We start from the raw sequence: 142,254 nt of genomic DNA, 5'->3' as shown, positions 1-142,254 counted from the left end.
CCAAGTCAGGTAGCTCTAGGTCAAGGAGCGTGTTTACAAAGAGGTTGAAACACTCGCTAAAATGACTACTTGATTGGGAAGGGATATGCCCACATGTTTCCATAACAAGTTTCAGATTCTATCGTGGTTCATGTTGGACATGATCTTCATTAGAAGCCCTTAAAGAGTTAAGGGAAACCGTTGAACACTTGAAATCCGATTTTGAGATGAAGGATTATGGGAAAACACGATTATGTCTCAGTTTGGAACTTGAGCATCGTGTCGATAGATGCTTAGGCATTTTGACAAGGTCAAACCTTCAAGCACCCCCATGATCGTCCGTAGTCTCAATCCTGAAAAAGATCCTCTTCATCTGGATGATGATGACGAAGATGTGCTAGAGTCAGAAGTGCCTTACTAGAGTACAATAGGCGCATTATTGTACTTAGCTCAATGCACAGAACCGGACATCTCGTTTGTAGTGAACTTATTAACTAAGGTATAGCTCTGCGCCAATGCGACGCCATTTTGATTGGTGTAAAAGATATCTTTCAGTACTTGAGATGTACAATTTATATGGGCTTGTTCTATCCCTACAGAGAGAAGATGGATTCGGACCCATCGCACACCAGAAATGCCGCAAACGCTGGCCTGCGTTCTCTATCCCCATCCCAAAACGATATAAGTGTTTTGGAAGGATTTGCTGATGCTAGATACCTCTCTGACCCACACAAAGGTCGCTCCCAAACTGGTTAAGTGTTCACCATGGGAAAAGACTGTGATATCTTGGAGGTCTACAGAACAGACCGTAATCGCTATGTCTTCGAACCATGCAGAGATTATTGCTCTTCATGAAGTGGTTTGTGAATGTTTATGGATTGGATCCATAATCATGCATGTTCGAACAATTGTGGTTTGAAGTCTACCACAAGATGAGCCTACGAGCATTTAGAATAATACTGTTCGTTTTGAACAAATGAAGCAAAGCTACATCAAAGGCGACAACACCAAGCATAATCAGCAATAACAGACTCTCTTCAAATACCAAAGTGAACTAGGTTCGATATGAGGATAATGTAGCAGACTTGTTTACTAAGTCATTGCCCAAATCCACGTTCGAGAAACATGTGGCAAGAATTGGCCTGCGGAAATTATCTGAACTCCCATGATCGTAGTCATCAGGGGGAGACGCAGACATCAGGGGGAGATGTCTACATGTTCACCTCGAAACGTGAAGGGTGTGTTGTGCTCTTTTTCCCCTTCGACCGAGGTTATTTTTGTCCCACTGGGTTTTTGTTACTCGGCAAGATTTTTAACGAGGCAACGAGAGAAGCACTGTGTTTGGGCAACACAAAGGGGAGTGTTCAAGTAAACCCTAATTTGTGTTTGGCCCAAACTCTAGGTTACTTGACCTATTGATAATAGGGTTAAATTAGAAGGATCTAGATTCCTATTCAATGTACGATTACTTTCCTTGTATGATTGAAATTCTATACATTGTAATCCTCTATATAAAGAGGCCCCTATTATCAATGAGAATACACAGCGATTTCCTCTCAATTTCAGTTTCTTTACAACAGCAAACGGATTTTTATCCGTGTGAATTTTTGTACGTGACAACATTTTTCGTGTGTAACAGTATGTTTTGCTAGTAATGTAGAGTTATATAAAATACATTTCTGTATCAAGGGATCAAATAGGATTCGTTAATTAATTAGCACAATTCATGTCATGATCATTGGCTTAATTAGTTAATTATTTTCTTCTTATTCTATTTGCATCCCTGTTTATTTACTCGATTAATTAAGCAAAAGGTGCCAGTCAATCTGATCAATAAGATATATAAGTAGAGTAGGTATAGGCATTGTTTTATATGATTTGGAACCAGTCGTTATACATAGTAGTTATTCTGGCTTTGACTTTAAATTTATTTAGTTTCTTCTTCAGATTAATTAAGAGCGAGCACCTAGATAAAGATTATTTCTGCGGTCAAATAATGGAGATGACAGATTAAATAGCTCCAAGTAATTTCTCATCAAAACTGCCAAACTGGATAGCTGTTTTTTGTTTTTTTTTTTTTATGCGAAAAAATGGATAGTGGTTGGAAATCCTCCTACTACGTAGGCTGTATTATGAGCAAATTGGAACGTCACTTGACAATTTTTGAGTATATAAATCGTTGTCTTATGTTTACTAAAAAAAAAAACAAAAAAATTCGTTTCTTATGTTTGTCAATAACTCATAATGCATTTCTGAAACAATTAAACTCCACATGTTCTATTAGTTCATTGCTAATGAATCATTGATTATGTAAAAAGATTACCATGCATATTGACATTATCTTTCAACGTCTATTCAGTTTTTTTTTTTTTTTTTTTTTTTTTTAAATTCAGTTTAACGACATTAGGAGTGTTACGGATCAAGTCATTAAACCACAAATGTTACTACCGATTGGTCATGTTATCGTGAGTATGATGTTTTGTAAAATTCATAAAATTATCGATGCTCTAAACGGGTACATTCGCCGCTAATAAAAAGGTACTTATATATAGAGGAACTAGGCTACAAGAAAACAACAAAGTCATAAATCGATTAACCAAAAAGAGAACTTCAAAGGGTTTAGTTGCATACCCACGAGGAGAGTTTGAGAGAGAGAGAGAGAGAGAGAGTTGATAAAAGTGAAACTAATTGGTAGGGTACTTCTCTAGCTTTTATATGTTTTTTGTGTTTTATCACGAACTTTTTTATTTTTTACTGCCCACCAAAAGAAAAATATACCCGTGTTCAAGTAAATTCATATTTGTGTGTCTGGCCCAAACTCTAGGTTACTTGACCTAGTGGTAATAGGGTTTTAATTAGAGAGAACCTCGGAGAATATCTTAGAGATATCCATTCATTGTATGATTACCTTTCCTTGTGCAATTCAGATTCTATGCATTATAATCCTCTATATAAAAAGACTCATATTATCAATGAGAACACACAGCAATTCTCTCTTAAATATCGTTTCCCTAAAACAACCCGCTCTTTTTCTTTTTTATTACCTCCAATTTTTTTCTATTATTTTTTTCCCACCAAAACCTATAGCGACGAAATAATTAGATCCTTGCTAAATGCATCAAGGGCGAAGAAATCAGTCATCGTTGAAATAAGACTTTTAGCGAGGAATGCTTACATTTGTCCCTATTAAATTTGGCGGGTTTCTTATATAATTTTGTGCCAAAATAATAACAAGGAAAGTGTTATTTTCCTCGATAATGGCTTCTTTTGACGACAAAACAATTCCTTGTAGAACATGGACTTTAGCGAGAAATCCATAGTTCTGTCGCCATTGAATTTGGCAGGTCTAACACAATTTTCCACCAAACTAACAAGTAAAGTGCTATTTCTTTGCTAAAGGATTCTTTTGACTAGAAAACGGTTCCCTCGCAGAACACAAACTTTTAGCAAAGAAATCATAATTTTGTCGCAGTTGAATTTGGCGGGTCTTATACAATTTTACACCAAATTAATAACGATAAAATCGTCTTTTCCTCGCTAATTATTTTTTCTTTCACGATGAAATGGTTCCTTGAAGAACATAAACTTTTAACTAGAAAACCATAGTTTTGCCACCGTTGAATTTGGTGGGCCCGACACAATTTTCAGCCAAACTAATAATGAGAAAAATGTAATTTCCTCACTAATGGCTTCTTTTGACGACAAAACGGTTCATCATAAAATACAAATTTTTAGAGAAGAAATTATAATTTTTCACCATTGAATTTGACGGGTTTTATACAATTTTGTGCCAAACTAATAACAACACAATCGTTTTTTCCTCGCTGGTTCCTCGTAAAACACAAACTTTTAACGAGGAAACCATAGTTTTGTCGCCGTTGAATTTGGTGGGCCTGACACAATTTTTTGCCAAGCTAATAACTGGGAAAGTGTATTTTCCTGGCTAAATGCTTCTTTTGACGAGGAAATAGTTCATCGCAAAACACAGACTTTTAGCGAGGAAACTATAGTTTTGTCACCGTTGAATTTGGTGGGTTTTACATAATTGTCCGCCAAACAAATAACGAAGAAATCTTTATTTCCTCGCTAATTGCTTCTTTTGACGAAGAAATAATTCATCGTAAAACACAAACTTTTAGTGAGGAAATCATAATTTTGTCGCCATTGAATTTGGCGGGTTACATATAATTTTTTACCAAACTAATAACGACGAAATCGTTATTTTCTCCTTAGATGTAGTTTTCGTGATGAAAAAAATTCCTCACCCAAGTCTCATATTTCCTCGCTAATAACATAATGATTTAAGAGACCAAATTATGGTCACCTTGAGTGATGAACCGAAATATTCGTCGTAGAAAGTGATGTATAGTGAGGAAAATATGTTTCTTGCAGAAAACTAATGACATTTAGTGAGGAATCAAAATATTTCTCGTAAAAAGTGACAATTACTGAGAAAAGAGTAATGCTACATATACCAAAAAGTTATACAAAAACAAATACCAAATTATGTGGCGTCCTATGTGACATCTACCACGTCATCACCTTCAATTGAATAATTTTCAATATATGTATTATTTTTATTTTTAAATTACCCTAAAAATGTAATAATAATAAAAATAAAAATAATAACTTCCTTAGCATAATCACTGATCATCAAGGTTTCATCCAAGTCTTCCACAGTTGTATGCGAATGAACCAAACCACTTTTGTTGGAGATGGCACAATAATCTGCCCAGAAGAATATTGCCAGCAATTGTTTGCCTAAAAACTTCCACTCCAAGAACATTTGCAATCATCTCTTGATCAGCATGTGTAAAGCAACATGATCATTGCATGTAGTTACTGTTACCAAGAGCAAATAGCCTCTCGTCGACGCTCTAAACAACAACTAGATCAGGCAAGCTGTTACTAGTGCTGCAGCTTTTGTCAGTTGTGGTGTGAGGCAAAAACGCAGATTGCAAGTTGTAGAAGCATAAGGAAATAATTCCATCAAATAATTAACAATACTTTGTTAACGATTCAGGAAAATAGATGATGTGAGAGATTGGGAAGACAAAATGAATAAATTTATTCGAAATTGTGCGATCCAAGTTTAATCACATGATTGTTTTGAAATTTTCTGGAGAAGCTTTCTGATGACCAAACCCTAGGTTCAAAATATTATCTCTTAATTCATCGATACTTTTCTAATTAAAAATATCAAAATGAAATTTTTTTATTGTAATTGTTGATTTTCATTTTAGATAAAAAAAAATAATTTATCAAGTAGACATGTTGGAAATTATAAGGATTAAGATGAATGATGTGCCACATCATTAGGTATAGGTTTTTTGTATAATATTTTTGTGTGTCAAGCATTTTCCAAGATTTTCTATTGTAGTCTCATACCGTGAGTAATCACTTGTGAAGAGTTTACCACCCAAGATATATGATAGCCAAGTACTTTACCAACAACACTGCAAGTCAAAGGTTGCTTTTACTTGGTCATTTGGGATTGCTACGAAGAGGAGTTGGTGATGAAGTCTGGCAATATATCATCCTTATTATATTCAAACTTTAGCTTAATTGTTTCTCCTACAAAGAGTTTTCAATTGGTAGTAGGTAGATCATCCACGATCAATTACAGATAATAAGTTTACTTGTTTTTCTAATTCAAACCAAGTAAAACAATTAGTCTTTTATCTTCTTATTTGATGGGGGAAAAAAAATGAAAGAAACACCCTTAGTTCTTGGTAAGTGGTGGTTGTTGGACTATCGGTATAAGCACATTTTTAATCACCCAAAAAAGAGGAGAAGGTTTCTTCCAAGAAAATATGTATAAAAATTAGGTGGAATCATAGAAAGCGAAAGCTAGGTAGGTCTATAAACACTAGAGACGAAAAAATTAAAGGTCTATAAACAGTAGAAAACAACGCTAAGATTTATAGTTGACATAAGCTAAAATGGGAGCTTTGACCAAATTGTATGTACAGCTTTTGGCTCCACGTCTGGTATATATAAAAAACGAGAACAAGCGATGATGCTTGGGCTGTAAGCAATATCAAAGCACATTAATGCGTTTGACACAGCTCTCAAAAGACACTGCATCGTTATCATCATCCTCCACTAAAGGAGCCATTTGTCAAATACCCACAGTGCGTCAGAAGCTCGTGGCTTCGTCACCCTTCGTGGGCTTCAAGTGCCAGCCTTTTGGTTTCTGGTAAGATAATCTTACTTAAAAGATCTCGTTTCTTAGTTCTTTTTCTTTTTCTTTCTGTTTATGGCATATGGGTCTTAGCCCTTATTCCTTAACTTCCATTTCTGATATAAATGTGTTGGAAACCGTGCCGGTACTTGGCTGTTAATAATGGACCAGATTGGTTTGGATTGGCTGAGATACTCAGGGAGTTTCGGAGATTAGATTCTGTCAGCAACAGAACAAAGTACCCTTTTTTTTATTTTTCTAGTTTAGGCTGTTTGTGCTCTCCATTTCTGTAATAGATCATTCAAGAAAATACCCTTTTCTAGCTATTTGTGTTCTTTAATTGTAAATGGAGCTGATTGTAGTTACTGTAATCTTTCTAGACTTCTAGTCCTGGCTTTAACTAAGAAAACAAGAAGATACCCATTTCTCTGGCTGTAAGTAAGCTTACTATAACTGCTCTGAACCTTTTTCAATTCTTGGCTCCGGTGATTATTATACTGTTTTCTTATACTTGTCTGTTTGTGTACGGCGACTTTCCTGGAGATTAACTTAGTCTTGCACCTTCTTAAGCTTGTTTTCTCACTTCTCTGTTACAAATGTTGAAGGTTTGGGATTTTTGTGTCTCTGTTTCTTTTGTTGTCCAGTGAATGCCTGGATCAATCCTTTTTGTATTTTAATCTTTGAGGCCTGCTTGTAGGTTTGGAATTAGTTATGTCCTGATTAAAGCCTCTTTCAATTTATCTGTTTGTTGCTTCTGATCCAGCTATACTCCTCTTATACTTAGCCGGCTTGACTTAATTTTTTTCATAACAAGCTTGTGCTTCTGCAGGCGCAGGCGCAGATTGAGAAATAAATAGTTCAAGGAAATCGAGTTTATACCTGAAGATTGAGACAACTAGTCTTGGTTGATAACATGGCTGAGGAGAATGGGGTGAATGGTGATACCAAAAATCATGAAAACCATGCAGAAGAAGAGAAAAGCTCAGTCCCCATAAATGGGGATCAGCCAGGCTCATCAGATAGCAATGGAGATGAGAAAGTTGAAAAGATTCCTTTCTCCAAGCTATTCTCCTTTGCAGATAAGACTGATGTTATCTTGATGGTTGTCGGCACGATTGGTGCCATTGGGAATGGTTCTTGTATGCCCCTCATGACGGTATTGTTTGGGGAGATGATAGATTCTTTTGGATCTAATCAAAATTCAGACATAGTCTCAGTTGTTTCAAAGGTAAGCTTATGCTGAACAATCTGACTATTTTTATCAATGGTTCTTGTATGAACCACTTTTATGCTGCACAACTGTCGTGGACTTTAGCGGATTCAATTGATAATTGATAACATGTTTGGATTTGTCAGGTTTTTTAATATGGCCATGCTGATAATTAATTACCTTGACAAATTTTAGGTCTCTCTGAAATTTGTTTACCTGGCTGTGGGAGCAGCTGTGGCAGCATTTCTCCGTAAGTACATCTCATATTAATAATCTTAAGTTTTTTATGAATATAGAAGTTATATATATGAACTTTGAACTGATGGTAAACCTGTTTAAATTTTCTTGTATATCAGAGGTGTCTTGCTGGATGGTCACAGGGGAAAGACAAGCTGCAAGAATTAGAGGTTTGTATTTGAAAACAATATTGAGACAAGATGTTGCTTTCTTCGATATGGAAACAAACACTGGAGAGGTAGTTGGGAGAATGTCTGGTGACACTGTTCTCATTCAAGATGCCATGGGGGAGAAGGTACATCAGATTTCACACAATTTTGAAATTTTATTCCTCAGCTTGCTGTACTCATTGAATTAATTCGTGTGCTTGTTTGTGCAGGTTGGAAAAGTCTTACAGCTGCTTTCAACATTCATTGGAGGGTTTATAATAGCATTCATCAAAGGGTGGCTTCTCACTCTTGTCATGCTATCCTCTATTCCTTTGCTTGTGGCATCTGGTGCAACGATGTCCATCATTATAACCAAGATGGCATCCCGTGGACAAACTGCTTACGCAAAAGCAGCAAATGTAGTTGAACAAACAATTGGGTCCATTAGAACTGTATGTCACATTTACCTTATTAGCTATTGATATAATTGTTGTTTAGATGACCAAGAGTATAATGTCCACCATTTGTTCTCTATGTAGGTTGCATCATTTACTGGCGAGAGGGAAGCTATAACTAGTTATAACAAATATCTCGTAGATGCTTACAAATCAGGTGTTCATGAAGGTTCAGCTGCTGGAATAGGTCTTGGCTTGGTTATGTGTGTTGTGTTCAGCTCATATGCCTTGGCTGTATGGTTTGGTTCAAAGATGATAAGGGAAAATGGATATACTGGGGGTGAAGTACTGAATGTGATTGTTGCTGTGTTGACTGGATCTATGTAAGCTCCGCTGTTAATTTTGTTTAAGTTCGGCTGTCAATTTTCCTTTCTATTACGTTTGAGTTTATAAAACCCACACATGTATTGGTCTATTTTCTGATTTATTTCTTGCTTTATAAAACTATATGGATGACTTAGGTCTTTAGGGCAGACATCACCATGCATGAGTGCATTTGCTGCTGGTCAAGCTGCAGCTTATAAGATGTTTCAGACTATTAGTAGGAAGCCAGAGATAGATGCTTATGATGAAAAGGGAAAGACTTTGGGTGACATTTCGGGAGACATAGAGTTGAGAGATGTTTATTTCAGCTATCCAGCCAGACCGGATGAGCAAATATTTGACGGGTTCTCTCTTTGTATCCCTAGTGGCACAACTGCTGCTTTGGTTGGACAAAGTGGAAGTGGCAAGTCAACAGTCATCAGTCTGATAGAGAGATTTTATGATCCGCAAGCTGGTGAAGTTTTAATAGATGGCATAAACCTAAAAGAATTTCAACTTAAATGGATTCGGAGTAAAATTGGTCTTGTCAGTCAGGAACCTGTCCTGTTTGCATCCAGCATTAAGGAAAATATTGCCTATGGAAAGGATGGTGCTACCTCTGAAGAGATACAAGCAGCAGCTGAGCTTGCAAATGCGGCTAAATTTGTTGATAAATTGCCTCAGGTTCTTATTAAGTTCTAGTTCATTTTTATTGCCCTTCTGTAATCATCTGCATCATAAGAATTTTTGTTCACTTAAAATTTTTATTTTTTTCAGGGCCTTGACAGCTTGGTCGGTGAGCATGGAACTCAGCTGTCTGGTGGGCAGAAGCAGAGAATTGCTATTGCAAGAGCAATTTTGAAAGACCCAAGGATTTTACTTCTGGATGAAGCTACAAGTGCACTTGATGCAGAATCTGAGAGGGTAGTTCAAGAAGCATTGGATAGGATTATGGTTAACCGAACTACTGTTGTTGTCGCTCATCGTTTGAGTACAGTGAGGAATGCAGACATGATTGCTGTCATTCATAAAGGAAAGATGGTTGAAAAAGGTATTCTACTTAATAAAGCTTACATTGCAGAAAGCCATATGTTTCTCACAAATTAATTAGAGATGGGGATAATCATGATTTCTGCACATCAACTCAGATATTCTATTCTTCTACTATCATGCATTGCTTTTCCAACTGAAACATACTTACAAACTCTCCGTGCATTAATTATTGTACTTCTTGATCAAGTCCAGATATTTGGATTGCTTCCGGATCCCAAAGAACTATTTGATCCCATGTCCGAGCTATAGCCTTTTTCTACTATCAGTTAACATAATCTTCTTGTCAATTCGTCAGGTTCACACTTGAATTTACTCAAAGATCCTGAGGGAGCTTACTCTCAGCTTATACGCTTGCAAGAAGTAAACAAAGAGTCAGAACAAACGTCAGACGACCAAAACAAACCTGAAATAACTCTGGCATCTCTTAGACAGTCAAGTCAAAGAACATCGAGTCAAAGACTTTCGTTTGCACGATCCTTAAGTAGAAATTCCTCCGTAGGAAATAGCAGCCGTCACTCATATTCAGTGGCATTTGGTTTACCCACTGGACTTGGAGGCATTGGTGTCCAAGATGCTGCATATGAAGAAACAGAACTAGCACCAGAGCAACCTCCAAAGGTCTCACTCCGCCGCATTGCTGCCCTGAACAAACCTGAGATTCCAGTTCTTATTATTGGAACTATAGCTGCAATCATCAATGGTGTTATACTTCCAATATTTGGTGTGCTCATTTCCAGGGTTATAAAGACTTTCTATGAACCACCTCATCAACAGAAGAAAGATGCAGCATTTTGGGCAATAATTTTTATGATCCTTGGTCTGATATCATTCGTGGTGATCCCAGCACGAGGATATTTCTTTTCAGTAGCTGGCAGCAAGTTAATTCAGCGTATCAGATTATTGTGTTTTGAGAGAGTGGTTCACATGGAGGTTGGGTGGTTTGATGAGCCTGAGAACTCAAGTGGTGCAATTGGTGCAAGGCTCTCAGCAGATGCAGCGTCGGTGAGGGCCCTAGTAGGAGACGCTCTAGCTCAGATGGTTCAAAACATGGCAGCTGCAGTTGCAGGTTTGGTCATTGCTTATATTGCATGTTGGCAGTTGGCATTTATTATCCTCGCACTGCTTCCTCTCATTGCAGTTAACGGATATGTACAAATAAAGTTCATGAAAGGATTCAGCGCAGATGCAAAGGTATGTCTAAAGCTCCCACAAATTAACTGGTGACTAGTTCTGAATTAGTAGAACATTTCCTAACCTAGAAATCAGAACTCTTTCCTTCTTTTTGCATCAAGATATCTAACTAAACGGCTGCAGATGATGTATGAGGAGGCAAGCCAAGTTGCTAATGACGCAGTTGGAAGTATAAGAACAGTTGCTTCTTTCTGTGCTGAAGAGAAGGTAATGGAACTATACAGAAGGAAATGTGAAGGCCCTATGAAGACAGGGATAAGACAAGGCTTGATCAGTGGTATAGGATTTGGGGTATCTTTCTTCTTTTTGTTTTGTGTCTACGCAACCAGTTTCTATGCGGGAGCTCAACTCGTGAAGGCTGGCAAAACAACATTTACAGACGTTTTCCAAGTACTTGTTCCCTCCATATTGTCAATGCCATTTAAAAGTTTTTGATAGCACATGGAGTAGAAATCTACATGATATCTAATTTACACCAAACTATGTGGACTGATTCAGATGTGTATTTGGCTTGTAGGTTTTCTTTGCTCTGACCATGGCAGCTACCGGAATTTCTCAATCAAGCTCCTTTGGTCCCGATTCTGGTAAAGCCAAAACTTCTGCTGCTTCCATATTTGCAATAATAGACCGGCCATCAAAGATAGACCCAAGTAACGAGTCTGGTACAAAAATTGATGGTGGTGTGAAAGGAGAGATTGAGCTTCGCCATGTAAGCTTTAAGTATCCATCTAGGCCAGAAACACCTATTTTCCGAGACCTCAATTTAACTATCCGCTCTGGCAAGGTAAAAACATAAATAGAAATCTATTTTATTTTATTTTTTTCACTTTCCCTGCAGTTATAGCAGGACAGAAAGCAACAGGCATCTTATTTGATTACTTGATGTTTAAGTTTGATACAAATTTATTGACTGTTTTGTGAATCTCTTTCTACAGACGGTTGCCCTGGTCGGAGAAAGTGGGAGCGGAAAATCAACTGTTGTTGCATTGTTGCAAAGATTTTATGATCCGGATTCAGGTCATATCACACTTGATGGAATTGAACTTGGCAACTACAACTTGAAATGGTTGAGGCAGCAGATGGGACTCGTAAGTCAAGAACCTGTTTTATTTAATGACACCATTCGCGCCAACATTGCGTATGGAAAGGAAGAAACTGCAACTGAGGCAGAAATTATAGCTGCATCAGAGTTGGCCAATGCCCACAAGTTCATCAGTACCCTACACCAGGTCAGACCAATACCATTTGATATGTCTAATTTTGAGTCTTTGTATGAAAACTGTACATATAAACAGGACTCCATCTAGTTGATAATTCATGTTGACAATTTGGCAACATAACACACATACGATTGTACAAATTAACCAAATATTGCATTTCATTGCAGGGCTATGATACCGTAGTAGGAGAACGAGGAATCCAATTATCCGGGGGGCAGAAGCAACGTGTAGCCATTGCGCGTGCTATAATCAAGAGCCCCAAGATATTACTGTTGGATGAAGCTACGAGTGCACTTGATGCCGAATCTGAGAGAGTGGTTCAAGATGCATTAGACCGAGTCATGGTGAACCGGACAACAGTGGTGGTGGCTCATAGACTATCCACAATCAAGAATGCTGATGTGATTGCAGTGGTTAAAAATGGAGTTATAGTAGAGAAAGGGAAGCATGACAATTTGATTAATATCACCGATGGGTTTTATGCATCCCTAGTTGCTCTTCACATGAGCTCTTCAACTGCATGAGTTCCTTGTAATTGTTTTTGTAGTTCTTCTGGTTTTGTCAGAAAGTTGCCACCTTTTTTCACCGAAGAAAACACAAATAGGCAAAATAGCAAAGAAATATGTAATGATTTTCTTTTTCTTTCTTTTTCCTCTGTTGCTTTTACTTATCAATTCTTTTTTTACGGTTCTACTTCATGTATAATATATTTGGAGTGAATAAGATAGTAGATAGTAAAATTGCATATACCTTTTGGTTGTTGGAGATTTCAACTATTCTGACTCTTTTTCTTCTTCTTCTTTTTTCATTGAGGATTTTACTTCATTCATTTGTCTAAAAATTTCTCCCAAGTATTCCAAGTACATAAAAATAAACCTCTCCAAAACCATAGCATCATTTGCACTGACCAGTGAATTGAATCACATTTGCTTCCCTGCATCCCTACAACTCTAAGTGCATGAGCCAGGAAAATAAATAATCGAATTAAGTTACTACAAGTCAATAGTACAAGCAGCAAAATTTGACCGCCTAGCTAGTAGCAAGTTTCAATCATGTGTTATGAAAAACTCTACGTCACATTAATGAACCTTATATATCTAAATAGATTAGGTTTCACATAAATGTAGACCAACTCCATAAGTAAATTAGCATGACTTGATCTTGAATTAGTCTATCTCTATATCGAATTAATTAGTATATTCAATGTATCAGTGTTGATGTACCGTAGACAAATCCAAGTCATATAGTAATAAATTTTAATTACATCATAACAAAATCAAAGTGATTAGTTAGTAATAACTAGTCTGTGAATCAAACTCAGTATCTTTCACTAATAAATGAGAGACTAAGACCTCTAAATTGCACTGGCCATGAGAATGGGAGCAGTGTTGGATGTACTAGGCTAGCTAGTTTATGTCAACTTGAATTAGATTTGAAGAATATAAAGATTGAAGGGGATAATATATTGCTAGAAAATCCGTGATCTTTGCATGCATAAATAACTAATTAAAAGTAGGTATAGCAAATCTGAGAAAGCGTCATGCATGACGACTCTATGATTTTATATTATTTTCAACTCTCTGTGAGTCGTGTGCCTTGGTCGTCAAGTAATTAATGGCGTACTGTGACACTCTATCTACAAATGTGGCTGCCCGTATACTGGTTTCCATTTCTTCTACGTTAAATGCCCATGGATCTACAACTTCTCAAGATTAATTAATTAATTAATTAATTAAACGCCTTAATCTGTTTCCACAGTTGTCACTTCCATAATTCCAAGATCCAAATCTTGGAAAGGGCCCCTAAAGTTTGGGATTCTCAATTTTAAGTTCGTGGTATGTATCGTTTTATAGTCCCTAATAGAAAATAGATGAGGTGGCTCTCTCTAATTAAGTGTTGGTAGAGATTTCGAAATTGATTATTTTATATCAGTCCATCTAAATAAAACTATCGTGAAATTATTTAGATTCAAACGAAAAACGTACTCCGTACCAAAGAAAAGATTCAATTAATTTAAAATCAGCAAGGTACTGACTTTTTCTTTCATTTTCGTTTTGAAAAATCCTTATCAGCTTGTCCGGATAAGAAATATCATTTTGAAATGAAATTCCATTTCTCCTCTTTTTTGGATAACGCCAAGAGTCGAATCAAACTTACTTGTTCATTCGGCTGAGCTACAGAGAAATATAATGGACACATAAGCGATGGTGGTGGCTGGTGATGAGAAAAAAAGATTGATTTTGTGGTAGGGTGGAGAACATGCTGGTAACGTGGTAGTGCTGTCATGGAAGTCGAGGTGGTGAGTGTGATAGTGATAATTGATGTTTCCGGCAATGATGGTGGTGGTGGTGGTGGTGACTGCAATGGAAAAGGTGGAAATAAGCTGGTGACAATGGCAGCCATGATGATGGAAGGAGCGAGGTGGGGTTGGCAAGACGCCTCTTTGGAACATTTAAGCAATAAATACCGTACACTGAATCATATATATCAAAACAAGCACATTAAACAAGAAAAATGCTCTTTAATTTCTAGAAAATCCTAAGCCTTTTCTTCCCAAACCAACTCCTGATTGACCAAAAAAAATAAACTCTTGATTGATAGGATCAATGGAAATATCTACACTCTCCTTGGTAGATCAAACTGTTATTAAAGTCTTTCCATTCAATCAACTTCAAGCACATTTGGAGAGGGGCCAATTTTGTTTCTGATGGCATTACCAACACTCGTCACTCAAGCAATGTCTCGAGCAGGATGGATACTCGTCTTTCAGCTGCTCATGCTCTTAATTTGACTTCTTAGGTATTGGGTGTTTAAGAAGTGCTTCTTGTGATCTTTCTTTTTTGTAATCGAAAACAAAACAAAAAATGTAATCAAAATGTTTCCAAAGTTACAGAGGTAAAATGAAAACTTGTAAAACTCCGCCACTGAAATCAGTATCCGGTAGGATTACAATAGTGCAGGTCTTGAGATTTAGAACAACCTAACTGCTGATATATCCAACCTATTACTTGTAGGATTACAATAGTGCACATATACGTATGCCTCTAAAACACCCCAGGGTCCAACACATAATCCAAATCATGTTCATAACAAACTCAATTTATATTTACTTATTTCCCAGGCCATCGAACTTAAACCTCTCCTGTAAACCCATCCAACTAAATTCAAACAAACCATCATAACTGAAACTACTGAGATTAGAAAAATCTTACTACAAGTTTGTCTCGAACCAACCAGAATGAGTGATAAAAAGGAACCTAGATGGACAGTGGACACTAACTCATTTATTTCTAATGTCAAGTAAAATAGACTGACTGCATACTCATTGGAACAGAGCAGAACAATATAAGTTGAGTCGTATAATTAGATGGAAACAAAACATGAACACACTACCTACAACCTGAAATCCACATAAACACCCACCAATTTCAAAAACTATTGAGACAAAAATGCAGCAACAAATGACAAATTATAGTCTTGGAATATACAGACACCACCCAGAGCTCCGTCAAATATATTAGCACAATCAGCATATCATCTATTGTGAAAAACCATGTACTAAGACCAGAAGCTAAGAACGATCCACAGTCACAGCCCTTGATGAATACTCGCTTCAAGTAACTTAAGCTCAATATTCCAATTGTCATGAGTATAGCATATCTCTACCGAGCCATGAGCATACAGAACACTTATGACCATCTCCATTCCATTTTAATGCTCTGTTAATTACAAGCTTTCATTTAATAAAAAAACATGCCCCATGCTAATTGCCAATAGTGCCAAAACACTCTTTACATTGTAAAATCACTCACGCTCATCTAAAGCTTACCCTCACCAATGACCAACCCTAACATTCAGTAACAAAGTAGAATCAGCCAGCTGTTGACTTTTTTCCAATTCTTTAAAATAGAGGTTTCTCACAACCCTAGGTAATACCTACATAAGAGGAACACTAACCACATAATACTGCTAACCGGAAGGTTTGATCTAAACCCTAAAGACTTATCCATAACCAATCTACAGAAGACCTATACACTCATTTTTACACTACGTGGCTATAACATAGTCAAAGCCTCAAGAATGCTATCTGTTTGGCACCAAAACCAGTTGACTTGCAAACTGTCTCTTTTGAGCGTGTGCGCGGGTGTGCCAGCACCGTGGGGTGCAGTCGTCGGGGGAGTCCCTTGACCTGACTTCTTCTTCAAGCGCTGTGGACGAGGAGAGCACCAACCTCGTTACAGGGTTCTTCTCTAGCCTTCCGAGAAATGACTTCTTGCCTTACGGATAAGGACTTTGGATGTGATCTCTTCGCGTCACCGAATCGATACTCAACGTTGTAGGCTGAGCAGAGCAATCACTGGGAAGTTTGGAGAAAGCACGGGTTTTGCTAAAGCGTGACTTTAGCTTCGCTGGGTTGCGAGGGCGTTACCCTTGCTTCGCTGGTTGTATCGGTGGTAGTAGCGCTAACAGTCGGCTCGCGAGGAGACTAGGACTGGAAGCACGGTCACCGGGTTGATCTGGTGATGCTGACAGTCGGCTCTTGGAGAGACTAGGACTGGCGCGCGGTCACCGGGTTTCAACGAGGTTGAAGGTTTGCTCCGAGGAGGCTTTGTAATCGCTGGGATTGATTGATTTGAGAGAGATCTTACTTTGTCCTTGAAACCTAGTATTTATAACTAGGGTTTAGATTGTTCCTTGCCACAGAAGGATTATTGATTGAAGTTTCCTATTCAATCTCTGCTACTTGACTCCAATAAGGTTTCGTTTTCCTTATGGATTACGGAATGGGCGAAGCTGTAACCCAAACCCAAGCAGGCTTATTTTTGGGCCACAAGTATCGGCCCGCTATGCTAAATCCACTAAAGGATCTTGCCAAAATTACTTTTGGGCTCAAACATTGCCCCCCAGGCCCGAAAGCAGGCCCGCGAAGATGTAACTGCTTGAAGGGGACTAAAACGACGCGCCGATCGCTTAAAACGATGTCATTAATAAAGGTCGCGTCCCTTCGCTTGCGAAAACGCCTTTCTGTCGTATTGTTTCCCTCACAAAATTTCTTATTTAAACCCGCAACCACTTCAGACCTGTCACATCAAAAACTCTCTTAAGTTCCTAAAACCTAGAAACCCTCTTACTGCAAAAACCTCCTTTACCGAAACCCAGAAATGGCTCCTCCAAAGAAGATAGTCATCGACCAAGAAGAGGAACTGAATGAAAAAGCCGCCCATGCCTGGGGAACCAACATCGGTGCCCGCATTCATCTCCACACTAATATTCAAAGACCCTTACTCCTCCGGCTCCCAAATCATCATGTCGGACTGGGCCCTGCGCCGCGGGATTCTATTCCAGCAGACGCAATCGCCTTCTATGGCCTGCCTGTTCGTCGACCCATCCCGGTCCTCCGAAGGACTCCTGGAGATTTCAAAAGTTGGGGTACCCAGAATCATCGAGCGAAGATAGGGCACTGGCCATCCTCCATCAGTGCAGCGGAGCTCTCCTGGTATCGCGAAACGCGCACACGGGATCTAGCTCGCTGGAACGCAGCAGGTATCACACATACTATCGATCTCTGTTTTAATCTTCCGCGCGGCGGCAACCGTCCTCCGCTCGCCGCCGCTCGCTGCCTTTCTTTGTTTCTGGAATACCGCCACAAACACTTTTGACTTTCTATTCGGTCAAATGAGTGTCACCCTACTGGATATTCTCGCCATCACCGGCCTACCCATCGATGGCGAGCCTTATTTACATGGTCAATTTGACTCTGTCACCTTCACCTCGACCATGGCCCAACATGGTCGCAGCGCTCACAGTGGCTCCTACCCACGATGGTTGTCCTATTATAGTCAGGAGCACAATGCGACCGGCAGGATCGCTTTCTTGGAATATTGGCTCTGTAAATTCATCTTCTACACTTCCTCTTGCAAGCCCACTGGTACTTGGACTTTGCTGGCAACGGCCCTCTACAACGGTCGTAACGTCGGGCTCGGGCAAACGGTGTTAGGAGCTCTTTATCGCACTTTGTACCAGGCCACTATGCATCCCTTTGAGATTAGCATATCTGGCCCTTTTTGGATCTTGGACTTCTGGATCCAAACCTATTTTCCATTCTTCCGTCGCGATGACATTCCGCTGCTTCCACTGGCCGACCAACTCTTGGGTCAATGGTTCAGGCGAGATGAAAGGTACTCATCTCCTCCCTACTCCGAATGCTTTACCTATCTGTATCTCCTGGATGAGATGCCATACTGCGACACAATATTGGGTAGAAGATTCCCACCTCCGCTTAAAAACGGATTCCTTCCTAGCGCTCCTTGCTACAGCGATCGCGCGCACCTGGCCTTTTGCCGCGCGATCTCTTGTTCAGATATCAGACTTGCTGCCGAGGAACTTAGTTACGAGCTTTACACCCCCAACCATTTCGCCCGCCAGTTCGGCCTCGTCCAACTAGTGCCATTCCCGTTGTACGATGCCTGGAACTACAACACCTCCTGGCGTAGATTTGGCCCCCCTTCTGGGCCTGCGCCGGCACAAAGCATGCTCGCATTGGTTGATCTTCCCAATTGGGCTAAAGACATCGATGTCGTCAATGGGACTGAGGAAGAATATGAGGAATGGTGGGCAGAAGTTTCTGTTAACTGCTGGAGCCAGCGCGATGATGAACTCTTCGCAACCATTTTTGGGGAATTGAGATGTCCCTACACTGCTGATATCGAGATACTTGATCGCTTCCCTGAAAACACTGCACAACCTCCACCTCCTCCTGAACCAGCTCAGCAACAGGCGCGAGGCCTGCGGCAGGCCCGGACTGGTATCGTAATCCGCGAGCCCCCTCAAGATGTAAGTACCTTAGTTTACGTTTTATTCCTTCTTTCATTCTTCCTTTTAACTCAAACTCTGTTGTACTAGGGAAATGTGCCACCTTCTGGCAGCCATGTAGTTAATGCTTCTCCAACCACCGGCCAGTCTGGAAAGCAGAAGACAGTGATCGTGGAACCTGGGGTTGAAGATTCCTCTTCTAATGACGATAATTCACAAACGGTAAGATCCCTTCATTCTTAGGACCGCGCTTTCCCCCACGCTAAGTCTAATCCTTTAATTTTGGTAGGTTGCTGCTGCCTTGGCTCGCAAGCGCAATCGCTCGGACCCTCGCACTAACCCCTGGGCAGAGGATGAACCAATCGCTGATCGACTGGTACAAAACAGGAAACCCCCATTAGAATTTACTTCCCATTTCGCACATTCCTATAACTGTCCTCGCTTGCAGGTTCGTCGTCGGTCCTTCAGCCAAGCTGGAGAAGGCTCTTCGGCAGCTGGTGAAGGCACATCTGCCTTGCAAGCCCAAGCGCCCATGGGTTCCGATAATCCTCCACCTCCCACTAGCATCGCGAGCAACGTACAATTGGCCTTAATTCCAGTACAGGTTATAGATGACAGCTCGCCTGAAACGGAAGAAAGAACAACTCCTTTGGACGCATCGCCTGAGGAACCAATCGCTACACATCCCATAGCACAGATAGCGCCTGGCCCAATTTCCGGTGAAGCGGCTTAAGAGCTTGTACCGATAGCAATTCTTCCCGAGTCTCCGGCTGTAGAGGTACATTCTCTTGATAAGCATAATGCCTTGATCCTTATTTTATTCTTTGTGCACCTAATGACTCTTCCCTAACCACAGAATCCTGGTCCAGCTGAGGAAGCAGCCGCTGCTGCGGAAGTACTTGCCGCTGATCCTATCGGCCCAGCTGGCGAAGGCATGGCGATCCAGGAGCCTACCCCCCATGCTCCTGAAGCAGGAGAAGAGTTGAATGCAGAACCGGAACCGGAAGCCGCCCCTGCTATAGAGCCTCATGAAGCTCATGTTGCTGCCTTGGATCCACCGCATCAGCCTCCTTCCAAACTGGAAAGGCTCGCTCGAGTACTTGAAGTGGCCCCTCCCGGAGTTATAGATGAGGCCAGGGATGGACTCCAACGTCTTCTGAGCCCCGACATCCTACTGCTTGGCGCATCCACCAGAGCTTTGGAATACTTGAGGGTTCTCTATCGCGAGCAGGCCATTACTGAGAACGAGTTCACCGAGATAGACGAGCTGCTACAGAATCTTCCCCCACGAATTAATGAAAGAGCGGCCGCGACTGCGCAAGTCAGGCAAGCCCATGCCCACTATCGGGGTCTCACTCAACAGGCTGACACCTCTCGCGACTTCTTAGGGGACAGGGTTATCCTTGTTAGAGACTTGTGAATCACGTAAAATCACCTTCGTTCCCAAATTCAAGATCTTCAAGCTTAGTTGACCGCTGTGACGGCGCGCCTTGAACATGAGGAACCCTTGCTGGAGCAACCCCTAGCGGCCTTTGAAGCATTGTCTCAGAATCTCGCTCAAGCGCGTGAGGCGACCCGACAAGCGGAGCGAGCTGCTGCAGACGCCAGTTTTCGCTTAGACTAACATCTACTGCGTCTAACCCATGCGGGCCGAAAGCTTTAGGCCTCTATTATTAGGTCCATTTTGTATGAACAATATTATTATTTATCTAATATATTTAGCCCACTTTGCCTGGCCCAAATATATGCTTAACTTTTGAAGCAGTCCAATGTTTACCTTTATTGCTATTGAAGTTGGTTTGAAAAGATAATCTCGAAACAGAGCGGTTATCTCCTTGAAGACTGCCCCGCTTCCCACGCGTTTTCAAGTGCCTTCATTTCCAAGATCTTCGCATTCAATTCCATTGATACTCTCATTGATGGCGTCGAAAGTACTTCAACTGCCCATCGCACGGTTGAGGCCACTGAGATTGGCCCTATAAATACCTCTACTCTGGGGAAGTGATAAACACAAGCAAATATGGTCTTCCCAGAGATAGTTTCGCAAGCCTTATTTCTCTTCCTTCAGTTTCTGAAATCTTCCTCCCAAAATCTCAACCTCGATCATAAACTCATAGGCTTCATGGCTTAATCTCAAGACCTGGGTAGGCCTCATGGCCTAATCTCAGGTCCAGTGGCATGTCTTTGGCCTCTGGAAATCCGGATGAAACTCGCCGATTTCAATTAGGCCGAAGAACATGTCACGCTCCTAACGCGGCAGAACGAGATTCTGAGGGGTCTCTCTTCTCAGACTGCTTGCGTGGAGCAGGAGGGAGAAGGGCGGAAGGCCACTTTGAGGCCGATCGTTCTTCTTCCGCGGTCTACCTCCGAGGTCCGACTACGAGACTTCTGTTTTTCCCCTGGAGGTAGATGTGGTTGTGAGTCGCGCTCGCTCCGGGGACCATCTCCATCCCGGAAGACAATCCACTAGAAGGGTTGGGATAGATTATTTCCTTCCCTCTTCCTCCGGTACAAATGAGAGCAGCTGCGACTCAGATCGAAGGAGGATGTGGGTGAAGAGAGGAAGAGTGCCAGCGGTACTGCCCACATCTTCCTTGCCGCAACCAGATCAAGAAACTCATAGCAGATCTGTAATCCTTCAAGCCACTTTTGGCCTTGTAATTGTAAATGTAACTGTTTCAATTTGTACTGCTTTTGGCCGCAAAGCCACTCTATGAATGAATGTCCTCTGAGCGCAAGTAAGAAATATTGTTATAAAATAAGGCCTCATGTACAGGCCACCATGTATTTAAATTTTCTTAACACGCATTGTCAAGGAAAAAATACAACAAAAGTTGGAAAATCTTCAAAAAATAAGGCCTCAGAAGAAGGCCTGGAAATTAATCAGAAATAAGGCCTCAAAAGAAGGCCTCATGTTACAGAATGTATAGAGTGTTGCCCCCCTAGTGTTCGTAGGCGGAGCAAGCATATGAGACTAAGGCCACAACTGAAGGCCCGAACACAGAGATGATGCGAGCCGAGGAAAACTATGATTGCCCCCCAGTCTGGGACGAAGGTTGAGCCGGTGGATCTTCGAACTCCCAAACACTAGGATAATATTTCTTCAGGAATCGCCCGTTGATGGGGTTGCGATGAAGTTCCCCATCCAAATCTTTGAGGTGAAAAGCACCACGTTCCAAAATGCGGTGAACAACAAAAGGGCCTTCCCATCGCAGAGTCCATTTACCGCAACCAGTCAATTTCTCGCCAAAGGGCAAAACAGCTTTCCAAACAAGGTCTTCTTCTTTATAACTGCGACCACGTGTCCGCTTATCGTAGGTGCGGGCGATACGCTGCTTTTCCATTACTAAATTATCCAAAGCCGTTAAGCACTGCTCGCTTAAGTCTTCATGTTCTTGCCACATCGCCTGGACATAATCTTCACTGATCAAGTGGTGCTGATCTTGCACACGTAAGGAATGAACGTTGATTTCCAAAGGTAAAACTATGTCATGACCAAACATTAGTGCATAGGGTGTGGTAGCAATGGGATTCCTCTTGGAGGTGCGGTAAGCCCAGAGTGTCTCATATAAAGTGTCGTGCCACTGTCGAGGGTTTTCTACCAGCATCTTCTTTAACAGGGTAATAATAATCTTATTGCTAGCTTCCGCTTGACCGTTGGACTGAGCATAATATGGAGTGCTGTGGATGAACTGGATGCCGAAATCGTTGACAAGTTGCTCGACAGGACCTCCCATGAATGCTGCCCCCCAGTCTGAAATGAGTACCTCGGGGATGCCAAACCTGCAAATAATGTTACGAAAGATGAACTGGCGGATGGTGGCACCAGATGCCTCCTTCAAAGGTTCAGCTTTAACCCACTTGGTAAAGAAGTCAGTAGCCACAATGATGAACTTATGTTGGAGAGAAGAATGGGGGTGAATCATCCCAATCAAGTCCAATGCCCAGCCTCGTGCAGGCCAAGGTTTAATGATAGGTTGCATGGGAATATTGGGAATGTGCTGGACCGAACCGTGTGCCTGACAGTCTTGGCATCCTTTAGCAAAAGCGATACAGTCCTTGAAGATGCTAGGCCAATAATACCCATGTCTTCTGATGAGCCATCGCATCTTGGGTCCCGCTTGATGGGCGCTGCAAAACCCCTGTATGTGCTTGGCGCATTAGGCGTTTTGCTTCGTGGCCATACACACAGCGAAAATCTATGCCATCCTCCCCACGTCGACGTAGCTCATCGTCCTTGAGGAAGTAATTTAAGGCAAGAAAACGAGTCCTCTTGTCAGCCGTCAGGTCTGGCTGTGTGAGGTAATTGATCAATGGAATGCGCCAATCAACGTCAATAGGCTCGAGGACAGCGACGACTGGATCATCAGGAGGGTCAGACCGTACGAGCCATGAAGGTAGCGTGCGGCGCTCGACTTTCAGAATGCGTTCACGAACCCCATATTTCAATGTAATGCCTGTAGCCAACTGAGCGAGCTCATTGGCCGCGAAGTTGCGCTCGCGAGGGATGTACTCCAAACCTACGTCATCAAACTGATCCAGCAACTCAATGGCGCGATTCAAATAAGGGACGAGCAAGTAGCTTGCACATCTGTATTTTTCTTGAAGCTGATTTATCACAACTAAGGAATCGCCGCGGACCTGAACATCTCTTACCCCCAGTTCCAGTAAGACTTCTAGGCCAATAATAAGGGCCTCGTACTCAGCTTGGTTGTTTGTACACTTAAACTCCAGTTGGAAAGAGTAAGAGAAACGATCGCCCGCTGGGTTTTCCAGAACAATTCCTGCCCCTGCTAATGTTTCAGTTCGTGAACCTTCAAAAAACAATACCCAAGGCTGCAAGGAGACTATGGCTTGATACCATATGGCGTACTCTGGAATGCGAGCCAAATCTGGTCGGGTGGTAGTTATGGTCGCTATCTCTAATTCTCTCACCGTTGGGATATCCAAGGTAGGGTGATGTGCCAGAAAGTCTGCGATGGCCTGTCCTTTTACTGCTTTCTGGGGAACGTATTGTAGCGAGAACTCGGATAGGGCCAATACCCATTTGCCAATGCGGCCTCTCAGGATTGGTCGCGATAGCATGTATTTGACCAAGTCGGTCTGAGTGATGATGCAAGTAGTAAAAGATAACATGTAGTGCCGCAACTTGCATGCGGAGAAGTACAATGTAAGGCACAGCTTTTCCATTGGAGTATACCTGGTTTCACAGTCTGTAAGTGTCCTACTGAGGCAGAAAATAGCGTGCTCAACACCTTCCTCATCATCCTGGGCGAGCAGGCTGCCAATGGAAGCCTCTGCTGCCGAGATATATAACTTCAATGGGAATCCAGTCCTCGGAGGAACAAGCACTGGCGGACTCGCGAGGTAGGCCTTGATCCTATCAAAAGCCTCTTGATGTTTAGGCTCCCATACAAACTCAGCCTGACCTTGCAGTCTCAGCAATGGAGAGAAGGGCTGGATTTTGCCTGCAGAATTAGAGATGAAGCGTCGCAGAAAGTTAATCTTACCCAACAAACGTTGTAGGTCCTTTTTCGTTCGCAGAGAGGTTGCATTGATGACTGCGCTCGCCTTATCTTCAGGGACCTCAATGCCCCTCTGATGGACAATGAATCCCAGGAAATCTCCTGCTTGAACTCCAAAATCGCATTTGGCGAGATTCATTCTGAGCTTGTGTTGCCGCATGCGCTCGAATACCTTCCTGAGATCAGTGATGTGGTCTCCTTTCTTCTGAGACTTCACCACTACGTCATCGATGTAGACCTCTAAAATCTTCCCCAGGATGTCGTGGAAAATCAGGTTCATAGCTCTCTGATACGTTGCTCCGGCATTTTTCAGTCCAAAAGGCATAACCACATATTCGAAAACACTCGCGAAGCCAGGACAACGGAACGCGGTTTTATGTTTGTCGTCTTCTGCGACTGGAATCTGGTGATACCCTGCGCTGCCGTCCCTGAAAGATAATAATTCATGTCCTGCTACAGCGTCTACTAACATATCCGCGACCGGCATGGGGTAGATATCTTTAGGTGTAGCGACATTAAGGTCTTTGTAGTCAACGCAGACCCTCATCTTGCCATTCTTCTTGCGAACTGGCACGATATTAGATAGCCACTGATTGTACTTGGCTACCCTGATAATGCCCGATTTATGCATTTTTTCAACTTCCTCTTTGACGAGGACTTGGGTTTCGGAATTCATTCGTCGCGGCTCTTGTTTCACAGGCCTCTTGTCAGGGAGTGTTGGTAGTTGATGGCAAACCAAGTCCGGTGACAGGCCGAGCATGTCTTCATACTTCTCCGCAAAGCAGTCTTTGAATTCATGTAATAAATCAATGAGCCTCTGTTTCTCACTAGGCTCTAAGTAAGGGCTGATGACCACTTCCATAGGCTCATCTGTTGTTCCGAGATTGACTTTCTCGGTAGGATCTCTGACTTTGGGAGGTGTATCGTCCAGCGCTGCTGGAGCGAGCTGAATATTGACCTCAGCATCTTGTTCCTGGTCAGAGATTTCTTCATGAATGACCTCTAAGGTCGCAACCCGATCATAGGCCTCCTTTTCCACTAAGTACGATGATAGTCTTTCGTACAGTGAGTGGAAGGCCTCTATCCCTCCCTCTGGAAGGTTGTAATCCATTAATCATTTAAGGGTTTGGGCACAGCATGGCCAGGCCTTTTCAAGCCTTCTTTTGCGAGCGTCAGCCCCCACTGTTCTAATTCAGAGGCCGTCACCCCTATGGGGCGGCCTTTGTCATCGATGCCACTGACCTGCAATGGAGTGATAGGCTCCAAATAGTACCTGACATCTACATAGTTCGCGGAAACGGGAAATGGATGAGGATCCGCTTTAATCACCTCCGCCTTATCTGTGTTCCTGTTCCACATAACGAGCTCCTGATGAAGAGTCAACGGAACACAATAACTTCTATGGATCCAGTCTCGGCCCAGAATAGCACTGTAGGCCGCATAACAATCTGTCACAAAGAAAGCATAAACTCCCTCAGCTGGGCCAACCTTGATGCGTAAGAAAAGAAGTCCCAGGTTTTTTGTTACAGTCCTTGCGAAGTTCTTGAGCGTAAGGGATGTGGACTGAATCTTCTCCTTCTTGATTCCGAGCAAGTGCATGGTTCTGGTAGTGACAACATTAACGGCAGCGTCGGTATCTACCATGATCCTACTAACCTTGATGCTACCAACTTCTGCAGTTATATATAGAGGTCTCATGTGTTGGATCATCGCAGGTGTTGGCTTGGTGAAGCTCATGAAGAATTCTTTGCTATGAGCATCCTCCGTCTCAAGCAAGACCGCTTCTTCTACAAGTGTCGTGACCACTGATGTGATCTGCAAGGGTTGCACACTGTTTTCCTCAGTTTCGACGCATTCCTGAGCGGTGACCGGCAGTGCATACCGCGCGGGAAGTACGTAAACCATGTTGCAAGACGTATCAGCCATATCTGTCTCCTCCATGTCGTCATCCAGATTAAGCTTGGGCTCTTTGATAGGAGCAGCGGTATTGAACTGCTTAGCCAAACTATCTACCAACGACTCCTCTGTAAGGCCTTTGACCTTACACTGCTCGCGTTCCTGTACCACAGGTGTCTTCTTTGGCAAGTCTGGCTTCGGTTCTCCTCCTGCGCTTGCCTTAGGGGAAGCGACCACTACACTCTGGACTCTTTTTGGTCTCCATTGTAAAACATTAGTAGTCTTTTCCTTGCCCCCCAGTCTCTCAAAAACCGAAGGTTTAGCTTCCGGTTCTTCGCCAAATAACCTGCGCCTGACATGAGGTCGCCTTGTCGGCGAACTCACGTTTCGAGCTGGTGGAGGTATCCTTTCTTCGGTGATCCTACAAAAAACACTGGGCTTATCTGCCCCTGTTGCTTGTTTCTGAAGGCTGCGGGGAGCCACTAATGGCTTGGCAGCGAGTGCCTCCATTTCCTTCTGATACTGCTCCAGTGATTTGACCAATTGCGAAGGCTTAATCAGGCCCTGATCCAGAGCCTCTAGAGCGCGCTTGGCTTCCCCAAACCTGCGTTGTAGTTTCCTTTTCCTGGAAGAGCTTATTTCCACTGCCTTCCCTTTCTCCCTAGTGTACCACTTTCCTTCCTTGATGGTGGCAGCTGGAGGAGGTGGGATGTAGGGCTTGGTCAGAATATTCTTCCGTTCGTTCGTGGCCTTCTCCTGTTGTTTTTGGTAGACCGCGGCTGCTTTTAGTTTCCTGAATAAGTTGGAGTCCTTTGGGGATGGTGGTGACTCCATTTTCTCTTTTCCTCTTGGGCTAGAAGGCTGATAGTTCCGCAATGGTGAGGCCCACTTAATGGGCGGGAGAGAGCCAAAACGAAATGTCTGCTCGACCTCTTCATGCGACACTTGGATGCCACACTCTTCTTTACATCGCGAGCATAGGATCACAGGTGAGGCTTTTCCAGCCGCTGTAGCCTTCTGCTTTGCAGGGGTTTCATCCACGGCAGATTTTCCTTCGCTCCCCTTGGTCCTCAAATCCAAGGTCGTTTTCCTCTGATTCTGCTTAGCCCAGTTCACATCGACCATGTTGATCCCGGTGTCGGGAAAAGGGTTTAAGTCTATGAGCGCTGCCGCCGTCACTGGGGCTTCCACCTGCAAACTGCCATTATTAAGCCATACCTGAATCTGGTCTTTGAGCTTCACACAGTCTGCGGTATAATGGTTCCACAGGTTGTGGAATTTGCAGTACTTCTTCCCTTTCAACTGGTCTGGCCGAGGAAAAGGTCCGAAGTCGGTCTTCACCATCTTCGCGGCGATCATCTCATCCAGAATCTCATGTGCCTTATTGGCATCATAAGTATATATCGCGAACTCAGGTTTGGTGAAGGCCATCGATTTGAGCTTGACAGGTTCCTTGGAGATCTTCAGTTGCTTCAGGGCTGGATTCTTCCTCCTGGTCAACTCGTAGGCAGCGATATCATTCTCATCTTCCTCATCGTCATCCTGAACCACTTCTTCACTGTGGTGATGGTAGTAAGGGTCATAGGTGGCCGGCTGGTAGCTCAAGGCCGCTACAGTGCGATGTTTTCCTGGCACATATATCCCTTTAGATGCATTCTTCCTTGCATCTGTTTCCCTGAGGAGATGTTCAAAGCTGCCTACCTCTGTGATGAGCTCTCCCATTGATTGGATCATGCTGCCATGCTGCTTCTTCCGCTGACGAGGTTCCAAACCTTTGACCGCTAGTTTGACTAACTCCTTCTCGGGCAGTATGACATTCAACTTGGATTTCTGAATTTTGAAGCGCTGAAGATAGGCCACAGCAGACTCTGTAGGCTGTTAGGCCATCTGGGTGAGAGAAGCCAAGTCAACCTCAGGTTCAATGGCCCCAAAGGTTTCTCGGAATAACTTCTCCATCACGGGCCAATCTGTTACGGTTCCCGATCGAAGCTTCGAAAACCACCTAAAGGCAGCTCCTGAAAGAGAAGTGCCAAAGATCCTGCATTTGAGGATGTCATCATTCTGGTACTGGCCACATTGTACCCTAAACCTGGCCAGATGAGTAGCCGCATTCTCTGTGTCTTCTCCTGAAAAAGTAGAAAAAATGATATTTTTATAACCCCTGGGAAAGGGTGAACGCATTACATGCGGCGGGAAATGTCCCTTATAGACCCCATCCACTTGGGTCCTAGGATTAGCCAGCCTGATCATCTCCTCTACCTCTTCACGTCTCACATACTCCGGACCCGGAGGTGGAGGAGGAGGTGCTGCCACAGTATAGCGAGCAGCCTGTAAAGGTATCGCCTGATTCAGAGTTCCTGCCCCTTCTCCTACATGTACAACGTGGGTTGTAGCTGGTTGCTGAAGAGTTAATGCTGGTATGGGCCTCTCTTTTGTCAAGGCTGTTATCTTAATTGGGTTACCCGCCTGATCAATACCATAATAGCTTCCTGGCAGTTCCTGATATACGTTTTTGGCCCCGTCGCTGTCATATTGAACAAAGGTGGTAGAACCAGATGCGGTTCCACCGACTCTCGGTGTCTGATGCTTCTGCTTGGTGGTCTGTCCGTCTACCGAGGTGACTTTCTCTTTGCTGCCACTGATAACCATAGCTTGCTCTTTGCCTTTCTGTGGCGTAGCGCCAACGGTTGCGGCCGGTGTAGCGGTGCTGCTGCTAGCTTTCTCTCGCTGATTAGGCAGCACGTACTTGCTAGAACCAGATGGCTGGCCAAGTGAACCGAGGAGAGCATTAGGGTCCCCTAAAGCCTTATTCAGCACTTCTTTTTCCTGGTTCAGCTCGGCTCTCTGCATGGCCACCTCGGTTGCGAGGCTAGCGCCATCCTTGCGAAGACCGGCCATATCTGATGCAGTCTGCTTGGTTTGGTTCGCGATGGCCTCCAAGATCTCTTTTTGGCACTGATTCTGCTCACTAGCGACACCCGTGACATGAGCCCTTACTGCACTTTCTGATTGTGCGATCTGTTGTTGGGTATCTGCTGCATGTCGGGTGATGCGTTGGTCTAACTCGCGCATGAGCCGGTCTGTCTTCGCGGTTTCCCTTTCAAAATCAGCGGCTATCTTCTTGCGGTGATTTTCAATGTTCTCCATGATGATCGCGAACCTCACCTCCAAGGTCGCTCCATCTGGAATAGGCTTCGCGACGAAAGCCTCTCTTCCTCCACTTTCCACTGTATTAGGAACAGCGGTAGGGATAACAGGCTCGCTGGCCTGATGAGCAGTAACACTCGGGCCCTCAGTAGTGGCCGGGTGATTCTCTTCCCGTTCAGTTGACATGTTGGATGATTGAGCAGGATGAGAAAATCGTTGAGTCACTTGTTCTTCAGAAAGACCACGACAGTCCGCACGAGAGTGCGGTCTGTAACTGGAGGTCTTGTGTCTTGAGCAGTTAGCTTAAACCTTTTGGTAAGGGTTTTCACTCGACTTCCCAATGGCTACGTTCAGGAAGAGACACTATTACAAGTCCCACTGGGCATGCCAAAATGTTTGGCACCAAAACCAGTTGGCTTGCAAACTGTCTCTTTTGAGCGTGTGCGCGGGCGTGCCAGCACCGTGGGATGCAGTCGTCGGGAGAGTCCCTTGACCTGACTTCTTCTTCAAGCGCTGTGGACGAGGAGAGCACCAACCTCGTCATAGGGTTCTTTCTCTAGCCTTCTGAGAAAGGACTTCTTGCCTTACGGATAAGGACTTTGGATGTGATCTCTTCGCGTCACCGAATCGATACTCAACGTTGTAGGCTGAGCAGAGCAATCACTGGGAAGTTTGGAGAAAGCAAGGGTTTTGCTAAAGCGTGACTTTAGCTTCGCTGGGTTGCGAGGGTGTTACCCTTGCTTCGCTGGTTGTATCGGTGGTAGTAGCACTAACAGTCGGCTCGCGAGGAGACTAGGACTGGAAGCACGGTCGCCGGGTTGATCTGGTGATGCTGACAGTTGGCTCTTGGAGAGACTAGGACTGGCGCGCGATCACCGGGTTTCAACGAGGTTGAAGGTTTGCTCCAGGGAGGCTTTGTAATCGCTGGGATTGATTGATTTGAGAGAGATCTTACTTTGTCCTTGAAACCTAGTATTTATAACTAGGGTTTCGACTGTTCCTTGCCACAGAAGGATTATTGATTGAAGTTTCCTATTCAATCTCTGCTACTTGACTCCAATAAGGTTTCGTTTTCCTTATGGATTACAGAATGGGCGAAGCTGTAACCCAAACCCAAGCAGGCTTATTTTTGGGCCGCAGGTATCGGCCCGCTATGCTCTGAGGTGTGGCACTATTTCTAGGTGATATGGCGTAAGTGGACACTCTCACTACGCTTACCTGGTGATGATTTTATTTGAGGTAAGGCCGTGTAGTTGGTCCATGGGACTGGCCATCAGGTATTATGCATTTATTTGAGTTTCGTGCATTGGATTTTGAGTCCGAAAGATATTTAAAGTTTGTCGTTCTTTAAAGAAATGGTTTAACTCTAAATCCACTAAAGGATCTTGCCAAAATTACTTTTGGGCTCAAACACTATCATTGCTTATTAGAAAGTAATCTGAAATCTGCCTATCCCAAAGCAAACTCCCGTGATTGCATTCGTGCTCATCATTTAAATCATTCTTGTAGGAAGAATCCTCTCAAAAATTGATATTGGGGATTGTATGCTAATGTTTCAACTTTTAATCATAGAATTCAAGCTCCAAGACATATTCTTAAAAAGGACCCTCCATACATATCCACGAAAAAATAAGAAACACCAACTTGATTTTTAACCAGAAAAATGCAAGTATCTATGAAGACTTTGCTTATATAACTCACTGAACTTAGCAACTAGTACTTTCTTGCATAGAAGAGGGTTAAAAGTAATTCTTTGAAGAAATCAAAAGGATAAATCAGATGTTACAGCTTCATAATTAGAAGAAAAGAAAATATAAGAATAAAACCTACATTACACAATACTCATCAATAACTGAACTATTTTTCTGCATTTTCAGCAACAAATAAAAAGTAAAGGCGACATAATCAAATTTTTCTGTCATGTCTTTATCAGAGGATAAATAACTAATCCATTTAGTTTCTTCTTAAAAACAAACAAATCCATTCAATACGCCTAAGGATATGGTCGATCAAATCTGACACTATAACAATTTCAACTTCAGAAGACTTCTTTTATTGGATACAATTCTAACTGGCATACTCAATGACAGTTCCTAAGCTTTTTAATCCTCACATTTTAACTGAACAAGCACTTTCATCATAAAAAACTGTTGAGTGGTCGAAAGTTCAGTTAGCTTTTGACTTTTTGGACTTGGATTGTGGCATCAGTTTAATGTTTTAGTAAAACGTAAGTAGATTTTTCCTCAAGTAGCAATTTTCTTTGGCCCAAGGTAATATAACCTTAGCTCGAAAGAGACTTCTCTCCAAAAGTGAAAAATTGTAATCTTCCAGCAACAGGCCTAACTAGAGTACTAGACTCCCACAAGGGCAACCCGGCCTCTAAACCAGAAATTTTTGTGACTTATAATCCATTAACCTAGCTATCTACCCGATAAAAAAACACTGGTGATGCATTTTACACTGATTCGTGCAATCTTTGATGAAATAAAAGCTCTCTCTGTTGAGTTTTTTATAAGCCATGTCACAGATCATGTCCTATCCTATGCTTCTTTGTATGTTCTTTCTTCTATCTCAACATGCATATTTAACATGAAATGATATCCAGAATCCTACTTTTATTATTTAGTCTACTGGAATCAAAAATCAATAAAAAAAAATCACATTAGTCATTTGATATTAACTCCTCCTTAAAGATAAGATTGAAGCTACAAGTCATCTTCACTATCATCACTGTATGAAACAAGACCAGTCTTAGAAACAACACTGGACTTATCAGTATCAGCCTCAGGTGTCTTGGTTACCTCTAAAGTTTTATCTGTATCAACATAAGGGTTTTTCGCTGTGCTTGTAGCTTCTTCAATGCCCCCTTGATCAATTTTAGCTTTCTTCGCCTGTGGCTTCACTTTAACAATCATACCTAATGGAAAAGTAGGTGGATTCCTCTTCCCGGCTGGTTTCTGCTGCTGCTCCTGTAAGCAGATTATCGATTTTATCCACAATTGCAAAGTAATGCTTCCATCCACTAGAACCAAATATTAGTGGATATTGGCATCTCTCTCACACATGCTCATACTAACACACATGAGATACCAACCTTGACTACCGGAACAGAAGGTATTTCCGTCAACTCTTGTACAATGCTAGATTTTGCTGCCACCGCTGCCTGATAACAAGGACAACTAGTTAAGAACTATTCTGTTTCAAAAGAAGAATTTATCTCAGAAAATTTACTATATGGAAATAATATTAATAATCATTACGCAGCAAGCTCAAGCAAAATGACATATACAAGAATAAATGAGGCACTTCATAGGAAGTCACGTATTCTCAGTTCAGAATATGCGCATGAATGACTAATTCAAGTTGGAATAACCTTTGGAGCATGCTTACAAGGACAGATAGCCTACAGAGAAAAATTCCAGGGTTTCATGGGACTACACCACCAAGAATGGCATCAGCAGATTAAGTTAGGTTGAGACCTCTTTTGATTAAGCTCTCATACCCCACCGCTTCGCAGTCAAACCGGTCTACTAAAAAAAAAGCGAAATGGGACCTTTTCTTTCAGAACTTTGAAGCATTTGCACTAATCTATCTTAAAGACACTGCATCGTTATCATCATCCTCCACTTAAGGAGCCATTAGTCAAATCCCCACAGTGCGTCAGAAGCTCGTGGCTTCGTGGGCTTCAAGTGCCAACCTTTTGGTTTCTGGTAAGATAATCTTACTTAAAAGATCTCGTTTCTTACTTCTTTTCTCGTTTCTTACTTCTTTTTCTTTTTCTTTCTGTTTATGGCATATGGGTCTTAATCCTGGAAATTTCTGGAATACGCCCAGAGAAGGCTGCGCCCGACACGTCAGTTAACGGAAGGGCAAAAGGGTGATTCCAGGTTTCAAAAACGACAAGCTTTCTGTGGTGGTAAAAAAGGTTTTACTGCAGCTCATACCTCTGAGGTGGCAATGGCAAGATTGTCAATTGACCGAGTGTGTCCTACTTAGTTGAAGAGGGAGGCACCAAGATTTTTTTGGTAACAGCAGACACTCGAAGAGGGAGACTCTCAATACAGATCTCAAACACCTATAGCTCCAGCAGGGTGTAGACTGCCTGATACACACCGAATCCGAGCCGCTGTGTTCGATAACCCAGAAAGGTACATAATCTATTTCTAATGAACTCTTCTAATGAATGGAACATTGTTATTTTCCCTGATGGTACATGAGTTGGTTTAATAGATTTGTCTAAGTTTGGGTGAAATAGATTGAGGGTGAATGAGGATTGGTAAAAGACTGAAATTTACCTGTTGCATTGATTTGTAATTATAAAAATAATGTTCATAATAGAAAACAAGGAACAATTGATGCCCAGATTATGAACTAGGAAGTGGAAGGTAGCTTGTTTGTAAACAATTTGCACTAAAATGGATAATGTTATATAATATTATTATGATTACTCGTAGACATGTATGAACCCAACGGAGGATGCATTACAGGGGGCTTGTTAATTGAGATAGGCAGCTGTTGAGCAACTAGAAGGGAACCACAAAATGGAAGACGTAGCGAAGCTGAAGAACATAATTTATAGGGAAGAAAATCAGGTGCATTATTTCATGTCATGTAATTTTATAATTTGAAGATTATAATAGGAGACAACATTTTAGGCTGTTGGTAACCCATGAATACATGTTTCAGGTCAGCGAGAGTGCTGTTGAAGTGGCCAGTCTGACAACTGATGATGATTGCAAGACATTGTCCGATGTTAATGACGAATCAGACCTCGAGGTTACAATCAAAACAGCGTGTCGAGGAAAACACTTCAGAAGAACTATGTCTTCCCTGTCAAATGAAAAGGTAGCTGCGACATATGAAATTGGGTTTCGGTCACTGCACCGATTTCGTTGTGGCAAAGTGAACCTCCCACTGTGCCAAATGCTGGTTGAAAATTTTGATGTTGGGAACTCATGCATCATGATACACGGAAGGAACCTGACAATCACACATGAAGACTTTGGCACATTATGGGCGTCATGGATAGAGGGTGCGATGTGAATCTTGAAGGAAGCACCGAGGACCCTGATATACTGGGGCTGAAGAGCAAGCTTTCAAGGAAGGAGAAGGAGATAACCATACATGGTCTGAGGAGGTTGTTGATTGAATCTGAAAGTACCGACGACACTTTTAAGGTCAGCTTTGCTTTGTATGCCCTTGCAACTCTGTTAATCCCAGTTACGGGAATCGAAGTTGATCCAAGATACCTTATACCACTTAAGGATCCTAATGCCCTGGGTTCAAAAAACTGGGCAAAGTTTGCATTCGCCAAGCTTGTTGAAGGGTTGTCATCATTCCAGGCCACGCGGACTGGTTTGGCAGGAGGTTGTATTATGTTCCTTCAATTGTTCTACCTGGACGTTGTTGGCAACGGTATCTGTATATATCCAAAGATTGGGAAACCAGTGATGACGTGGAGCAGAGATGACTTGAAGAGAGTTTATGAAAAAGTGGAGAGCGAGGGCGGATTTAAAAGCGAGAATGTGCGTGTAACAAAGAAGTATTTCAGGGGAAATGTACTTTCAGGGACTGGATCAGTTGATCCCAGCACAGGGATTAAGACAACTGTAGTAGACGATTTATCAGAAGTGAGGTCTGATGTTGGTGTTGTGAAAGGGGATATAGAGAGTTTGAAGTTAACGATTAGTCGGTTGGAGCCAGACATGGGTCGATTGAGGAGAGCAATTCTGACACTAGAATCCACGGTTGGGCAACTTAAGGCCAACGGTCTCGGCGGCATTGTTGCTGAAGCAATCAAGCAAGTGTTTGAAGACAAGTCCTACACTTACGGTGGTAATTTTGGGAACGATGGTCTTTTTATCAATGAAGAGCACCAAGGCACAGAAGCTGAGCAACATGACGATGAGATGCCTCATAACAAATCTATCATTGTAAGTTGTCTCCTATATAGTATAAATTTACAGCCACATTTTTGGATTTATTTGGATGGTGTTATTTGCTTTGTGTGATGGTTGCATTATTATCGGAACTGCTGATTTAATTTTGAATATAACATTCACAGGTCATGTCCACTGACAAGGATGCATATGGATGTGACAGCATTGACATGGAAGAAGATGAGGCAGGGAGTTTCCCGGCGGTGTCTGAGATATCGCACAGCGACTCATACCTACTGACCTATCTATTCAGCAAGAAGGTTACCGCCAACGACAGTGTTGGGAGGTAAAAAGGCTACAAAGTTTATATCCTCTGGTTATATTCACACAACGGTATTAGAATTTGATATAAAAATATAATAATATGGATCGAACATGGCTCAAAACCATATGCATTGCATAGATAGAACTTGTTGATATATCGCACTGCATGCATTTAATTTCCGGAAGTATACTGATAATCTGCAGTTTTTTGTAAATAGGATAACCATTAGTTGTACTGTTTAATGACAATCTTGGCATATAATTTCGTTGAACGCCAGCAATGAAGTTGCGAGGCACGAGGAATGGTCTGTTTCTCGATGGGACATGAGGAGCTTGTCCCCAATGCAATGTCTGACCTGTGAGGTAGGAAACTACATATCAGACCTCATTCATCTTATGTGAGACCAATTTTTTATAAAAAGTCAGATTAATTTAATGTTGAAGGACCACACGCAGATTGTTGACATATCGGCTGCTTACTTGTTTGATCGGGGATCGGACGACTGGTTCATGCCAACTTCATTCATTGAATGACATATTTTAAAATGAAGAACCTAGCTTTGAATTAGCTAATCAGCTTCACCATTAATGGTTGCCATACTGCCATTAGTTTTAAATCTATTAGTTTTAAATCTTTAGGCAATTAGGATTTAAGTGTTTGTTAACTGAATGAAATTCTACACACACACATGTTGCCACACACCTGTCTTGATGACTATAACACATAACCAGTATTATATGTTTGAGACTTTGCATGGATACAGACTGAACTTTCAGCATTCTTGCCAACTTCATCTCCGTAGAGTTAACTCCTTTAGGTTCCATAATGCACTTGAGTGCTTATCTTTGTAAAGTTATGTACAAGCCTATGCTGCACTAGCATTTTTTGTTGCTAATATGTAGAATTTCATGTTTTTAAATTGAAGTGATTCTGAAGTTGCTGTGTGTGTTTTAGTTTTTTTTTCCCCCCTCCAACATTTTTAATCCTTTCTTTGTCTTATTTAGGTACTATATGGCATGCGATCCAGATCAAGTATGCTTTGTTCTGTCAGTCTATGGCATTCAATATGATTCAGTAAGAGTTGGTAGCTTTCCTAATATATTCCATGTTTTTGTTTTTTGGTTTTGGGTGGCTTTCATGTGCATAACATATTGAAACATAACAAATTAACCATCTAACATTGTTTACATCCCAAATATATCTGCTGCAGGGCTTTAATCTCCAAAGTAACATATAACGGTCGGTGGTACCAAGCATGTCACACTGTTTTCGACAACTGAAACAAAAGAAGAACAACGATCTGCTAATCTGTTTGGAACACAATATGTAAGTGCCTCTTCCATGGTAACTACATCATAATGTGGGGGCTTTTGACCATTGGAACAGTGCTCAATTTTCTTGGATGTGGATTGCTTTGGCTTATAGTCTCACAAAAGATTGCTGCTTTGCCTTTGTGGGTGGTGAGTAGTTCAATCAAGTTTGAATCTTGATCATCAAGTCTGATTTTGGGTTGTTTCTATGTATCGCTTCCCTTTTTTGTGGGTACCAATAGTTAGCCCTTTTTGTTTCATTCTGATATGTTTTGTCTGATAACCTTGATTACTGAGTTTAATTCAGTACTGCATTTTATATTTATGTTTAGCGCTTCTGAAATGAAATTTTTGAGACTGAGATTACAAAGGCTTTCTGCTATCACTATTCTATTTGTTAAACCTGTATAAGTTGTTAGGATTCATAAATTCTTGATCCATGTTCTATGTCCTTGAAAAGGATAGTGCTTGGCATCACACACTTGAGTAAGGAGATTTACGAAGGCTGTTGTGGTTGTGAGTCCAAAGGAAAACTATTGTACTGCTTGCTTATACTGTTGTCATCAAAACAAGGTCGGAGTTGCTGCATAACACTGGATTTTGTGTATTTACACTTCCTCACTATAGTTTCTTGCTGAACCAAAATTTGTACAACTAGTGTGGTTGTTGAGCAGCATTATAAGCTCTGAGATCCCTACTTGTGTATATATATGTACAGACTATTTTTGTATGGTTGCACCATTTATCCCTTTTTGAATTATGGGCATCGTCGGATTGATTGATTTCCATTTTGAAATTTTTTGGATCGCACATTCTTGTATTCGTATTCCTCTTTGTGCCCCAAGTTCCTCTTCATTTTGATGAATCCTTGGCCAATTAAGGATAGCATCCTGTGCATTGATAAATGGATACCTAAACCAATTACCTTTGACCTTTTCTGGAACCCTGAGAACCCTAGCTGATATAACCATACCAAAACTCTCAATTGTTTGCCAAGTTAATTATGATTTTATGAGACAGAGACAAAAACACGGATCTCCCAATCTTCCTCCTCACGAGATAAACAAGCTTGTACATTAAAAACATAACAATGTTTATCTGTAGCACCACGCAATTGTCGATATTTAACTCAGAATATACATCACAGGAGTGTACACCACAACATGGCAAACCTAGAATTAAGACAGAATTATGGCGACTATCATATGTGAAGCCCAAGAGCAATTCTTTACAATCAGAGTAGAACAACAATAAAACAACTTAAACAACCGAAATTTGGAATTGGGGGTTTTGTTTAGAGTCAAACACATAATAAATTCAGAAACGTGACCGCTCTAGGCCAACAAATGAATCAAACTATAGTTTTTAACTGTAGTCTGATTACCATGTTTGCTGTTGTGATAGGTTATGCCTTTCATTTCAACCATCCATGCTTCAAAGTTAATGTCATTTGATTCTACACCTTTTGGAAAAAAAAATACTAGGGTTTTGATCGTTTCATATAAATTCAGAAAGTAGAAATTACATCTTGAGCTGCATTTAAGTGCTCGTACAACATTTGATTGAAGCTTGAGCATTTCTGATATTTCCCCTCCAGTCTTCTGAATGTTTCATTGCACTTCCTACAAAGCCTGAAAATAGAACAAGTTTTTGCATTAACAACATGCAGCATGTATTTATCCATAGAAGAGACTCTGAAAAAAGGAGGATTTGATGGCTTACAAGGTCCGCAAGTTGACCAGATAACCAAGTCAGAAGGAAGAGTGCCAGAAAATTGATCGAGTATTAATTCATAAATACAGCAAGTCTCTTCAAAACATAGAAGATGAACTTCATGCTAATCAATCTAACAACCCAAAATATGAGGAAAAGCCCAAAATGCAATACATCAGAGACCCAGATCAAGTCCATAAAACTGATTTAAAATTCAGCAGTAAGTAATTTCCAAAAGAAAAGAAAAGCTAAATGATTAAACTGTAATGAGTAGAGTAAAGGGTTTCATTATCTGGTGCTGCATATCACAAAAGTTCAAAACTTTAAGAGCCCAGATCGAGCAAACGTGAAAGAGAAATAGGGTCTAACCTCAAATGTGTTCTTCAGTAGCTCATCAACTGTAAAGTTAAAAAGCCAAAAAAGACGAACAAAAAACAGAGATCAAATTTCAGATCAAACAAAAGGATGATCCATTTACATATTTGAAATGGGTTGTTCAAACTCTACCTTCCTCCATTGTCAATTGAAACTGCTTGATCGCTACTGAATTAGGAATACCCATCTTCTTCTCTGTCAATTCCCTTTGCAGATACTTAAACATAAAGAAAGACTGCAAATTTTAGTTCAACTACTGTAAACCCGAAACAAATTGCAGAAGCATTTCAATTCCGTATTAATAAAATTCATAGACATCCCAAATTCAGTCAATCTAATGCTTTTATATATCAATTCCATATATTCATCTCCACCACAAAATTACATATTTAATTAATCTCAATATCCCAACAGAAACACATTCACAACTCAAAGGCTTGGAATTCTTACCTTGTACCATTTCTACCGAGACAATAGTCTTAATGATCTGCTACTTCATGCAATCCTCCTTAGTTCCTCATCATCCCTTTAAAAATCAATCGAAATCAAGACCATAAGCTCCCCTTTACATTTCAATTTCCCCTGTTTCCTCCCAAGTGCGAAATTCAAGAACAACAATCAAAAGAACTGAACATCAGAGTGAAATTGAAACTCAGCCTGTTAACGAATGAGAGGCTAGGGAGAATGGGTTACCAGAACGAATAGGATAATCCGGCCGCGGCTTTGGTTGAAATCAGAAGTCAGGCCCTTGGTTTTGATAAAAGGAGAGGCACTGACTCCATTCTTGGAGGTATTGGAGCTCGATTCGATTTGGAGAAGGAAGACCGGAGAAACCCAGGGTCTAGGATTCCGGGGATGGAACGTGCGGGGTCCTTCGAGGTACGGCCTGCGGCGAGGCTTCTGGATTTTGATGTCCGGCTTGCCCTGAGCACGCTGATGTTGAGGAAATGGCCGAAACTTGATGAGAGCTAGGGAGCAGCGCCGTCGCGACTTTGATGGTCGCGTGATGAGGCTGGCGGCGTGGATGGTAGTGATCTTCTTGGGTTTTGATCGGAATCGGGTCCAAAATAGATTGGCGGTGGCATGTTTTGAATTGGTGGCCGGAAATGATGGCAGAGAGAAGGGGAGAGGAGAGAGGAGAGAATTAGGTGTGCGGCCGAGGAAGAGAGAGAGATTGTGTTGAGTTTCTATAAATACTAGTGGACATAAAGGTAAAATTGGTCCGGTGGAGGGTTCTTTCCTTGAAAATTGAAAAACGCCGCCGTTTTAACAATTTTTTTTTTTTTTTTAGAAATTAATATCAACTTTTTTATTTAATTCATTAATTACTGTTAAATAATGCACGGTTTGAGTCCACAATCGAATAGAAATTTGATAATTTATTCATGTCATACCAATTTACTACTAACGATATAAATTAACAAAACTATAAATAAAGACATGGTACATCTCAAACCTTTTCAGCAATTTAAATATAATTTGTTTAGGATTAATTTCAGTTTACCCTCTGAGGTTTGGAGGTGTCATCATTTCACTCCCTCTACTTTCAATTTTGAATTTTTACCCCCCAAACTTTCCAATTTCAATCAGCCATGTCTAATTTCTACTATTCCGTCCAAATTGGACGTTAAGTCTGACCGTTGAGAGCTAAAATGGTCATTTCAACATAAAAAAATTTAAAAAATAATAATAATAAAAATTAAAATTAATTTTTTTTTCTTTTTGTTTTTTTGTTTTTTTTTCTTTTCTGTTTCTTCTTTTAAAAAAAAAAAATTTGTCTTCAACTTATACACCACAAGTTATAATAGGTTTATAAAAACAAAAAAAAACTCTGGATAGTTGAAAGCCACTCACTGGTCTACGATATTTGTGATATATCTCTGATAAAGTGAAGAATTTTAGGATATATCCCCAATAAAGTGAAGAAATATCTATAAAAAATAATTTTACACTTTATCTGTAAATAAATATCTGTAAAAAATGATTTTACACAAATATTTCTTCACTTTATTGGGGATATATCATAAAATTATTCACTTTATTAGACATATATCACAAATATCGTAGGCCAAAAATGATTTTACACAGATATTTTTTCACTTTATTGGGGATATACATATATTTATTTACAGATAAAGTGTAAAATTATTTTTTACAAATATTTCTTCACTTTATTGGGGATATATCCTAAAATTCTTCACTTTATCGGAGATATATCACAAATATCGTAGACCAGCGAGCGACTTTCAACCACATAGAGTATTTTTTTTGTTTTTATAAACTTATTATAACTTGTGGTGTATAGGTTGAAGACAAAATAAATAATAATAATAAACGAAGAAACAGAAAAAACAAAAAAAAACAAAAACAAAAAAACAGAAAAAGAAAAAAAAATTAATTTTTTTATGTTGAAATGACCATTTTAGCCCTCAAGGGTCAAACTTTACGTCCAATTTGTACGGAATAGTAGAAATTGGACACGGCTGATTGAAATTGGAAAGTTTGGGGGTAAAAATTCAAAATTGAAAGTAGAGAGGGTGAAATGATGACACCCCCAAACCTCAAGGGGGGTAAACTGAAATTAATCCATTTGTTTATTAGGGTTATTCAAAACTAAAACCCTCCATGAGCAAAATGGGGGAGGAAATGGAATTTTAAAAAATGCATCATTGGATGTTGTCCGCATACGAATATATGGTAGTGGTAGAAATTTCAGCGATTTCCGTCTTTGGTTGGGCCCCGATCTGCCTGGTCAAGTCGATACCCTAAATAGAACATAAAACAAATATGCTCGTAAACGGTCCTTGGCAATTCACTTTTTTCGATCTTTCAGCTCCCACACTCTCGTGCGTAGGGGGTCTACTTACGGATGTCAAAATTCCGGAACGTTTGTCCTGGCATGGTGCCACTCCCCTTAGGGAAGTTTGCTTGTGCAAAGCGTTGACTGCTCCGTTGGGTGCCTTATTCACGGCAGATCGGCCTAATTTTTTTACACAATACCTATCACTGTTGTATAAACATATGGAAATTTTTGGATTGATCGATTTCCATTTTAGAATTTTTGGATCGCACATAATCCTTATATGCCTAGTAATGTAGTATGACTTATTTATAAAGCTTGTCACCCTCCATGAGCTAAATGGGGGAAGAAATGGAATGTATTAAAATGCACCGTCAAATGTTGTCTGCATACGAATATATGATAGTGGTAGAAATTTCGGCGATTTCCGCCTTCGGTTGGACCTCGATCTACCAGGTTAACTCGATACCCTAAATAGAACATAAAATAAATATGCTCGTAACAAGTCCTTGGCAATTCATTTTTTTTTATCTTTCAGCTCCTACACTGTCGTGGGTAGGGGGTCTACTTACGGATGTAAAAATTCCAGGATGTTTGTCTGCGGATTGTGCCTGCTCTCTTATGGAAGTTTGCTTGTGCAAAGCGTTGACCGCTTCGTCGAGTGCCTTATTCACTGCGGATCAGCCTAATTTTTTTACACAATACCTATCACTGTTGTATAAACATATGGCAATTTTCGCAATGATCGATTTTCGTTTCAGAATTTTTCGATCGCACATAATCCTTATATGCCTAGTAATGTATAACTTGTTTATTAGGCTTGTTACCCTTCATGAGCAAAATGAGGGACGAACTAGATTTTTTTTCAAATGCACCGCTGGATGTTGTATGTCCACTTCAATCATCAAGTATTTAGTCACATTGATAATATTTAGGACGGAATCACATGATGTTTCATACATATATAAAGCCAGATTCCATTAGTATTTCCCTGAGCTTTACAGAAAGACTAAGAAGGAATTAGATATTCTTCTCTTAAGTTGGCTACAAGAACCCTCCTCTTCATACCGAAACTTTATTCTTTTTGTCACCCCCCGAATTTTGAATAAAGAAAATTCAAATCCGAAACGCGAGAACAAACACAAGAAAACACATATAGAAATTTTTTCATTTAAACTAAGTAACAAACAAACTGAACTCACAATGTCAATACCGACTCGTTCTTTAGTGTCACATGTTACATTACAGATAGTTTACAAATCAAACTGAATGACAATTCAATAAGTAAACACACCCACCACAACTCACTACCCAGCGGAAGACTTAAAACTAAGAGCACCCTTCCACGTCTATGCCATCGAAAGTACACCTCAGCTTTGATAATGATCACTCGATAATCAAACCTGCACAAAAACCCCTATACACCATAGAATAGTGCACCGGGAATGAACAAAACAAACCCGGTAAGCTTTTCAGCCCGCATGAGTAAACACAATTAAAGTGACTCACGTCACTCATGCTTATAATTTCTCAACTCGTGAGATAATTAAAGCAACAATATTTAATTCCACAAAACACAACCAAACATCAAGTTCATATCATATCATATCATATCATCACAACGACAAATCACACTCACTTCCCTTCAACATAAAGCATTTGTCAAAATGATAACCTCACAACTCATTTCCCAATCACTACATATCACAACCCACAACTGTACCCACAATAAGAATTAAGCAAAATCAGTAATCCCTGCATAGAAATTTAGTTCAGGAGATCACATGAAAAACAAACAAAAGAAATCATATAAATCCCTGCATAGAGTTTAGTTTTAGGAATTTACATTAAAACAAACAATACAAAAAGCGGTAATCCCTGCATATAACTTAGTTTAGGAGATTACATAAAAACAAATAATTCAAAAGGAAGTAATCCCAGCATATAACTTAGTTCTGGAGATTACATTTAAAGAAAACAATAGAAATGAAAAAGGAAATTAATTAAAGAAATCAATAACTCAAGCTAAAACCAAGACTTCACCCTGCAAATCTGAATACACCATCTCACAAATATCTCGTTTCAAAACTCGACATCGTTACCTCAATCATAGCCCGTCACCGCCTAAGGTTATGGCATCCGATACACTCGCCTCAATCGTTAGCCCGTCACCCGCCCAGGGTTATGGCATCCGATACGCTCAACCAATCGTAGCCCGTCATCTGCCTAAGATTAGAACATCCGATACGCTCAACCAATCGTAGCCCATCATCCGCCTAAGATTAGAGCATCCGATTCACTCAACGAATCGTAACCCGTCACCTGCCTAAGATTAGAGCATCTGATTCCCTCAACCAATCGTAGCCCGTCACCTGCCTAAGATTAGAGGCTTAGAGCATCCGATTCCCTCAACCAATCGTAGCCCGTCATCCGCCTAAGATTAGAGCATCCGATTCCCTCATACCAGTCACTACGTCGACCCTCAATCCAAAATTCGCAACATACAGGATAGCTTTCTCACCACATGTTCAACAATTCATTATTCAACATCTTACGTGTGGAAATAAAAGCTTGAATAATAATCAATCCATGCCAATCATCTCATCACTCGATAACACGCCAATCAATATATATATTCCACGTAAATATATATATACGTAGTCATTCACGCAGGAATGACCACTAATACCAACTATAGTTTTATAAATTAACTACTCGAAAATCATTTTATATCAAAACATTGTTTTAACCTACCTATGAACCGTTGTCGATCAAGTTCATATATTTTAAAACAAATAATTTATTTTGAAAATGATTTAACAATTAAACAAGTAATTCCGAGTAATAAATAAATCCGTTCGTAAATGAACCACGTGAGATTTACTCACCTCCAAATCCTGCTGCGTCTTCTCTAACAGCCAAGATACAATTCACAATCGTCCGCCAACTCAAACCATCAATCACCTAACCAAATCAATGCCACACTCAATACAACACAAAGCACACAATTCACAAAACACAATTATACGACGATCCAACAGTCGGATCCTCATCCGAGACCATCCAACTTCTTCGGAACACTTTTACGATCAACAAATCAAAACTACAAGTCGATCGGAAGGCCAAATCCTCACGGATCGAAAACCGAAACGAATCGAAAACCCTAAAACCCTAACATGCATCAACTTTCTCCAAAATAACCTTATAATATATCAAAACGACCGTATTGATGCGTAGATGCATAAACTGAAAACAGAACACAAAAATATGGTCTGACTTGCCGCTACGCGCCACCACAAGCGACGGGTCAGCAGGCGGTCAACGCCGGGTCAACCACCTCTAATGGCAAAGTGACCAACTACAAACTTATTCAAAATGAAAAGATGGGCCACCTTCATACCTGGAGCTAAGTGAGATTCCGTCTAGATCGTCCTAAATCAAGCTTGGAAGTTGGATCACTCTAGTGCGTCTGATCAGATCCTAGATCGAATCAGGGACGTCGAAAACTTCAAACCTTGATCTACCACTCTACACTCAAAATCGTGATGCAAGGCCTATATGGGGATGATCAGCAAGAAGAGGCGATCCCAGAACCGTGAAGAAATCGGTCGGGAAGTCGCCGGAGATCAGAAACCGGTCGGGTCCCGATCGTACAACTGAGGGCCTTCGATCTCCCTCTGTGCTGCTCGGCCGGTGAAGATGACACCAGGGATCGACGGAGAGAGGCAAGACGGGTCCATCTGGGTCGGGTCGGGTCGACGGAGACCAGTCGGGTCTGAGGAGAGAGAACGGAGAGAATCTGGGGGAGAAAATGAGAAAATGGGAAATTTTGGGATTTAATGAAAAATCCCGAAATTTCTCATATTTATAGAAATTTCCCAAATTTTCAATCGCTCATAACTTTCTCATACGAACTCCGATTTCCGCATTCCACATGTCCACGAACTCGTATCGACGCTCTCTACAACTTTTGTGAAGGAAGTTTTTGGAGAAACCCAACGTATAAAAATTCAACCATTGCCACTCCCCCAAAACCATATTCTTCGACTAATAATTCGTCCGAAACACTTCCGCTCCATTTACGAGCCACGAAATCGTCCAATAACCACTAATTAAATTTCGGAAAACATTAGAAATTAATAACGAATTTCCGGGGTCTTACACTTTTGCTCTTCTAATCCCATTTGGTTGTGCGAAGAATGCAAAGTTAGTACTACTCACACTCACACACGAGTCATAAGAGAAAGAAAACGAGGCACACTTACATGCTTTTCAACAACTGCATGAACTGCTGCATCAGGAACTATTGGCCTGCCTATCATTGTCTGACTACTTGTGCCCACCAAGAGAACCTTATTCAATATCAACTGCAATAGACAAGCAAACCAAGCATCAAAACTAAGCTCCCATGTAAAGTTTAAAGTGCAAAAGATTAACTATTCCCATGCAAGTAAACGAGATCTTCTACCAGCAAACTTCAATGCAAAAATTAGATCTCAAACAATCTGACACCAATGGCAACATTGTCTAGTCAACCTCCCTAAAACAAAAAAATGGGTTTGTTTATTCATTTAGCTAAACAGACATCATATTAGCTATAACAAAAAAAGCATGAAACACCAAATGTAAATTCACTAGTTTGGCTTACGGTCTTCACTTTATTCACCAATTATAAATCCATGAATTACTTTCGTGCATATCGTACTCTAAATCCATCATCTTCCAGTCCCTCCTTCTACATAAATTTTATAGATCAATATACAAAAATAAATATCCTATAGCTTAGACCCTTGCTTCCAAATAGTGAGCTAATTTTAAGCCCAAGCAAGATCTCACAACGTTGAAAATCACAAATTCTCTCCGACCAACTAGTTTTGAGAATGCCATATGAATGTGAGATACATGGCAAAAACAAATGAATAAATGAAATGAATCGGAGCTTATATTAAGGCAATGTATAAGAGCAGTAGTCTAAATTAAGTTAATTAACACTCTAAAAGTAACTCTTTTGATGCAAGTCCACACGTCCAAGTGCAGTAGTGGACCATTGGAAGGCAAATGGACCATCATCATTAATACAAACAGAGCAGAACACTTAAGCTTCTGACTATAAAGATAAACATACTTTCTTCGCTTTCCAGAAAAGTAGAACAGAACAAAGAAGAACTAATCTGACTGTAAACCGACCAACCACATATACAAACTCCTATCTTGACTAAATGGTACGAGCATTACACTGACACAGATGCAATACCATATAAGCTGACATGGCACCAATCAATAACAAACAGCAGTAGCTAGAAAGCCAACCTTCACACTTCCTCTGAACCCAACACGGATACATTGTAAGCTACAAGACCTCAAATGCATATTCTAATTCGATTTCTGCAAACCTCATCCACTGAACATTCATTTCTTTCGGCAAATGAATGTACTATTGAAAAGGTTCCGTGATATAGGTATTATAAGTACTATGATATAAACATATTAATGTAATGCAGTATTATAAGTATAACTACTAAAATTGGCATACAAACTTCCAATCCCATTTAGCAGCAAAACAAAATTCCTGTAAAACTTTTAAATGGCAAAATTTTCACAGCTGTATTTAGTGATTTTAAAGCTAATATGAAGCTACGGCAAGGTCATGGTAGATTCATATTTCCCTTCCAATGGTTCTCTTATGAGATACCAAGACAAGGTCTCCATACATCATAATGAGCATTATTTTCAAATACCAACAAAACAAATATTACATTGCAACAAAATCTTCTGATACCTTATGTTAATAAACTGATGTCGATTGCGTTCGTTACTTGTGGTTGTAGAAGTTGACAAGCAGTTCCCTGCATCAACTTCAAGCATTACCCAGTTCCCTTATTCATTTGGTTCCACTTGTTCCTAATCACCCTTCCTCCTACAAACAGATTTTAATAATGAGTAATTATAGCATAGGCATGGGCTATATGACTTCCGTCGTGAAAACAAAACCTTAACTAAGACTGTAATACAGTTAGTGGTTGCAAACAACTCAGGTTGTTCAAATTAATTCAGTTCAGACACAGTATTCAGTTTCATGAAATTATCATTCCATGCAATTCCCCACAAGTAAATATATAGCATTTGTCTCTTTTCAGTTCTTCATATGCATTTTACAACATCAACCAAAACATAACTAATACGACATTTCATCAATAAATCCCCTACTTTAACATTTACATTACTTGGAAGTTTTAATTCACCCAGTTCATTGACATTAATTCCTGTAATTATCAGTATCAATGGGAATACATACCCTCACACGATCTTTGCTATTTACATCGTTTACGTAAAACCAACTCTGCCTTATTTGACTTAAAGGTGCCTAAACAACTGAATCTTTCAATAAATCCTAAACGACCGAATCTTTAGACAAAACTATCATCAATAAATCCCTAGACATGCGTCTCATCAATATACACACTTACTAGATCCAAGTGACCCTCTAAGGGCCTCCAAAATCTGATACAAGGGGCAATGTCGTCAGCTGTTTCACTTCATCGATCCCCTCTCAGTTAAGGGACAATGCCGTCGGATGTTTCACTTCATCGATCTCCTCTCAGTGGTCTACAAATTTTACACCATTGTTTATCGATGATGACGGGTACTCTTTGCCTACTCTTTCTGGGATCCCTCTTTTCTCTAACAGGTATACTATGTGGCCAATGGGAGTAGGACGTGACTGTTTCTTTTAGCATTTGAAAGGGGACGTGGCTGTTTCTCCATCACCGAAAACTTTAACCTGCATTTTACCTTGTTCCGCATATTACCTGAATACCCTCCGCCCTCCACATTGACGATAGCGATTTATCTGATAACGAACGTTTTCTCTGCAATTACAACGCTGCCTTTCTAATTCAAATCCTGAGGACCAGAAGAAGCCACTACGTCCGGACCCACACAGGCGCACCCTATGTATGGCGTATTCCAGCCGCACCCCTTAATCCTTATTCCTTAACTTCCATTTCTGATATAAATGTGTTGGAAACCGTGCCAGTACTTGGCTGTTAATAATGGACCAGATTGGTTTGGATTGGCTGAGATACTCAGGGAGTTGCGGAGATTAGATTCTGTCAGCAACAGAACAAAGTACCCTTTTTTTTATTTTTCTAGTTTAGGCTGTTTGTGCTCTCCATTTCTGTAATAGATCATTCAAGAAAATACCCTTTTCTAGCTATTTGTGTTCTTTAATTGTAAATGGAGCTGATTGTAGTTACTGTAATCTTTCTAGTCTTGGCTTTAACTAAGAAAACAAGAAGATACCCATTTCTCTGGCTGTAAGTAAGCTTACTATAACTGCTCTGAACCTTTTTCAATTCTTGGCTCCGGTGATTATTATACTGTTTTCTTAGACTCGTCTGTTTGTGTACTGCGACTTTCCTGGAGATTAACTTAGTCTTGCACCTTCTTAAGCTTGTTTTCTCACTTCTCTGTTACAAATGTTGAAGGTTTGGGATTTTTGTGTCTCTGTTTCTTTTGTTGTCCAATGAATGCTTGGATCAATCCTTTTTGTATTTTAAACTTTGAGGCCTGCTTGTAGGTTTGGAATTAGTTATGCATGTCCTGATTAAAGCCGCTTTCAATTTATCTGTTTGTTGCTTCTGATCCAGCTATACTCCTCTTATACTTAGCCGGCTCGACTTAATTTTTTCATAACAAGCTTGTGCTTCTGCAGGCGCAGATTGAGAAATAAACAGTTCAAGGAAATCGAGTTTATACCTGAAGATTGAGACAACTAGTCGTGGTTGATAACATGGCTGAGGAGAATGGAGTGAATGGTGATACCAAAAATCATGAAAACCATGCAGAAGAAGAGAAAAGCTCAGCCCCCATAAAAGGGATTAAGGCTTACCTTCAGCAATTACTGGCATGGATTCCATCTTATGCAACTGCAAACACGAACACTGAATATAGCCTTCTGTTACTTACCAACTTGCTTCTCAATGGACAGAACAATATGCAAAACGTCGGTAGTAATCAGGGACCAATTCATCTGTATATATAGGTGACTTAAACCTCAAGAAGCTTCCCATTAAAGCTATCCATATCGGTTTAGGTTTCCTAGTTAGATTCTTAATGTATCACAACTTGTAGCCTTCCTTGTAGACTAAGCAATAGATTACTATCCTTAATGAATTGATACACTATTCATTAAGTCACTAGTATTGATTTACTGTTTGTATCCATGTTAAACTAGGATTGATATTAAGCTAATCATCAATTACTTTATGATGATATGTGTTATGTCCATATTTGATCTTACAATCTCCCCTTTGGACTCACACATATCATGCTCGATGATTTGCACCAGAGAACATCAAAACCTACTTAACTTACTGAAGTGCGCGCCAGATAACAAACTTAAATCGAAAATCCATTCCAACATGGTCAGATCACAGTTACTTATGCAGAGCAAGAAACAGTATACATTTTAACAAAAATGCAGAGTTTCAAAACCACAAACACAAGCTCCTGCAATCCACATATGTCAAACCAGAAGTGATACAATATATGTTAATGTGTATCAACAAGTAAACATATATTAGGTCCTACTTTATGTTTCTAAAACCAAAAACTCAAGCAAATTTACTGAACACTGATGGCTTAAAGATATTGCTTGAACCTTAACATCATGCTTCACATGATTTAAGCCATCTGATAGCAAGTATAACTTTAAACACAAAATCGATAATTTTCAGAACATTCAACAAAAACTGCAGTAATAACCAAAATCTGAAAATACCTCAAAATTTATTAATAATAAAATCTGTCATTACAAACAAGTTGTGATAAACAAAATAAAAGATCACAACTAAAACACAAGAACTCAAAAAACCTTAGAATTTTAAATGCTCCAACTGGACTAACTCTCTACTGAACCTAAGCATCTATATTAGCTAAAATTCCAATGCTTGCTGTATGTTTCTGGAATGCTGCTACTGACAATGCCTTGGTGAAAGGATCTGCTAGCTGTGAATTTGTGTCAATACTCAAAACAGCTATTTCACCATGCTTTACTCTTTCTCTAACACTGTAATCCTTTAGATCAATATGCTTGGAATTATTTGACCTTTTACTGTTCTTGCTAAAGAAAACTGCAGCCTCATTGTCACAATAAATCGCAAGTGTTCCAGCCACAATGTGACTCAATACTTTGGTCTGCATGAGAAAATTCCTAATCCAAAGTCCTTCACACACAGTTTCATATACTGCAATAAATTCAGCTTGCATAGTAGAAGTTGAAACAAGTGTTTGTTTCATGGTTTTCCAAGCAATAGCACCTCCTGCAAGCATGAACACATATCCACAAGTCGACTTCTTGGAGTCTGGATAATTCCCTGCAAAATCCGAGTCTGAGAATCCTATGAGTTTCAGATCCTCCACTTGCCTATAAACTAGCATATGGCTTTTAGTTCTCTGCAGGTATCTCAACACTTTCTTCCCAGCTACCCAATGTTCATGGCCTGGATTAGATTGGAATCTTGACAAAATCCCTACTGCAAAAGACAAGTCTGGCCTAGTGCAGACTTGCGCATACATGAGACTTCCTACAAGTCTGGCATAAGGCTTTGACTCCATATTTTCCTTTTCAACATTACTATTGGGACTTTGCTTCTTGGTTAACTTATCTCCTTTGGACATGGGAACTTCTCCAGCTGCACACTTCTCCATACCAAACCTCTTTAAAACTTTGGTAATATAATTGTGTTGAGACAAACCAAGTAGTCTCTGTGCCCTATCTCTTTTAATCTCAATACCTAGTACATAGGATGCTTCTCCTAAGTCTTTCATGTCAAAATTCATTGACAGAAAACTCTTAGTATCTTTAAGCAATTTAATGTTACTGCTAGCCAAAAGTATATCATCCACATAGAGTACCAGAAAAATAAAATTGTTCCCAACAGTCTTCAAATAAACACACTCATCAACAAGATTTTCTGTAAATCCAAAAGTAGAAATCACAGAATCAAATTTCTTGTACCACTGTCTAGAAGCTTGTTTTAGGCCATAAATTGATTTTCTTAACTTACACACTAAGTTTTCACTTCCAGCTTGTACAAACCCTTCTGGCTGCCTCATATAAATCACTTCATCTAGTTCGCCATTCAAGAAAGCTGTTTTAACATCCATCTGGTGCAGCTCCATATCAAAATGAGCCACTAAAGCCATGATTATCCTAAACGAGTCTTTTGTAGAAACTGGAGAAAAAGTCTCAGTAAAGTCAATGCCCTCCTTCTGTGTAAAACCCTTGGCAACTAATCTTGCTTTATGTCTCTCTACATTGCCATTTGCATCTCTTTTGGTTTTGAAAACCCATTTACAACCTATAGGCTTCTGGTTGGGGTCAGGTTCAACTAATTCCCAAACTGCATTTTGACTCATGGAATTAATTTCTGCTTCCATTGCTAGCTGCCATTGATGAGATTCACTACTTTCAATGGCCTGATTAAATGTAGTTGGATCATTGTCCTCTGCACAGTCCATTTCAATTTCTGCTTCTTGTAGATAAACAATGTAGTCACTCTCTTCCCCCCATAAGTTGGTTTTCTTGCTCTCTGTGATCTTCTAGGTTGAGCTACTGGAGGATTTTGAGGTTCAGTTACTTGACCAGTTACGTGGTCAGTTACTTGGTCAGTGACATGGGCAGTGACTTGACCAGGTACAGTTACTTGGGTAGTTACATGGTCAGTGACATGGGCAGTGACATGGGCAGTGACTTGATCAGGTACAGTTACATGGTCAGTGACTTGGTCAGTTACTCGACCAGGGACAGTTACTTGGTCAGTGACATGGTCAATCACTTGACCAGTTACTCGACCAGGGACAGTTACTTGGTCAGTGACATAGTCAGTTACGTGACCAGTGACATGATCAGTTACATCTTGTTCTAAAGGCAATGCTACACTTAAATTCTCATCTGACACAATTTCCTCAAAAACTGAGGTTAAATCCTCAAGGTTTGTATTGTGAACTTTTTCACTTAGAAACTTTACTTGATGTGTTTCAAAAATTCTAGGTGAATGATGAGCAGAATATAACTTATAGCCTTTAGATTTATCTGGATAACCTACAAAATAGCAACTAACAGTTTTGGGGTCAAGTTTATTCAAGCTTGGATTATAAATCCTAGCTTCTACATGACATCCCCAAACATGACAGTGATGAAGACTAGGTTTCCTGCCACACCAAAGCTCAAAAGCAGTATTTTCTATGGCTTTGCTAGGTGTTCTGTTGCAAATATAATTTGCAGTTTTTAAAGCCTCACCCCACAGAAATTTAGGCAAACCAGTTGTACACATCATGCATCTAACCATGTTCAAAAGAGTCCTATTCTTTCTCTCTGCAACACCATTCTGTTGTGGATTATAGGGTGTTGTGTATTGAGCTTTAATTCCATTGTCTTGCAAAAACAAGGCAAATGGACCCTTTTGTTGGCCGGATTCAGTGTACTTTCCATAGAACTCTCCCCCTCTATCTGACCTTACTGTTTTGATTTTCTTTTCTAGTTGATTTTCTACCTCAGACTTAAAGATTTGAAAGGCTTTCAATGCTTGTGCCTTTTCTGAAAGTAGATAAATATAACTGTATCTAGAAAAGTCATCAATGAATATGATAAAATACACATTCCCACAGATAGTTTGATGCCTAAATGGTCCACATATATCAGTGTGTATGAGTTCTAATAAATTTTGGCTTCTATATGCAGTCTTCTTTCTAGTATTAGTTATTTTTCCCTTAAAGCATTCAACACAGTCTGTTAGATCAGAAAAATCAAGTTCATTTAGGATGTTGTTTTTCACCAAAATTTTCAGTCTCTCTTTTGAAACATGGCCGAGTCTTCTATGCCATAAAAATGCAGACTTTTCATTTAGTTTGGTTCTTTTAACACCTGTTAAAGTGCTAGTACTGTTTGTGTTATCTTCAACAAGTAAAATTTCTTGTTGAGCCATTGAACAACTTAACTGTAAATAATCATTCGAGATAACACCAGAACCAATTTGAACAGAATTTTTAGAAATAAGAATTCCATTACTATCAATAACAAGTCTACAACCAGATTTTACTAAAAGAGAAACTGAAACCAAATTCCTTCTCATGGAAGGTACATAAAAAACATTATCCAAAACTAACAATTTTCCTAATCCTAGATCGAGCTTTAAGGTTCCAATAGCCTTGACTGCCACTCTCATGCCATTGCCTACACACAGGTTCACTTCATCACTTTTTGGGATTCTGCTCCTTATGAATCCCTGCAAAGAATTAGTAATATGAATAGGTGAGCCTGAATCTATCCACCAAGACTGTGGTTCAATATTTATAAGATTAATTTCTAAAGAAAAAACTGTATTAGAAAAAATCTTACCCTTTTTGGCTAACCAATTTTTATAGCCAGTGCAGTCCTTTTTCATGTGTCCTACTCTTTTGCAAAAGTAGCACTTGAACCTAAATGGCCTGTTTTCCTTGGCCACTGCAGCTGTTGAACTCTTAGTTATGGCTTTGGTAGGCTTGAGCTTATTCTGGGGCTTTTTCTTCTTAGGCTTCTCTATGAGATTTATGGCTGTAGCAGGTTCTTTTTCTTCCTTGATCCTAGCTTCCTCATCAACACAGATGGATATAAGTTCATCTAAAGTCCAGTTTCCCTTTTGAGAGTTGTAACTGGTCCTAAGATGACTAAAACTGTTAGGCAAGGAATGAAGTGCATAATGCACTACCTGCTCATCCCTAACGCCCATCAAGAGCTCCCTGAGTCTGCCATTTATATTGATCATCTTCATAATATGTTCTCTAACTCCCCCTGAACCCATGTACTTCAAATCATGAAACTCCTTGGTTAGTCTAGCTGCTTCTGCCTTTTCACTTTCTTTAAACTTAGCACCTATGAGTTCCAGAAAATCTGATGCTAGCTCAGGTTCTTCTATACTTCCCCTGACAGTCTTGGACATAGAGGTACGAATGAGATTCTTAGCCATTCTATTGGATCTATGCCACTTCTTGTAAAGGTCAGTTTCTTTCTTGGTGCTCTTTTCATTCAACTCTATAGGCTTATCCTCAGTAAAGCAATAGTCTATATTCTCATGCATTCCCATATAGTTTTCTACAGAATCTAGCCAAGCTCTATAGTTGGTTCCAGTTAGCATCAAGACACTGTTCAAGTTCATGTAAGAGTTACCTAAGGAGCAAAACAAAAATTCGTGTGAGTTCTCAATTTGTAAAGAAAATAACTTTAAGTTTTCTGTGTTTTATTTAGCTTTAAGCAACCAAAACAAGAACATACAGAAAACCTAAACAATCCATACTTGCATTCATATCAGTCCATAACCAAAAATAATGTTAAGCAACACTTTTGAGCAGAAGCATAACATCCTGGAGTTCTTTATCAATATACCATGTTCAATGAAAACAAGTTATCCAAAGAAATTTATCCACATCTTTAGACAGAAGAAAAATTTCTAAGTATCCGTATTTATTTTCATCAAGCACGCATATTGCTGTTTTGTATTCTAAAACCATACTTGACCACTTCTTTGGAAGATAAAACTGAGGCATAGTTTTAAAACACAAAACACAATTTCAGTTTTGTTATTCGATCAGTTACTTGATTAGTTACCTGACCAGTTACTTGGTCAGTGACCTGGCCAGTTACATGGTCAGTGACCTGGCCAGTTACATGGTCAGTGACCTGGCCAGTTACATGGTCAGTGACCTGACCAGTTACTTGGTCAGTGACCCGACCAGTTACATGGTCAGTGACCTGACTAGTTGGTCAGTTACCTGATCATCGTTTTCTGCCAACATCAATGAAGAATGCTTTGTGCATCATAATCACTTATGCCAACAGAAAACCACAAAACCCATGAGCTTTTAACTTTATATTCTACCCAGATTCATCCTTGTAAGAAAATTAAGCTCTCGTATCTGTCAATTTTAATAATGTGTAAACAAAATCTGGGAGATTTTTGTTCTTCATGCAATTTTTACACAATCACAGATACAATACCATATCATCAATTAATTCATCATGCATATTCAAGCACAATCAAAATTGTTTCGATTCCAAGAAACCACAGAACAATCAAGAAATTGTAAATTTCATCCGGTCACCATCTACTCTAACCTAACGCACGCCGGGAATGCAACTAGTGTTCTTGAGCACAATCAAAATTCAATTATCATGCTATGAATCGAAATCAATTTCACAGAAAAACCTGTTTTTGCTTTTTCCCCAATTTGCTGCTAAAAATCACAGCGGAAGCGTGAACTTGATATTTAACCAGATGCAGCAATTGACTTAAGTAACTTACCTTGATCAGTTACATGACCAGTTACATGGTCAGTTACCTGATCAGTGACTTGGTCCGTAAAGCAAAAACCCTTTTTTTTTTTTTTTTTTTTTTTTTTTTGTGTTTGTTTTGCAAAACCCTAAAACGATTTTGATACTTGTGAGCCTATGCTCTGATACCAATTGTAAAATAACCATTTACATGCTCACAACATATGCACACAATCATAAAAGGGATTAAGGCTTACCTTCAGCAATTACTGGCATGGATTCCATCTTATGCAACTGCAAACACGAACACTGAATATAGCCTTCTGTTACTTACCAACTTGCTTCTCAATGGACAGAACAATATGCAAAACGTCGGTAGTAATCAGGGACCAATTCATCTGTATATATAGGTGACTTAAACCTCAAGAAGCTTCCCATTAAAGCTATCCATATCGGTTTAGGTTTCCTAGTTAGATTCTTAATGTATCACAACTTGTAGCCTTCCTTGTAGACTAAGCAATAGATTACTATCCTTAATGAATTGATACACTATTCATTAAGTCACTAGTATTGATTTACTGTTTGTATCCATGTTAAACTAGGATTGATATTAAGCTAATCATCAATTACTTTATGATGATATGTGTTATGTCCATATTTGATCTTACATATACCTGAAGATTGAGACAACTAGTCGTGGTTGATAACATGGCTGAGGAGAATGGAGTGAATGGTGATACCAAAAATCATGAAAACCATGCAGAAGAAGAGAAAAGCTCAGCCCCCATAAATAGGGATCAGCCAGGCTCATCAGATAGCAATGGAGATGAGAAAGTTGAAAAGATTCCTTTCTCCAAGCTATTCTCCTTTGCAGATAAGACTGATGTTATCTTGATGGTTGTCGGCACGATTGGTGCCATTGGGAATGGTTCTTGTATGCCCCTCATGACGCTATTGTTTGGGGAGATGATAGATTCTTTTGGATCTAATCAAAATTCAGACATAGTCTCAGTTGTTTCAAAGGTAAGCTTATGCTGAACAAGCTGACTATTTTTATCAATGGTTCTTGTATGAACTACTTTTATGCTGCACAACTGTCGTGGACTTTAGCGGATTCATTTGATAATTGATAACATGTTCGGATTTGTCAGGTTTTTTAATATGGCCATGCTCATAATTAATTACCTTGACAAATTTTAGGTCTCTCTGAAATTTGTTTACCTGGCTGTGGGAGCAGCAGTGGCAGCATTCCTCCGTAAGTACATCTCATATTAATAATCTTAAGTTTTTTTATGAATATAGAAGTTATATATATGAATTTTGAACTGATGGTAAACCTAGTTAAATTTTCTTGTATATCAGAGGTGTCTTGCTGGATGGTCACAGGGGAAAGACAAGCTGCAAGAATTAGAGGTTTGTATTTGAAAACAATATTGAGACAAGATGTTGCCTTCTTCGATATGGAAACAAACACCGGAGAGGTAGTTGGGAGAATGTCTGGTGATACTGTTCTCATTCAAGATGCCATGGGGGAGAAGGTACATCAGATTTCACACAATTTTGAAATTTTATTCCTCAGCTTGCTGTATTCATTGAATTAATTCGTGTGCTTGTTTGTGCAGGTTGGAAAATTCTTACTGCTGCTTTCAACATTCATTGGAGGGTTTATAATAGCATTCATCAAAGGGTGGCTTCTCACTCTTGTCATGCTATCCTATATTCCTTTGCTTGTGGCATCTGGTGCAATGATGTCCATCATTATAACCAAGATGGCATCCCGTGGACAAACTGCTTACGCAAAAGCAGCAAATGTAGTTGAACAAACAATTGGGTCCATTAGAACTGTATGTCACATTTACCTTATTAGCTATTGATATAATTGTTGTTTAGATGACCAAGAGTATAATGTCCACCATTTGTTCTCTCTGTAGGTTGCATCATTTACTGGCGAGAGGGAAGCTATAACTAGTTATAACAAATATCTCGTAGATGCTTACAAATCAGGTGTTCATGAAGGTTCAGTTGCTGGAATAGGTCTTGGCTTGGTTATGTGTATTGTGTTCAGCTCATATGCCTTGGCTGTATGGTTTGGTTCAAAGATGATAAGGGAAAATGGATATACTGGGGGTGAAGTACTGAATGTGATTGTTGCTGTGTTGACTGGATCTATGTAAGCTCCGCTGTTAATTTTGTTTAAGTTTCTATGCTGTCAATTTTCGTTTCTATTATGTTTGAGTTTATAAAACCCACACATGTATTGGTCTATTTTCTGATTTATTTCTTGCTTTATAAAACTATATGGATGACTTAGGTCTTTAGGGCAGACATCACCATGCATGAGTGCATTTGCTGCTGGTCAAGCTGCAGCTTATAAGATGTTTCAGACTATTAGTAGGAAGCCAGAAATAGATGCTTATGATGAAAAGGGAAAGACTTTGGGTGACATTTCGGGAGACATAGAGTTGAGAGATGTTTATTTCAGCTATCCAGCCAGACCGGATGAGCAAATATTTGACGGGTTCTCTCTTTGTATCCCTAGTGGCACAACTGCTGCTTTGGTTGGACAAAGTGGAAGTGGCAAGTCAACAGTCATCAGTCTGATAGAAAGATTTTATGATCCGCAAGCTGGTGAAGTTTTAATAGATGGCATAAACCTAAAAGAATTTCAACTTAAATGGATTCGGAGTAAAATTGGTCTTGTCAGTCAGGAACCTGTCCTGTTTGCATCCAGCATTAAGGAAAATATTGCCTATGGAAAGGATGGTGCTACCACTGAAGAGATACAAGCAGCAGCTGAGCTTGCAAATGCGGCTAAATTTGTTGATAAATTGCCTCAGGTTCTTATTAAGTTCTAGTTCATTTTTATTGCCCTTCTGTAATCATCTGCATCATAAGAATTTTTGTTCACTTAAAATTTTTATTTTTTTCAGGGCCTTGACAGCTTGGTCGGTGAGCATGGAACTCAGCTATCTGGTGGGCAGAAGCAGAGAATTGCTATTGCAAGAGCAATTTTGAAAGACCCAAGGATTTTACTTCTGGATGAAGCTACAAGTGCACTTGATGCAGAATCTGAGAGGGTAGTTCAAGAAGCATTGGATAGGATTATGGTTAACCGAACTACTGTTGTTGTCGCTCATCGTTTGAGTACAGTGAGGAATGCAGACATGATTGCTGTCATTCATAAAGGAAAGATGGTTGAAAAAGGTATTCTACTTAATAAAGCTTACATTGCAGAGAGCCATATGTTTCTCACAAATTAATTAGAGATGGGGATAATCATGATTTCTGCACATCAACTCAGATATTCTATTCTTGTACTATCATGCATTGCTTTTCCAACTGAAACATACTTACAAACTCTCCGTGCATTAATTATTGTACTTCTTGATCAAGTCCAGATATTTGGATTGCTTCCGGATCCCAAAGAACTATTTGATCCCATGTCCTAGCTATAGCCTTCTTCTCCTATCAGTTAACATAATCTTGTTGTCAATTCATTAGGTTCGCACTTGAATTTACTCAAAGATCCTGAGGGAGCTTACTCTCAGCTTATACGCTTGCAAGAAGTAAACAAAGAGTCAGAACAAACGTCAGAAGACCAAAACAAACCTGAAATAACTCTGGCATCTCTTAGACAGTCAAGTCAAAGAACATCGAGTCAAAGACTTTCGTTTGCACGATCCTTAAGTAGAAATTCCTCCGTAGGAAATAGCAGCCGTCACTCATATTCAGTGGCATTTGGTTTACCCACTGGACTTGGAGGCATTGGTGTCCAAGATGCTGCATATGAAGAAACAGAACTAGCACCAGAGCAACCTCCAAAGGTCTCACTCCGCCGCATTGCTGCCCTGAACAAACCTGAGATTCCAGTTCTTATTATTGGAACTATAGCTGCAATCATCAATGGTGTTATACTTCCAATATTCGGTGTGCTCATTTCCAGGGTTATAAAGACTTTCTATGAACCACCTCATCAACAGAAGAAAGATGCAGCATTTTGGGCAATAATTTTTATGATCCTTGGTCTGATATCATTCTTGGCGATCCCAGCACAAGGATATTTCTTTTCAGTAGCTGGCAGCAAGTTAATTCAGCGTATCAGATTATTGTGTTTTGAGAGAGTGGTTCACATGGAGGTTGGGTGGTTTGATGAGCCTGAGAACTCAAGTGGTGCAATTGGTGCAAGGCTCTCAGCAGATGCAGCGTCGGTGAGGGCCCTAGTCGGAGACGCTCTAGCTCAGATGGTTCAAAACATGGCAGCTGCAGTTGCAGGTTTGGTCATTGCTTATATTGCATGTTGGCAGCTGGCATTTATTATCCTCGCACTGCTTCCTCTCATTGCAGTTAACGGATATGTACAAATAAAGTTCATGAAAGGATTCAGCGCAGATGCAAAGGTATGTCTAAAGCTCCCACAAATTAACTAGTGACTAGTTCTGAATTAGTAGAACACTAGACAGCTCGCCCGCGCGATGCTGCGGGTTTGTGTTTTTTCTTTCATTAATTTTATATGCAATATAGTTGTAATCATAATCTAAGAAATATTAACCGAATATGTTATGGTTTTACATAACAAACTCCAAACTTGAGACTATTTCAGCCTACATAAAAGAAGATAATCGATAAGGAAACTAATGAGTTACGTTTATTGGTTTAAAATGGTACTAACTATGGAAGTAAGTTGCCCTTTCGCATCTGTGCTAGTCCTACATTTCTCACTGATGAAATTTACAAAATATTCCAAATCTCAGCCTCCACCATACACTTCACCATCCTTGTTGCCCTTTGGAAAAAAATTTCAATGTAGGATATCTACTCACTCCATACCTACATAGGACTTTGCATCAGGCCTGCCAATCCAAACCACATATTTCATATCAAAAAATTCAAGTATAATAATCTTGGGGAGTCAAATGCTATTAGTCAACACCAAGAGGAAAATAACTCTAATTCAGGAGCTAGTTCCTCTTTTGCTCGATTCAGTTTCAAGCAAACACATAACCACCGTCGGAGAACATGAATTATCTAAAGGCTTGTTTCAACTTATGAAAGCTCTAACATTAGCAAAAGCTTAGAAACTAAGATGTACTATCAGGTCGAACTCAATGCTTCGAAAGTATCTAACAAACGCACCAAATATAACATAAAAGGAAAATTGGAGCTCATAAAATACTTGCAACGTATTCATCAGGGGTCCAACTAATTAATGAAATCCCATTTAATCGTGATATTCTCAAATGGATCAAGCACATCATAAGCTTCTGCACAAACATCCATCAAAACAAACCTTAGAACATCAATCCTCAAGATTTCCTATATGCAATGATTATCATGTCAAAACAAAGTTTCATCCAAAACCAAAACACTTGTTGATTCAAAGACAACTTCTTTCGGTTCATTATATTAAGGCATTTATACTATTACTAAATATAAATAAATTTGGAACACCAAATACAGATCATGACTATTTGTATTCAAACCCAAGAATTAAACAAACTGTAAAGGAATATTGAGTTTAAATGAGCATAAGAAAGAGAAGAGGTTGTCAGACGCATTTCATCAAACATGTGGTGAGCAACAGTTTCAGTTTGTCTTTCGCATTCATACTCAAATCAAACTGAACTAAATGCAAGACGTTGAATTTTTTATTGGGTTTTTCGATTTCAGATCGCACAACTCAAATCATGCTTGATTGAGTTCAACTGATTGCTCCTAAATCTCAGCTACCAACTACTTCAAAACCCACAAAGCGTTCAACTCAAACAGGAAAGAAAATTTCGAAATCCAATTCTCACCTATTCTCCACAACTTGGTGTATCGAATAGTTCTTCCTCTTCCCGTCTTATGTTCTTCATCTCTCTCGGATCAGCCTTCACTCTCTCTCTCTCTCTCTCTCTCGCAGAAGACCCAGAAGAACTCTGTTATATTTCTCTCTCGCAATCTTCTTTCTATCTCTCAGCAGATCAGCAGGGCAGGGCAAATGGGTGTAATTTGATTAGAAAGGAAGGGCAAAATCGTCGGCGGGTATTTATAACAGACTGAATGGGAGGGATGTAACTTAAGAAAAAATTAAGGGCAAAAGCGTCATTTAATTCGGACTCGAATGAACAGTGCGACTCCAGTGAACAGTCCACGCCCTTTAGATTATAGATAATTTCCTAACCTAGAAATCAGAACTCTTTCCTTCTAATTTTGCATCAAGATATCTAACTAAACGGCTGCAGATGATGTATGAGGAGGCAAGCCAAGTTGCTAATGACGCAGTTGGAAGTATAAGAACAGTTGCTTCTTTCTGTGCTGAAGAGAAGGTAATGGAACTATACAGAAGGAAATGTGAAGGCCCTATGAAGACAGGGATAAGACAAGGCTTGATCAGTGGTATAGGATTTGGGGTATCTTTCTTCTTTTTGTTTTGTGTCTACACAACCAGTTTCTATGCGGGAGCTCAACTTGTGAAGGCTGGCAAAACAACATTTACAGACGTTTTCAAAGTACTTGTTCCCTCCATATATATTGTCAATGCCAATTAAAAGTTTTTGATAGCACATGTAGTAGAAATCTACATGATATCTAATTTACACCAAACTATGTGGACCGATTCAGATGTGTATTTGGCTTGCAGGTTTTATTTGCTCTGACCATGGCAGCTACCGGAATTTCTCAATCAAGCTCCTTTGGTCCCGATTCTGGTAAAGCCAAAACTTCTGCTGCTTCCATATTTGCAATAATAGACCGGCCATCAAAGATAGACCCAAGTAACGAGTCTGGTACGAAAATTGATGGTGGTGTGAAAGGAGAGATTGAGCTTCACTATGTAAGCTTTAAGTATCCATCTAGGCCAGAAACACCTATTTTCCGAGACCTCAATTTAACTATCCTCTCTGGCAAGGTAAAAACATAAATAGAAATCTATTTTTTTTTTTTTTTTCACTTTTCCTGCAGTTAGAGCAGGACAGAAAGCAACAGGCATCTTATTTGATTACTTGATGTTTAAGTTTGATACAAATTTATTGACTGTTTTGTGAATCTCTTTCTACAGACTGTTGCCCTGGTCGGAGAAAGTGGGAGCGGAAAATCAACTGTTGTTGCATTGTTGCAAAGATTTTATGATCCGGATTCAGGTCATATCACACTTGATGGAATTGAACTTGGCAACTACAACTTGAAATGGTTGAGGCAGCAGATGGGACTCGTAAGCCAAGAACCTGTTTTATTTAATGACACCATTCGCGCCAACATTGCGTATGGAAAGGAAGAAACTGCAACTGAGGCAGAAATTATAGCTGCATCAGAGTTGGCCAATGCCCACAAGTTCATCAGTAGCCTACACCAGGTCAGACCAATACCATTTGATATGTCTAATTTTGAGTCTTTGTATGAAAACTGTACATATAAACAGGACTCTATCTAGTTGATAATTCATGTTGACAATTTGGCAACATAACACACATACGGTTGTACAAATTAACTAAATATTGCATTTCATTGCAGGGCTATGATACCGTAGTAGGAGAACGAGGAATCCAATTATCCGGGGGGCAGAAGCAACGTGTAGCCATTGCACGTGCTATAATCAAGAGCCCCAAGATATTACTGTTGGATGAAGCTACGAGTGCACTTGATGCCGAATCTGAGAGAGTGGTTCAAGATGCATTAGACCAAGTCATGGTGAACCGGACAACAGTGGTGGTGGCTCATAGACTATCCACAATCAAGAATGCTGATGTGATTGCAGTGGTTAAAAATGGAGTTATAGTAGAGAATGGGAAGCATGACAATTTGATTAATATCACCGATGGGTTTTATGCATCCCTAGTTGCTCTTCACATGAGCTCTTCAACTGCATGAGTTCCTTGTAATTGTTTTTGTAGTTCTTCAGGTTTTGTCAGAAAGTTGCCACCTTTTTTCACCGAAGAAAACCCAAATAGGCAAAATAGCAAAGAAATATGTAATGATTTTCTTTTTCTTTCTTTTTCCTCTGTTGCTTTTACTTATCAATTCTGTTTTTACGGTTCTACTTCACGTATAATATATTTGGAGTGAATAAGATAGTAGATAGTAAAATTGCATATACCTTTTGGTTGTTGGAGATTTCAACTATTCTGACTCTTTTTCTTCATCTTCTTTTTTCATTGAGGATTTTACTTCATTCATTTGTGTAAAAATTTCTCCCAAGTATTCCAAGTACATAAAAATAAACCTCTCCAAAACAATGCATCATTTGCACTAACCAGTGAATTGAATCACATTTGCTTCCCTGCATCCCTACAACTCTAAGTGCATGAGCCAGGAAAATAGAATTAAGTTACTACAAGTCAATAGTACAAGCAGCAAACTTTGACCGCCTAGCTAGTAGCAAGTTTCAATCATGTGTTATGAAAAACTCTACGTCACATTAATGAACCTTATATATCTAAATAGATTAGGTTTCACATAAATGTAGACCAACTCTATAAGTAAATTAGCGTGACTTGATCTTGAATTAGTCTATCTCTATATCGAATTAATTAGTATATTCAATGTATCAGTGTTGATGTACCGTAGACAAATCCAAGTCATATAGCAATAAATTTTAATTACATGAGAACAAAGTCAAAGTGATTAGTTAGTAATAACTAGTCTGTGAATCAAACTCAGTATCTTTCACTAATAAATGAGAGACTAAGACCTCCAAATTGCACTGGCCATGAGAATGGGAGCAGTGTTGGATGTACTACGCTAGCTAGTTTACGTCAACTTGAATTAGAGTTGAAGAATATAAAGATTGAAGGGGATAATACATTGCTAGAAAATCCGTGATCTTTGCATGCATAAATAACTAATTAAAAGTAGGTATTAGCAAATCTGAGAGAGCGTCATGCATGACGACTCTATGATATATTTTCAACACTCTTGTGAGTCGTGTGCCTTGGTCGTCAAGTAATTAAACAGTTGTCACTTCCTTAATTCCAAGATTCAAATCTTGGAAAGGGCCCCTATAGAAAATAGATGATTGATCATGGATTCTCAATTTTAAGTTTGTGGTCCCCAATAGAAAATAGATGAGGCGGCTCTCTCTAATTAAGTGTTGGTAGAGATTTCGTATTGACTTTTTCTTTCATTTTCATTTTGAAAAATCCTTATCTATTCATTGCTTGTCCAGATAAGAAATATCATTTTGAAATTCCATTTCTCCTCTTTTTTGGATAACGCCAAGAGTCGAATCAAACTTTACTTCCAGAATTTCTAACTACCTTGAACTTACTTGTTCATTCGGCTGAGCTACAGAGAAATATAATGGACACATAAGCGATGGTGGTGGCTGGTGATGAGAAAAAAAGATTGATTTTGTGGTAGGGTGGAGAATTTCTAACTACCTTTACTTCCAGAATTTCTAACTACCTTGAACTTACTTGTTCATTCGGCTGAGCTACAGATAAATATAATGGACACATAAGCGATGGTGGTGGCTGGTGATGAGAAAAAAAGATTGATTTTGTGGTAGGGTGGAGAACATGCTGGTAACGTGGTAGTGCTGTCATGGAAGTCGAGGTGGTGAGTGTGATAGTGATAATTGATGTTTCCGGCAATGATGGTGGTGGTGGTGGTGACTGCAATGGAAAAAGTGGAAATAAGGTGGTGACTATGGCTATGTTTGGTAGGGCTGGGCTTTTCAGAAAAGTTGGCTTCTGCTTATTTCTGAGAATAAGTGGCTGAAAAGCAAAGCTGCTGAGTGTTTGGTAAACTGGCTTTTTATAAGAGCTGTCAGTGGTAGAAGCAATGGCAAAGTGTTTGGTAAATAAAACTGGCTTGTGCTTTTTGTTTGTGGAATGACCAAATTAGACATGAGAGATTATTTTGCCTTAATTGTATACAAAACAATGTTGTTCAAATGCTCTTGTTATTATTTTTAATCTTTATTATGTCCTCATTAATTATTGTTAACTTTCAATTTTGATAAATCATGCAAACATCTATATGATTAATATTGGACAATTTTAAAAATAATTTATACAAATATATTAGTAACACTAATAACAATTGGTTTCTGGTTCGCATCAAGTAACCACAAAAAATATCATAACATATTCAAATGTTCATGTTATTATGCGCCTACGTATTCTTCAGCTATAATAGCAAATTTTTGAAGTTGTGGGATTTTAGAAAATCATTTAGAGGAAAAGAAATTACTATGGTGCAATCCTAGCCATCCATAATTCCACAGATTCATCACAGCCGTCAGATATTAAGTAGAAGAGGCCTATATAATTGCTGGACCACGTTAGAACGATCAGGAGACGCGAGAGAGAACCAGAGTTCTCTGACCCGAACTGCAACCCGCGACCCGATCACGTGACCCGACCGAAAATCGCTACTCCAGCCACCTCTCCTCGGCGAACCACCGGAAATAGCCTCGTATCGCCGTCGCCTACGTCCCTGCTGTCTCGGATCGTACATGCATCAACGGTGAACGGAGAATCGACGACTGGAAGCTCCGAGACTTCTTCGGCGATTTCTGTGAGTTCCGGCGACTCCGGCCACCTTCTGGGCTACATTTGGTATGAAATCTCATCTCCTCGTCATACTCTGCAAGCCTGTACAATTAGATTTTGAATTTGATCGAGTTTTGACAATTTTGTTTCTGGGTTCCTCTCGGCTTCGATGCCGTCACCGACGCCGGCGACTTCCTCGGCCTTTTTGGGCTTTGTTTCTTGCTCGGCTGCACCTACAGGCCAACAACCAAGAAGCTGGTTGAGTTGTTGGCGTGAAGATCATCCGTTCGTCACCATTCCAGTCTCGGCAGTGAGTTCTTGGAACTGAAATTGGCTGGCTTTTGATCTCAAATTGGGGGAGGATGTGGGTTCAGGTCATGATGTGATGGTGTTTGGCTCGATTGCTCTGTGATGAGAGCCCGACGACGTCTGTGATGAGACCCCGACGGCGTCAGAGGGAGAGTGGAGATGGGATAGAGGTGAAAATGCCGTGCGGCCTCTGATCTCATCTCGAAGCTTGATGGCAATCCGTAATTGCCTCTCCCAAGGGAGGATAGAATCTGTCATTTTGAAACATTCATTTAGCTACAGTAAGTACCGCTACAGTAGCTGCTGGCTTCTGGCTTCTGAAAGCTGGGGTCAGGCAGCTTCTGCTTTTCGCGAGAAGCTGCAGTGGCTTTTCGAATAAGCTGAGCATAAGTCAGCTAACCAAACGCATAGTCCTCTTGTGCTTATAAGCAGGGGAGCTAAAAAGCCCCCCCAAACATAGCCTATGGCAGCCATGATGATGGAAGGAGCGAGGTGGGGTTGGCAAGACGCCTCCTTGGAACATTTAAGCAATAAATACCGTACACTGAATCATATATATCAAAACAGGCACATTAAGCAAGAAAAATGATTGTTTCCAAAGATGGCTCTTTAATTTCTAGAAAATCCTAAGCCTTTTCTTCCCAAACCAACTCTTGATTGACCAAAACAAATAAACTCTTGATTGATAGGATCAATGGAAATATCTACACTCTCCTTGGTAGATCAAACTGTTATTAGAGCAACTTCAACAGCTTTCCTAAAAAACCCTAGCCGCAAACTCTAGAGCGCCTTCGCAAGCTACCCTCTTCCTCAGCCTTGTAGCTCGTCCGACTGCGCCGCCATGCCGAGCGAGCCTCTGGCTTGCAGGTATGTGCTGTGTGGTCGGACGGGACTAGTTTTTTCTTCTAGACTGTCTCTGGAGGAGTGATCGAGCCCTGAATCCGGATTGGTCATCAGATCGTTTCGATTTGGTTACCGGGCTGGTGAGGGGATCTGAAGCTTTTGGCGATGGCAGGAAGCTTGAGGGATGCAATCTGGTGTGATCTTGATTTGGATGAGGATAGGCTCACCTGCAGGGGATGGCTGTGTGGACTGGTTATGGCGACGGGATGCGTCTGGTTCGGCTGGTCGAGGTGTGCGGATGGAGCGGTCTTCCGGTGTGCTGCGGAGACGGTGACTTCGGTGGATATCAGGGGCGGCTTCGACGGCGTTTTGGCTCGTGGTGCTGGTGCTTGGCTCGTCGTCAGGGTTTTGGGCTGGTCATGGTGGATGGGTTTGGTGTTTGGGCTTTGTCCTTGGGCTAAGTCATGTGGTCATGTAGGCTGGACCTTCTTTTCTTGTCTTGCTTTTCTAGTGGACCTAGGGGCTTTTGCCTATTCTAGTATATTTCTCTAGTTGCCTAGCATTTGTTTTAGAGTCTGGTGCTATGTAAGTTAGCTTCTCTAGTCGTACACCAATTGAGGTCTCTAGGCGAGTAGGGTTGCTATAGCAAGAACTTGGATAGTTTGGGTTTTGAGCATTTAGCTAGGCACTTAATAAGTGTGCGCATCTGTTTTACAATGAGGGTCACCTGTCATATGTTTGGCGGCTTGTGCCATTCGAATTCTGTTGGTATGAGACAAACTATGATGTACGTGCCTTCTGGCCATGGATAAGTAATGAAATTATCTATTTCTCAAAAAAAAAAACTTCAACAGCTTTCCTATATCTTAATTTTTCTCCATTTTAGGAAAAAATTTGGCTGTTTTGCTCCAACAGATTCTCTATAATTATCTATAAAATAGAGATAGTGATGAGAGAACAAAATTCTCTATATTTACAGCAATCTGTCAAATTTTAGAGAATGATTTAGGAAATAATTATTAAATCTCTAAAATAAAGAATCTGTTGGAGTTAAAGCAGATATCTTTTTAGAGCTTTTAATTTTTGCTTTCCTATAATAGAGAAATTATAGAGAAGTTGTTGGAGATGCTCTAAGTATTTTCATTCGATCAACTTCAAGCACATTTGGAGAGGGGCCAATTTTGTTACTGATGGCATTACCAACACTCGTCACTCAAGCAATGTCTCGAGCTGGATGGATACTTGTCTTTCAGCTGCTCATGCTCTTAATTTGACTTCTTAGGTATTGGGTGTTTAAGAAGTGCTTCTTGTGATCTTTCTTTTTTGTAATCGAAAACAAAACAAAAAATGTAATCAAAATGTTTCCAAAGTTACAGAGGTAAAATGAAAACTTGTAAAACTCCGCCACTGAAATCAGTATCCGGTAGGATTACAATAGTGCAGGTCTTGAGATTTAGAACAACCTAACTGCTAATATATCCAACCTATTACTTGTAGGATTACAATAGTGCACATATATGTATGCCCCTAAAACACCCCAGGGTCCAACACATAATCCAAATCATGTTCATAACAAACTCAATTTATATTTACTTATTTCCCAGGCCATCGAACTTAAACCTCTCCTGTAAACCCATCCAACTAAATTCAAACAAACCATCATAACTGAAACTACTGAGATTAGCAAAATCTTACTACAAGTTTGTCTCAAACCAACCAGAATGAGTGATAAAAAGGAACCTATATGGACAGCGGACACTAACTCATTTATTTCTAATGTCAAGTAAAATAGACTGACTGCATACTCATTGGAACAGAGCAGAACAATATAAGTTGAGTCGTATAATTAGATGGAAACAAAACATGAACACACTACCTACAACCTGAAATCCACATAAACACCCACCAATTTCAAAAACTATTGAGACAAAAATGCAGCAACAAATGACATATTATAGTCTTGGAATATACAGACACCACCCAGAGCTCCGTCAAATATATTAGCAGAATCAGCATATCATCTATTGTGAAAAACCATGTACTAAGACCAGAAGCTAAGAACAATCCACAGTCACAGCCCTTGATGAATACTCGCTTCAAGTAACTTAAGCTCAATATTCCAATTGTCATGAGTATAGCATATCTCTCCCGAGCCATGAGCATACAGAACACTTATGACCATTTCCATTCCATTTTAATGCTCTGTTAATTACAAGCTTTCATTTAATAAAAAAACATGCCCCATGATAATTGCCAATAGTGCCAAAACACTCTTTACATTGTAAAATCACTCACGCTCCTCTAAAGCTTACCCTCACCAATGACCAACCCTAACATTCAGTAACAAAGTAGAATCAGCCAGCTGTTGACTTTTTTCCAATTCTTTAAAATAGAGGTTTCACACAACCCTAGGTAATACCTACATACGAGGAACACTAACCACAAAATACTGCTAACTCGAAGGTTTGATCTAAACCCTAAAGACTTATCCATAACCAATCTACAGAAGACCTATACACTCATTTTTACACTACATGGCTATAACATAGTCAAAGCCTCAAGAATGCTATCATTGCTTATTAGAAAGTAATCTGAAATCTGCCTATCCCAAAGCAAACTCCTGTGATTGCATTCGTGCTCATCATTTAAATCATTCTTGTAGGAAGAATCCTCTCAAAAATTGATATTGGGGATTGTATGCTAATGTTTCAACTTTTAATCATAGAATTCAAGCTCCAAGACATATTCTTAAAAAGGACCCTCCATACATATCCACGAAAAAATAAGAAACACCAACTTGATTTTTAACCAGAAAAATGCAAGTATCTATGAAGACTTTGCTAATATAACTCACTGAACTTAGCAACTAGTACTTTCTTGCATAGAAGAGGGTTAAAAGTAATTCTTTGAAGAAATCAAAAGGATAAATCAGATGTTACAGCTTCATAATTAGAAGAAAAGAAAATATAAGAATAAAACCTACATTACACAACACTCATCAATAACTGAACTATTTTTCTGCATTTTCAGCAACAAATAAAAAGTAAAGGCGACATAATCAAATTTTTCTGTCACGTCTTTATCAGAGGATAAATAACTAATCCATTTAGTTTCTTCTTAAAAACAAACAAATCCATTCAATACGCCTAAGGAAATGGTCGATCAAATCTGATACTATAACAATTTCAACTTCAGAAGACTTCTTTTATTGGATACAATTCTAACTGGCATACTCAATGACAGTTCCTAAGCTTTTTAATCCTCACATTTTAACTGAACAAGCATTTTCATCATAAAAAACTGTTGAGTGGTCGACAGTTCAGTTAGCTTTTGACTTTTTGGACTTGGATTGTGGCATCAGTTTAATGTTTAAGTAAAACGTAAGTAGATTTTTCCTCAAGTAGCAATTTTCTTTGGCCCAAGGTAATATAACCTTAGCTCGAAAGAGACTTCTCTCCAAAAGTGAAAAATTGTAATCTTCCAGCAACAGGCCTAACTAGACTCCCACAAGGCCTAGCTATCTACCCGATAAAAAAACACCGGTGATGCATTTTACACTGATTCGTGCAATCTATGATGAAATAAAAGCTCTCTCTGTTGAGTTTTTTATAAGCCATGTCACAGATCATGTCCTATCCTATGCTTCTTTGTATGTTCTTTCTTCTATCTCAACATGCATATTTAACATGAAATGATATCCAGAATCCTACTTTTATTATTTAGTCTACTGGAATCAAAAATCAATAAAAAAAGATCACATTAGTCATTTGATATTAACTCCTCCTTAAAGATAAGATTGAAGCTACAAGTCATCTTCACTATCATCACTGTATGAAACAAGACCAGTCTTAGAAACAACACTGGACTTATCAGTATCAGCCTCAGGTGTCTTGGTTACCTCTAAAGTTTTATCTGTATCAACATAAGGGGTTTTTGCTGTGCTTGTAGCTTCTTCAATGCCCCCTTGATCAATTTTAGCTTTCTTCGCCTGTGGCTTCACTTTAACAATCATACCTAATGGAAAAGTAGGTGGATTCCTCTTCCCGGCTGGTTTCTGCTGCTCCTGTAAGCAGATTATCGATTTTATCCACAATTTCAAAGTAATGCTTCCATCCACTAGAACCAAATATTAGTGGATATTGGCATCTCTCTCACACATGCTCATACTAACACACATGAGATACCAACCTTGACTACCGGAACAGAAGGTATTTCCGTCAACTCTTGTACAATGCTAGATTTTGCTGCCACCGCTGCCTGATAACAAGGACAACTAGTTAAGAACTATTCTGTTTCAAAAGAAGAATTTATCTCAGAAAATTTACTATATGGAAATAATATTAATAATCATTATGCAGCAGGCTCAAGCAAAATGACATATACAAGAGGAAATGAAGCACTTCATAGGAAGTCACGTATTCTCAGTTCAGAATATGCGCATGAATGACTAATTCAAGTTGGAATAACCTTTGGAGCATGCTTACAAGGGCAGATAGCCTACAGAGAAAAATTCCAGGGTTTCATGAGACTATACCACCAAGAATGGAGGGGTTCCATCAGCAGATTAAGTTAGGTTGAGACCTCTTTTGATTAAGCTCTCATACCCCACTGCTTCGCAGTCAAACCGGTCTACTAAAATAAAGAGAAATGGGACCTTTTCTTTCAGAACTTTGAAGCATTTGCACTAATCTATCTTATCCAGATACTTTATTTGATCCTTCTTCTGTCCTTCCTACTAAGGACCTATAAGTTCGGGTACTTGACTTACGAAAGATATCCTGATATTTTATTCTATCCTTTTCCTGTCCTTCCTACTACGGACCTATAGGTTCGCCTACTTGACTTACAAAAGATCCTGAGAATGGGTTATTACTTTATTCAAAAATGAAAAGGCACTACTTAGCCCTATATTTTCAGAGGTAAGCAAAGTAGAAATCACTAGGTAGAACAATATGAAATGCGACTTCATAATAGCAACTCACAATGATGCATCATGCAAAGCTATGCTGAATCAGAATTACAAATACTATTATTGGAAAGTAATCTAACAATTCCAAAATGGCTGGAAACATACCTGAAAACTCAAAAGTTGTTGGGCCTCCTCATCTGCAACCTGTCGTTCATATTCCTTCTTTGACTGCAAAACATTTTTTAGTACAGAAATAACAAATGTTAAAACATGCACCATCTTTGCTGTACACCAAACTCGACCGTCTTACTGCCTCAACAACCAGTTGTTATCAATGTTTTCAAACACATGAAAAATAAGAAAACAAAGCGTCGTGTCTTACAGTCTCCCATTGATCAAGAAACTCCGTCTCGTCATCATCCAAAGCTTTCGGCGGTCCTGTAAAGAGCAAATGAAGTTTGAGCACTAAGCAACAGCGACGAAAATCCAAGGAAAGCTAAATCACAGGTCTATTTCGTTTTCGAATAAATGTTGAAAGCAAAGCAATGTTAGAGCTTTGAACACTCACTGTGCTTGAAACGTTCATTGAACTCCGCATCCTTCTTGTCCTTGTTTTCTTTCAGAATCTGCCATTGAATGTCAAGAAAAATTCAATCGTGGTAATATATATAGATGAAAAGGGGTTTCAATCTCAAAATCAGAGAATGAAGAAGAAAGCGAACCTCGAAAAGGGGTCTGTCCCGGTAGGCAGTGCCATCCTCGACTCGTTCACCCCGGGTTTTCTTGGCTTCATCTAACTGCGAAACAACACCAAAATGCACCCAATTCCGAGAAACTAGTTATTGATTGATGTGAATTTTTAGGGTTTCTACTTTTTTTTTTTCTGAAAGAGATTAACAACAGCAAGTACCTGTTCCTCAGAAACGAAATTCATGAGCCGCGGGCGTGTGAAATCTTCAGCCATTTCTGCCAACCCTGATAACAAGTGACGGTTCTACTGCAGTTTGCTCTCAGATTCTTCTGTCTTCTGCTTCCACGGCCATAACCCTTTTCTATTCTTAACCGCCTAGTTTTTCTTTTCTCCAGAGCTATAGTAGCAATATTCTTTTTTCTGTATTTCTTATAAAATTAAAAAATAACGATAAAATAACACTTTTTTTTTTTTTTTTTTTTTTTTTGCGCTGAAGGAAACGAAGGCATAATTGTTCCATTTAAAAAAAAAATTATTTCCAAGCTCTTAGTATAACTCCATTTTTAACTCGGTCGGATTTTCCGTTTTCTGGTGACTCCTCGGCCGATTCTTCCTGGTTCTTGAATCTCCTCCTCCTCTAGATCATGCCCATACCCGCCTTGAAGGACAATTTTATGTGTGGAGTGAAAGATCAAGGTTTGAAGATCAGCGGTGCACAACGAATCTGGAGCTTGATCGAACGACAGAGATTGATCAATCTTGCAAGCTTGATCTAGGATGATCTGAATCGATCCAGACTTAGCTCCAGATATGAAAGTTTCTCAACTCTTCATGATGAACATGTTTGATGGCCTTGATTTTTCGGTTGTCGAGTTTGACCCAGAGGCCGCGCCATCGCCTGTGGCGGCATTCCAGCCATGTAAGGGACAGTTTCTAGTTTTATATATCATCTACTCGTCGATATGAACGTTTTGATATATAATACGTAATTTTTGGAGATCGTATGTTATGATTTTTACGGTTTCGAACCGTTCGATTATTTGATCGTGAGGGTTCAAGCGTTCGATCAACTTGTGATTTTGTCATATCGATCGTTGAAGTATTCCGAAGACTTTGGGTGGTATCGGATGAGGTTTCGCCTCAATTTGGGTCACTTTTGAGGATTTTAGTTCAAAACGGGGGTTTCGGACTTAAATCGCTTATGATTCATACTAAATTGAGACCGTATGTGATTGGGTACTTGACGAAGTACTCTTGGACGGATATTTTGTGGTTGTGCTGCTTTGTTCTGTATAGAAGACGCAACAGGATTCAGAAGTGAGTAATCTCACAATGTTCATTTACGAACGGAGTTACCTTTATTGTTTTGGACGTTATTTATTTAACTGCAAACTATAGTTGGTATTAGTAGGCATTCCTGAGTGGATGACTACATATATATATATATATATATATTTACGTGAAATATATATATTCTTGTGAGTGATGTGTGACGAACAATATGCATGATTGTTGAAGGTGACTTTGCGGGAAACAATATTGTGGAAAAAGATGTCTTCTATTGTTTGAAAAGTGTTGAGTTTGATGTTACATTGTGTGACTTATATTAAATGTATTAATGGTCTTTGTACCAAGAGTCACAAATGGTGATCAGGGAAGGGAAAATCTTTTAGTAGATTATTGTAATGTTTTTAGGTCAGGTGCGACTTACTTAACGTTTGATTGGAAGACCAGACGGGGTCTGAAAATCATATGTCACAGATGGTGACCAAGGCAAGAAATCGGGAATCACGCCTTTGGCCGGGCAAGTAGTTACGATCAGTTAGAGTTCTAGTATGTCTGTCATTATAGCTTATGGGGGCCAGTAATGGTCGAGGTTGCTGAAGACTCATAAGTATGTAGTTTAAAAGAGAGTCCCGAGAGTATTTTTTCTTTTATTGTCTAGATAAGATTTGATTTGCTTATTGATTGTTGAGTTAGCAAATAGTAGAGTGGCCCAACATATCGAATTGGATGAGAAGCTGTTTGACACTATGGGAAATATTAGGGTTAGGGTTTCACATGCCCTATCCAAACCCTTCTTTCTGAAGAAGCGTGTGAAGTTGGCCCCGGGAGTTGAGGAAGAGATTGCTTTCTTCTTTGAGAACCTTATTGGTAAGTGCAACTATTGTGATTTTCTTTTCCATGAAAATGGGATCTGTCCTGCAACAGATAACAAAGTTCATCCAAGAATGGATATGAATCCTACGCAAAGAAGGCTGGAGATCACGGGTCCTTCTAGGAGCTTTGCACAGAGTCAGTTTGCAAATGGGGTATTCACATTCCAAGGCATCCAGACTACGATCCTACCCCCAGTTGCAAGATCTCTCTTTCACCCGAAAGAGCAGGGTGGCCGTAAGCCTGTCCTATTACGGAGTTCGGACACCAGATCATCCCTCAGTCAAGACGAGGGGGCTCCCACTTTGGCTTTGGTCCCAGTTGAAGCAGGGGCTCCTTCCAAGCATGGCAGGCAGCCGTCCGAGTATCAGTCCCCAAAAAAGCTCAAGATACTTCTCCCGGAGTTATGCTCCAACAAAAAAGCTGAAGAGGCCGGAGTTTACCTCCAAATTGAATGCTAGCTCATTGGGTTTGATTGAAGCTCCGAGCAGTATTCTAATACCAAAGTCTGAGGTGGCTGGTACTGCCGAAACAAAAAAGAAGCGTGGAAGACCTCTTGGTGCAAAGAACAAGAACCCCTCCAAACAGAAAAAGGTTGCGGATGCATAGGAAGCTTGCTTAGCTTTCCTCACCAAACCTCCTAGCCCTAGTGTCAAGGGCAAGGAGAAAATATAGGGTTTTTTGTTTTTTTGGAGCTCAGCCTATTTCCTATGTTTTATTTCCATAGTTTATAGGCTTACTTTTAATAAGTGAGCATGGGTGTTCGTTAATGAGTGGTACTAGTTCTATATACCACGTTTTCTTATTTGCCCTCTGTTTTTTCAAGGCAGTGGAAAGATATGTAATGTACTGCTCTAGCTTGAGACTATTAATGAGAAATATTGTTTTCATTCAAAAATATACATATTGTTGTCAAAACATTCAACCAAAAAAACAAAAACAGAACTTAGAAAGAGTATAGATCGAGCATCTAAAATAAGGGGATGAAATTGGTACCTATTTTTTGCAAATCACACCCCATGTTTCTATTATTATGCACATGTTCATTGTATTAGTACACAAAACAAGACATCAAACTTGTTCTAAGAGTGTGTGATTAGTAATTTCTAACAGAAAAGGATGTGCGAATATCACATCCCTTGTAAAAATTATTGTGCCAATTTCACTCCCCGTAAAATAACTCAAAACTATTAACAATATGATTTATTTAATTAAGCAATAATATTTGTTTCGTATTGTTAATGGTGCTTTTCAAGATAATCTTATTTCCTGTCTTTAGGTAAATTTGCTTCTTTGCACTTTTTGAAAATCTTTGTAATGATTTCTTCTTTGTAGAAGATGGATCCAAATTGTCTGCTATAAAATAAATAAATAAATAAAATAAAATAAAAAAATTGCTAGGATATCCTTAAACACAGGAGACTATGATCTAGTGCCGCATGTATAAGTTTGCTTCTATGAATACTTTAAACCTTAAATGGTATAATGATGACATGATCGAAAAATAATAATGATGATGTGGCTGAAAGGCAATTACAAACAAGCCCTAGAACATACAAATGTGACTAGCTATTGTTGGATACCCAATAATTTGACCGCTCTACTGAAGACTTTCTTTGTAAACTGGAGTTAAGAGTTCATGTAGGTTTTATTTGGGGATTAAAGTTTGCATGATATTGTAGTTTTGGCCAATCACTTTTAGCATAATGACTTTTTGCACATTTAAAGAGATGCTAACTTTTTTGCAGATACTCTGGCAAATCTTGGTTATAATGTTGATGTAGCTACTTTTGTGAACATCTGGAGAGAGGATAACTTTGTTACGGATGCTCTGGCGAATTTTGGTCATAATGTTGATGTAGCTAGTTGGCATGATAAACTTCATTCAACTGTACTTTTTGCCTTTTAGTTTGATCTATTGTAGTTAGGTTGTAATTTTGTAATTTTCCATTTTTCCTCAAAAAAAAAAAGGCCCTAAAACATACAAACGTGGTTATCTATTGTTGTATTGGCAAATATCACAAATAGGCACTGAATTTTGACCCATTAGATACTTTAGTCGCTCACCTTTTAAAAATATCATATTAGTCACTCAACTTTCTTTATGTTATTCACATTAGTCACTACCGTTAAATCACTTATTATCCATTCTTACTGTTTGAGCCCAAAAGTAATTTTGGCAAGATCTTTTAGTGGATTTAGCACAGCGGGCCGATACCTGTGGCCCAAAAATAAGCCTACTTGGGTTTGGGTTACAGCTTCGCCCATTCCGTGGTCCATAAGGAAAACGAAACCTTATTGGAATCAAGTAGCAGAGATTGAATAGGAAACTTCAATCAATAATCCTTCTATAGCAAGGAACAGTCGAAACCCTAGTTATAAATACCTGGTTTCAAGGACAAAAGAAAGACCTCTCTCTCTCAAATCAATCAATCCCAGCGATTACAAAGTCTCCCCGGAGCAAACCTTCAACCTCGTTGAAACCCGGTGACCGCATGCCAGTCTTAGTCTCTCCAAGAGCCTACTGTCAGCATCACCAGATCAACCCAGCGACCGTACTTCCAGTCCTAATCTCTCCAAGAGCCGACTGCCAGTACCACTTCCACCGAGACTCTCTCAACCAGCGAAGCAAGGGTAACGCCCTCGCAAACCAGCGAAGCTAAAGTCACGTTTTAGCAAAACCCGTGCTTTCTCCAAACTTCCCAGTGATTGCTCTGCTCAGCCTACAGCTTGAGTATCGATTCGGTGACGTGAATAGCTCACATCCAAAGTCCTTATCCGTAAGGCAAGAAGTCCTTTCTCGGAAGGCTAGAGAAGAACCTTGTGGCGAGGTTGGTGCTCTCCTCGTCCACAACGCTTGAAGAAGAAGTCAGGTCAAGAGACTCCCCTGACGACTGCACCCCACGGTGCTGGCACGCCTGCGCACACGCTCAAAAGAGACAGTTTGCACGCCAACTGGTTTTTGGAGCCAAACACTTACCGTTAAGGGTAATTTTGTCAAATCATTAAGAAAAGAAAAGAAAAATCTCATCAAGTGCTTCAATCATGATCTCCACTTTTCCAGAAGATGGAGTTGAAATGAATGAAATCTGCTGATGTTAATGAGATCATTTCCCTTGATACAAAGAAAAAAAATTGTGCTTAATTATGAGACAGAAGGTAGATTTTCAAAAGAAAATGTCGTTAATCATTGCAAATGGCCATGTGGGATCTGCCCGATCTTCTTGCCGCTTACCTTTTTTCTTGGATTTTGACTCTAGTGCCTCGGCTTGGCAAGCTTGAATAGCTTCAGTATATGAAATTGTACATGAAAAAGTTTGAAACAGGTACACCATGACGAGATAGGATGAAGATCGCTAGTTGGGTCCTTGTCAATGGTAGCCCGTAGCCAGTCACGGAAAAATGTAGAAAAACAATCAAAACCACCAAATAAAAACTTTCTTTTCACATGATCTGCCTTTATCGGACCTTAGTTGGAGATGGGAAAACCAGAGATGGATGCGGCGTCACGATGAAGCTAATGTTACCAGTGCGACATCTTTTGGTGGCTTGAAGGAGGAGATCTGATCGGATTGTGTTCGTGGGTAATCGGGTTAGAGATGTGGGTTTTAGTCAAGGTTTCAAATTTCTCCGAACTGCTGAAATTTCCTTCAAAATTTCTGTAATTTTGAAGCAATAAAACAAAATTCATTTGCTATATCTTTTTTGTCAGGAGTTTTCTGAAATTTTTCGTATATTTCCTTGAAATTCTTAATTTCTGAAGTATCTACACACAAAATATATTTAAAAATTCACATCGAAATCTTGTCTGAAATTTTTGTGAAATTTGTATGTCACCAACAATGAAATTTTTACTTCATACTTTCATAAAGAAAATATGAAATTTTGATTTTGATTTTGATTTTTTTTTTTTACAATCAAGTTGAATACAACAATTTTTTTTTTTTGCTTTTATCTGCTACAAAGTTGAATGCTCCAACCACAACATGAATTTCTTTTTGCTTCATCTCAGATGTCGTATGTTTCATATACAGTGATCTAACAATCGGCCGAGGAGGCCACCTAGGCGCTGGGCGTCACCTCTCCGAGTCGATTTTATGCTAGGCGATGCTTCTGGACGTTCTACTTCTTGGCGGCCATTTTAGTGGTATTAGGGGCTTCTAGGCGCTGGGCGTTGGGCGCCTAGCTTTTTTGTTTTTGTTTTCCTCTTCATTATCGTTGTATTTCAAAGCCACCGACGATGACGACGTAGATAAGTTCGTCGTTGTTCTTCAAAAATCGAGGACGGCCGTTGTTTTGACATTGTCTGGAGACGAGGCGTCGTTCTAGTTATTCTGATCTGCGGACTATTGCGGCGCCGGAGCGATCTCCATGGGTTGGGTCATGGGTCCTAGGGGTGGCTCTCATGATCAATGGTTCATCCCCATCTGCGTTCTGAAGTTGGATTTGGGGGTTTGGGTCGTGGAAAGAAGGAGATGGATGAGTACCATTCTGGTGTATTAAATTGGTATTGATTGATTCGGTGTATTGATTAAATTACTAGAGCTATTAATCTGGTGCATTGATTTGGTATTTATTGATTTGAAATTACTATAGTTATTATTCTGGTGTATTGACTTGGTATTGATTTGAAACAGTTGTAGCTACTATTCTCGTGTATTGATTTGTTATTGATTGATTTGGTGAAGTTAATATACGAGTGGATTGATTTGGCATGATCAGAAATTTAATAAGCATCACGCATTATATTTTCTTTATTAGGTAAACAATAATTAGTTAATTACTTATATAATTATACACTATAAAAATAAAATTAAAATTAAAAAAATTAAAACCGCCTATGTGCTGCCTAGGCACCCGCCTAGACCCCTAGGCGCTAGTCCTCTGGCCATAGTCCGACTAGCGCCTAACGATTTTTAGAACCTTGTTTATACAACAAAACACCATATTGGGTAGTTCCACAATATTCAATATATGGATTGCATGTGGGAAAGATCAACATACATACAATACCCATGTGATGAAGTACCAAAATCATTTCTAAAATTCATATATTTGGGAACAGTATTGTATGATACTAAATGGAAGCGGTTCGACCAGCTAGATCGAACCAAATCTTAGTACCTTTTATATTCTTTTTGTTGTACTTGTTCATTTTCATTCACGGGGTTTTGGTATTACGTCCCTCCGCCCCGTCCCGTTGTAATTTTCTAATTATTAGTGAAAAATAGGTGATGGTCAGGCCTCCCACCGGGTTCCAGCCATAAAAAATAAATAAATAAATAAATCACATTCACATTATCAATATACAACACTTTTATAATTGCACATATATAAAAACACTTTTAGCAACCTACTAAAGTACTAGTTAATTACTCATCCATATTAAATATCACAATTCTATTATAAGTATAATTTAAAGAGGTTACTATTCAAGTAAATCCCTATTTGTGTGTCTGGCCCAAACCCTAGGTTACTTGACCTAGTGGTAATAGGGTTTAATTAGAAGGATCTAGATATTCCTATTCAATGTATGATTGCATTTCCTAGTATGATTCGGATTCTATGCATTGTAATTCTCTATATAAAGAGACCCCTATTATCAATGAGAATACACAGCAATTATCTCTCAAATATCGTTTCCCTAAAACATGTTATCAACACGAGCCTTAACCCTAGCCCTAAAAATCAAAACCCTAAAACTCTTCTCACCAAATCCCTAGCAGCTCCTGCGCGCCCTGCATCTACTGCCCCAGTAGCCCTACGCTCGTTCGCTGCCCCCGCATCCCTATGCTCGCCTGCTGCCCCCGCAACCACAGCACATAGCTAGCCCACGCTAACGTCTGCCCCCTGTAATCCTCAACCCTACAGCCTGCCCCCGCGCATGCTTGCGCGGCCCTGCCCCAACCAACCCAGCGCTACGCGACGGTGCGATCGGTGCCACCCGTAGCTTTGCAGCACCCGCAGTATCCCCGTAGCATCCCTGCAGCGGCCCTGCAGTAGCCCCAGCTTTGCAACTCAAAGCTAACCCTACGAGGTTAGCCTCGTTGCCTCTGCAGCGCCTGCGTGCGCTCGCCTGCTCTCATGTTCGCTCGACCGCGACCCCGCGACAAGGAGACCACATGACTCCGCGGCCACGCTGATCCAAGACCCCGCGACTTTGCGACCACGCTGCAATCCTACAAGTCTTCTTGCTTGCACTAGGACTGAAGGTAGTCTCCAATCCTACGACAAGGACCAAATACGTTCTGCAATCCTAAGAGGTATGTTTTTCTAAAAGTTCCCGTTTTTGAAGTTTTTATTCTTTTTCTCTTCTTTCTTGGGGACTTGCAAACTCCCTTCTTCTACCCCCCCTTTCTTCATCATAGGGAGACCTAATTAAGCCGAACTGTGGGGGTTCGTGCTCACTCCAAGTTTGGAGCTTGTTGAGATCTCCAAATTTAGAGTTTGTAGAGAATTTATGATCGACCACTTACGTCATGTTTCGATCTAATCCAATACCTTTTGGAATTTAATTTCTTGGAAGCGATTACGCTCAGGAATTTTATATGTTTTCGTGGTAGCCTTTTACGCTCCAAAACTAACCCTAATTTCTTGTTCTCTTTCAGGATGAGTAACCTAAACATATTGGACTTTGCTCAATTGGGAACAACTGGCTTTAAATATCACAAGTGGGTTCATGATGTCCTCCACCATCTCAAGGCTAATGGAATCCTGGATACGATTCTCAAGCCTAACCAGGACGTGCTAACTGTTGAGCAAGCTCAAGCTTTGGAAGCAAATAGAGCAGCCTTAGAGGCAAATAAGGCTAAAGCCATCATCCTAATGACTCGTCATATGGATGATTCGCTCTAGTAAGAGTGTATGAATGAAGAAGAACCCAAAAGGCTGTGGGTCTCACTCGAAGATAGAATTGGCAACGTCCTTGACTCCTTTCTTCCTGACGTAGAAGTGAGATGGCATAGCCTTCGCTTATGTGATTTCAAGTCAGTTCTTGACTACAACTTGGAAGCACTTCGCATTAAATCCTTAATGGAATTCTGTGGTAAAGAGATCACAAATGCGATGTTGATTGAGAAGACTCTCTCTACCTTCCCTGTCTCTGCATTGATGGTTGCTAAGAACTATCGAATTGATGTTACTGCAAGACGGATCATAAGGTTTCATGAGCTCATTGGAGCTATGAATGTCGCTGAAAAGCATGACAACATCCTTGTGAAAAACTATAATTCGAGATCCATGGAAATATAGCATATTCCGGAATCCAATTATAGTCGCGCCCCTAAGAGAGGGCACCAAGAGCAAAACCCTAATCTTAGGGATACATTTGGATGTTCTGGTCCATATAATCGCTCTACTTGGAAAGGTAACCTCCAAAATAGCCGAACACGGAACCGAAGAGGTAAACGTGGAAAGAGAGAGGGAGGCAATGCCTCTGGCAATGTTGGTGGCGCCACTAACACTAAGAGCCATCTAAATGACCCTTTCAAAGCGCCTCAATCAATGGAGTTTGAGCAAAGAGATGTATGTTCTCGATGTGGAGTGACTGATCATTGGGCACACATTTGTAGAGCTCGTGAAGAAATTGTCACCGCCTACAAAGTATATTGTGAAGCAAGAGAAGCTCACTATGTGGAACAAGAAAATCAAGAAGATGATCTAGAGTGAAGGGTTGAAGACTGCAAATCTGGTGGGATCAATAGATTGCCAATTATGTTTAAGTCTTTATTTTTCCAAGAGATGTAATAGGCAATTGCCATATATTTTGTAGTAGATGCCAATGGTTTAGTCTTTCTTCAAAATAGGCTCACCCCAAAGTAAGTGTGATGTCTAGGAAGGTTATGAGATTAGTGGTACTTAAGCGAGCCCTGCTCCACCGACATATCTTTACTCACCTGGTCACATTCATTTTGGAATTACCAAAAGAAGTTAGACGACTACCGTTGTTTTGCATTAGCTAGTATTTTGGATTAGATTTTCTTTGGTCAAAGAGACAATGATGTAACTCCGTTGGCTTATGAATAAAATTTCGAGTTCTTCTCATGATGACTCAATTTTGATTCTGAGCATATTACTTTGTGACTACAATGACTGGGTCATCAGTATTAATTCAAGGACATGGAATAGCCCAAGTTCCACTTGCCAAATGCCACCTTGATTACTGTCGCAAAAACTTTATACGCTCCTAGGGCAAATCGCACCTATGAATTGCCAACGGATTTCATGCAAAACGCATGTAGAAAACAAAAATGAGTTCCTTTGCAATGCCTTTAACGATTGCGAATAAAGGAACATCTTAGAGAAGTTTATGTGTCTCTAGTGGATTTTATGTCACTATTTGAGTTATTAAATCCAATAAAGTTATGAGAGAAGATCTCTTGGATTTAGACACATATTGGCTTTGTCACGACAGGATAGGTCATCCTGGTCATGATATGATGATCCATCTGCTAAAGACTTCACATGGAAATCTTTTCTATCAAGCGAAATGAAGCATGAATTAAAAGTTGATTCCTGAACTAAGTGTGATCGACGCTGTTGCCTAGGGCACCGCCTCCGTCCACCACCAGCCTAGGGCTGGCGTAGTCCCTATCCATGATGCCATGGATGGCGTCCATCATGGTGATGGTGCTCCAGGTGATGCTGCAATCACAAACTTGCTTCAAATATGGTTTCAGACGCTCATGCCCAACCAAAATTCTCATTGATTGCTTCTAAAGCCTCTCGCTCATTTTACAAAGCCCATTCCTTTGGGAAATTAGGACTGAGACCGTCCTATGCAAAAGATATGAAAATACTTATTCTGTTCTTGCATAGAATCCATAAGGATTCGGTGGATTGATTCAACCAACTTGCAGACGTTTAAATATCTCATGATGATTGGTTGACACGCAAACACACTGGTCACGTGTTGTTCCATTGTCCACTTATAATGCTGCTTATGCTACACTCCTAAAAAATATCATATGCAACGGGCTGACTCCCCAGATCATCCTATTCAGTCAATTGGATTTAACATTGCTAGAGAGTTTACATCGAAGACTTTCGATGGTTATTGCATTGGGACTGATGTTGGACATCATATTCCCATGAACACACCCAAATGGTCTCGTGAAAATGACTACGATGGTAGTTCGAACATTGGTAATGTGCACCAATCTCCTTATATCCGCTTGGGGTGATGCAATATCGCATGCAGCTATGCTAATTCATCTATGACCTACCGCCACTCAATGTATATCTGCATTACAGCTAGTGACTGGGTACAAGTATTTTGCACTTACGCACATTTAAGTGAGCCTTTTATGTGCCCATTGAGTCACCATAACACTCTATAATGGGTTCTTACAGACGAATGGGCAACTACGTTAGATTTAAGACTCCAACAATCGTCCTCCACTTAATGCCCTTGCAAGGCGATCTCATTACCGCTAGATTTGCTGGTTGTCACTTTGATGAGACAGTCTTCTCGTCGTTAGGGGGAGATAAGAACACGGATGTTCAGCAGGAACGACGGGAATTGTCGTGGCCTGTCCCCACTGTGTCTCATCTCAATCCACGTTAAAGTGACGAGATCACACAAATATACTGCAAACAAGCTTGCAAGGAAGGACGTCCCTACGAGAGGACATAGCGCCACCCTACACGGAGATAGGCATGGCGCCAACGCCAAAGAGAGTGGCACTCTGGCATTACAGGCCATGGCCCCAGCTAGGATGCGTGGGAGGCCCATGGGTTCGAAGGATACTTTGGCACATTCCAATCCTTTGATCATCAAGACTCAAAATCCGTCTCATGAGAATCTTCCGGGTTAGGGTTATCGTTGGGGGACGCCTCAATATCAGATCCTATTCTTGAGAATATAGAGCTCTATGAAAAATATACTAGTATACATGAGAGTGGGATAGAAACTCCATCATAATTGTTGATGTAGTTGCGCATGAGTTTATTGAGTCCAATGATATTGAGCCACGCTTTGTTGATGAATGAATGCCAATGTAGAGAAATTTGGTCTAAATGGAAAGATGCGATCCAGGTTAAGTTGGATTCTCTAACGAAGAGGAAGGTTTTTGAGCCAGTGATGCTAACACCTCCTAACATAAAACCTATTGACTAATAGGTCTTCGCTAGAAAGCGTGATGAGAAAAAGATACGGTAATCTCTCCTTATAGAGCAAGGATGCTCATAAAACGCCCCGGAATCGACTACGATGAGACATATTCTCTCTTAATGGATGTCATTGCACTCCACTACCCTGTCAGTTTGGTAGTTTCCGAATAACTGATTATGTAGCTTACAAATGTGGTCACTACGTATCTCTATGGGGATCTAGATATGGAATATACATGAAGGTTCATGGTGAACTTCATTTACCCAAGTCAAGTGGCTCTAGACCACGGAACGCGTTTACAAAGAGGTTGAAATGCTCACTAAATTGACTACTTGATTAGGAAGAGATATGCCCACGCGTTTCCATAACAAGTTTCGGATTCCATCGCCGTTCATTAGAAGCCCTTAAAGAGTTAAGGGAAACCGTTGAACACTTCAAATTCGAGTTTGAGATGAAGGATTTTGGGAGAACACGATTATGCCTCGGTTTGGAACTTGAGCATCGTGTTGATAGATGCTTAGGCATTTTGACAAGGTCAAACCTTCAAGCACCCCCATTAATAGGACCCGCCCCCAGATTTCACCCTAAAATCCGAAGTGGCCCTGCGGGGTCCACCTTAAAAGAAATTCTTCCAAAAATTTGGCAGAACTTCCCCTAAAATGAACTACCCAAAACCTGTAGAAAGAAAATTTACACTTCTAAAACAACCCATCCTTATCCTCCTGGAGCCACCTGCTCCCCAAATCACAACGTTCTCCAATTCACAAAACATAAATCTCAACTTAACAACATTAGTTCCACAGGTAATCAGAGCAATTCAACAGAAAGGTAAATAAGGAAAACCTAATTCAAAAGCAAACGCGGAAGCCATGCTGTTGACTATGCCTCAACTCCATGTACGCCCGACCTCAACTAATTTCGCCTGCAAACTGGGCATTTGAAACCGAAGGGCCCAGGGGAAAGTAATTGAAAACACGTTAGTGTGAGTGGACAAAAATAAACAATTTTAAACAAAAGGGATTTTATACTTTCCCACATTTATTTCTTTAAAAACTCCCGATGCATGCAATGATTAAGGAAACCAAAACGAGAGAAGTTCTGCTCAAGAAAACCGACTAGCCCCAAACTCCGATACTCAACAAAACGAGACCAGCCCCGCTGGTTAAACGGAAATCGGACTAGCCCCGCTAGTCAAAATAGTATAAAGAGTAGGGTAAGATGATAGCCATACGAATAAGCCACTCAGGCTCGGGTGATAGCCTCCCAGGCTAAAGTATTCCCATATACTCCCGTTATATACCCACACGCCACTATGTGTAGCGATTAGGATACTGGGCTTCAGCATTATTGTCACAAAGACAGTAACCAACGCCACAAAGGCGGACGGGCTTCGGTGATCCCATCACCTCGCCACAAAGGCGGAAGATCAATGCTAGCAATGATAATAGTCACCCACAGTATGGCAAAAGGCCAATCCAATAACCACATAAATTCATAAAGCTTCCCCCAAAATCTCACAGTAAGCTGAAAATATCATCGACGTGTCCCACACGCCAAAAGTATCTCAAACCAATAGCGGAAATGTGAGATCAAACAAAATCATAATTCTCAAACCGAAATCGTTGCTAAGGCATTCCCAATGCCAAAACCAAAGATCGAATAAATAAACAAGGAACAATTTCATCTAAATCCCATTTCGAAAATCCTTTAAAAATCTCAAATCGATGAATGAAAATATAATATGAAATTCCGGAATCACCTCGGAAAATAATTCGTCGAAAATCAACATAAATTATAAATTCGAATCCGAGCATAACAAAATAATATCCGAAATTCACAACCGGAATAAATCATAATCACTTCATGAAATTCATTATTGAAAGCAAATCCACGAGATAAATCGAAATCAAATTCCGAAATCATTTCATACGCTCGAAAAGTAATATGTTAAATAAATAAAGCATTAATTCAAGAAAAATAAACGCATGCATCATTATTTAAAACAAAAGTCCACTCACAGTACTATTCCGACGATCACGTATACGAGTTCCTTCATCGAGCCAGAGCTCAGTACGTCGCCCTGTACACGATTATATTCTGTAAGCAACAATTCGACAATTTAATACGAATCCCATAATCAAATCCTCACAAATCATCCCTCCACTTGTTCTCGGATTCAACCCAAATTTTATCTCTAATAACAATTCATTATCTTAAAGGTTCCAAGTCAGAACCGAGAGATATCCGACGGTCGGATTCTCGTAATTTGATAACCGAAACCCTAAACTTCAAAAATTCATAATTAATTCCAAGTTTCTCCAAAAAATACCAAACTTCACATACAAGCTCTACACAATTTATAGGATTTAATGGGCTAAAAACCGGAATTAAAACACTGCCCTACACGCCTCCACGCGCCACCCACAGTGGCGGCGCGTGGGGCTCATGCGCCGGTGGCCACCACCTCCAATGGTCACCAAATTTTGACAACAGCACCTTCTCAACACACTGATCATTTTTCTCAACTACAACACATCCCAATTTTACCTTTAAACAGTCGAATCCGGCCGGTGAAGAAAAACCCAGAAAACTCAAGAACCCTAGGATCAGGTTTTGATCAATTCTCCCTCTACACTACAAATCGTAGCTCAAGGCTGGAGGGGAAATGATCATTGGCAAAAACCGCACCTTCGACGCCAGTTTGGTGGCCGGAGAAGGCCGGAATCGCTGGAAATCGACAAAACTCCCAAACTGCTACAGTAAACTTCACGGCTCAATTCCGAGCTCCACCGGCCGAGCCACCACAAAACACCACCACAAGCGTGACAAGGATGAAGAGGCGAGCTTGCCGATGCCCGGATTCCATCGTGGGGTGGCTGGAGGAGGAAGAAATCGGAGGAAGAAGCAATCGGGTCGAAGAGGGGAAAGGATCGGGGGAGAGGAGAGAGAAAAGCCCGGTAGGTTTCCAAAAATGGAAACTTACCACAGTAACTTGGCTATTTATAGAAACTTACCACATGAACAATAACTTTAGTATTTCGCTTATAACTTTCGCATACGGACTCCGATTTTTACGTACCACATATCCACGCGCTCGGTTTAACGTCCTCTACAACTTCCATGAAGAATATTTTCTCAAATTTTGACCTGAACAAAAAGTCAATTTTTAGGGCCACTAAAAGTACTTAAACGACAGTAAAAGTGAAAGTAAAGGTCGTTTACCGTCCAAATAACTAGTAAATTGGTAATTTAAGATACGAGACGTTACACCCATGATCGTCCTTAGTCTTGATCCTGAAAATGATCCACTTTGTTTGAAGGATGATGACGAAGATGTGCTAGAGGCAGAAGTGCCTTACTTGAGTACAATAGGTTCATTATTGTACTTAGTTCAATGTATAAGACCGGACATCTCATTTGCAGTGAACTTGTTAGCTAAGGTATAGCTCTGCGCCAACGCGACGCCATTTGATTGGTGTAAAAGATATCTTTCGGTACTTGAGATGTACGATTGATATGGGCTTGTTCTATCTCTACAGAGAGATGATGGATTCAGACCCATCACACACCAGGAACGCCGCCAACGCTGGCCTGCATCCACTATCCCCATCCCAAAACGACATAAGTGTTTTGGAAGGTTTTGCTGATGTTGGGTATCTCTCTGACCCACACAAAGGTCATTCCCAAACTGGTTAAGTGTTCACCATGGGAAAAGACCGTGATATCTTGGAGGTCTACAGAACAGACCTTAGTCGCTATATCTTCAAACCATGCAGAGATTATTTCTTTTCACGAAGTGGTTCGTGAATGTTTATGGATTGGATCCATAATTACGCATGTTTGAACAATTGTGGTTTGAAGTCTACCACAGATGAGCCTACGAGCATTTAGGATAATACTGTTTGTTTTGAACAAATAAAGCAAGGCTACATCAAAAGCGACAACACCAAGCATAATCAGCAATAACAAACTCTCCTCAAGATCAAAGTGAACTGGGTTCGATATGAGGACAGTATGACAGACTTGCCCACTAAGTCATTGCCTAAATTCTACTTTTGAGAAACATGTTGGTAGCATCGTTTGCGGAAGTTATCCGAACTCCAATGACCGTAGTCGTCAGGGGGAGATGCAGACATTAGGGGGAGGTGTCTACATGTATGGTCTCGAAACGTGAAGGGTGTGTTGTGCTCGTTTTCCCCTTCGACCGAGGTTATTTTTGTCCCACTGAGTTTTTGTTAATCGACAAGGTTTTTAATGAGGCAACGAGAGGAGCACCACGTTTGGGCGACACAAGAGGGAGTGTTCAAATAAATCCCTATTTGTGTGTCTGGCCCAAACCCTAGGTTACTTCATCTAGTGGTAATAGGGTTTAATTAGAAGGATCTATACATTCCTATTCAATGTATGATTGTATTTCCTTGTATGATTCAGATTCTATGCATTGTAATCCTCTATATAAAGAAACCCCTATTATCAATGAGAATACACAGCAATTCTCTCTCAAATATCGTTTCCCTAAAACAGTTACATTGTAAATAGGTTTATTATAGATTAGTTTAGTCTATGTAAAAGTTTCATTGAAAAATATAATTTTATAAATGCAATTAATGTGATTTCTGTTCAAGTATATCCAGAATGTGTCTGGCCCAAACTCTACGTTACTTGTGCAAGTTGTAATAGGATTTATGTTAGATATAATCTCGGAGATATTCGTAGATATCCAATGTACAACTTTGATTATATGCTTGTAATCCTCTATATAATCAATGAAATCACGACTCAATTCTCTCACAATTTCAGTTTTCCTAAAACAATTTCTTTATTTTTAATAGGGTTTATGTTAGATATATTCTCGGAGATATTCGTAGATATCCAATGTACAACTTTGATTCTATGCTTGTAATCCTCTATATAAAGAGACCCATATTATCAATGAAATCACGACTCAATTCTCTCCAAATTTCAGTTTTCCTAAAACAATTTCTTTATTTTAACTGAAATTTCCACCGAAATCAAAAATTTCTCTGAAATTTTTGAACTATTGAAATCAAAACCGAATTCGAAATTTAAATCCTTGGTTTTGGTAAAAAGATTTAGTTTTAAATTTATTCTTAATGATTTGACAAAATTACCCTTAATAGTAAGGATGGATAATAAGTGATTTAAATGATAGTGATTAATGTGAATCACGAAATAAAAGTTGAGTAACTAGTGTGATATTTTTCAACAATTAGTGACCAGAGTGTCAAATGGATCAAAATTCATTAACTATTTGTGATATTACGTTTATTGTATACAGTATACCCAATAATCTGACTGTTTAGTTGGGCGGTTTCTCTGTAAACTAGAGTTACAATTCACACAGCTTTTGTGTGTGATTGAAGTCTGCACAGTAACAACCCTATATATGCACCACATTATTCCGCATCATTTTTGTTTCTCCAATAGTCCAATCAAACGAAGCAGCGGTGCCAACAGTGCAAATGAGTGACAAAAAGCTCACGGTAAAAAGTGACACCGGTAAAAACCGTGGCATTTCCATTTCCATATCCTCAACAGCTCAACTCATATATAACCAAAAAAAAGAAAGAAAAAAAAAACAATTAATACTGGGCAGTAGAAGAGGAAGAGGAAGCTCTCCTTCAAGTCAAGCAAGGGTCGTTGATTTTTCTGCGTCAAAAAAAATCCCCAATCTCTCCTCAGGTTCGCAATTTTCGTATTTTCATTTCCTCTTTATCAATTTTGATTCCAGTTGAATTTCGATTCTCAATGCGTATAGTGCCCCAGATCCTTTTCATCGAATCCATCGTTAAATTCACAATCGGTAAATTCCTTCGTTTCGTAGATTGAAGCCGATATCGACGGAATTGTGATAAAATCGATGGGGTTTTAGGAGGTTTTTGTTTACAAAGGCCTCCTATTTGTTCGATTTCTGTGTTTCTAATAAGATCCATGTGTTGTTAAATCATATTGCTCTTTGAATCCAACTTGTATCAAAATTGCTGCTTTGAATCCAACTTGAACCACACAGTTTAGGTTTACTCAAATTTAGTTGAATTAAGGTGTTGTGGTTTTGATTGAACCAACATTTTGGATTTTTTTTTCTTCCGATGTCGAATCCACCACCGCAACCTTCCCTTGGATACTCGATCAGTTTCAGTAGTCCCTCACAGTCAGACACACCATCACCTGACCCTGCTAAAAATGCCATTCCTCCTCCTCCTCCACCTTCGGTTTCGCCCGGACAATCCAGATTCCCTCCTCCACCAAAGTTTCAGCTAGATCAATTTCCTTCTCCCTCAGTCAAAACCCCGAACGGGCCGTCACCGGCTAGTGGTGGTGGATTGAAAACCGGCAGCCCCATTCCTCATTTGAGTACTCCCCCCGGACCTCCCGTCTTTACTTCCCCTGTCCGTCCCGCTGCTGTGCCTTTTCGTGCTTCACCTGTTACTCCTCAGCCGGTTGCTTTCTCTCCGGCCGCATCCTTGCCAACGTCTTCGCCTGTCAATTTTTCGAATGGATCACTTGAATTGGACCACCAACTGTCCAATGTCACAGACGATGATGCAGTTTCTGTTGGTGAACCACCGTATGTCTTATTCTCAGCTCATAAGGTAATCTTTCTTGTTCTTTTCGCTCTTCAGTTACATTTTATGGTTTTTTATTAGCTGTTCCTTGTGGACATGTAGCGTGTTTTAGTCCTTTTGGATTGATGGTGCTGTAGGGTGTTCTGCGCAATTGGTTATATGTGTTGAGTTGATATCCTGTTTTCATTTCTAACTGCCTCTGGATTTCTTTAACCACAGGCATAGACTTGTTATACTTGTCGCCATGAACAGATTAGGTCTCCTTATCACTTTGAAAAATATACAAGAAAGAACATATATACACTTATATACACTTTAATACTTGTTACCACAGGCATATTACTTTTGCAATCATTTATTCTTGAAAGAACATCCTTCTTTCCCTACGTAATTAAAAATTTTGCACAAACCTTTCTCCTATTTAGGTGTTGAAACAGAAGAAACAAGCAAATGTCCCAAGTTTGGGTTTTGGGGCATTGGTTTCCCCTGGGAGGGAAATTTCTCCAGGTCCTCAAATAATACAACGTGATCCTCATCGCTGCCATAGTTGTGGAGCTTATGCAAATATCTACTGCAACATTTTGCTGGGCTCAGGTCAGTGGCAGTGTGTAATCTGCCGAGAATTGAATGGTAGTGAGGGGGAATATATAGCTCCTAGCAAGGAAGATCTTGCCAACTTTCCAGAGTTGTCATCTCCCATGGTTGATTATGTTCAAACTGCGAACAATAGACCTGGTTTTGTTCCAGTTTCTGATTCTAGAATGTCTGCACCCCTTGTTCTTGTTATAGACGAGTGTTTAGATGAACCACATCTCTGGCATTTACAGAGCTCCTTACATGCCTTTGTCGATTCACTTCCCCCTACAACGAGAATTGGAATAGTACTGTATGGTCGCACAGTATCAGTTTATGATTTTTCAGAGGAATCAGTTGCATCTGCTGATGTGCTTCCAGGCGACAAATCACCATGCCAGGAGTCCTTGAAGGCATTGATATATGGAACCGGTATATATTTGTCTCCAATGCATGCTTCACTGCCTGTAGCACATGCCATATTCTCATCATTAAGGCCGTATAAATTGAACATTCCAGAAGCTTCTAGAGACCGGTGCCTTGGCACAGCAGTTGAGGTTGCTCTTGCTATAATTCAAGGCCCATCAGCAGACATTTCTCGAGGGGTAATAAAAAGGTCAGGAGGTAATAGCAGAGTCATAGTTTGTGCTGGTGGACCCAGTACTTATGGTCCTGGATCTGTTCCTCATTCTTTCAGTCACCCAAATTATGCTCACTTGGAAAAGACTGCATTGAAATGGATGGAGCATCTGGGTCAAGAGGCACACCGACACAATACAGTAGTTGATATTCTTTGTGCTGGGCAATGCCCTGTAAGGGTTCCTGTTTTGCAGCCTCTTGCAAAAGCTTCTGGGGGCGTTTTCGTTCTCCATGATGACTTTGGTGAAGCCTTTGGAGTGAACTTGCAAAGGGCATCCACCAGGGCAGCAGGCTTCCGTGGGTTCTTGGCAATTCGCTGTTCAGATGATATTCTCATAACCCAAGTTGTGGGTCCTGGTGAAGAGGCACATGTAGACACTCATGAAACGTTCAAAAATGACACATCTCTTTACATACAAATGCCAAGTGTCGAAGAAACACAGAGCTTCTCACTCTCCTTGGAAAATAAGAGGGACATTAGGACTGAGTATGTATATTTCCAGTTTACAACTCAGTTTCTGAATGTTTATCAAGCTGATATATCAAGAGTAATAACTGTTAGATTGCCAACAGTTGATAGTGTTTCAGCATATCTTGAGAGTGTTCAAGAGGAAGTGGCAGCAGTTCTTATTGCAAAGAGGACTCTCTTGAGAGCCAAAAACAGTTCTGATGCAATTGATATGCAATCAACAATAGATGAAAGAATTAAAGACATTGCTTTAAAATATGGTTCTCAAGTACCAAAATCAAAGCAATATCGTTTCCCAAAGGAGATGTCTTTATTACCAGAGCACCTGTTTCATCTTAGAAGGGGCCCACTTTTGGGAAACATTGTTGGCCATGAAGATGAGAGGTCTGTGTTACGGAACTTGTTTCTGAATGCATCCTTTGATCTGTCTCTGCGAATGGTTGCGCCTCGTTGTCTAATGCATCGGGAAGGGGGAACTTTCGAGGAACTACCAGCTTATGACCTTGCTATGCAGTCTGATGCAGCAGTTGTACTTGATCATGGCACAGATGTCTTCATTTGGTTGGTATGTCCTTTAGCTCCTATTATTGTCATTTGTTTTATACATCTTGATTCTGTCTCTCTACGTTTTGGTGTGCTTTTTCTTTTTGTCCTGGGGAACCTTGCTCCTTGTTAATGCTACAGAAATATAGTTTTTATATTAGCAGTGCCATGCAGTACACGTGGAATAGGAAATTTATTACTACCATGCAATCTCACCATACAATCTCTGATGGGCCAGAAGCTTGTCTTTTTTTATTCGTTGCTAAACTGGAGTTTTTTTCTGGTGTCTGATACATCAAATTATGTGCATGTGCAGAAAATAAATAGGCTCACATATGCTGACGATTGTAGTATACATAACTATGGACTTTTGTTTTGGAAATCATGTTTTACCTCGTATAAAATCTTGATGACCCTTGTTTTGAGATTTTAAGATTTTGGAGGCACAAGTGTAGATTATCGGTTATGGTCCCTGGAAAACTTATTACTTCTGATATGCTTCCAAACAGCAGATGTGCTGACCATTGTAGTATTCATAACTATAGAGATTCGTCTTGAAAATAACATCATGATCACCTTTGTCTCGAGCTTTTAAGGTGGGAGGCCAAGTGCAGATTAGAGCTTATGGTCCCTGGAAAACTTAGTACTGGTGATATGCTTTAGAACAGCAGACGTAGTCATGCTTGTCCATTCACTCTTTGTTATAGATTGCAATAAGAGTGCTGATTTTTTTCTTTTTTCTTTTTTCTTTTTTCTCTTAATCTTTCATTCCACATCCTTTGATTAGGCTGTGTTTAGCCTAGAAACTACTATTTCTCTTGTAGTTATTATAATTATTTTTTCAGTAATAACTATGCATGGAAGGATGCTCTCTCTCTATTTGCAATTGTTTAGAGTGGCAGGAGTTTGGCCAAGAAACTACTAACTAAGCATGGAAAGACGCTCTCGCTGAGCTGTTGAAATTGTTTAGGGAGCCTAGAAATTATAGTCTTTTGCAGTGGTATCTAAACACTGACTGAAAAGATAGGTTGTGGGGGAACTTATAGAAGTTACTGCAATGAAAACAGTAAAGGTGATGTGTGATGAGAGTAATATCCTTCAAATATTAAAAAGGGCCTAATGTGATATGGCCTAGTAGGAACTTTGAACCAACTTAGTTGACAAATAGATTTTGGGTTTCCATATTGTCGTAAAAAGCATGCAGCTACCTTCGTGGCCAAGTATTTCATTCCCCTGCATTATGCGGGGAGGGCGAGTGCTTTGGGATTTGGCTTCCCCCCTCGCACAGAAGTAATAGAAATTTTGCTTAAAAATTAGAAGCAGAAAGTGATTGAGAAAATATGAGGTCATGTAGGATGCCTAAGGATGGTGTCGTGAGCACCCATGTCGGTTCTACAATTTATACGATGAGACCCTTAAACCAGTAAATGTATGTGTTACTGACATTTTCACATCTGTTGAGTATCATCAAGAGCACTCACTACTTTGGTTTCTTATAGTTACTTGACTCTGTCTGTTCGGAAGTTCATTAACCTTACGATGTAGTTGAACATTTTCCTTTTGAACATTTTCCTTTTGACTGGTGTATTCAGGGTGCTGAACTTGCTGCTGATGAAGGGAAAAGTGCAGCTGCTTTAGCTGCGTGCAGAACATTGGCTGAAGAGCTCAGTGAACTTAGGTTTCCGGCCCCTCGGATTCTTTCCTTCAAGGTTTTCTTTCCTTGCCCTGCTTTTTATTTTTTTGGGGTGCTTTTTAATGCCTAGAAATGAAGTTGAAACTAATGATTCAATTGTTAAACAGGAAGGAAGTTCTCAGGCTCGGTATTTTGTATCGCGGCTCATTCCTGCGCACAAGGATCCTCCTTATGAGCAGGTGAGGGTAAATCAATAAACATGGATTTTTCTCAAGACTCAAGATTTCTTATTTGCTTTGGTGTAAAGCATGTATTAAAGTGTTTATTGCATCTGTTGCAGGAGGCAAGATTTCCTCAGCTACGAACTTTGACGATAGAACAGCGCACAAAGCTGAAAAGCAGTTTTATTAGTTTTGATGAGCCTAGCTTCTGTGAGTGGGTACGAAGCTTGAGAGTGGTTCCCCCAGAACCAAGTTAGATGGTCTTAGCCTTTGTTAATCTTGAGGGCTAACGTCACTACAAAAAGTCAGTGTTGCAAGTTGTATTAGAGCAAAACTGTGTCTTGCCGAGAAAATTTTTTCTTCTTTCATTTTCACTGGTAGAGGAAATTATAGTTGAGATATGTCTGGACAGGAAAGGTATAGTTCTCATCTCCTTAATACGATTAGCAGTTGACTTTGTCCAATAGCAGCTGCTGGTTTGCATGGTCCTTGAATGCAAGATTTTGTTTGGAGCTTCTTTTGCTTTTAGTTTATACCTTGCGAGGGAATCATGGGGTTCATAGTCAATAATGGACTGGCCTCTTATGTCCTATAGACATTTGTTGGTAGGGTGCTCCCCAAATGGAAAAGTTTACTAGTTTGAAATCACCTTTAGCATTTGCTAATTAATTATCAATATTAAGAGGTACTTATCATAATTTTAACCGACACTCAAAATTTCGATCAAGATTTTCATAAATCCAAAATACCTAAATTTTCCATTAAAATCAAAATCTTAATCCATATAGGCTCCATTCTTATTCGATAATAATCAGAGGTACAGTTGCATATGGCACAATCATAAGATTCTTATGGTAAAAACAAGTAATACCACAGCAAGCGCTAGTACGAACGTTGGACGCAGCCAACTAGGATATATTTATGTGATAAAAAAATAAATAAAAACATAATTTAAAAAAAAAAGAAAAAAAAGAGGATATTTGCTAACACCAGTTCTCAACATGACAAGGGGTTGCTAATGTGAGAAATAGTTTGAGCACGGGATGATTATTACTGCAAACTGCATCATCATGAGTTAATTAGTAAGACAGGTGATCTTGGCGGAGCCAAAACCATGGAAGTGGCTGCTACGCGCCGACGTATAAGCACCCATGTTGCGAAACACCAGCAAATTATTCACCTCTAGTTCTGGTAACTGGTCACCATCCAACACCTTGTCAGCCGAATCACACGTCGGACCAAACACAGTCGAACTGTAAGTGCGAGCACCGCCGGTAGCTTTGCCACAGACCATCAAGACTGGATTCTTCTCGATGCCATCACTGTTATTGGACATGCATTTCAGAGCAATGCACGATTCAAGTAGGGTTTTAGGGGCAAGCATCATGGACCCATAAAACCCTTCCTTGATCCAGTATTGTCTGTCCTCCCCTCTCACACGCTTCCCGATGATGTTGGTGACAAGCGTGAAAGCGGTCTCTGCAAAAAACCGACCTGGCTCGGCTATGACCGTCAAGCTGCGTCGCTCCTCCTCTGAAAAATAAGTCTCCACAGAGGTTTTCACGGCTGCTGTCGCAGCTTCAAAGGACGATGGCTTGGACACGAAGCCACCGCCAATGTCCAACACATGCAAGGGAGGCATAGAGAGCTTAGCCGCCTCCTGGAAAACAGCCTTAGCTGCCTCCAAGGCTGTTTTGTATGCTTGAAAATTGTAGGACTCACCTCCTACGTGAAATGAAACCCCAACTACTCTGAGTCCTGCAGTTTGAGCGGCTTGGAGGAGAGGAGACACTTCTTCAGGGAGAGCACCGAACTTGGAACCCAGTGGCCAATTGCACCCACTCTCGTCCGGAGCTTTGATGCGGATCAGTAAAGAACATTTCGGGTGCCATTTTTGGATCTTTTCAATCTCACCCACCGAGTCATAAGTGGTTAGGTTAACGCCAACTTCAGCAGCGTACTTAATGTGAGAGCTAGCTTTGCAGGGATTAGCATAGATGATGTGATCCGGAGAAACTCCGAGAGCTAAAATGGACTCAATCTCAGAGGGACTTGCACAGTCGAAACTTGAACCTTGAGCCACCAAGGTGGCGAGGAGATTCGGGTGTGGGTTGCACTTGACGGCGTAGAAAGGTTGGACCATTGGAAGGTTACGTTTCCGTGTGTCCATGAGGTTGCTTACAAGACCCAAATCCAGCACGTAAAATGCTTCCTCACTTGGCTGCAGTTTCTTGATCGTCGAAATGATTTTCTGAATGAAATATTCATCGTCATCCAGCCTGTTATTGGTCACGACCTGACCTGGTGCACTTGGTAGGGCTTCAAGGCTCTTTACATTCCACGACTCCATGCTGGTGCTATTTAATTAACGACAAAAGATTTTAGATTTTAACAACGTACACTAAGCGTATCTTACGTACAGCGTATACCGTCTTTGAAGAATAGTCTATATATACTAATGTATAAGGCATTTTCCAACCCAAAGGGCTAAAAATAGCCCCGGAGCTAAATTTTAGCCCTGATTTATTTACTATTCATCGATGTGACATCAACCGTTTCTAATCCGTCAAGACTAAATTATAGCCCTAAAATATATTTTAAAATTTTGAATATGTTATATATATATATATATATGTTCTTATTTTTTTATCAGATTCTTACTTATAGTAATTGAAATAATTTTTATGATAAAAAATATTTTTCCGGTTGTACTTTTCAAATTCCATGTGTTGCTTCACAAGGAATGTTGTAGATTTGTTATACGATTTTATATATGTGGCATAGGTTATCTTGATGGAATATTTTTAAATTTTCGGCTATGACTTCGAAGCCACGTGTTTCGTCGTGATTCATTTGTGAAATTTCGAAATGGATATAAAGCAATTTTTGGCTTGATTGCATCTTATCAAACTTTTGGATATGATTTTGAGGCCACGCATTTCGTCGTGATTCATTTGTGAAATTTCGAAATGGATATAAAGCAATTTTTGGCTTGATTGCATCTTATCAAACTTTCGGATATGATTTCGAGGCCACGTGTTTCGTCCTAATTTGTTTGTGACAAAATGGATATAAAGCTGTTTTTGACTTGATCGAATCTTATCAAATTTTTGAATAAGATTCTTGAATGACACATGTTCCGTCTTCATTGAATTATCAAATTTTGGAGTGGATATGATGTCTACATTGCACTCGTTATCTTCAGCAAAAAATATCTTTATAAACTGACAAGTGTTTGCATTTTCTTACTTTCTTTTGTTCCTTTTAAAATGCTTTTGTCATGAATAAATCAAATATTGAAAATATGACACATGGTTTACTGCTTTTATCCAAAAAAAAAAAACCAACGGCTATATGTATAAAAAAAATAATAATAAAAAAACAATGGCTAGATATGCATGCAAATCAGCTGACCCCAACTTGGGTCTCCCCACTTTCAGATCCATTTTTTTTAAGGGCTAATGGACTATTTAAAAGGTTATGTTTAGCCCTTTGGGTTGCACTTTAGCCCTCATATTTGGCCTTTTAACCCTTGATCTAATGGGTTGGACATGATTTGGGTTAGATTTTACCCCTTTAGCCCTTTAGATCATTGGGTTGGAGAAGGCCTAACATAGCAAGCTTTACTATATATTCCTTGGATCCTGACAATTCAAAATACAATTCCCAAAAACCTCAACGTCTCTTTTTTTCTTTAGAACTTTCATATGAGGACTATCAATCTCTATAACAATTTCTACTCGACTTAAAAAATGAAGTCATGTGATCTGATTCAAAATAAAAGGAATTTCTACTTTCATTAGCCACTTGGTTCCTTTCTCGAAATATATGTGAATCAATTCCTTTTATGCAACTAATTAGCCTATGATCAGTATTCACTTTGATAGTCAAGACAACAAGTATCTTACAGCATATACAATTTTTTGAAGAATAGTATTCACTTTGATAATGACAATTCAACATATAATTCCCAAAAACATTGATGTTTTTGGGAGTAGTCAAATATTTCCGACATGCAATTATGATAAATATGCAGTCTTCATTGCGATTATAAATACGACTATCATTATAGCAATAAGTAAGGCGTTTATTGCGGCTTTAAGGGCAGTGACGTTTACTCAATTAGTACAGCAATAATCATCATACAATTCCCAAAAACATCAAAGTCTGTGGGAGTAGTCAAATATTTCCGACATGCAATTATGACAAATAACCAGCTATCAATGCTGTCTTCATTGCTACTGTAAATACGACGATCATTATAGCAATAAGTACGGCGTTTATTGCGGCTTTAAGGGCAGTGACGGTTATGCAATTGGTACAGCAATAATCATTGTCAAAAGTATGTAAGTAAATGCAGCCATGAAGCTCGGAATAATGACTACTTGTCCTCCAAGTAAGCCGTCGCCTATATAAAGGAGGTTTGACGTCCAGGTAAGCATCGCATTCCGACTTGTTTTACTTCACTCGATTAAGAAACGTACTGACTTAGGCATCAAAGGGTTTTCTGCATGTGCCCTCCTCCTCCTGGAGCTGACGGTCAAACTCCGGGTCAACCCTCAAAGGAAGCTTCTCGATCATTCACGGTCAGCTCCCGCTCCAGTCCGCATTCATTGGTGAGTCAAAATTCTTTACGGAATTTTTCCTCAGTAATAAGTAGCGCCTCCTAAAAAGTGATGGCGGGAGCTGCATCTCGAGGAATCCCATTTCTGTCAATGAGGACTGGTAGTGACGAAATCCAGCCCTCGAACAGACCTGCCCCGTTAAGGCCATGGAGAGGCCAACAGAGTAACAAACGTAGGTACCTGCGGCACCGCCAATGAAGGCTTCGGCTGACCTCTTGCCGATGGGGCAAGCATCATACTAATTGGATGAATAATTGGAGGAACCAGTACATGCCAATCCAAGAAAGTGTGCACTGAAGAAGTGATCGATGAGTGTAACTGAGCCGGTTCTCGAGGGCTTGGAGCTGAAATCTAAAGCAAGGGACGACGATAAGCAAAGGCTCATCGTAAATTATAGGGAAGTAGGGACTGCACGCACAGAGAAGAAAAACAAGGGGGCGTGTAGGGAAGTAAATTATACGTCACGTAAAAGAATTCTCAAAGAGAAGAACTCTCGAGGAGGTGGGGTTTTCTCAAGGAGAAAAACTCTCAAGGAAGCAAAGGCTCATGGAGGTGATCTCTCGAGGAGGCGAATTCTCAAAGAGGCAAAAAAGTGAACTTTTAAGGAGGCAGGCTCTCGAGGAAGCAATCACGCCAAGCACTTAAGGTTAGTACATACGATGATTAATTCTCCAATGATTGATAATTTAAAAAAAGGCATGTTGTTAAATGCTCAAGGAGGAGGGTCCTCGAGGGAGCGATCGTGCCAACAGTTCAAGACGGTTGAGGAGAAAAGTACTCAACCACAAAGAATAGATGAAGAAGGCGTGTCAAAAGAAAGTTATTATTGTTTTGCTCATTACAAATATCAGTTGGGACAATTCCGTAGGAAGAATCCAATAAAAGGTAAGAGCAGCGAGACTACGAAAGAAAAAGAAACAAAAAACTCAATCACTATGAAATGAACCCTCAGAACCAAGGAATAAATGAAAGCGACACTTTTCCTCCTGACATTTATTGGGAATGAGGGGTAGAGGACACTTCCTCATCCTCATGGCCATGACCCTCCGAAGCGCTGGATGCCGGCGAGGGAACATCTCCCTGAAGCATGCCTCGAATAGGAGAGTAGCACATGGGGGCAAATCCGTAGTAACGATCGAACTCGTCGGGGCCAACGTAGCACCTGTCCTCCTCTCTGATTAGGCTTGATTCCACCTAAGTCGAAAATGTTTGGCTGATACGTGCTTCATCTGAGCGGTCCTTCTCTCGAACTCCTCATCCTTGCTCATAGTCACTAAGTCCAAGTCGGCTTTCAGTGTCGCTATCTAACGATTTTTGTCCTCAAGGAGGAGACTTAAGTCCACCATTGTTTTGATATGTTCGTTAAGCTCCTCTTCCTGGGATTTGAGTTGGCGACTCGCCTCGTCCAACCGTTGTTGTTGCTGTGATTGAAGGACGACGAGGCTGCGCAGGAAATGGTGGGACACCATGAGGGCATGTACAGGAAAGAAAATAGTCAAATGCATAAAATAAAAGTCATTTGCGCCAAGGAGAAAATCATGAAAAAATAAAAAGTACTCACATCCAGTTGAGAAGCGCATATGTCATTGTAAAGCTCCATGGGACTCTTGGAAGGTAGCTCTGAATTGGGCTTCAATGATGTGAAGACATTAGCCACCGCTGATGCGGTCGGACCATTGGCGAACATGGATTCTCCTGCCAAAACATAGGAGTTGTCACGCTTCCTGAAACTTAATTCCAGAACTCCGGGAGGAGGCATCACGGCGGATGGGCTAGCCGAGGACGTAGGGACCCTTTGAGAGGACAGATTAGGGACGGTGTCTGTCGCAGGTGGTGGAGTAAAGAGACTCCTCCACAAAGGAGAATGAAGCGACATGTCTCGAATGAGACAGGCCATCACCGGTGACAAGATCTCCAACCTTACGCTTTCTCACCTTCCGAGGAGGAAGAACCGATTGAGGTAGCTCTCTCATTGAACAAGCCGAAACTCCTTCGTCCGAAACACTATCCTCGGACCCTCCTTCCCCTACCTCGAGGCTTTCTCCCTCTTCATCCCCCTCGACGGTGACCACGACCGTATAAGGAACTATTGAGTGAAAATTGTCCTTGACCTCGAGAAACTCAGCAAATAGAGATTCATAGTCATTTGAACTGTAGAAATTGTTCTCGATTTGTACAACACGGAGTCCTTATTCCTTCCCATAAAGTGCATGATCAATATATTCTTGGTAACGGCCGAATAAAGCTGATGGGCGGCTGGATGCGACCTCGAGAAGATTCTCACGAGTTACAAACTGAGAAGGAAACCACTCTCGCCGCACAAGATGATTTTCTAACCAAGCAATGCGACTAGGGGGAAGATCAACTTTGGCCTGAAATAGCTTGTAAGCTGTAAGTTAAAAACGCAAAACGAATGAAAATCAATTGGCGAACACTGAAAAAAAGAATTAAGTAAAAGGAGGTCGAGACACATACAGCTCGGGGTAACGCCACTCACCAGTGATCAACAAGGCCTTGGATTTCCATCCTCGATAGCTATTGGATAAATCCCCGAACACGTTCATCTTCGGGTATGGAGTAAAGTTAAAGTATTTGAGTTTGCCAATCCTAGTGCAATGATAGAGATAAAGGAAATCCGAAAGCCCTAGGGAGATCTCCCCACTTCTAACCCATGATCAAGAATGCAGACAAAAGGAGGTAAGCATGCGGATTGAGTTGGAGTAGGGGCAAACCCAGTACTGTTTGCCTCAAAATCGTCTCGGCCCAAATTAGAGTCCGAGGGATTTGAAGTCTAATTGTCCTTCTTGATACGCAGGCGTGCCAACTAGCGGCCAATTGGCCAAGCGAGGTTTTGATAAGATTTGCGCTTGATCTGACTTCTTTCAAGTGACTGTGGGCCGAGGAAGGAACTGTCTCGGCAGCTGGGTTCTCTTGCCTTTGTTGCAAGGACTTTCGGCGTCTTCACTGATGTTGCTTCTCTTTTTTGTTTTTTTGATATAGGTTGCAAAAAGTAAAGTGCGAAAAGTGAAAGAGCAAGAATCTAAATGCGAATTAATTAAATTGCATGAAATTTAAAGAGACTGAAGAGTAAATTGCAGGAAAGATAAAGTGCGGAAGGTAAAGAAAGTGATAAAAATTAAAGTAGGCTAGAGAAAGAATGAAAAGATTGATATTGTAGAGAATTTGATGTATTGATTTTGAGTTGTGTTGGTTGGGGACCTTTTACAATGACCTAGGAGGGTCGTATTTATACAATCACATACATAAGGTTTAGGAAATAAATTACAATTAAATTAAATGAATTTCGATCTTAATGACCGAAATTAAGATATGCTCCATATTACTTCATTCCTTAACCGCACTATTACTACGTCTTACGGCGCCATCAATAAAAGCACCATATTTTCCTCATCTATCGGCCAAAAATTTAAGGGCCGATTTACCAAAATCAGGTACAAACAAGTACCGCCCACATGAGTTGGGAAACCTAATAAATCTCATGTGCTGAGGAGATAAAATCAAGGCACGGTCAGACATATTTTTGCCGGTGTAAATATCAGTATCCGCAGGAACGGGCGAGAGCTTAACGGATTTCGGGATGGAGTATACTTTTCAATATGGCGGTCCGTCGGTTCCAAGGCACTGTGTAATAGCCGGTACTTAAAAGTTTGGGCATGATCTCGAAAATAAGTGGTGGATAATTCATGTTAATCCTTCAATTGCAGAGTTGGGTAATTGCTTGTGTTTACCCAATTTCATTTTAAATGGATATGAAGGTATGCACTCTTCTTGTGCGTTGCAATTATAAAGTTTGATTTCACGATTATTATTTTGCTGACAAACGAGTTCTCCGAACTGGATTGAAATGAAAGAAACTTTGTCATGTCAATGAATTTAATCTGGTTAGGCCCGGGATAAAATTAAGTAGGGATTGTGCTTCCCTGGGGTGAAAGACCCTAAACCCGATTAGGGCTCGTGGATTCGAGCGGATAATTAAGTAGGAATTGTGCCTCCCTAGGATGAAATACCCAAAACCCAATCGGGAATCCGCTTAGTACGGGTGTCCTCGGTGGCCTTAATCTGAGGTTTCCGCTTAGTACGGGGTGTTCTCGATGGCCTTAATTCGAGAGGTATTGGGCCTAACCAGGGAAAAGAGAAAACTAAATAACAATTTGTTAAATTTTGAAAGAAACATGGTGGAGGAAAATTTGGTTGCGCTAATTTGGTTTCAGTACGAATTTCAACTACTGAAATTGTTTATGTGCTTTGTGGGATTTACTTGATTATTTATTAGTCACTTCCCAGGAAGTAGATTATTTATTAGTCACTTGGTCAAGGTGTGACAAAATGGTATCAGAGCAGGAAGTAGATTCCAGGAATAACCTGTGGGAAGGAAATAATTTCCAGAACAATGGTTGGTAATAGAATGGTTTACCACTTCAGTGGTATCAAAGATTTTTTGTATTCTGGGTGTGTTGAAGCTTTAAATAGTAATTTTGTACCTGTTTGGTTAGTTACCAATTAATGCATATTATCAAAACTTTATGATGTATTTGTCTGTCAAGAATGAGGACATTCACTAATATTGCTGTTTGTTTGGTTGTTTTTCACGATCTGGTCAAAATTTTCCTTGTGGGTGGGTGTAGATTTGGAACTGAGTGATTGATAACTATGTTTGTTTCCGTCTGATAACTCAATTACAATAGATGGGGAAGATTTTTAGTAATATCCCTGCAGCATCCTGCCATATTTATGGTTCCATTTTGATGTTTTGCCTTTGCAATTAGATTATTATGATTGGCAGATATAAAGAATGGATGCGTTAATTTGTTGCCAAAGGGACAAGTATAGCGACAATTCTACAATGGATGTTGTCTAATGTGGATTGTCGAATGTTAGAATTTCCATTTAGACTCAGCGGTATGCTTACATTGCTAGCATATGTCATTATATTTGATAAATATGGAATTCTGTGACCTTTACACGAGGTTCCTTTTTCTTCTTTGCTGCTGAACATGTTATCCCTTTAAGTAAGATTCATATTGTCAGGTGGAATGCATGGCTTAATAATTTTTTTTTCCATTTGTCCAGTATTATTAGGAGAAAGGTTCATATCAGTTTCATATATATTACTGTTGCGAACCTTGTAAAGATGCTATATTGTTGATTACTAGTGTTCTTATTTATTGACTTGGATTTTTGATAGTATATGTTAATGGTTTTAGTCCCACTCAAGTATGTTTTAAATTTGCTCTCTTTAGTTTATCCTACTAGTAATTGGAGCTCATTTTTACTAATGAGTATGGTTATTTGATTTGGAGTAATTTATAATGGCTTTAACTTGACAGTAAAAAGTAGCTTGATTTTTCTCCGTGTTTAATATAGTGTGTAGCAGGGGTTGAGGCTAAGTGTGTGGTAGTAATGTTATGGGGATGTTGAGCTTGTGAAGGATAAAACCAAATCTATGCAAGACTAGACCTAGAGTAGTATTGTTTTACTCTTTGTCTTGTTAGATTATATGTGATCATTTGTGCCAGGTGATTTATAACTGCCAGTTTCAAGAATTTTTAATCCTAAATTTAGTGAGAGAAATTGAGAAATCAGGTGTAATTGAGAACGCAGGGGTTCAAAAGAAAAAGATTCTTGAGTAGGATGAAGTTAAATGGTTTGGTTTGACTTATGAACCAGGGATGACCTTATGTGTTACTATATCAGCTTGTGTTAGGCTGATAGAGTTTGTCAAGTGACATTTATGACGCATTTTGGATTTTTCCAGTTGCTTGTAGTTTCTGAGCTGTAAGTTCCGTAGTTCCTTATTTCTGTGCATTTTGTTCTCCCTCCACTGGGCTTTTCTCTTTGACATTCTATGCATTGCATTTATGTCATTGATTAGTTCTTGAAAACCTTTCCAGTCTAGGAGAACATGAACATCTTACCAATATTGGTAATTCAGTTCAACTTATTAGTGGCGTGGTAACAAGTTGTCTCCTATTTCCCACTAAATCCTTGCCTTGGATTCAATTGGTTACTCCACCCCCATACACAGGGTGTTGGCATAAGATTTATAGCTGGCCTTGTAGAAATTATTGATAGTTAATAACTTTATGAGGAAGACTGTGTGACTGAACCTAAGGAAATCTATTTTTGCCACTGTAGCCATTTTGCCTTTTATGTAAATTGGTCCTGTAACAGAAACTTAAGGAGTGTTAAACTTTGAGCCAATTAGCCAGAGCCTTTTAATCTGTCAGCCTATTAGTCAGTTGCTTGTTAAACTTATATATTTGGAATCTTGACAGCGATAGTCAATTGTACTCTCATCTTTAGATGGATTCTTTCCTTCAACGTTTTCTTTCCTTGCCCTGCTTTTTATTTTTTTTGGGTGCTTTTTAATGCCTAGAAATGAAGTTGAAACTAATGATTCAATTGTTAAACAGGAAGGAAGTTCTCAGCCTCTGAGGCTCGGTATTTTGTATCGTGGCTCATTCCTGCGCACAAGGATCCTCCTTATGAGCAGGTGAGGGTAAATCAATAAACAGGGATTTTTCTGAAGACTCAAGATTTCCTATTTGCTTTGGTGTAAAGCATGTATTAAAGTGTTTGTTGCTTCTGTTGCAGGAGGCAAGATTTCCTCAGCTACGAACTTTGACAATCGAACAGCGCACAAAGCTGAAAAGCAGTTTAATTAGTTTTGATGATCCTAGCTTCTGTGAGTGGGTACGAAGCTTGAGAGTGGTTCCCCCAGAACCAAGTTAGATGGTCTTAGCCTTTGTTAATCTTGAGAGCTAACGTCACTACAAAAAGTCAGTGTTGCAAGTTGTATTAGAGCAAAATTGTGTCTTGCCGAGAAAATTTTTTGTTCTTTCATTTTCACTGATAGAGGAAATTGTAGTTGAGATATGTCTGGACAGGAAAGGTATAGTTCTCATCTCCTTAATACTATTAGCAGTTAACTTTGTCCAATAGCAGCTGCTGGTTTGCATGGTCCTTGAATGCAAGATCTTGTTTGGAGCTTCTTTTGCTTTTAATTAGTTTATACCTTTTGAGGGAATAATGGGGGTTCATAATCAATAATGGACTGGCCTCGTATGTCCTATAGACATTTGTTGGTAGCGTGCTCCCCAAATTGAAAAGTTTACAAGTTTGAAATCACCTTTAGCATTTGCTAATTAATTATCAATATTAAGAGTTACTTATCATAATTTTTTTTTTATCAAGGAAGAACTTCATTAATATGAACTGCTTACAACAATTTAAGGATCAATCATCCGTCCAAGCATACCAATATAGTTGCAAACACACAAGATCAACCATATTGGAAATCTTTACAGACAGACTCATGGAGCCACAACGGCCCCGACTCCAAACAAAGCATAGGAGAACTAACTTTTAAAGTCACTCAAAATTTCAATTAAAATTTTCATAAATCCAAATTACCTAAATTTTCCATTAAAATCGAAATTTTAATCCATATAGGCTCCATTCTTATTCGATAATAATCAGAGGTACAGTTGCATATAGCACAATCATAAGATTCTTATGGTAAAAACAAGTCATACCACAGCAAGCGCTAGTACGAACGTTGGACGCAGCCAACTAGGATATACAGTATATACTTGTGTGATAAAAAATAATTAAAAATAATTCAAAAAAAAAAAAAAAAGGATATTTGCTATCACAAGTTCTCAACATGGCAATGGGTTGCTAATGTGAGAAATAGTTTGAGCACGGGATGATTATTACTGCAAACTGCATCATCATGAGTTAATTAGTAAGATGGGTGATCTTGGCGGAGCCAAAACCATTGAAGTGGCTGCTACACGCCGACGTATAAACACCCATGTTGCGAAACACCAGCAAATTATTCACCTCCAGTTCTGGTAACTGGTCACCCTCCAACACCTTGTCAGCCGAATCACACGTCGGACCAAACACAGTCGAACTGTAAATGCGAGCACCGCCAGTGGCTTTGCCACAGACCATCAAGACTGGATTCTTCTCGATGCCATCACTGTAATTGGACATGCATTTCAGAGCAATGCAGGATTCAAGTAGGGTTTTAGGGTCCGCACACATCATGGACCCAAAAAACCCTTCGTTGATCCAGTATTGTCTGACCTCTGTAAGCAAATTTGATGAACCCGACATTGTATAGAACCTATGTATATATTCATATATGATTTAGTTTTGAATTCAAATGTCAAGTATAAGTTAAGGACTTAAGAAAATCATTTTGGTCCAACTTATCACATCTGCTTGAATTTGAAATTCGTAAATACAGTTATGAGTTTATCCGGTTTTTGAAAAAGCAGTTAGGAAGAATTGTCAATTTCTTGATGGAATAAATTGACAATACAATGCTTTATATATCAGATATTTTGGTCCCTTCTGATGCACGATTCATTCTCATCAATTAGGCCCATCACTAAGAGAATCCTAAAGGTGAAATCAGAAGTAGACTAAGACGAAAAACTCAACTTTGTCAAGTAAGTCTGTTCTTTCTGTTTTTCAGTAATTATGCATTCTGCAGATACAGGATTGATATAGCGACTTCAATCCCAAGCCTAAATGCAGAATCTAATGATGCACGGTGATTTCATTTATATTGCTTTACATGTTATACAGTTTATACAATATGCATACATAGGATATACATGATGTTTCAATCCTAAATGCTAATTACGATCACTGTTGCACTCTTACATATATTTACATAGAAATCATTGTTTACTTGTGTTCATACTAAATAGATTAGAGTAAGTTCTAACAATTGGTATTAGAGCGATCTATACTTAGATGAATACATGTTATTGATGTTCAACAATTTTCTTTTGAAACGAATTCTGGGAATTTTTGTTCATATAATCCGCATGCAGTTATATACATATATATTGCATATCTGATGCATTTATCCACACATTCACGCTCTCACCTTTGCAAATCCTATTTGCTCTAGATTGATGTCAATGAGCAGAACAATGTTTTGACTGCTCTGCACAAGAATCAGACAACAACATAAACAACTCATATAGAAATAGAGCCTTTAGGCATATTGGGTGTTATTGCTGTGCTTATTCTGTATCCTCATCACAACCAGTCACTTAGAAATACTTATCAGTGTGCTATGTGAAGACAAGTAATGGGGAATATTACTTATAACTAGCCACATCAGATGATTATTATATGTATCCAATCACTATAGTGATTGATTTAGAAGAAGAGAATAATCATATTTCAGTTATAGAAGCAATGCAGTCTATGAATAATGAAAAATGCATAAATTTAAGTGCTGCAACTTGAAGTTTTCGTGGAAGATGATCACTAAGTTTGGTTCTCTGAAAAACAAGTTGGATATATGAGTGTATATCTCAAGACCAGTGGGAAAAACTTCATTTTTCTGATCTTGAATGTTGATGATATGTTGCTTTCTAGCAGCAACATTTGATTGTTGAAGGAAACAATAGGAGAGTTAACAATCTCTAAGGCAGATGAGTTTCATGAAGACTAGTGCCCCAAGAATGCACTTCTAAAGAAAAGCATGGTAAATATAACTTATACAAGGTCAGTTGGATGTTTATCATTCTTGCTTATCATTGTATAGAGTCGTTTTCATTATTTTAGACTAAATTGGTAAGTAAAGTTCATCTACATTTATGGAATTTCACCTTATTATCTTTCTGCATACTCAAGTTGTACAAATTCAGCAAGCTATCAATGAACAGCAAACCTTGCGGATTGACAATATTAAGTAGTGTGAAATATATGGTTGCCAATTCTATGTTATTAGAAATTTTGGTAGGATAACTATGCTTATATTATGAACGATTGTTATGGATTATGGATTAGGCATATGTTATGTTACTGTATTTTGAGGTAATTCATGTGATTATGTATGCTGCATTGTGATCTTGGAATGCTGATGCTTTTCTAATTCATCATGACATTCTTTGATTCCTTGTAGTTGACCATAATTGACAGAATTTTGAAACAGATTGTTTGATGTGAGTTGAATTCAAAGTGCGCACACTTCAGTATCTAAATCATATATACTTTAGTTTCAAAACAATGTCAAGTTCAGTGAGAGATTGTAAGCAAATTTGATGAACCCGACATTGTATAGAACCTAAGTATATATTCATATATGATTTAGTTTTGAATTCAAATGTCAAGTATAAGTTAAGGACTTAAGAAAATCATTTTGGTCCAACTTATCATATCTGTTAGAATTTGAAATTCGTAAATACAGTTATGAGTTTATCTGGTTTTTGAAAAAGCAGTTAGGAAGAATTGTCAGTTTCTTGATGGAAGAAATTGACAATACAATGCTTTATATATCAGATATTTTGGTCCCTTTTGATGCACGATTTATTCTCATCAATTAGTTCCATCACTAAGAGAATCCCAAAGGTGAAATCAGAAGTAGACTAAGACGGAAAACTCAACTGTGTTAAGTAAGTCTGTTATGTCTGTTTTTCAGTATTTATGCATTCTGCAGATACAGGATTGACATAACGATTTCAATCCCAAGCCTAAATACAGAATCTGATGATGCACGGTTGTTTGAACCAATATTTGGCAAGGCTCACGTGGCAAATAGGTGGGCCCGACCCACAAGGTGGAATGAGTGACCGTGGCTCATTAGCCGCGGCACATTAAAGATTTACAAAGTTAATTCTCAAATTTATGGTAGAAGATAACGTGTTCAGAGAACCGTTATTGAGATCAAATGACTCACAAGGCTTAATTAATGACCGCGGACCCACAAGGAGTAATGAATTAGCCGCGGCACATTAAAGAGGGCTAATTAGCCATGGCACATTAACGAGCATAATTGTCATGAGAAACGTTACCAAAGCTTGGTTTAATTAACTTGATAAGCATTAAGGGGTTTTACTGCAAATCATCAGTTACAAGGCCTGATTGATTGCTCATGAAATAATCAATCATTGATAACGTCAAAACTATCACAAACATGAATACTGTTCTATTTGTAATCAATGCGGTCTTAGCTGTAAAGACTGGGATTGCTTCTTTTCCTTCATTCATTAGTTTAGCTTCATTATAAAAAGGACCATAGGATTCATTGTTAGGGGTCCTCGACCAAACGCTCTACGCGATTACTCAAATTTTATCTCAATACATTTCAACATTTCACCAACACTTATCAATCTTTACGTGTTTATCTTATCGCTTTCTTTACCGGTATTTATCTTTCCTGCATTTTATTTATCTTTCCTGATTGATTGTTCATGAAAGAATCAATCATTGATAACGTCAAAAATATCACAAACATGAATACTGTTCTATTTGTAATCAATGCGGTCTTAGATGTAAAGACTGGGATTGCTTCTTTTCCTTCATTCATTAGTTTAGCTTCACTATAAAAGGGACCATAGGATTCATTGTTATGGGTCCTCGACCAAACGCTCTACGCGATTACTCAAATTTTATCTCAATACATTTCAACATTTCACCACCACTTATCAATCTTTACGTGTTTATCTTATCACTTTCTTTACCGGTATTTATCTTTCCTGCATTTTACATTGTTGTTCTTTACATTCATGCAATTTATCTTTTCGTTGTTTACTTTGTCTGCACTTTATTTCCCGTGGTTTACACTCTTGTTCTTTCTCTTCCTGCATTTTATTTGTTGCACTTTTACATTCACCAAACCGCAGGAAAGATAAATACTGGTAAAGGAAGCGATAAGATAAACACGTAATGATTGATAAGTGTTGGTGAAATGTTGAAATGTATTGAGATAAAATTTGAGTAATCGCATAGAGCGTTTGGTCGAGGACCCGTAACAATGAATCCTATGGTCTTTTTTATAGTGAAGCTAAACTATTGAATGAAGGAAAAGAAGCAATCCCAGTCTTTACAGCTAAGACTGCATTGATTGCAAATAGAACAGTATTCATGTTTGTGATATTTTTGACGTTATCAATGATTGATTCTTTCATGAGCAATCAATCAGGCCTTGTAACTGATGATTGACAGTAAAACCCCTTAATGCTTATCAAGTTAATTAAACCAAGCTTTGGTAACGTTTCTCATGACAATTATGCTCTTCAATGTGCCACGGCTAATTAGCCGCGGTCATTCATTACGCCTTGTGAGTCATTTGATCTCAGTAACGGTTCTCCGAACACGTTATCTTCTACCATATATTTGAGAATTAACTTTGTAAATCTTTAATGTGCCGCGGCTAATTAGCCACGGTCATTCATTCAGCCTTGTGGGTCGGGCCCACCTATTTGCCACGTGAGCCTTGCCAAATATTGGTTCAAACAGAGCCCCTCTAGTCCTTTGAGCTTCGGCATAGATGCCGAGTGGTTAAGGGACTAAAAGATTATTTCTAGAAAATTCTCTTGGCAAGGCACACGCTCTATTATAAGCGTTGCTGACATTCATCATGCCGCAGCTATTCAACCATTCAACTACGGTCCTAAGCCAAATTTCTTACGGGCCCTACCCACATGTGTGCAATGTAGGCATTGCCAAGTTTAGGTTCAAACATTGCCAAGTCCCTTGAACTTCGGCATAGAGGCCGTATGGTTAAGGGACTAAAAGACTATTTCCAAAAAACTCACTTGGCAAGGAACACGCTATAACCGTTGCTGACATTCATCATGCCGCGGTCACTCACTGTGGTTCTTCGTTATGCCGCGGCTATTCAACCGTTCAACCGTGGTTCTATGCCAAATTCGTTATGGCTATACCCACCTGTCTTCCATGTAGGGCTTGCCAAATTTGGATTCAAACAGAGCTCGCCCCTGTCCCTTGAGCTTCGGCATAGATGCCGAGTGGTGAAGGGACTAAAGAATAATATTATAGGCTTAATTGGCAAGGTACACTCTATACGCTTCTTGCCTAATGTTCCTGACATCTCTTAATATTTGGCATGTTTCTAAGCTCATTACTCGATGGCAATTTAACCATGGTTCAATTCAAACACGGTCTTTGTTATGTCGTGGCCATACATCTGTTGTTACTCGCTAGCCGTGGTCATTCGCTTGCTACGGCCATTGAATTGCGGCCCTTCGCCAGTCCTAGCCGTTCAACCGCAGCCTTCTCCAGCCGCGGCTCTTCACTAGCTGCGGTCATTCAACTGTTCAACCCCAATCCTTTGTTTTGCCACGGCCATTCATCTACTTTTATTTGCCAGCCACAGCCATTTAATCGCGGCCCTTCGCTAAACACGACCGTTCAACTGCTGTCCTTTGCTATGCGGCTCGTCATTGAGTTTGTGATATATATGTAGCCCTCCCCTAATTCCTTGAGCCTCGGCTAAAGCCGAGTGGTGAAAGAACTGATAAACAAAGTCGACCTCATTGTCGAATGACATCCAAATATTTTCCAGTCGTAATCATATAAATATTTCAGCCTTACAGTTTCATGCCTATCAAGTAATTAAACGGCTCTCAGAAACACAAATTTTTACTTATTTTATTTTATTTTTTGCAAAAACTAAATAAAGAAAATAAAATGTAAAAATCTTGTGTACCGTTATGGAGGTGGCCAACAATGTTTCACCCCAAGTTTTGAACATTTTGTATTCTCGGCATGGATTTTGAATTTTCCAAGGCCGATCTTTATTGACCAAAGGGAATGATTGCGATTTGTTTTCTTTTCGACTTTCATGTGAGCCGAAATTATATGCTCTTCAAATGTAATCGGTTCCACTTTATCTGACCATGGCTTCTCCAAGTCAGCTTTATTTTCAATAGGGAAATTTTTAAGAACAGTACCTGAACTTAAGGCCACTCCGAATTAAGGTGCCCAACTTTTATATAACCCAACATAAGTACATGGGCTTTGAAACCCGACCCACTTTCCGTACATGCCATTATCTCCTCCGTTACGGAGGGTGCCAGCTGTCTATTGAATTGCCCTTGTAAATATGACACGTGGCACCCTCCGTAACGGAGGAGATAATGGCATGTACGGAAAGTGGGTCGGGTTTCAAAGCCCATGTACTTATGTTGGGTTATATAAAAGTTGGGCACCTTAATTCAGAGTGGCCTTAAGTTCATGTACTGTTCTTAAAAATTTCTCTTTCCAATAATCATGTCAACATGCATGACATCTTGAATTAGATGATCATCACCATTGACCACATTATGCTCAGTGAGCTGACATTCCTTTGCTACAAGATTAAGATCTTCATCAAGCCGCGGATTGTTGAGGTTGGCTTTCTTTTCGAGAATCATATCCATATGAATAGTCTCGTTAATTGTACACTCAACCATGTGATGGTCATTCTCCTTGACATTTTGCAAATTTTGACCTACCATGTTTGCCTCCATTTTTTAGGGAAGAACAATAGGTGGCTGAGTTTCCATATGATCATCAATAAATACTTATTTTTAGAGGTCATGGTCCCGGTTACGGTGGCTTGCCTCCTTTAGTTTTTTTTGATGTCTCAGCATCTTCATCTTATTCAGGTGTGACTTCATCTCTTCTCTGAAAATAGAAAATTGTGTGGCTATTTCTGCCACCCCTTTTTGAATGATCCTGTTCGCATTTATGGCTTTTTCAAAAGAGTTTACATCACCTGCCCAAGAGCTAACATTTCCTTCGACCATTTGATTGTGACCACCTTGTTGATCGTACAGGGGCTGCAGCGTGGCTAGTGGAGTCTCCCGTACAAGCTGGCAACTCAAGCCATCAAAATGGTTGTAGGGCCCTATTTGGTTGTAGTCGTCTTCGTTGTTATGATTATAATTTGAATCATAACTATTGCATGGTGCATTAACTATTTGCCCACAAATATCATACGGCTCGTTGGCCTGCCCATAACCATGTTGGCTACCATAGCCATTTCGGTGATCAAAGCCATATTGAGGTAGTATTGTGGGATTTTGTTGATCCCAAAATGCATGGCAGTTTAAATTAACAAAACTTTGGTATGCATCGTAGCTATATCTGCCATCAAAATCATACAATTGATTTTGGCCATATTGGCCACTGTAATCATTTCTTGAAAGACAGCCAGGTAATTTCGGCTCATGATAACTCATTAGTGAAAATACATAATATGTAATGTCTCACTAAATGGTCTAACATTCACCAAACCAAGTGTGATCCCACCTGGCGTGCCAAAAGATGTTCGCTCAAAAATCGTCTCGACCGCGTTTCACTGGGCCGAGGGCTTCTTTAGCTTACACATGTCCTTTTGGAGCTGTGACGTGTGCGCGGGCGTACCAACTCGCGGCCGGTAGGCGAAGCGAGGTTTTGTTATAGATTGTAGATCTTGCGCCGATCTGACTTCTGATAAGTTGGTTGTGGGCCGAGGAAGGATCTATCTTGGCCGCGGGGTTCTCTCTGTCTTGAATGTAAGGACTTTAGCATGGGTCGGCCTTACCTAGCCGCAGTCTTTGTGCTATGTAACTCGGTGATTGAGGTGAAAGTGAAGTGATGATGATTATTTTTTTGTGATTTTGTATAAAGTAAATGACGTAAAGTAAACAACAGAAAATAAATAGCATAAACAAAAGTGCAGGAAGAGAAAGAACAAGAGTGTAAACCGCGGGAAATAAAGTGCAGACAAAGTAAACAACGAAAAGATAAATTGCATGAATGTAAAGAACAACAATGTAAAATGCAGGAAAGATAAATACCGGTAAAGAAAGCGATAAGATAAACACGTAAAGATTAATAAGTGTTGGTGAAATGTTGAAATGTATTGAGATAAAATTTGAGTAATTGCGTAGAGCGTTTGGTCGAGGACCCCTAACAATGAATCCTATGGTCCTTTTTATAGTGAAGCTAAACTACTGAAGGAAGGAAAAAAAGCAATCCCAGTCTTTATAGCTAAGACCGCATTGATTACAAATAGAACAGTATTCATGTTTGTGATATTTTTGACGTTATCAATGATTGATTCTTTCATGAGCAATCAATCAGGCCTTGTAACTGATGATTGGCAGTAAAACCCCTTAATGCTTATCAAGTTAATTAAATCAAGCTTTGGTAACGTTTCTCATGACAATTATGCTCTTTAATGCGCCACGGCTAATTAGCCCTCTTTAATGTGCCGCGGTCATTCATTACGCCTTGTGGGTCCGCGGTCATCCTTGTGAGTCATTTGATCTCAGTAACGGTTCTCCGAACATGTTAGCTTCTACCATAAATTGAGAATTAACTTTGTAAATCTTTAATAATTAGCCGCGGTCATTCATTGCGCCTTGTGGGTCAGGCCCACCTATTTCCCACGTGAGCCTTGCCAAATATTACTGCAATTTTGACGAATTCAAAGTCCCAATTGAAGAAATGGCAAAGCAATCTCAGTTGATGCTCCAATCGATTGAGTCGTCGACAAGCCTCAGTTTCCCGCAGGATTTGGATTTGGAGGATGCCTACGATTGGCTGGTTAATGTCAACGACGAGGTCTTGGAGAGGGTGGACAAGTTTAAGAGGATCAGCAGCAGTAAGGAGAAGGAAGACGAGAGTTCCAGTTAGTGTGTGGAAAGAAGAAGAAAGGGGATCAGAGTAATCTGAGCTTGTCCAAGGACAACAAGACTAGCATTGATTAGGTCTTTGGAGGCTGAGGGATTGGCGGAGGTGGTGGCGGTAGCGGCGGCGTTAGGGCTCGAGGCTCTCAACAAGAAGGCAGATCAGGTGAGGTTCGATTAGAGTCCGGATGTGTCGATTTCGTCTATCGGGGCTTTGAACCGATTGTTATTGAATTAGGGTTTGATTGATTGTGTGTGGGTGTTGCCAAATGTGGCCAATAATAGAGCCTGCAGATATTGAAGGTCTGTGGATTGGAACCGGAGGAGGAGGAAAGAGCCGGAAGAAGAAGAGAAAAAAAAAAAAAAAAAGAGAGAGAGAGAGAAAGATAATTTTTTTTTTAAGTAATTGAGGCCTTGAGGGTATAATAGACTTTTTAAGGGGGAAATGACCGCCACGTCAGCAAGATAACGGAGTCTTTGACGGATGCTTGACGGCAGGGACTAATTGGGAGGAAATTGGAAGTTCAGGGATTTTTTAGGTGAAACTCGAAGGTCATGGACTGAAACAATAAAACCCTATAAGTATAGGGAGTAAGCAGTATTTAATCCTTTTATTTATAAGTTAACCCAAGAGACAAGATAAGGATGATTTTTGGAGCCCGTGACTCTAGTTGTTATGTTTTTCCAGGGACAAATTATACATACATCTAAAGCCCGTGGCTGTAGGGGTGTAAATGAGCCGAGTCGGAGCAAATACCAAGGCGATCATGTTCGGCTAATTTGCTTTTTATCTAGCTCGAGCTGGACTAAAGCCTAAATTTTTTTTTTCCATGCTCAAGCTCGGCTTGGCTCCGCTTGAATGTTTTTCTTAAGCCCGAGCTGGGCTCGGCTCGACTCGATTCATTGGACGAGCTCGAGCTTGAATAGGCTCGACTTGGCTCATTTAACTTTAAATTTAAAAAATATAAAAGAAAGAAAGGAAATTTAAAATAATAATCTAAATTTAATTTGTTGCACAAGTATTGTTCTTTATTGTAATATATTTTACTTAATTTCTCATATTCTCTTTCAATTGAAAAAGAAGATAATAAAACGAGTTAAAGACTTGAGATTAGAAAAATTATATTTTTATCTATACTATAAATTTTCATGAGTCAAGCTTTAACAAACGAGCCAAGATTTAACAAGCTCGAGCTGCTCATGAGCTAGACGAGTCGAATATATCTTTGTTCAAGCTTGGCTCGTTTTTTTTGTCGAGCTTAATGTGGAGCTCAACCTCAGCACATTTATCTTACGAACACGAGCTGAATGAGCTAAAATCGAGTCTAATACGAGTCGAACACGAGCTGTATCGAGCCTATTTACAGCCACGTGCCGTTCCTCGGCACTGTTCATTCAACTGTTCATTTAATAGTAAAGGGTTTAGTTGATTAACCGTGCCTCCTTTAAAAACAACCAAAAGAATGTGTTAGAGTAAAATGGTTCTGAGTTCTGTATATTTGGTTGTTTTGTTCAGAATTGTTGTTGGTGTTTGTTTTTTCTTTATTTGTCTTTAGCTATTGAAAATTTGAATTGTTGTTCTTTGTGTAGTTGGAGCTCAAAAGTTGCATATATTCAAGAAGTCGTGAAGACCAGGTTTTGTAAACTCCTAGAGACATATGTATGGGAGTTTAGGGATTGTGTTCCAAGGTTGGTATTCTGAAGGGAAAATTGTTTCAGGGCTTTGGTCTATAAATGGAAGTTTAAAGTTCAATACTTAATGTATGTATATATTAATTGACATATCTAAGTTTCTATATGTTCTCTGTCAAAAAAGAAGTTCAAATATATTTTCTGAAAGCAAACTAGGTATTGCTTAATTTATTTTTTTCTGGTATCGTTGGTAGATCTGGAATTTTTCTTCGAAATTAGTGTGGAAAAGCACTAACCTGAAGATTATAGTCTCTGTAATTTGTTTACTTGACTCTTGGGGCAGCTGCTACAATATTTCTATTCATTTACTTCAGCATTCCCTGTTCCCTGCAATACTTGATATTGTGATAGAATGCTTCGATAGAATGTTATGGTAAATTGCAGTAATGTAAACTCAAAACAATTTTAGAGAGATGAAATTTTGTCTTTTATATTATCACTATGATTAAGAATCAAGTCCTTTTCATTCATGTGTTATTATAATAAATTATTAGCAACAACAAATCCTGCAGCAAAGCGCGGATACCATTGCTAGTTGTATATTCTATGAGATTTTCTAGCTTCTTTTGTATATTGGATTTTGCTAATATACTAGCTATTATGACTAATCCAAATTAAGTAGTATAATACGTAGTAAGTTAAAATGTACAAAAGAAGTATTTAATTCAAGATTGCCTCATTTTATGCTCTGATTGATCATACGTGCTTTGTTTTGTTTGAGCAATGTTCCTTGGCCAAAGAAAAACAAAGGGAGGGTGGAAGTGGGCCGAAGATAGCCTAGGCACAATTCTCATCGGCATCTTGATGCAGCCAATGAGCTTATTATCCTAGGTTGGAGAAAATTAATAGGATTCCCTTTTATTTGTTTCTCCGAGACATGGAGCCGTAAAAAAGCTCGGGGCTGCAGTTACTGATGATCCATGGCATATATTACACATGCACCAGATGGATGAGCCAGGCACACCAAGATCAAACAGATGTATATTGGCATTCCTCGCCTGTTGGATTTGCCAGTACGATCTGAGAACAGTGCTGGTTGATCGAGTTGGCACCATTTTATTACTGACATGCATCCATCTACATTTCATGGACTGTTGGAGTGTTAGCACTATATATTAGCTAGCTTCAGACTTACATATCTCTCATTCATACAATCTGAATTATGATCGAGAGCTTCTGAAGTCGATTAACTGATCTCAGCCACATATACTCGTGGCAGAAAACAGGAACCTTCAATCAATTAAGTTCAAGAAAAAGAACAATAGCAATAGATATAACAACTACTACTAGCTACAACAAAAACAACAGATATAAAATATAAAGCAAGCCAGCTGGTCCATAGGTCACTATTAAACTTAATTAGCAATTGCTAGACCATAACTAGCGTCCGCAAATTTGCCTCAGGATTTCATAGGAACATCTACAGAAATACTTTCCAATTCAGCTTTGGTTTTGGTAGAAGGAGATGAAGTTGATGGTGTAAGGTCAATAGAAGTGGCGCCCAAGGAATCAGCATAAGCAAGGTGCCCGCTACCCTTGATCTTTTCCCCAACATTAGGGGAAGCAGATCTAAAAAGCTCGTCAATCCTCTTTTTATTTAGAAGAACACTCACAACGTCAGACATTGAAGGCCTCACGCTAGGGGCTATACTGGTGCACTTCACTGCTAATTGCAGTATGGTCAGGGCTTGTTGTGTATCACAATTTTCCAAATTTTTATCAATCATGTCCTTGAGATTTCCTTGTTCATGTTTTTCATTAGCCTGCACATATATGCATGAAATAATATACATAATCAGCTATTGAGCCATCTAGAAAAGTAATAATCATCTTGTCAAGCACAGATCTGCCATTTGTTTTCTGACACTAAAATTTATTCTTGATCATAAGAGATGTGGATTGTATAAAGTTTGAGGACACATGAAACCAAAAAAGCATGACACTGTCAAGTTTTTCTTACCGTGTCCACAAGAACCTCAGTTCCATTGTGTGATTTGATCACATTTTTTTTCCAAGAAACAATTTCAAGTAGGATCACCCCAAAGCTGTAAACATCAGCTTTAATCGTCAAATTTCCTTGAAAATATTCGGGTGCCATATATCCTCTACAGCAACAATACATAATATCTGTTAGCATAATCTATGTGAGGCTGCTCACATATAATCTTTTTGCAAAAAACACTGTTGATATCTCTTTTCTGCAGGCCAGGGTGTACTTACTGTGAAACTTCTCTTTTGATGACCTTAAATTGATTCTCATCAACATAAAGATGTGCCAATCCAAAATCTGATATCTTTGGCTCAAGATCTCCATCAAGAAGAATATTAACAGCTTTAATATTCATATGAGCAATATTTAGTTTACGATGATTGTGTAGATACTCCAAACCCCTTGCTATTCCCAAGCAAATCTTGAATCTAGTATCCCAAGTAAATTTCAATGATCTGGTATTTGAGTCGACTGCAATCACACGCAAATTCATCAGATTAATGTTGTATTCTTTCTTATGGTTTAGAATGCATCACATGCATCAAGTAAGATAAATCGCCATCTAGCTGTTAAAAGAACATATTAGTAACCATGAAAATTTAACAAGATTTTTGCAATCTATGTGGTAGCATGACACAGAAATTAAAAATTCAGTTTGGCACTTGTACAGCAAAGGCTTTAGTTGACTTCTTTTGGGAGTCCAAATTTGACTTATGTATTTAGAATAGAAGAAAGAGAGCCATTATCAAATGATAAGGTTTACGCCATAGTATAAATAGTAAGATAATTATAACTACTGTAAGCTAGAACAAGAAGTAAATACATTACCAGTCAAGGCATCTTCCAGGGATCTGTTTTCCATGTATTCATAAACAAGAAGTTGGAGGTCTTTCTCAATATGATAATCGAACAATTTAATGAGATTTTCATGCTTCAATTCATATAACCATTTGATTTCCTTTTTCAATTTTTGGATATTTTCTTTAAAATGAGAGGAAAGTCTCTTCACAGCTACAGTAGTTTTAATCTGTCCTTGTAGTTGTGCCTGCATCAACACAATACACTAATGTTCATAACTGAAGAAATAAAATAGACAGAAAAACTCAAACTTCAACCGAAGATCTATAACATAAAAAGATTTAAAAGTTTTACCTTATAAACTTTCCCAAGACTGCCACTACCAATTATACTTTTGTCGCTAAATTTTCCGGTAGCATCTATTAATTCTTTGAGGGTGACATGTTTGTCTTGAGTCCCTTCCTCTTTTTTTTCTTCACCTACTTTTATTTCTGTTTGAACCAAACGTCAAGGAGATATGATAATCAGAAAACTTTAAAAGGATAGATGTATTCTCCCGGTCCTATATACTAAAGCTGGTTATTTGGTATGCAGTATATTAAATGTAGCTTAGATATAGACTCACTGGGTGAGTTTCTGCTTCTCAACCAGCCCATCCAGACAAAAGGCAATAAAAGCAGCACAAGAATAATGGTTGAACCTATCCCAATCAGTGCATTATGTAAGGGACGTAGTTTCTCATTGTGAACTTTGAATTCTGAAACCGATGGATGAGAGTAAGTGACAGAAATAAAATGTTTCATCACATAGCAGTTAATATATCGTGGATGAACTTAAAGCAAAAAAAAAAATTAATAATAATAATAAATAAAATAAAATAAAATAAAATAAATAACGTGAAGAAAAATCTTATTACCAGGAGTCACGGAAATAGCTGATATTAGAGGTCCATTAAAAGCAGGTCCATACCCACTAGACCCCTTGCCATCCCAGTACATGTGGATCGTCAATAGAGTCTTATTTTTATCTACCACAGCTGTAAAATTTCTGGTAATTGGTTTATCTGGACCTCTTGCCTGCTCTCTAATGTCGAAATCATGTAGCACCTTAAACTTGTCATCCTGCAATGGGAATTAATTTAATTCCTTATTTACAAAATGTCGCCACAGGTAAATTATAATGAAGGTGATGAGAAAAGAATAATAAAATTGTTACCTGAATATAAATATCGAATGCACGCTTCCTCAAACTGGTATAGTCTGTATCTTCGGTGTATAAAATTTCAGCAAACTTGAGCATCACATTATATTTGCCTTCACGTAGACAGAAAGCATAGTACTTGAGAGATACAGGGGAAAGACGAGCTCTATCATACAAAGGTGCCTCGGCAACAGAAACTCCACATGTCATGTTCTTGGTGTAATCACTAGAATTGGCATTTCCTTCCAAAAAATTTCCAGAAGAGCTATAAGCCCAGTTTTTATTTGGACTTGTGAAGAAGGGTGCTGTGGCGTTATCTTGCTCATAAGTAACTCCATTAACAGTTGTTTCTCCACCACCACAGTTAATAAACAAAGAATGGTCTGCAGGAAACATCATTGTGAGCCATCAAGGGTAAATGTCCTGCTCCGGACTCACAAAATGAAGATTCGTTTGTAAGCGTAAGCTAGCATTCACTCCAAAAGTAGATGAGCATAGATCAGATAAACCAAGTAAGCCATGAGCATGAAAGCAAGGACACGGAGGGCTTCCTGGAAAGCTGCCTTTGAAAAACATTAATCTAGAAAACTTAGCTTGGTTCATATCGATCATTCTTAGTTATCATACCAAATTTTACTGACGAACTTTTCTTTTAGGTTTTAATGAAAAAGGAAAAAACTCTTAACACTAGCTAGATCGATTGTGAGCACTTCTGTTTTTCTTTAAGGTCTTTTTTCTTTTCAATTTGTTTTAATGACGAAACTGTATGAATAGACGAAAGAAACTTGATACTGTCCGGCCTCTATCAAGTTCCATATGTGCACATGCATATTTATTTGAACTAAAGTTTCCAAAGGTCTAGCAAGTACTAATTTGGAAGAACATAGCTGAGATTCATCTCTACAGTGATGCAGAACGGATGTCAGCCCAATTCGAAGAGCAGTTGGATCGTGCAAAAAGGAGGAAAATGAAAAGTGACTTTCGTGTAGCTCGGTGTCCAATTGGGAGGTGCCTTACCTTTCCGGAAAGGGAATCGCGCCAGAAATAAGACTCATCGCTTTGCCATGAGCTGTGGTCTTTTTCGGGCTTTCAGGGTTGTTTAGGGCCTCAAAACTGAGTTTTTCTATTTTTTTCGAGTTTTGGTTTTCCTAGTTATTTTTGGATTGTTTTCGTTTTTACCCATGGGCTTTAGGGTTCAATGTTAGTCGCCCTAGGGTTTTATTTCTCTTATTTAAGCAGCCTCAAGCGGCTGCAGAACCTATCTTTTAACTTTTATCAATCAAATAGAGAATTTTCTCTTTATCTCTGGTGGACTCCAGAAAGTTTTGTTTAGGTTTATTGCTGGTAAACCTAGGTTACTATTCCGACTGCGTCATACAGTAGACAAGTCTAATTTCTGAAAAGATCAAATATAATAAAATGGCTAATGGCTCATATAACATAGTGTTGGGTAAGTTCTTTTTGATCTCTTGAGATTTCATTATTATTCTGTGTATTTGCATCGGTAAATATACTTTTTTCTTTTTTTCTTTTTTTGTGATGAGTCTATACTGTTCATTTATGAGAATGACTCAAGTAACTTTGCTCATTCCAAAGATGACAGTCAGTTCCATAATTCAAATAAAGTAGGTAGAATGGCAATTCTGAAGAATAAACTTACATTTTTTTTCCTTTCCCGGACAATATGTATTCATCATTTCTAATGGATCCCTCCTGAGAGTAATTACAAGTATATTAGAAATAGATCGGAGCCTTTTTTTTTTTTTTTGGCCAAATTGAACAGACCAAAGAATACATACATTTCTGGTTCAGTGGCTGAGGAGTTGCGGCAACAAGCGAACAAGTTCCTGAAAATAAGGTTAAACTCTCCTTAAAAACATTTCATGTACAAACAAAAGCACAAATAAAAAAATTAACTAAAAGGGATAAAATAGTTGCCAATGCTCACAGATCTGGGTTTGTTGGTACTCCAGAGTCCAATGCTGACAAATCATTGAATGATAGATCTCTAAAAGAGTAAAAATATAAGCACATAAAAATTTTAGAGAGATATATAAAATGCAACTATATTAAGCTTAAGATGCAAACAATCATGAAAAGTAGATCATGCGAGCATGCTATTATTTCAGAGGTTAGAATATGAAAGCATACATCCTAGTTTGGACTTCCCCAAGGATCCAAGCAGGTATCATCCCACTAAGCATATTTGTGGAAAAAGACCTGAACAACATATTGACCGTAGATGAATATGTAATAACAAGTCAGGCTTGCAACTAAATTCATGGTATCTAAAATGGTATTCACTTACATGTAAACAAGTAAATCTGATTTCCTATACTCTGGGAGTCCACCAGTTAAGCTGTTGAAACTCAAATCTCTGCAATACAAAAAAATGGAGCGTCATCAAGGTTTAGATATCTGATCAGCAACGGTCTGATACATAAGTTTCATATCGTAAGATTGAATATACTGTTAGGCTAAACAATCATAAGCAAGCAGGATAGTAAACATACAAGACATTACTTAAAAGTTAAAGCACTTAAACTGCCTGCATAACTGAGATTGAATATACTTTTAAGCTAAAATGACAGACAATCACAAGTAAGCAGGATAGTAAACATACAAGACATTAATTACTTAAAATTTAAAACACTTAAACTGCCTGCATAACTGTAGATATTACCTTGCGGCAACTAATAGTTTACCAAGTTTCTGAATATTCATATATGTCATATGCATTCTGAGAACTCAGGGAGTATCAATCCTAACAACTGTATTCTATACCTTTAACTATATTTTGCCCCGTCTCAATGTATGTGTATTATGTCCCCAAAAATATTAAATGGCTGGGGTCATGTCATAATTACTGAGCTCCTTTGCCACTAATTTCTGTTACATGGTTGATGTTTTTAGAAATCACTACTGAAGTATAATGTGGAAATTAGCTCTATGTAGCAATTACAGCCAAAGATATACATATTTGTGTTTGCTGTTCTAGATGGTAGTGTAACATATTGCTACAGTCGGAGCTAATAGAATCTGCCATTGCCATTTTAAGGCAGTTTAGAAGGTGCTTTGAGGTGATAGAAGACACTGGTGGTGGTTCAAGCTAAATGATCTAATGTTCTTTCAATGGAATAGATCTGCTGTGCTTAGTATCGATCCTCAACAGGACAACTCAAAGAAAGGATGGGAAAAGAAGGGGGGGGGGGGGGGGGGGGGGGGAGGGGAGGGAGGGGAAACAGGTGAAGTAAAGTGAAGTTACAAGTGCTTTAGAGATGTCATTTGATCACCAATGTATTTGGGGATTGAACCAATGATTGAGCAGTTCCTCAGTACCCTGCAGAAACCATATGAAGAGTTCAGAAAATGTAAGGGTAGACTATAGGTACACTATTGTTTAAGACTTTGAAGAGGCTGGAAATTTAATGTTTCTAAGTTTAAATGCATACAGAAAACCACTCACAGATAAACATAGTTGGTATTCGTAATGTTTGATGGTAGCTCGAAAGTAGCATCTTCCAGGTCACTTACCATCCTGCAGAGAAACCATTACCTTAAGAATCAAATACAAGAACTTAGCACTATGCAGAAGCAAATAATATGTCTACATTGTTAAGTGAAAAATATTCAGATAAACATAAATCAAGTGAAGAGAGGGATGATGATCTTGGGACTTGAGACTGCACTTACAGATATTCAAGGTTTGGCAAATTGAATACTTCTTCAGTCAAATTTCCTTTAAAATTGTTTCCCATGAGTGACCTGTGAAAAATGATCGATAAGAGACTAAATGGCTGTATGATTCATACATTTGACAATTGTTGATAACTTGTTGAGAATATATACATCCCACATGGGAAAAATGGGACATTGCCTGTGGGTTTATAAGGATTTGGGCCACTCCATCCATTGCCAATTGGTTTTGGATGTGAACCCAGATTACTTTATCATAACTCAATGCAAGAAAGGACATAAACTCGAAGCATCATATAAGTTGACTACATAAGTAACTTACAGAGCTTGGATATTAGTCCAGTTCTTTATGATGTCAACAGGTAATGGACCAGAGATATCATTCCCGGATATATAACTACATTGAGGAAACAGACTCTTGATTACTCGTAAGTCGTAAGAAATCTCAATCAGTTTACATGTCGAAATTGAAGAGACTTGGAGCATCATAATAAACTTGAAATAGGAAACGCCTACAAACGTGTTAGCCTTGTAAGGTTCCCATAAGTGTCCGGAAATTTATCACTCAAGGAATTGGCTATGGCCCAGCTGCAACAACAAAGACAATCCCATATTTTCACTTTCAATTTCTATTGTTCCAGCTGATGAACATTTCGCACAAGAAGCTGTTTATGAGGGAAAGAAGGGGGAAATAAAAACTTACAAGCCGTTGAGGAAACTCAAATTTCCAAGTGTTTTGGGAAGCGGACCAGTGAGCTGGTTCTCAGAAATATCCCTTCAAAAAAATGATAAAGACTTGTGAGGACGATTGTCCAAAGACTATTATGTGTGCATAATATAGTATATAATTTAAGGTGGTCTCAGCAGAGTGAGCAGTGAGCAGAGAACGAACAACATATTAAGCTTGACGAGATTTCCCAATTCATCAGGAATTGAGCCCGATAACCTATTAAACTGGAGATACCTGCAAATTAATCCCAGACAAATTAGGAGATAGCAGTAATTCAAAGAAAAGACATGATCGAGGTCATGTGCTCACAGTTGCCGGAGATTTTCCAGTGAACCCAAGGTTCGTGGTATAGAGCCTTGCAGCAAGTTGTACTGTAGATATCTATGGGGGGAGAGATGATTCAAATGTTAATGTACATCATCACACGGTTCACACCAAGTAAAGTTGCAGTACTTGAGAGACTTACAGATACTTAAGGTTCTGCAATCCTCCCAAGTCTGGTATTGAGCCAGTCAGTTGATTACTTGATAGATCCCTAAACAGGCCAAAAACCCATGATCTTCTACCTTAATCGACCAAAAATAAATTTTTCCAATTTTTTAAAGCCCAGAAGAGTATATTATTGACCCACAATAAATAAATAGTAACATCTTGGCCAGCACAGCTGGTGTCAAACTCTTTTTTTTTTTTTTGAGTTGTGAACAAAAAATAAAGGTGAGAGATTCTAGTCATTCTACATGGACCAAAAATAAAATTTTCCATTTTTTAAAGCTAAAGCCCAGAAGATTTTTTTTTTTGAGTTGTGGACAAAAAATAAAGGTAAGAGATTCTAGTCATTCTACATGGACCAAAAATATTTTTTTTCCATTTTTAAAGCTAAAGCCCAGAAGAGTATAATAAATAAATAGTAACATCTTGGCCAGCATGGCTGGTGTCAAACTTTTCTTTTTAGTTGTGGACAAAAAAAAAGGTGAGATTCTACATGGAAATTCTACTACTTTTTTTTTTTTGGGACAAAGTGAAATGCTACTTGTATTAGTTTTTTTTTTTTATCAAATACACAACTCATATATAATAATTAATCTATTGTGAGTTTAACTCACGACATTCCACTTATAAAAGGTAGATTTATGTCACTAGACCAAATGATATTTGACACTTATACTAGCCTTTTAATTAACTGTGATGTAGTGATTTATTTTCTCTGGATTGAAGTTGTGATTAATCATAATGGGATGAATGACAAAAAGAAGAAAAAATTTGATTATTTAATATATAACTATATAAGATATTTAAGTTATCCACTATCTATGTACGAAGTCATGGGTTCGAGTCACCATGGGAGCAGGAGTGAAACCCTTTGATCCTCTTTTTAAAAAGAAGAAAAAAAATATATAAGATATTTAAGACAAACACTCACAAGGTTTCGAGATTATTCAAGTTCCCCAATGCAGCTGGTATGGAGTCATAAAGTTTATTGCCGGATAGGACGCTGTTGAGATGTCAAAGCACAAATCAAGATCAAATGTATATAAGATACGTATTGGGATATATATATATATATATATATATATATATATATTCTTTTAGTGAGGAAATTTATTTTTGGCTATATTAAGGGATCTTTTGTGAGATTAACTATTTAATCACATATCGGCATCTCAATCGTTCAATTTTTAAATCTCTACAAGTAGATAACTTATGTAAATTTTCAGCTAAATTGATATCGGGATCCCCTTTTGATAACCATTTAGTACATTCACTAGAAGGATCCTAAAAAGACCCTACAAAGACCCTACAAGAATTTCTTAGTGAAAACCCCTCTTTATATATCATCAAAGCTATGAATATTTACAAGGAATCCAATTAATATTGTTGGAGAGATAGAGAGATTACAGGGACTCCAGGTACCGAAGATCAGCCACTTCATCTGGTATAACTCCAGTTAAACCTAAGTTGTTTATGGAGCTGCATTCCACCACTTCAATAATGTCAAAAATAAAGATAAAAATGTGTGGAGTTGCTACCAACACCTCGATTATGTCAAACTATGTACACGTACATATTCTTCATTTTCTTACACTCGTACTGAAAGAAAATGAGCGTGCGTAGATTGACATCATAAAAGTATTGATGACAATTCCTAGTAGTTCAAACATTATTGGAGTCTACATACGTGTGTACGTACATGCTTATGATATGACAAACCCTGTTGTTGTCGTAGGTACAATTACAACGGAAGGAATAACCGTAAGTGAAGACACGACCCTGGCAATATGTATTATATATAAATGTCGCTGCCTTCAATCCCAACTTGTCTCTCACGGTTCTGAGAGCTTGCACTGACAAGCATATATGTATTTTCAGTAAGCAATTAGCTCGTTCTCGTATAAAACTTGTAGAAGAGTAAAAATCAACTAGTAACTATTATACTAATAATATCATCCAGAATTCAGAACATAATAATATTAGATAGTCCTATATAAACACGCTGTCTACCTACCTTCATCATCTGGGAGTTCTGGTGCAGGCGGTGGAGGCGGTGGAGCCTGGGATTTGAGTTCCAAAACCTGCCAAAGTAGCAAGTTTAGGTATAAAACAAGCCTCGCAAGCACTACTCTATGGGAAGGCTTGCTCATTTTTCCTTTGCTAGCTGATGGGTCTAGTCAGAGTGATGCAAAATTATTTGCTCGATCCGCGTTCTGTTCTTCTGCCGCCCGCTACTTCATATAAGACGTCCTTGTACACCCTCTAGAATATTGTGGTCCTTGTCCCACAAGAAAATTACCACGATGACCTTATAGAAATATATCCTTGAGCTCCCCCTAGATATAACAAAATTTGAGTAATTTGAAATGCGAGAACATACCATTATTTCAGGGGAAAAAAATGCAAACAGTACCTGACTTTTGACCCATTAGTAACTTTAGTACCTGACAAAAAAAATATATCACTTTGGTACCTGAAGTTCGAAACCCGACCCAACTTTAGTACCTAAAACACTGTTGGCCGTTACGGCGTTAATCACCTGACATAACTTGAAGGACATATAAGTAATTTCAACTCTAATGTTATTTATTTATTTATTTATATTTTAATTTTTTTTTTTTTAATTCCACGCACTCTCTTCTTCTTCCTCTCTCTACTAATTTCTACACTCTCTCTCTCTTCTTCATTGGGCTGCTGGAGAAAGATTTTCCGAGAAGCAACACATAACTGTTTGATCTCGGACTCGGAGAGATGGACTTGCTTCCCAGGCTTGGCCAATCGAACTCCGTCCCCATACAACGCCATTTGATTTGATTCTCAGATCCCTCACCAGTCTGGGATTTGACAATCCAGATTTGTCTTTTTGTATTTGTTGTGATCTTGGTCTGAATTGGCTGCGGTGGAGGTCAGGTAATCGATCCAGATTTGGATTGATGTTGTTTGATGTTTCCCAGGTTGTGAGGATCGAACTTAGGGCCTTGGATTAGTGGTGGGATTTGCTGTGACTTTTCTTTTTCTGGAAGATGCGACGACTTCGGGGATGGTTTTGAACTGCAGTTGGCGACCGGGTTTTGGTTTCGTGGTTTGACTTTGTACATGAGATCTGTCTCGATTGTGAATTGTTTGGATTGCTTGGTGTGCTGCATCTCTATTGTCGTCAATGGTGATGGTAATATCAATAGCGTCCTACATGTTCGGTGTTCTGAGTATGTAATGGCTTTTCTGGAGGGTCGGCGATAGAGGAGATGAAATCATTGAGTTTATGGCTTAATTGAAAGCGCGAGAGAGAGAGAGAGAGAGAGAGAGAGAGAGAGTGGAGGAGTGTTATACAATGATGATGATCATCTTGTCCAATTTTGAAAAATCAAGGAAGGAAGGAACTATAGGCAGATTGAACAAGAGCATATTTGGAAAAACCTTTGAGGGCCACGACCGCTGACCTCGCCTTCTCCGCCGACTCCAAGTTCATGGTCTCCGTCTTCAACAACAAAACCCTCCACCTCTTGGACTTCGAAACTGGCGACCTCATCAAAACCCTCCGCGACCACACACACTAAGTTGGGAGAAAAAAGAAGACGAAGAGAGCGTGAGGAAGAAGAAGATGAACAGTGAAGGGACCATAATACCCTTCAAAGTTTGCCAGGTGGCTAACACCGTAACGGCCAACAGTGTTTTAGGTACTAAAGTTGGGTCAGGTTTCGAACTTCAGGTACCAAAGTGATATATTTTTTTTGTCAGGTACTAAAGTTACTAATGGGCCAAAGGTCAGATACTGTTTGCATTTTTTTTTCCCTTATTTCAGAGCAAATCTTTCTATTGAGTAATGCTAGGTGAAACCACTTTTTAGTAAGGGATTTTGACCCAAAGTATAGGTGGCATTGACCTAAAACCCACGTTAGGTGGCAGCTGATGTGGCATAGCCATATCATCAAAGCATATTTCTGATTGTTTTAATTTTTTTTTATTTTTTCTTAATTACGAAAATTCCTTGTTTTTTTTGCCTTTCTTGACTTTATCTTTAGGAGCTTTTATTCATACCTCCAAAATTGGCATTTGGACCTCTTTCTTTTTTCAAGTGATAGTTGACATTGTCAACTCATGTCAAATTACCAATAAAGACACAAAAGAGAAAGAAAGAAAAATTAAATAAAGTTTTTTCCCTTTTAGAGGTATGAAATCAACAAATGGTCATCCTTATGCCATTTTTCCCTTTTGTTTTTGTTATGGTCTTCATCCTTTCTAAGCAGCGGAGAAATCAACAGACCAGTTCCTTACTTTGCAGTTCCTCAAGTTAATTTCGGATATACAATATTCTCTAACCAAAACACCAACAAAGCTCTTTCTCTTAAAATCATACTCATCCATTGAAGCATACTGTTCCCATCGAGTAAACATATGAAACGAGGGAATCTTAAGATGTTGAAGAAATGAACTACTCTTGGCCTCTAAAGATGCATATGCCTACAAAATACAGCAATAAGAAGGGGGGGGGGGGAGAGAGAGATATATATATATATATATATATATATATATCAATTGAAAGTTTTTTTTTTAGCTTAGTTGTATCAAGAGTAAAATAATTAATATTGTGAAATGTTCAAAAATTGATGGAGGTCTAACTACCGATTTTGGAGGTATATGAATAGAACACTCTTAAAAAAAAGTTTTTATTGATATTATTGGATGATGGGTATTATGGGAAAATTAGGGAGGTGTAGATAGCATATTGGTTATTTGTAAAAGTAAGTTGGAGGTCTATTAAGTGGGGAAGTCTAAATACCAATTTTGGAGGTATGAATAGAAGCTCCCTTTATCTTTTAAACCCTATCTTTTTTCTTTGTGATCTTATCTGGGCAACGTTTTCATCTATGAGACGTTGTTCTCTTTTCTCCCCCTCTCAACCCTCTTACCTCATCTTCAAATGATCAACGCCTTCTCAATCTGATTTCAGTTTTCTCGCAAACATCATTAACAAAAGCTAGCTCTGCCCATTCTAACCGTGGTAAGTTTTTTTCCTTTTTTTTTTTTTTGTCCCTCAATATAAAATACGAATAGCATGTTTTGAATTAGGATTTTGGGAGAAATTGAATTTGATTTATAGAAATTGTTGCAACCATCCAAAAATCTTTGCTCTCCATTGCGTGCTACTTTCTTGATATCATCTCTCAAACCTTTTTTTGTTCTTTCACATCTTCTGGACGTCTTCTTCTTCTTCTTTTTTTTTTTTTTTTTTTCTCTCTTCAAAAGGCTTGACGTCTTCATCAACCTGATGTGCTATCTTTTTCTCTTTGAAAAGTAATAGAAAACTAATAAACAAATGACGATTTACTTGAGGGTGCGGCTATTGCCACCCTACCATTTTCTTAGTTCACCCTACAAATATTTGAATTATTGAAAGACTATATTACCCAAGTGCAAAATGACTAATAAGTACACTAATTTTCTAAAATCCAAATATGTAAGAAAAAATAAATATATAAGTAATTAATTAAATACAAATACTACTTAATTCTCCTTGGATAATATTAATCTTTATCTTCTCAACCCAAATTTGAATTTATTACTATTTTTTTTATTTTTTTGTTGCTTACTCATCGTTAATTCGTTATTCAATTCACAAAACCATTACATTTAACTTCATCAAAATCTTTGCAATATTCTTTGTGAACACTGAAAGTAAAAATTTAAAACACGAAGAAAAAAAAAATCAATCTCTTCTTCATTGATCATAGTTGCAAATTTACTAATCTTTTTACATAGATTGAAATAGAGAACATTGAAATTCTTGATCAAAAAAAAAAAACATTGAAATTGAAAGAAAAATTTAAAAAATGGGAATAATATGATTTTATTAGGAAATTTTAATAAATTTTAATTTTTTTATGAGTATAAATTAAATGAGAGATTTTCATTAAAAATATTTATTTTCTAAAAGATATTATTGGAAAGAGAAATGGGTTAAATAAGTAAATTTAATAATTGAAATTAAAATGTAGGGTGTAATGAGCAAGTAGGGTGAACAAAGAAAATGGTAAGGTGGCAATAGCCCCACCCTTTACTTAATTAGTAATGAACGTTATTAGAGAAGAGTGTTATAAGGATATCATATATATATTGGACTAGTGATCACTCATGACAGAACATTATGTCTAGGTTGTTAGAACAATAATTTTAAATATTTTTTTTATTGATAAAGAAAAGGGAATATTTGTCTTTGATAACCGGACAATATGGTCATGCCCTTTTTTTTGTGCTTTGATGATATCTGGACAATAAAAAGATTAAAAAAACCAGAAATATGCTTTGAGGATATGGCTATGCCACATCAGCGGCTACTTAAGGTGGTTATAAGTGGTTTACTAAAAGGTGGTTCACCTAGCACTACTTTACTCCTTTCTATTAGACTGTCTTTAAATCTTCTGATACCTTAACAGTTAGCAATTTGGTAGAAATTTTTCAGAAGTGATCTACTCATGCATACATAAACATCTAATAGTTAATTTACTATATGTAATCATATTTGGTTCGTCCATTAATTTGATCTAATTCAGTACCTTAATGATTAGCAATTTAGAATAAAATTTTCAGAAGTAATCTACTCATGCACACATAAACATCTAACCGTGGATTTACTATAATGTAACCGAAAAGTGGGTGTTCCAAACCGTTGATTAGAAAGTCTTCAACTAGTCCTTATTAGAAGGGCTTCCATAATAAATAATATATATGATAAGAGGCAAAAGTTTGTATGATGGGTAATTTTAATAGATAAAAAATATATCTATTTGTCTCTACAATTATTAAACAAAGATTCAGAAGCTCTATGTCTTTTTTCATATAAACAATGCGATCTGAGTCTGTCTCTCCCAAGCAAACTTTTCTACAGCAATTCAACCCCAAAATTGTGGATTTATGCAAAGATAATAGCCTATAATATGGATCTTACTTAATTCAGACAAATATTGTTTCTTATCTTGCATATCAGTTAGGTCTTCATTTTCTCACTTTGCAGTGGTCAATAATAGATATCGTAAATAGTACTGTTTATGTTTTGTTGTAAAAGGACTGAAAGTTTTGTGTTAGAAAATGTATGATTGCAAATGTAAGGGAAAATGTCACAAATAATATCCAAACTTTAGATTATTCGACACTTTGGTATCTCAACCTTATAAACTATCATTTTAGTATCTCAACTTGTTTATGTTTTATTATAAAAGTATCAAAAATTTTATGTTAGAAATGTGTGATTGCAAATGTAAGCAAAAATATTATAAACAATATCCCAACTTTATATCACTGATACTTTGATATCTCAATTTTATAAACTATCACTTTAATATCTCAACTTGTTTTCACTAATCATATATGCCGTCAATAACAGCCTTAACTAAACCTATTTCTCAAAGGTATTCTCATCTTGCAACTTTTTTCTTTTTTGTTTCAATTATCCTTTATCCAAATTCATTCTCTCTCTCTCTCTCTCTTCACATACTTTATTCCTTTATCCTATGCAAGTTCATCTGTTTGGCCTGGAATTAAGAAGTCGTGGCCACAAGTCATAGACGTTGGTCGTTGGCTTATTGGCTCAGGAGTTCAAGTGTCTTTTTGGCATGATAATTTATTAATTTTGTTGGGAAGCCTTCAGTTGAATTTTTCAGTTTGCGTGGGAATAGAGCTGATCAGTTACACTATTACACGGTATGGACGTATGGTCGCTGAATTTATTAAAGATCGATCTTGGGAGTTTCCTCCCCTACAACTTCACTTCCCTGCTATTTTTGGGATTATTAATGATTAATAAAGATAAAAACTAGTTTGAGCTTTCGGCACGTGAGGCATAAAAAATTGTGCGTCCTCCTTTTCCAGCTCTAGAATAGGGCAGCGTTATCTGGCCTGCTCCTCGCATATCATTACTTGTATGGAAGGTGTTACATGGCCGGTTTTTATAAGAAGATTTATTGCAAAAACGTGGCGTCTTTTTGACTTCAATTTGCATTCTTTGTCGAAAGGCTGGTGAGTCTTTAAATCATATTTTTCTTCAATGGCAATTAGCTGCTACTTCATGGAATTGCATGATTGAATGATTTGAGCTCGGCCTTCTATGTAATTCACTTTTAGAATTGTTCAACATGGGTCATGTGGCTAGTACGCCCACAGTTGAGAGAGCTTTGGATTGCATGTTTTTGTCCTGCTATATGGTTTCTTTGGCATTTACGTAATAAGGCAAGGTATCATGGTATTGAGCCTAGTGTCATGCAAGTTACACGGTTGACTAATGGGTGTGTGCAAACTTCTAGTGTTCTCGCCACTGGCTGTATGCATAACACCACACAAGATCTTAGTGTGATTAAGCGTTTTGGTGCCTCATGTAGACCAAGACGTGCTCCTCGTTATATTGAAGTCCATTGGCATCCCCCGCCATATGGCCGGTTGGTTAAAAATAAATACAGATGGGGCATGGAAGAGTGCCTCTCACCAAGCAGGTTATGGTGGTGTATTTAGAGACTACAAACGAGATGTAATAGGTGCTTTTTGCTCAAATTCTGACATTCCAAACTCAGTGGATGCCGAGGTGTTAGCGATTATCAAAGCTATTGAGCTGGCATGGTTTAGAGAATGGAAGCAATTTGGTTGGAGGTTGATTCATCTCTTGTGCTTAGTTTTCTCCATTCTTCTTGCATGGTCAATTGGCAGCTTCAAGTTCAATGGAATAATTGTTTACACCGAATTGTTCAAGTCCAATTTCATTCGTCGCACATTTTCAGAGAAGGTGATTAAAGTTGCAGATGCTCTTGGTAAATTTGGTTGTTCGTCAAATGGTCTTGTTTGGTGGGATTTGGCACCACCCTTCATTCATGGGTTTTGTAATTGAGACTTTTTGGGTCTTCCTAATTTTAGATTTCGGCAAATGTTGTTTTCTCTAAGAGGTTTGGTTTGGTCCCCCTCTTTGTAATACTTCTTTTATTTTTAAATAAACACCCCTAATTACTTAATACACACTCCATACTTAATACACCACTAATTTAATTTCTCATTCTAATATTTTACTAAATAAACAACCCAAAGTACCTAAAATATCGTTAATCTCAAAAATCATGAAATTGTTCAAGGAAAACCTAATTTGTGTTTAGCCCAAACTCTAGGTTACTTGACCTAGTGGTAATAGGATTTCATTTGAAGGATCTAGAATCCTAATCAATGTAGAATTACTTTCCTTGTATGATTGAGATTCTATGTATTGTAATCCTCTATATAAAGAGGCCCCTATTATCAATGAGAATACACAGCAAATTCCTCTCAAATTCAGTTTCTCTAAAACACGTTATTAGCACGAGTCTCTAACCCTGAAACCCTAATTTCGTAGCCCTCAAAATCCTGCAACCACCGCCCCACACAACGAAGCCCTAATCCCAAGGAGCCCAGAACCGGCGGCGGAACCACCGGAAAACCCCTGAACCGGCCGTCGGAAAAAGCGGACCGGTCTCTGCCCCTGCTGAGTATCTGCGCGCATCTGCCGAGCCCCTGCCGAGTGCTGCAGAGAGCCTGCGCGCATCTGCCGAAGCGTCTGCGAGCCCTGCCGAGCATCTGCCGAAGCGTCTACGAGCCCTGCCGAGCACCTGCCGAAGCGCCTGCGAGACCTGCCGACAGCCCCGCACACACCTGTCGATAGCTGTCGACAGCCCTTGCAACACCCCTGCGACATCTGCCGACAGCCCCTGCACGAGCCCTGCACAGCCTCCGCACAGCTGCTGCACAGCCTCAGCATAGCCCCTGCAGCGCCCCTGCACAGTCCAGCCTAGCTCCGGCCACTTTTCCGGCGACCTCCGGTGACCCTTTTTCCTGCCATCTACGGTAGCTTTTTCCAGTCAAGATTTCCGGCTACTTTTCAAGGTAAATTTTTCTAAAAGTTCCCGTTTTTGAAGTTTTTCAAATTTCTTCTTCTTTTCTCGGGGACTTCCAACATCCCTTCTTCTACCCCCATTTCTTCTTCATAGGGGAGACCAATAGCCGAACTGTGGGGGTTCGTGCTCACTCCAAGCTTGGAGCTTGTAGAGTCCTCCAAACTTAGAGTTTGTTGAGAAGAAAACGATCGACCACATACATCGTCGTTTCGATCTAATCCAAAACCCCTCTTGGAATCGGATTTTCTTGGAAGCGACTACGCTCAGAAAATCCCTAATTTCTTGGAAAGCGACTACGCTCAGAAATTATATAGTTTTTCGTGGTAGCCTTATTCGCTCCGAAACTAACCCTATTTTCTTGTTGTTTTTTCAGGATGAGTAACCTGAACAAGTTGAGCTTCGCTCCACTAGAGACAACAGGCGCAGGATACCATAAGTGGGTCCGTGATGTGCGCCAGCATCTTAAGGCTGATGGGATCCTGAGTACGATCCAAGAGCCAAGTCAGGACGTGCGTACTCCTCAACAAGCTGCTGCTTATGAAGCAAATAGAGCTACGAGAGAGGTGAATGAAGCTAAAGCCATCATTCTCATGACAAGACACATGAATGACGTGCTCCAAAATGAGTACCTCAATGAGGAAGACCCAAGAAGGCTATGGGTGGAACTCGAGCAGCGTTTTGGCAATGTCCGTGATTCCCTGCTTCCAGACTTAGAAGTGAGATGGCATAGCCTCCGCTTCTGTGATTTCAAGTCTATACTTGACTACAATTCAGAGGCACTTCGTATCAAGTCTATGATGAAATTCTGTGGACAAAACATCACTGATACAATGTTGATCGAGAAGACTCTCTCCACCTTCCCCTTCTTTGCATTGATGATAGCCAAAACCTATCGGATTGATGTCAATGTTAGACGCATCACAAGATTTCATGAGCTAATTGGTGCCATGAACGTAGCTGAAAAGCACGACAACATACTTGTGAAGAACTATAACTCTAGACCCGTGGGAACCAAGTCAATTCCGAAGTCTAATTATAGTCGCGCCCCCAAGGGAGGACGCAAGGAGCGAAACCCTAAGAGTAGGGATAATTCTGGACGTTCTGGTCCATATTCTCGCCCTAAAGAGGAAGGAAATCGCCAAGATAGGCGTGCACGGAACCGTGGAGGTAAACGTGTGAAGAGAGAAAGAGGCCAAGCCTCCGGTTATGGTGGTAACGCCACCAAAGGCAATAACCGTCTACAAAACGCCCCCAGAGCGCCTCGATCAAGGGAACCTGACCATAATGATGCTTGTCTCAGATGTGGATCAAGTGGACAATGGGCAAAGAAGTGTACTGCATCCCAGAATGTTGCAAACGCATACAAGATGTATCGTGAAGCAAGGGAGGCAAATTACATGGAACAAGAAGATCAAGATGGGAATCTCGATCTAAGGGTGGAAGACTACAAGGATCAAGACCCAGAAACTGGCGATTTTGATTAAGTCTTTTTATTTTCCAAGAGATGTAGGCAATTGCCATATTACTTTTGTAGTAGATGCCAATGATATTAGTCTTTCTTCAAAGTAGGCGTACTCGATGTAAAAGTGATGTCTAGAAAGGTTTTGAGATAAGTGGTACTTAAGCGAGCTTTGCTCCACCGACATCTCTCTACTTACCTGGTCACATTTACATTGGAATTACCGAAAGAAGTTAGACGACTACCATTGTTTTGCATTAACTAGTTTATTGGATTAGATTTTCTTTGGTTAAGAGAAACGATGATGTAATTCCGTTTCGCTTATTAATAAAAGTTGAGTTCTTTTCTTTATGACTCCTTTTTAATTACGAGCTTTTTCTTTTAGGAATGGATGAACTTCAATGTCTTGCTGATAGTGCGACTACGCACACCATTCTATGACATAGGCAATTATTCTTAGAGATGTTACCTACATATTCATCTGTGACTACGATGGCTGGGCCATCAAGTTTAGTTCAAGGACATGGAATGGCCCAATTCCTTTTGCCTAATGGCACCTTGATTAAAGTCACTGAAGCTCTCTACGCTCCTAAGGCGAATCGAACCTTATTGAGCTTTAAAGATATTAGAGCCAACGGATTCCATGCGGAAACGCATAATGAGAACGGAATAGAATTCCTTTGCATTACCTCTAATGATTGCGGAAGAAAGCGCATCTTAGAGAAGCTTATGTGTCAATCTAGTGGACTTTATGTCACTACAATTCGACCTATTGAATCCAATAATATCATAAGAGAAGATCTCTTGGATTCAGACACATATTGGCTTTGGCATGACCGACTAGGACATCCTGGTCGTGATATGATGCTCCGTATACTAAAGACTTCACACGGACATCCTTTTTTCAGAGTGAGAAGAAGCAAGAATCGAAAATTGATTCCAGGACTTAGCAAGACCGCAACAATTGCAGCATCTGGAGCTGCAGCCGTCTTGGGGCGCCATAAGGCCGCCCACGTCCCATGTGATGACGCCATTAATGGCGCCAACCATGAGCATGACGCCATGGTTGTTCCTCCTAGTGGCCATGACGCCATACACACCAATTTCCATGGCTCTAACGCCATAATGGGAGATATAGTCACACACTTTGCTTCTAATAGCGCCACGGACGCTCAGGCCCAACCAAAATCCTCATTGGTTGCTTCTAAGGCCCCTCGCTCTTTCTGCAAAGCCTGTTCCTTCGGGAAATTAGGACCGAGACCGTCCTACGTAAAGGATCCCAAAATACTCATTCCGTTCTTACAAAGAATCCAAGGGGATATCTGTGGACCAATTCAACCATCATGCGGACCTTTTAAATACTTTATGGTATTGGTTGATGCATCGACACGCTGGTCACATGTCGCGCTATTGTCCACTCGAAATGCTGCTTATGCTAAACTCCTTGCCCAGATTATTCGTCTACGAGCTCACTACCCTGACCATCCTATTAAGTCCATTCGACTTGATAATGCTGGGGAGTTTACATCGAAAACATTCGATGACTATTGCATGTCACTAGGGATTGATGTAGAGCATCCAGTTCCCCATGTTCATACCCAAAATGGTCTCGCAGAAGCCGCTATCAAACGACTACAGATGATAGCACGGACATTGGTTATGCGCACCAATCTCCCTGTCTTTGCTTGGGGATATGCAATATTGCATGCAGCGACGCTAATTCATCTACGACCCACTGCCACCCAATCTTACTCTGCGTTACAGCTAGTGATTGGGTACGAGCCTGATATCTCGCACTTACGCATTTTTGGGTGTGCCATTTATGTGCCTATTACGCCGCCACAGCGTACTAAGATGGGTCCACAACGACGAATGGGCATTTATGTTGGATATGAATCTCCAACGATCGTTTGCTACCTTGAACCCTTGACAGGCGATCTCTTTACCGCTAGATTTGCGGATTGTCACTTTGATGAGACAGTCTTCCCGTCGTTAGGGGGAGATAAGAACACAGATGTTCAACAGGAACGATAGGAATTGTCGTGGTCTGTCCCCACTATGTCTCATCTCGATTCCCGTACCGCACAGTCCGAACTTGAAGTGCGAAGAATAATCGAGCTCCAGAACGTAGCAGACACTCTGCCTGATGCGTTTTCTGATGTTGCCAAAGTGACGAGATCACACATACCTGCTGCAAACGTGCCTGCAAGGATCGATGTCCCAAATACTGGACATCACGCCACTCCTATGACATCAGGGGATGGCGCCATTGCCCAACTTGGCAATGATGTGGCATCGATGGCCGCAGGTCCCCCAAGGAAGCGCGGTAGACCAATTGGTTCGAAGGATACTCGCCCTAGAAAGAGAGCGAATGAGGCACGAACAAATCCTTTGATCATCGATACTCAAAATCCGTCCTATGAGAATGTTCCGGATTATGGTTATGTCCATGAGACATCATTGGGGGACGCCTCAATGTCAGAACCTATCCCTGAGAACGTAGAGATCTCTGTTAATTACACTAGTGTACATGGGACGTGGGAAAGAAACTCCATCATCATTGATGATGTATTCGCGTATTCAGTGGCGCGTGAGATTATTGAGACCGATGACATCGAACCACGCTCCGTTGATGAATGCCAACGTAGAGCCGATTGGCCAAAGTGGAAAGATGCGATCCAGGCAGAACTTGATTCTCTATCGAAAAGAAAGGTATTCGGACCAGTTGTGCCAATACCGCCCAACACCAAACCAGTTGGTCACAAATGGGTATTCGTTAGAAAGCGTAATGAGAAAAACTAGATTGTAAGGTACAAAGCTCGCCTTGTGGCGCAAGGTTTCTCACAACGCCCCGGAATCGACTACGAGGAAACCTATTCTCCCGTAATGGACGTCATAACGTTCCGCTACCTTGTCAGTTTGGTAGTTTCTGAAAAACTGAACATGCAGCTTATGGATGTGGTTACTGCGTATCTATATGGGGA

The 142,254-nt window shown here is 39.4% G+C and overlaps 9 protein-coding genes and 5 long non-coding RNA genes across 22 annotated transcripts; 5 read left to right on the top strand and 9 right to left on the bottom strand.

Moving 5' to 3' along the window:
* Positions 1-5,993: 5,993 nt before the first annotated feature.
* On the top strand, positions 5,994-12,730 carry LOC112193003 (ABC transporter B family member 4). 2 transcript variants are annotated; one of them, XM_024332991.2, is made up of 13 exons: positions 5,994-6,178; positions 6,993-7,391; positions 7,569-7,623; positions 7,730-7,905; positions 7,990-8,211; positions 8,299-8,537; positions 8,676-9,201; positions 9,295-9,568; positions 9,866-10,761; positions 10,885-11,151; positions 11,279-11,545; positions 11,697-11,990; positions 12,149-12,730. In XM_024332991.2, the coding sequence occupies exons 2-13, from the start codon at positions 7,077-7,079 to the stop codon at positions 12,503-12,505; spliced, it is 3,888 nt and encodes a 1,295-aa protein (XP_024188759.1). In that variant the 5' UTR covers positions 5,994-6,178; positions 6,993-7,076; the 3' UTR covers positions 12,506-12,730. The 2 variants fall into 2 exon arrangements, with proteins under 2 accessions (XP_024188759.1, XP_024188763.1); XM_024332995.2 differs by lacking the exon at positions 5,994-6,178 and having other exon boundaries at positions 7,254-7,391; positions 7,520-7,623.
* A 9,090-nt stretch (positions 12,731-21,820) lies between these two features.
* LOC121052309 lies at positions 21,821-25,430 on the bottom strand. The gene is made up of 4 exons (XM_040517039.1): positions 25,148-25,430; positions 23,995-24,262; positions 22,878-23,856; positions 21,821-22,654 (listed from the first exon to the last, which is right to left on the bottom strand). Exons 1-4 carry the CDS (start codon positions 25,428-25,430, stop codon positions 21,821-21,823), a joined length of 2,364 nt encoding a protein of 787 aa, XP_040372973.1.
* A 6,574-nt stretch (positions 25,431-32,004) lies between these two features.
* On the bottom strand, positions 32,005-32,916 carry LOC112195114. Of its 2 annotated transcripts, XR_005808944.1 has the most exons (3): positions 32,736-32,916; positions 32,457-32,525; positions 32,005-32,331 (listed from the first exon to the last, which is right to left on the bottom strand). It is a non-coding gene; the product is annotated as an uncharacterized LOC112195114 (long non-coding RNA). The 2 variants fall into 2 exon arrangements; XR_002934356.2 differs by lacking the exon at positions 32,736-32,916 and having other exon boundaries at positions 32,005-32,328; positions 32,457-32,612.
* A 243-nt stretch (positions 32,917-33,159) lies between these two features.
* On the top strand, positions 33,160-36,928 carry LOC112193252. Of its 2 annotated transcripts, XM_040517121.1 has the most exons (7): positions 33,160-33,510; positions 33,817-33,954; positions 34,049-35,295; positions 35,427-35,587; positions 35,844-35,928; positions 36,571-36,640; positions 36,777-36,928. In XM_040517121.1, exons 3-6 carry the CDS (start codon positions 34,375-34,377, stop codon positions 36,634-36,636), a joined length of 1,233 nt encoding a protein of 410 aa, XP_040373055.1. In that variant the 5' UTR covers positions 33,160-33,510; positions 33,817-33,954; positions 34,049-34,374; the 3' UTR covers positions 36,637-36,640; positions 36,777-36,928. The 2 variants fall into 2 exon arrangements, with proteins under 2 accessions (XP_040373055.1, XP_040373054.1); XM_040517120.1 differs by lacking the exon at positions 33,817-33,954 and having other exon boundaries at positions 36,571-36,793.
* A 1,201-nt stretch (positions 36,929-38,129) lies between these two features.
* On the bottom strand, positions 38,130-40,142 carry LOC112193253. Of its 3 annotated transcripts, XR_002933815.2 has the most exons (6): positions 39,658-40,142; positions 39,415-39,546; positions 39,097-39,181; positions 38,959-38,987; positions 38,599-38,722; positions 38,130-38,507 (listed from the first exon to the last, which is right to left on the bottom strand). It is a non-coding gene; the product is annotated as an uncharacterized LOC112193253 (long non-coding RNA). The 3 variants fall into 3 exon arrangements; XR_005808835.1 differs by having other exon boundaries at positions 38,599-38,987; positions 39,415-39,591; XR_002933814.2 differs by having other exon boundaries at positions 38,599-38,987.
* A 5,709-nt stretch (positions 40,143-45,851) lies between these two features.
* Positions 45,852-47,678, bottom strand: LOC121052188. Its single transcript, XR_005808323.1, has 3 exons — positions 47,544-47,678; positions 46,030-46,131; positions 45,852-45,872 (listed from the first exon to the last, which is right to left on the bottom strand). It is a non-coding gene; the product is annotated as an uncharacterized LOC121052188 (long non-coding RNA).
* A 9,093-nt stretch (positions 47,679-56,771) lies between these two features.
* On the top strand, positions 56,772-64,148 carry LOC112192978 (ABC transporter B family member 4). The gene is made up of 12 exons (XM_024332951.2): positions 56,772-57,098; positions 57,276-57,330; positions 57,438-57,613; positions 57,698-57,919; positions 58,007-58,245; positions 58,387-58,912; positions 59,006-59,279; positions 59,577-60,472; positions 62,300-62,566; positions 62,698-62,964; positions 63,115-63,408; positions 63,567-64,148. The coding sequence occupies exons 1-12, from the start codon at positions 56,784-56,786 to the stop codon at positions 63,921-63,923; spliced, it is 3,888 nt and encodes a 1,295-aa protein (XP_024188719.1). The 5' UTR covers positions 56,772-56,783; the 3' UTR covers positions 63,924-64,148.
* LOC112192979 lies at positions 59,262-62,273 on the bottom strand. The gene is made up of 3 exons (XR_002933742.2): positions 61,871-62,273; positions 59,685-60,925; positions 59,262-59,540 (listed from the first exon to the last, which is right to left on the bottom strand). It is a non-coding gene; the product is annotated as an uncharacterized LOC112192979 (long non-coding RNA).
* Positions 64,149-71,379: 7,231 nt separating the features above from the next.
* Positions 71,380-73,710, bottom strand: LOC112191287 (PSME3-interacting protein). Its single transcript, XM_024330615.2, has 7 exons — positions 73,519-73,710; positions 73,331-73,405; positions 73,177-73,234; positions 72,991-73,046; positions 72,774-72,836; positions 71,888-71,956; positions 71,380-71,762 (listed from the first exon to the last, which is right to left on the bottom strand). Exons 1-7 carry the CDS (start codon positions 73,570-73,572, stop codon positions 71,502-71,504), a joined length of 636 nt encoding a protein of 211 aa, XP_024186383.1. The 5' UTR covers positions 73,573-73,710; the 3' UTR covers positions 71,380-71,501.
* A 17,404-nt stretch (positions 73,711-91,114) lies between these two features.
* Positions 91,115-96,760, top strand: LOC112191836 (protein transport protein SEC23). Its single transcript, XM_024331262.2, has 6 exons — positions 91,115-91,270; positions 91,413-92,181; positions 92,580-94,400; positions 95,971-96,087; positions 96,179-96,250; positions 96,352-96,760. The coding sequence occupies exons 2-6, from the start codon at positions 91,678-91,680 to the stop codon at positions 96,487-96,489; spliced, it is 2,652 nt and encodes an 883-aa protein (XP_024187030.1). The 5' UTR covers positions 91,115-91,270; positions 91,413-91,677; the 3' UTR covers positions 96,490-96,760.
* Positions 96,761-96,993: 233 nt separating this feature from the next.
* Positions 96,994-98,675, bottom strand: LOC112191838 (ornithine decarboxylase). The gene has a single exon (XM_024331263.2). It carries the CDS (start codon positions 98,580-98,582, stop codon positions 97,308-97,310), a length of 1,275 nt encoding a protein of 424 aa, XP_024187031.1. The 5' UTR covers positions 98,583-98,675; the 3' UTR covers positions 96,994-97,307.
* Positions 98,676-107,294: 8,619 nt separating this feature from the next.
* Positions 107,295-107,819, top strand: LOC121052080. The gene is made up of 2 exons (XR_005807928.1): positions 107,295-107,371; positions 107,473-107,819. It is a non-coding gene; the product is annotated as an uncharacterized LOC121052080 (long non-coding RNA).
* A 799-nt stretch (positions 107,820-108,618) lies between these two features.
* LOC112194458 (ornithine decarboxylase-like) lies at positions 108,619-109,002 on the bottom strand. The gene has a single exon (XM_024334695.1). The coding sequence runs from the start codon at positions 109,000-109,002 to the stop codon at positions 108,619-108,621; it is 384 nt and encodes a 127-aa protein (XP_024190463.1).
* Positions 109,003-120,188: 11,186 nt separating this feature from the next.
* LOC112195207 (probable LRR receptor-like serine/threonine-protein kinase At1g53430) lies at positions 120,189-130,140 on the bottom strand. Of its 4 annotated transcripts, XM_024335575.2 has the most exons (26): positions 129,924-130,140; positions 129,609-129,762; positions 129,317-129,388; positions 128,841-128,912; positions 127,887-127,955; positions 127,730-127,801; positions 127,583-127,654; positions 127,394-127,465; positions 127,207-127,278; positions 127,013-127,087; positions 126,688-126,759; positions 126,461-126,532; positions 126,260-126,334; positions 125,303-125,371; positions 125,146-125,214; positions 124,943-125,002; positions 124,794-124,841; positions 124,655-124,707; positions 123,010-123,377; positions 122,711-122,915; positions 122,420-122,551; positions 122,149-122,285; positions 121,825-122,041; positions 121,227-121,467; positions 120,967-121,111; positions 120,189-120,769 (listed from the first exon to the last, which is right to left on the bottom strand). In XM_024335575.2, the coding sequence occupies exons 1-26, from the start codon at positions 130,057-130,059 to the stop codon at positions 120,407-120,409; spliced, it is 3,192 nt and encodes a 1,063-aa protein (XP_024191343.1). In that variant the 5' UTR covers positions 130,060-130,140; the 3' UTR covers positions 120,189-120,406. The 4 variants fall into 4 exon arrangements, with proteins under 4 accessions (XP_024191343.1, XP_024191345.1, XP_024191344.1 ...); XM_024335577.2 differs by lacking the exon at positions 125,146-125,214; XM_024335576.2 differs by lacking the exon at positions 127,887-127,955.
* Positions 130,141-142,254: the final 12,114 nt, after the last annotated feature.

The sequence above is a fragment of the Rosa chinensis genome, chromosome 3 (genome assembly GCF_002994745.2).
Source record: "Rosa chinensis cultivar Old Blush chromosome 3, RchiOBHm-V2, whole genome shotgun sequence".
Lineage (NCBI taxonomy): Eukaryota > Viridiplantae > Streptophyta > Magnoliopsida > Rosales > Rosaceae > Rosa > Rosa chinensis.
This window is presented reverse-complemented; position numbering and strand designations above follow the sequence as displayed.

What these genes read in the sequence shown, in the direction of transcription:
- LOC112193003 (XM_024332991.2), top strand. Translation starts at nt 7,077, where the DNA reads ATGGCTGAGGAGAATGGGGTGAATGGTGATACCAAAAATCATGAAAAC. An exon ending in GCTGTGTTGACTGGATCTAT is followed by an intron (nt 8,538 to 8,675) that starts GTAAGCTCCGCT and finishes TGGATGACTTAG; the next exon opens with GTCTTTAGGGCAGACATCAC. An exon ending in TCATCAGTACCCTACACCAG is followed by an intron (nt 11,991 to 12,148) that starts GTCAGACCAATA and finishes ATTTCATTGCAG; the next exon opens with GGCTATGATACCGTAGTAGG.
- LOC121052309 (XM_040517039.1), bottom strand. Translation starts at nt 25,430, where the DNA reads ATGGATTACAACCTTCCAGAGGGAGGGATAGAGGCCTTCCACTCACTG. An exon ending in CTTACAGACTGTGAAACCAG is followed by an intron (nt 23,857 to 23,994) that starts GTATACTCCAAT and finishes ACCAATCCTGAG; the next exon opens with AGGCCGCATTGGCAAATGGG. An exon ending in TGGCTCATCAGAAGACATGG is followed by an intron (nt 22,655 to 22,877) that starts GTATTATTGGCC and finishes TTCTTTACCAAG; the next exon opens with TGGGTTAAAGCTGAACCTTT.
- LOC112193252 (XM_040517121.1), top strand. Translation starts at nt 34,375, where the DNA reads ATGGGCGTCATGGATAGAGGGTGCGATGTGAATCTTGAAGGAAGCACC. An exon ending in CTCATAACAAATCTATCATT is followed by an intron (nt 35,296 to 35,426) that starts GTAAGTTGTCTC and finishes TAACATTCACAG; the next exon opens with GTCATGTCCACTGACAAGGA. An exon ending in TGCAATGTCTGACCTGTGAG is followed by an intron (nt 35,929 to 36,570) that starts GTAGGAAACTAC and finishes TGTCTTATTTAG; the next exon opens with GTACTATATGGCATGCGATC.
- LOC112192978 (XM_024332951.2), top strand. Translation starts at nt 56,784, where the DNA reads ATGGCTGAGGAGAATGGAGTGAATGGTGATACCAAAAATCATGAAAAC. An exon ending in GATTCAGCGCAGATGCAAAG is followed by an intron (nt 60,473 to 62,299) that starts GTATGTCTAAAG and finishes AAACGGCTGCAG; the next exon opens with ATGATGTATGAGGAGGCAAG. An exon ending in CATTTACAGACGTTTTCAAA is followed by an intron (nt 62,567 to 62,697) that starts GTACTTGTTCCC and finishes TTTGGCTTGCAG; the next exon opens with GTTTTATTTGCTCTGACCAT.
- LOC112191287 (XM_024330615.2), bottom strand. Translation starts at nt 73,572, where the DNA reads ATGGCTGAAGATTTCACACGCCCGCGGCTCATGAATTTCGTTTCTGAG. An exon ending in CAATGAACGTTTCAAGCACA is followed by an intron (nt 73,047 to 73,176) that starts GTGAGTGTTCAA and finishes TGCTCTTTACAG; the next exon opens with GACCGCCGAAAGCTTTGGAT. An exon ending in TTCTTGATCAATGGGAGACT is followed by an intron (nt 72,837 to 72,990) that starts GTAAGACACGAC and finishes AATGTTTTGCAG; the next exon opens with TCAAAGAAGGAATATGAACG.
- LOC112191836 (XM_024331262.2), top strand. Translation starts at nt 91,678, where the DNA reads ATGTCGAATCCACCACCGCAACCTTCCCTTGGATACTCGATCAGTTTC. An exon ending in CAGATGTCTTCATTTGGTTG is followed by an intron (nt 94,401 to 95,970) that starts GTATGTCCTTTA and finishes TGGTGTATTCAG; the next exon opens with GGTGCTGAACTTGCTGCTGA. An exon ending in CTCGGATTCTTTCCTTCAAG is followed by an intron (nt 96,088 to 96,178) that starts GTTTTCTTTCCT and finishes ATTGTTAAACAG; the next exon opens with GAAGGAAGTTCTCAGGCTCG.
- LOC112191838 (XM_024331263.2), bottom strand. Translation starts at nt 98,582, where the DNA reads ATGGAGTCGTGGAATGTAAAGAGCCTTGAAGCCCTACCAAGTGCACCA.
- LOC112194458 (XM_024334695.1), bottom strand. Translation starts at nt 109,002, where the DNA reads ATGTCGGGTTCATCAAATTTGCTTACAGAGGTCAGACAATACTGGATC.
- LOC112195207 (XM_024335575.2), bottom strand. Translation starts at nt 130,059, where the DNA reads ATGAGCAAGCCTTCCCATAGAGTAGTGCTTGCGAGGCTTGTTTTATAC. An exon ending in TGGACTAATATCCAAGCTCT is followed by an intron (nt 126,760 to 127,012) that starts GTAAGTTACTTA and finishes CATTTTTCACAG; the next exon opens with GTCACTCATGGGAAACAATT. An exon ending in GAGAAGCAGAAACTCACCCA is followed by an intron (nt 122,286 to 122,419) that starts GTGAGTCTATAT and finishes TGGTTCAAACAG; the next exon opens with AAATAAAAGTAGGTGAAGAA.